Raw genomic sequence first — 144,179 nt, 5'->3', positions numbered from 1 at the left:
CCTTGGACCCCAATGCGAGTAATTTGATGCATGGTTCTCAATGGGGGGTAGAATAACGTTGTGAAACCTGGCCAACTCATTCAATAAAATGAAGAATAGGAATTATGAGTATTCTAGCGGTAAGATAATAAATTTACAATGGAATCCATGGAATGGCGCGGTTTCCATTGCACGCCTCGTAGATTAACGATAACTGTTGTCACTATGAAGGTTTGCTCCGTGTAGGCCTTTGTTAAGAAAACGCATTTCTATTGACCAGTCCTTTGGATTTTTCTTTTCCGTAACAGACAATGCAATGTGAAACACAACTTTATTGTGAATCGGTAACTCTCATTGTAAAGGGATTTGGCACTTACGGTTGATTAGATGTTGCTTTTGTGTTGCAATGGGAGAAGGGCCCCGTTGCTAGAAATTTTGCGTTTAAACGCAACTTGCAACTGATTGTCACTGGCCAATCAAAATCATTGTTGCATGTATGTCTTCTTCATAGGGCAGACCCTGAGCCAATCAGAATGGTTGTTTTAAAATTAGCAATTATTTGCAATTGATTGCAACTTTCTTGCAACGGGGCCCAGGACTAATGCCGCAACAACCGCAACAGTATAATATTACAAGCATAAAGACTCGTTTACACCGAGCAGGGTAACGGCAACGGTCCGGTTTGTTGTTTTTTGTTTGTTTGTTTGTTTTTTTACTATGGTGCCCCTACAATATCACTTCCCCACTCATAATTTTGTTACAAAATTAATCTTTAACTGGTGATTTTGTTGCTCTTGATTTTGACAAAAAGAATAACATTTTGGGTGATTTTTTTTTTATAACACCATAGCAAAAAAAAAAAAAAAAAAAAAAAAAAAAGACAAACAACATGACCACCGTTACCGTGCTCGGTGTAAACGTGCCCTGAGAGACAGGTGCACCCTGATCTGTATAAGTGGAACAGAGAATGGGATTGTGTTCAGATACAGCAATGGAGCCCGAGACGCCGCGTCATGAAATATAACAAAGTACGTACAAACTCTACACATCATTGCTCAGTGACAGGATGACCATTGTATTCAGAAAGCTGAAAAGTACCAGAACATCATACTATTAGTGTAAGATAAGGTATTTGTTCTTTCTCAGGGTAAAACGATTCTATAATAGTCCACACAGTAAATCCACACATTATAGTTATCAGAATGTTAATGCAGTCGTATTATCTGAATTTTACTTTACTTGAGAAATATAAAAGTACTTAAACTGCAGTCAGGTCATTATATATGCAAAATACATCATCTTTTCAACACAATTTATTTACATCACACAACATAATGTTAAGGTGCGCCTTGCTGTGTTGCTTGTATCATACAGTGCTGATCTGGAATGTTTAACCTGTCCAAAATACTATATAGTGTCGCTCTGATTTGGACATTTGCTGCTTTAGTATTTCTCATGCAGTGGAACTGTATTTTGTCACAACAGAATGGAAAACAGTGTGTTAAAAAAAAAAAAAAAAAAAAAAAAAAACATGCTTGGTGTAGATAAAATGCCAAGTAACACATTTTTATCCATATTCAGACAACAATGTCTTGAAGAGAATAACAATTGAAAATAGAATCGGAAATTTGTCTGTACAATATCATGACGGCTTTCCTTTTTTTCTTATCAAAATCAACGAAGGTAGCTAATGAGTAAATTTACAAGCCTTTTACCTCTTAATTGCAATCAGAAAATTCAAGAGCAGCAATTTTCCCTCGGCTCATTTCATAAAGCATTAAGTATTTGCGGACGGAATATACATAATTGTCACATGTTGAGGGAAGATGACCTCCTCACAAAATTCCCCTCCTATTCACACTCGCATCATTCGAGACACTCATTCGTGGACTCTCATTTGATAAGAAGTCGTCAGCCTGGCACCCTTCGAGTCAGAGGGCTCCGCGGATGAGACTGACCCCGATTCCATTATCGTCGCCACGAAATGATGACCATGGCAGCGGCCAGTTGGAGAACCAGCGAGGGGAGGGTGGGTTTCAACATCGAAGAGCCGGCATCCATGGTGTTACAGTTATCCGTTTCACAGCAATGAATGCATTCCTCCCCCTCTGTCTGGGAGTTTTGACAGTCGAAGCTTTGCCTAGAATCGGTAGTACAAAATAAAGATTCGATCTCGCATCCCCTGATAGTGTACGAATCCGTGTCGTTAGTGATGTGACGGGTCTATGGAGAAACGACGTGAAAATGACACGGGTTAAAGGGATCGTTAGATATTGGTGAATACAAATAATAATGTAGAGTCTAAATCTGCATTCAAAATAAGATTTCCTTTCCTTTCATTTGCCTTTAAAAATGTCTAATTTTTTTTCTGTCATTCATTTCATCAAGGATAAAAATCTTTTCAGTTCACTATAGTGGACAATGACTGTTGCCTTGTGTCTCAGATAGCCGTTTGTTTCTTTGTTCTTTCTACCATAATTTCATGTTGCAAGTAGGCACACTGCTCTTTGTCAGATTGTGAGGGTTAAAGCAAGCACACCAATGGAGTTTCCCCTGCATGGGTAAGATCCGGCAGAGTATTGTGTATCACATCTGTGTAGGTCCTACTTTATGTAGATGACGTATTCATCCGGCCTACGACAGTTTAGAAATGAATATAAGACAAGGCATGTACTTCAAACATAGTGCTGGGAGAGACATTCATTAAAAAAAAAAAAAAAAAAAAAAAAATCATGCCTAAACAGAAAAAAGCAACATATTATATCTTTGACAAATTACCAACGCTCTGGGATCAAGGCACGGCACGCTCCGTGTGTTTATTTTTTCATTCATTCATTTTTTTTCTCCATCTCTAACGAAACATGTAAATACATTTTTTTTCTACATAAGATATAAGTGCATTATATAAATCGACATTACAAAATATGATATACGAAATTCATGGATATACAATTGATAAGGTAAAAAACGGTTTCATTGTCTTCTAATCTTTGTAATGGATTTCCTGCTTTTTATCCTGATTTTAAATCTGGGGAGGGGGTTATCTTAGACTTGGCTTTATAAATGAGAGAAACGGGAGGCAATATTCTAGTATGTATGTTATATGTATGTGTATATTCCTATATACATACATACATGTTCATACATGGGGAGAGTTAACCTGTTCACTTCGAGGTTCTGGAAATCTATAGGCAGATTTGTTGCAAACTTTGCCAGTTTGGTGATGCGAAGGGGAATGCGATGAAAGGGTTAGGTGAGAGTTTGAAATATTGGCTCTTACCAAACAGATTTCACCGGTTCCGCACTGCTCCGTGTCTGTCAGATCATCCCCCCCTGTGTAACAGTCGTCTGTAACCCCAGTTGAGGTGCAGGCATAACATGTCAAGCCCTGGTGCGACTAAACAAATCAAATAACAGGTTCAAACATCAAACGTGTGTACCTTAAGATTGAGTCTTCAAATTTTCTGGCATTATCAAGTTCAAACTTTGATCAATTAATTATGCAAATTAAGTCTGCGATCTTATTTAAACCTCATTGACACTGATAAAAGGCACAGAAAGTCTAATTGTGTATTTTTTTTTGGGGGGGGGGGAGGGGAATGTATCTATTTCAACGTATCCAACAACATCATATTGTACATTATAAAGATTTCTACAGTCATTTCAATTGTGCATTTTGTTGTTTACGGGATTTTTGTGTATGAACGTGGTTTCGCAAATTAGTCGCACATTTGTTCTTATACATGCGCGAGACTTGGAAAACAAAAATCAAGACGCCTTGTATGACGGGGCTTTCTAGGGGAGCAGAATCATTGCGTGAAACGTCAAGGGGGACGATTCCGCCCCCTTTTTTGCGGGGGGGGGGGGGGGGTTAAACAGCATATATAGTGTCATTATGTTGGATTGCTCTCAAATTCAAGAGAGCAAAAATTGAGGATCTTCTTACCGTGGTAGAAATAGTTGTCATGGTTGTGGTAATTGCGGGCGCTTCAGTCACCACTGCATTGTAAAAAAACAAACAAACAAGGAATGAAAGTTAACCACGCGTTAGATATCTTTTTGCTCATGTTTTGTGTATTTATGAGATTAAACAATCTTTAACATAGGGTATACGGCAACATTTTGCAGAGTATAGTTAAAGCGAAAATTCAAATTGGAACACATCTAACGTATATTCTTAGACTGGAAGACAAATTGTCATTTAAAATGCCACTGTCAATGTAACAGTCATATTACGTTGTTTACTTCACTTCAATTCAATTCATTTTTTCAGCATAGAAGTAATCGCAAATAAGTATTGAAAACATAATATCATACAGAACAATATTAGTAGAATATTGTGAACACAAGATATGAATTAATACACTGTTAAAATACCAAGAGGAAAGAGCCAAAATTGAATTATGATAATCATGAGACTTGTGTACTTATTAATAATGCAGGATGTAAAAAATCACAATAGGACATAACAGAACAGAACAGAACAATGTATTTACAGACAAGAAGATACAAACTGAACGCAGGGCATAACGACGTACTTACAGTACTTGAATGAGTTGCGTATTTTGTTCAATAAACGTTTCTAAAATTTTGTTTTGAATGAAGTCTATCAAAAGTCGCATTATAATTCTGCTAAGTACATGGCCAATGACTCCGCTACGAAAGTCTCGACATAAGTCCGCGGAAAGCATGTGACGTAGCCTACATAGCGTCAGGATTATTACATAACAGCACATTAACGGAAAGTGTCCTGGGTTCTAATCAAGCATTATTTCGCTCTTTAAAAGCCGACATCTATCCTGAACTGAATTCTTCGTATCATCCAAATTTATGCTCTCACTCTTTTTATTTGTTAAGACGTGAAACAAACAGCTGTAAGCCACATGATATTGCTGACTTCGTTGTTTTTTTGTCTGTTTCTTTCTTTCTTTTCGTTTCTGTTTTTATTTTTGTTTTGTTTTTGTTTTTGTTTTTGTTTTTTGTTTTTTGACGGGGCTGTTTGGAGACAAAAACATATTGCATCATGACGCATGTCTGTCCGCCAGTATATGTAAAGGGCTCACACCCGTAAATACAATGGAATGTCCCAGACCCCTTCACAAATTCGTACCAAAGATACCAAAATAAATGAAGAAAAAAATTAATTAAAAATCAATGATGTAGTTTGGCCAAAAAAAAAAATGAATAGCTGTAGATATTGAGTATGAATTCCTCTACAAATTTCATTTTGGTTGGAAGATGAAAGCTTTTCTGGTGGAATTTGAGGGGACTATATTTCATTGGGTACGTTTACGGAAAATGGGTGATTTTTTTGAGTGACAAGAACTCGTAGTCTGGCTTTGCGGACCCCTGGACAGAATTTGGACTGAAGAATCCACCCTGGAAATTTGATGGATGAAAGGATATATCTCACTTATCCAGGTTAGTGAAGCTGAAACACCTCATTTCTCCCAGCTATTTTAAAGATTTTTTTGAAATTTGATTTTTAACACACATCCCTATGGGGAAATATTTATGGGTGTGAGCCCTAAAACGTCTGCCGTCAGCGCGAGAAACGAGTTAAGTATCAGGTGACTGCACACTCACGTGTTGGAGTTTCATATTCGACGTCATAGGCAGCTCCACTGTCATCTCTAACTACGAGTGTTTCTATCGCCAAGACGTCCTCCTTGAATTGCTCAACTTCCTCTTCCGTGCCAGCATACGTCACAGTGTAGTCGACAATCACGGAGCCACTTCTTAGACCAGTAACTTCGACCTCTATGGTACAGTTGCCCCCTTCGGCCGTGACGTTTGTCGCGTTGCAGTAGGCGTTTTCTATCTGAAATGGTTACATAAACAACGTAAGGATACATGTTCACTATGTATAGACAAAAATCTATTAAGTTACTCAAAAAGTGGACTTCCACTGACGAAAGATCACAGAAACGTGTGTATATATATAAATATATATATATATATATATACTCTAAATTCTCTTGATTGAGATGAGGGACCAATCCAAGATTAGATTGAAAATCTCAATCTTATAGTTTTAAAAGTCAATGTTTTTCTCAATCTAATTTTGGATTGGTCCCTCACCACAATCTAGTGAATGTAGAGAGTATGTAATATGTATATATGTGCATATATATATATATATATATATATATATATTCATTCTTATATGTGTGTAGTTAAATACATATTACATATAGACTATGTATATAGGTAGAGAGAGAGAGAGACAGGTGCATGTAACTAATGCTGATGCAGTCGGAATCATGCACAAATAATATGATATTATCATCATAAATACCGCTCATTAATATAGCGCCGAAAGTTTTGACATAAAACGGCGAAAAGATGGCACGCTTTACTGACTCCATTGACTTTTCTTTAAATACGTGATAAAGTCTCTTTTTGACGTCTTCATACGCGCAAACACATAATACATATAATAAGCACTTAAGGATAAGCGCGTGGACACCTTGCTACCTTCACTCTTTATATTATTATATCCAATATCACAGTCAATATTAAGTCTAGTGCATGCACCTTGCATGACGCAGTGTCCATAGATAGCGATACAGGTCGCTTGAAGAGAATGTAGGGAATAACAGCACACTGTGGACGTTATCTGCTAGCAACTTAAATCCTACATGATTATCGAAATTAATCCATACAATGTGTAAAAAATTCAAACTCACACTTTCGGTTAGATCATCAACCAAGTCCATGTATTCTTGTGAGGAAGAGTTGGATAGTCCCTCCGTGAAGTTGAGACCGGAGAAAGTGAGCATCCCTCGGAATGAGGCAGAGGGAGGTTCTATCGATCAAATAATTTAAAAAAACAGTAGAAAAACTCTTTTTCTAATATCACAGATGTTGATACAGATCTTGTGCTGTCAGCATGACAATAATTAAAAAAGTTTCTTATCGAAGTTTTGGAAGCAATGTATTAAATTCTCCTCTTCTCCTTCCCATATTTCCTCCCAGGAAACTAGTGAAAATTTAAAGTCGAATTGTGTCATTCATCATTTCATCAATCTTTCTAAATCCCTCTTTTATGCCATTTGGATTGAAAAATACATTATTGTGCGTAAAACTATACCCTATTATGCCTAACAAAATTGTAGTGATAGTAAATACAGATTAGCAATTAAATACGTCTATGATATCAAGATTTATATTTCTACAAAAATTGAGTAAAATGAACATTAAGAAAACATCGTTATGTTACTGGAATCATTCCGTTATGCACAACAAACTCACAGAGAACCTTTAATTATAGTGGCACTGAGACTTTGAATGACAACAACAACGCTTCGGCTTTGCCGTCCATATTCTTTCACTTTTCCTTTTTTTTTTTTGTTAAATTCTGTTCCAAAAATCTACAATTATTCTTCTAATCCCTCTTTCTCCAATCAACGTCAGTATAACAGGAATGACAGATGACGCGCAAAAGTAATGTACTGTTCGGTAAGAATTCTAAACCACGACTTCCGGTTCCTTAATCAGAAGCCGTATCCATAGGATTAAAAACGATTGATAACCAGAGCTTCATGGTAATTCATATGTATATTCTATTTATAATTTATACTTGTTAAAGCATCAAATGCTCATATTTACGTGGTGTTGTAGGCTGAGAGGTGGTTATGTCCTCCGTCTCGGTGGAAGAGTCCGGGGCATTATCTCTATTTGTGGTACGAGGATCTGCTGTGTTTGTGGTACCTGTGGCGCCCGCGGCAACTGCGGTAACAGTGATAGAGTCTGTTGTAGTTCCGGTGTTTGGAGCCTGAGTGTTGGTGGTGCCTGATGCACCCATGCCACCACCGCCACCACTAGAAGCAGTGGAAGATTCATCTGCAGTTGTAGCGCCTGTGGCCTGAGTGTTAGTGGTGGCTGCTGCACCATCGGTAACAGTAGTAGATTGTTTTGTAGTCATGGTGTATGGGGTCTGGGTGCCTGTGGTGCCTGGAACACTAGTAGCACCAGTGGTAGAGGAGTCTGTAGTCACGGTGTATGGGGTCTGGGTGCCTCGGGTGCTTGGGGTGCCTGTGGTGCCTGGAACACTAGTAGCACCAGTGGTAGAGGAGTCTGTAGTCACGGTGTATGGGGTCTGGGTGTCTCGGGTGCCTGTGGTGCCTCGAACACTAGTAGCACCAGTGGTAGAGGAGTCTGTAGTCACGGTGTATGGGGTCTGGGTGTCTCGGGTGCCTGTGGTGCCTGGAACACTAGTAGCACCAGTGGTAGAGGAGTCTGTAGTCACGGTGTATGGGGTCTGGGTGCCTCGGGTGCTTGGGGTGCCTGTGGTGCCTGGAACACTAGTAGCACCAGTGGTAGAGGAGTCTGTAGTCACGGTGTATGGGGTCTGGGTGTCTCGGGTGCCTGTGGTGCCTGGAACACTAGTAGCACCAGTGGTAGATGAGTCTGTAGTCATGGTGTATTGTGTTTGGGTGCCTGTGGTGCCTGGAACACTAGTAGCACCAGTGGTAGATGAGTCTGTAGTCATGGTGTATTTTGTTTGGGTGCCTGTGGTGCCTGGAACACTAGTTGGACCAGTGGTAGAGGAGTCTGTGGTCATGGCGTATGTAGTTTGGGTGCTTGTGGTGCCTATTGCTCCAGTGGTCGTTTCATCAGCTGTGGTGGGACTCTCAGTGCTACTCTCAGTCGTGCTATCAGTCGTTCTTTCAGTCGTGATAATTGTAGAGTGACCCATAGTAACTGTTGTAGTCTATAATTCATGAACATTAAAAACATATAAATACACACACAGTATAATAACATGATCATGTTAAGAGGACAGGCGTCATTACACTCTTTACCATAGTTAACGATGGATGTTGTCAAATTTTTAAGTAAAATGAGAAACGAATGTCGAAAATTGATTATTTTTTCGTCTTAATCGAACAATCGTCAAGCTTATGTGATGGTATAAAAGTCATCACCTAGGATCGACGGCTCCACCAAAATGGTTTTCGTTATGTACAATATTTTCTCCATCGAGATATAAATGTTAACTATCTAACTTAAACATGCGAAGAATAACAATTCCCTTTAAGTTCAGGCAAGCCTTTGTAAATATCCTAATACCTCTGTCCTAATGCAAATAAATGCATTAGGACTCAAACCTTTCTATTAAAAAAATACATGTATAATTATATATATTTATAATACATTTTCCTAGGTAAAGAGGGTAATTCGGAATTAAAAACGGCGCACTGTTGGTTGGTCGTGGATTGCGTTAACACAGTTAATCTTTCTCCGATGCTGCCCCTAATTTAATGCCCCAGTCACATATAAACACGGATGCTCAAGGATCTACACGGTGATCCGGGGACGTCCGGGGAGATCCGGGGAGATCCGGGATTTTGGTATGACTGTACACACGGTATGAACACGGCAGCTACACGGATAAGGCCGGAAGAGCGCGGCGTCTACACGGACAAACACGGCATCTACACGGATCAACACGGCAGCTACACGGCAGCCACACGGACCACCCCGGATTGCTCTGCCAACACGGCAGTCCCCGGATGACGCCGGATGTTTTTGACCTCCAAAAGTTGCCGTGTTGGCCTCCCGGCGTCAACACGGATCTCTCCCCGGATCAGATCCGGGGTGGTCCGGGGTGATCCGGGATGTCTATGTGACTGGGGCATAAAGGCAACATTGACCTTATTGTACAACAACTAAAAATGTGATCGTTACATAGTAATAACAATGATGATGATGATGATGATGATGATGAAACAGCATTTAGATAGCGCCTATTATCTGTAGAAACATTCAAAGGCTCCCGGCTCCCACGATGTGTCACACATTATTCACAAAGTTGCTGGAAAAGATAAGTCTTCAGTTCAGACTTGAAGGTATTGAGGCTGTTGCAATTCCAAAGCGGGACTGGTAGAGAATTCCACAGATGTTCACTGTCAATATGACATTCAAATAACCTACCATTAGCAGCCACACGTCCATTATGTTCCATCTAAGTCATGAAAAGGAAAACTTACTTTTTTGTTCTTTTATCCCATTTTTTTTCCTGATTTTCTTTTTATTTCAAGGAGGGCCTCGAATGATCTCACGTGATTCTGAGACAAAAGTAAGGATAGCAATATTTAAATAACTCAAAAGAATATAGACAGTATAGTATACACTTACCTGTGCTACTGTCACTGGTGAAATAGCAGCAATTGACAACAGCAGTACTACAGTGGGCAGAGTAAAGGTGGGAAAGAATGTTGTTTAAATTGAAGTATTGGATAAATAACCTATAGTTCCAAGGGGAATTCTTCACTTTTTTTTTCCGATGAGATGACAAGTGACAATGTATGATACCATTATCAGAACAGGTATGTGTGATCGAATATTCCTCTGCTCTTTTCCTTTTTCTCAGTCTTTCTTCGGGATATACTTTTACTTTATTTTTTCTTTCATTGATTAAGAAAAAAACAAACGATGTTAACCTACAGACGGGCACAAACTCTGAAATGTCATTATCTTCATAATTATTCAGTTCAGTACAGTTTATTTCTGCATTCCGTTTACAATGCAATGTATACCGAAATTTTGATAATATGTCATAATTCATATGAATTGTTCCAACGCTTTAATTCACACTGTGGGGTACGATTGTATACAGAAAACGCATAAGGACAAAACTATGACTATACAAGAGTGTCAAATTGAGTGTGATATACGAGTAATAAGGAACGGTTCAAATTAGGTGTAAAGAATATGTATACAATATTACATGAAATTGGAAATACATGGGACCATCTTCATAAGCAGAGCTTGACTATGGGAAGATGGCCCCAGATAATCTTACGACATGCTGCAAATCTTTTGAAAACATCCCTACGATTATACTTAATAAAAATAACCACAAAAATGGAAAGAATATTCAGTGTAGAAGATATAGACGAGACATACAGCGAGACAATAAGCCTTACCTGAGAGAGCTAATATGGTTTGTGCCATTTTGTGCAACTGCAATTTACTGGCTCAATCTGTATACGGCTGCTCCTTTTTGATTTTCTGCACAAGGGAGATCAAAAATGAAATAAAGAAAAAATGTAGGTATGTGCACAGTTGTGATATCAACCACATGCAACTTTACAATTTCTGTCCGTTAGAACATCTCGCATACGTATATATCTGTTCATTTATTTATTTGATTATGTATGTATGTGTGTATGTATGTATGTATGTATGTATGTATTTATCTATATATTTATGTATGTGTTCTATTTGCCATTTGGCAAAAAAAGCCCTCAAGAAAGTCCTGTAATTTAGTTTGATGTATCATATTTCCCTAAAACTACATCATTTCATTTAAATGTGAAATCATAAGAAAGCCTAATTAATTTTTTACCATGACAACTCACTTGTTTACATTATGCATTCCTGGAATACACAGTACGACTGAATAGTAGGAAATGTCAACTATGAAGTGTTGCAAAATGGAACACATGTGCTATAAACAGTATAATCCCCATTTATTTTGTCTTTTCAGGGGAGGCATGTGCTTGAAAAGAATGCATTGTGAGATTGTCATTTTATTCCAAGCTTCATCCATGAATTAATAACTGCAGTATAATATCTGCACGTTAAAATTGAACATAGAGGTTGACCAAAAAAATCATTTAACGTTTTAGAGATGGGAGTTTTTGAAAGTGCTCACATTATTTTCACCATTGCTTATTCTAGTGACCTTTTTTTCATCGAAACAGTACATTATCAATAACATAATTGTTACTACTTTTTACTTTTGATTTGTCCCTATACTCAGCTGATTTGCACATTCCAGGAACACCCAATCATAGCAAGTGATATCTCATTTTACAGATGATTAATCAGACTTTCAAATATTGAAGAAATATGATATATCAGAACTTATTTTGAGGGGTATATAATTGTATACATCAAATATCATTGCTGCTTAAAACAATAAAGCTCCTACCAAGTGAGAGCCCTTATTTTCCGGCACCCTGAAGCTATGTCTGATATAGAAATAGCTAGGTCCTGACGCCTCGATAGTAACTGGTCATGATCCTTCGGCAAAATGCCATGGTAACAACGATAAGAAATGAACATGAAAAACAAAAATAATGGTTTCTATCATGTGCCGGAGCTCACGACATAATCATCACCCGTAAACACAAAACAAAAACAATCAAACAAACAAAAATATTAACACCTTAACCATAAAGTGTCCAGAGATTTGAAGAGAGCTGTGGACTAACTTACCTACAGTACGAGAATAAAATCCATTATGTTTCTTCCACACATTCCCTACCACTGTAGTGGTCATAACCTGTTCAAATCCTCTTTGCAAACTGTGACACAAACATATAAATCCTTGTTATGCCTATTAGTCAAAATGTGCACAAATTTCATACACGAACCAATGAACATGAAATAAACGAGGCACATAAAGGGTTAAAGAAAGAATGAGGATGGCATCATTTCGACGACTAAAGAATCTCCACGTCAAAATGCTACTTTATTTCAAAAGCCAATTCATCATTTCGTGAGAGGGACTTCAATTAATTCCTTCGAGTGTTATGCCAGACATTTCCTTTTATATACCTGGTCGCTAATAAACATATCAGAAACAACTTCCGGAATAAAGCGCTGAGCAGAGCGAGTGCAACGTTGGCTATTTACCTTTCGCTACTTTTACGTATGAATCATTGAGATATCTGATGTACATTGAGGATGAATGTATTCACGAAAATGTGCAGGTGAAATACATTGAAGGAAAAAAATGAGTCCGGTGCGACTACAGAGAAAACTAAAGTGTGCACTCCTTTCCATGACACTGAAGACAGATAAAACCTGTTGTAATGCTACTGAAATGTGACAATGATAAAGGCTTTATTGATGGCATCTGAGACTGAACATGCTTTCAGTGCATTTAAAACAAAATTGAAATCGTAAATACTGCTAAATAATATTCAGCAAAGTCCAACCTTCTAGAGTTTCAACGCTAAAAACGTGAACATAATTGCTCTCCAAAATAGAATAGAATAGAGGAAATAACTACTAACGATTAAACAACAGACGCGATCGAAAATTGGTTCATGCCGCCACGTCTCCTCAGAATAAGATGGGCATTTTTTTTTTAAGTCAAAGAAGTGAAAGAGAGATTGTAAAGATAGATTGCCAAAACTCTGTACAGAAAAGACAAATTTAAACATGCTTCAAACACCTGGATAAGAAGCGGGAAAATGCTGAAAATTTAGCAACTAGAAGAAGTAATTTGGACTGGCAGCAGGCACCTTAGGATTCAAGATGATGCGATCCTCTTCAATGGTAGTGTCAGAGCAACGAGAGGGTTTATTCCAAATAATCCGTGATGACGCGCAGACAAAATTATCTCCTACAGGAAGAAACGAGAACTTTGGGTGGAATGCCCTAACCGGCACAAAAAGTGCAATATATAGGTAGATTTTGTACTGCTGAAATTATTGTGTCGTTAAGGACCCCCGTACCTATGGCAACTTTTCATTCTGAGGCTTACACTTCAACCAATCAAAATGCGCCAGACAGGACAAAATGCAGGCAGATCCAGAAAGACGTGTTGAGGTTTGTTCCCCCCCCCCCAAAGTTTCAATGAAGGTTGCTACAAATGAATGGAAATGGTATTTCCCATTTTCTTCCATCTGATGTCATCAAAAGAATCGCCATTCATCCATGCACTTTTTTTTCTTCTCTGTTTGGAGCGGGGGGGGGGGTATTTGGGCAGATTCCACTGCATTTAGAGATTGAAGAGTCCGCCCTTGATTGGCAGTGAAGTGTACATTGTTTAACGACATAGTAATGCCAATGCTATTGACAAAAGACTGTGGAAGAGAAAAGGAACGATATGTATAAAAATAAAGCGCAAAGAGGAAACATGAGGATGAGAAAAAAAAGGGAGGGACACGAAATCAGCAGAGGCAGGCAAAACAAAAAGAGATGGGGAGGGATGGGGAGTGCGAAAAGATTCGTGCAGTGATAGGTCGCTAAGGAGCGATAATAGATTTTATCGATCAGATACATCAGAGTAGATATTACTCTGATCTCTCGATCTGTAACCAACTGCCATCGGACAAAATAATCATTCCTTAACAGGGTACGGCAAGCAGTAGGTTAATGGCCCGTCATATCTGGAAATGTTTTTTGAAGTTTAATGATGCTGGTGACAAGAGCGACTAATAAAGATTGACAGTTGTTGAAGCTCCTACATTTATTTTTCTCCGCTTAACCGATAGATTGATTTGAATTGATTTGAATTTTTTTCAGTGTTAACAAAAAAGAAACAAACATAACTAAATAGCAATGATTGTGTTGTGTTACCATACAATAACACTTGTCTATTTTTCTGACGTACAAAAATCATCGAAACGTATATATTCTAATAACATAGGGGCTAATACATTAGCATTTGATGCAAATTTCTTTCTTCCCTTATGCGCAAGAACATACACCCACGTGCACACGCACATACTTGACACTGTATCATCATTATTTCATTAAAATGAAATCATATCAATCAAATATTATCATTTGTCTGTTTTTAGACCTGTTCTTGTCCATGATGGACTGTACAAGCGATCTTACTTGGAGCCTGTATTTAGCATTTCATGATCAATATATCTGTTTGATTTTAACCCTGTTTGTCCCACGTTTATTTCCTGTCCATTGGTTTGTGTTTGAAATTTGTGCACATTTGATTCATCGGCACTGAAATGGTTAAATGGGGGAATACTATTATCTCATAGATAGGACGAAAGCAGTGCACGAAAGACCGAAAAGTCCCACTCATAGAGCTCTTTCGTGTACCAAAATCAGGACTCGTTTTCATTGTACAGTTGTATGAAATATAGCGATCAGTGTGACCCGACGCAAACTCCTAATATAATACCATAATGCTGAAAGAAGCAGGCTGTCGTAAAATAGGTTACCATGACAATGTCATTCATACCGAACATACATCTCGTCACACTTCAGAGCTAACGCTGAATACCCGCCTGCGTTTTTATAGGAGTAGGTATGCCTGTGGTAACAATGACCGCCAATTTCCCGACCCTTATATGCGGTTTTGTCCGGCCAAAATGACACTGTAAAGTGGCTCAGTTTACTATTTTAGAAATAGTCGGATTACGTTGACTGAGCTTCATGAAGATGTCCATTGCTTATTCAAACAAAAAACAGTCCGGCATACAGGAATTGTGAGAATAACGCTGCTGCTATGAATAGATTTACCATCAAAGTCATGCTAACACCGTTCACTGAGTATATTTACTGCCGCATATAAGAAATTTTGAGTGTGGCAAATCCGGTCAAGTAGATATTTTTACTGTTTTGAATCAATTGTGTGTGGTTTCCAGCCTTATTGTGCTTTATATAGCTTTTAAAACACTTATTATAACAGATTAGTAGGTTGCACGACCATGCCGCTCAGACTTTTTATATTTGTGTCATACTGTTCTTCCTATAAACGTCAGCTCTCGCCATTACTCTTATCGTTGTTACTACTAATATTACCCTTTCACATCTATTCTGTGAAGCCGTATTATGTTCAAGATAACCTAGCAATAGGCTGATAGGGTTGAGAACTCAACTGGGTTCATAATTTTGATAATACAAATAATGATTAAGATATGACAATACACATTAATTAGGGTAGCCTATATCTTCACAATGTGATTACAGTATGTACTACATGTATATATATATATATATATATATATATATATATATATATATATATATCTATATCTATATATATATATATATATATATATATACACGTTTGAGGTATTAGTAATGTTGTAGAAGGTAGATGATGTCTTGTTATCATGATTCTTTTATATCGCTCTGCCCTTACATGACATTTCTTGCTTTTCCTACAATGCACAGTTGGACACGATAACAATAGACCAATTTCAATTTCAATTTCAATTTATTTCCATATTTCTCACAAATAGCACAAAAAGTATAATTATACAATACGAAAATTATACAAAACATAAATTAGATGAACCTTCATCGGAATTTACAAAGTTTGTCTTGGTATAAACACAAGGTTTGTATACATGAGTTGAGCTATGGTCACAATGCCAGAAATATGATGGAGCCTGTGTAGAAAGCATGCTTGTACAGCTGCAGGTCCTGTGATGAATCAGATTAGGGGAACTATGAAATACAGATATTTTTAGACCATATTATAACTTGGGGAAGCGATTTAAACAAAAACAATCAAATAAATGTTACTAGATAAAATACAGAAACTGAAATTGAAATTTGAGATCCTTGCACTATCTGAAAATAAAGTAATAGGATGTACCTTTCATATACTGCAACAAATGTACACGCTGCCAAGCGCCATCTCAGACCCCCGTACATTTGAAATAGATGATTTTGAGGAATTCTACTTCAATATATCGCCCTTGAGAATCAATGAACTGTATTTATCTAATTATGAATTAGTTATACATATGTTTGTGTGTGTTTTTTTTTCTTTTTTTGGTTTTGTTTGTTTGTTTGTAAGCTTATAAAAGTCGACGTTTGGTTGGAATGAAGTATCCCATATTTCAACCTAAAGTTTGCCATTTCTGTTACATGCATAGAATTCCAAACAGTTTGATTGTCATAATATTTATGTACATGAAATTATTCCTTTTTGTGTCACAGACATATTTTGTTCGCGTAGTGTGTAATTTGTTTTTCGTTTGTCAAATTTCAATAAAGGCCTTTTCAATTCAATCCAATAAACGAATAAACTTGTAGATGGTGATTGCAAAGAAGTGGTTAAGTAAGAAATCAACAACGCCCATTTCTCATACGAAGGTCACAATGGTAACTGGGTACCCAATGAGAGCAGTATGGTCGTATTCAGAGTAAAATGGCAGCCAGGTTAGAATGCTCCCATTACAGGGAGCAAAGCGATTGCACGGCATGATATACGGATTTATTTTTGCAGTACATACTAGACCGTTTTGTTATACTTGTATAAAATATGCATTTTCTTACGTACAATCGTGAGCAATTTAGCAATTTTAATCACTGCTGATCACGATTTGAGTGAGCCTATATATATATATATATATATATATATATATATATATATATATATATACATATACATATATATATATATATATATATATATATATATATATATATATATATATATATATATATATATTGATATATATATATATTGATATATTGAAGGTTAGTTAGGTTTAGTTTGATTTTACATTGAGGTGGATTTTGTTTACATGTTGTTATTGTCATTGTAGATTCTGAAGAAGAGCGATTAGCCCGAAAGTTTAATTAAAGGGGTGCTACTCAACATCACAGCCACGTCTCTGTGCAAGTTTTGCTGGCAATATATTTAACTGTCCTTGCACCGCACCGCCATGTTCTGGTTTAGTCCATTGCTGTCACTAAATATATATACATATATATTTGATTTGATTTGATTTGATTTGTGAACAGGTAGGTGACCATTTGTCAATTATAAGCATAATCATACAAGACAGATAGAAACAAAAAATATTCCAGAATAAATTTTCTTGTCATAGATTGTTGCGACCATTCCTCTGGTAATGCACTTTATTAAACCTTGAATCAAACATTAATCAACACATAATCATTCATGTGAGCGAATAATCTCGTGCCTTCTAGATGTGCATGTTCAACTTCAGTTGTATACGACTGTTGAAAGACAAATTCAAACCAAATACAAATTTTGTAAATTTTGATATCAAGTATAGGTAATTTGTCGTATTTACATGAAACATTACTTTGTAAAGCTCTCTTTTAATTTACAGACATAGTACAATATAAAAAAACACAGATCTCTTCAGTTATTTACAAAAGGAACATCTGAATATTAAGATAAGAAAACTAGCACGCACTTTTGAGAACAAGGCAAGAAGTATAGAACTTGAAGAAAGTTGATGAAATTTTTTTTTTCGGAGAAAATATACACGAAGCAAGCAATGAAAGACAGGTTTTGAAAGACCAACGAGAATGTAAGTCAGCCATGAGAATTTTTTTGCATCATCTCACAACGGTGTAATCCCTTCCAGTTTTTGCCGGGCAAATCATGGCCGCGTTTATCGCGGAGTCACTGCCTGCATCAAAACTACCGGAACTATTTCAGTCTGTGCTTTTCATATATTTTGTGGTTTTGGATTGTAATTACGCAATCTGCAGCTCAAACTTACATGAGATTTATATCATGTTACGATGCAATACAGCAGCACATTTGAACTGAAACAGAAACAGGTGCATTGACAGATCATTTAAAATGCTGTTTACACGCTCATTGCGTGTTGCAAACGTCTGACAAAGGAAAAAAAAAAAGAGTTTCGTCTGTAGCTTAGAGTATAAGCGAACTAATATTATTATATCAGGACATAACTCGAGGGAATTTCCCTGCGATTAAGAATCTATAATTTCCCGCTTGCATTCAAGCTTCTGTCTATTATATCTGTTTTTTTTTTTTTTTACTTTTTGTGCAGGAGGACGGATATTGCTGCATTAATATCTTATCCACTTCGAGAATCATTCAAACACACTTTTCCCCTTACAAGGTTTGATTGGAGGAATGTTTTCACCAGAGAATATTAGTATACATGTACATGCAACATGGACACATTCATCATAGAATAACCATTGTATGCATGTCAAACTTTGGAAATGCACAGAATAAGAGCGGTGATCATTATGCATCAAGTTTACAAAGCATGTACCTTCCAGTGTGTACAACTCATAAAACACACGTACGCGAACACAAGGTTAATCTAGTCCAGGTACATCAATCACATAATAAGTTAATAACATAATAAGACTTAAATCATTCTTTGATTTTCTTAAAGTATTCTAAAAGTAACACAAAAATAGGTAAATGCATTTCCTGATGTTGTATTTTGGTCGCATTCACTCTACAAAATGGTTGCGGTTAAGGGGTCCCTACAGCGATATGTGATTAAAATGGCTTTTAATGCCTTTGGCCTACCAATCAAAAGTGATAAAAAATCCTTCTCAAAAAAATACAGTCCCACTGAATAAAGATACCCTACCATTATGATATGGACCGAAGCACTCATTCCCTTCTTCTCCCTCTCTCTCTCTTTCTCATCTGATCTTTATCTTCTGACCATTGCTTCTTTTACATTTAAAGGGGAAGGCTAGTAACTGATCAGTGGGAATCAGTGGAAATGCTGGGAGATGATTGTTCCAATCCTTATGGGATTCATTCAAGAGTTCATTGTATATCTATTGTTGTGTGAAAATGATTTGCTTCATAATGGTCTCATATTCAAGTAATGTGCAGTTTAATGCTTCCAGGTTAGCGTCCCTGGTCAGTGACGGAGCATTAATCTGCACATTACTTGAATATGAGACCGTTCTGAAGCAAATCATTTTCACACAACAATACATATACAATGAACTCTTGAATGAATCCCATAAGGATTGGAACAATCATCTCCCAGCATTTCCACTGATTCCCACTGATCAGTTACTAGCCTTCCCCTTTAAAGGTGATCGGCAATGTAAAAGCAGCATTTTTGTCTTCCTGAATTCAAAATGAATCTTTTTAATGATCACAGTGTATCGATCTATTAAAGAAAAGTAGTCAATATTCTTATATAAAATGGTTGAATATGATTATTGCATTGTGCAAACCTGCATAAAGCTTAAAACTGGCAGTAGCGAAAATCTGTGTGGCCAGTTGTAACGAATCATGATGTTTTAAATTCGTTATTCTGAAGATATGTTAATCCGAAAATGAGAATAGGTTCTTCAATCAGATGGTTCGTAATTCCGAAAATTAAGTAAGGTTTGTTATTCCGAAGGTTTGAACGAAATGAAGTTCGTAATTACAAAGGTTCATTAGTACGTCCTTATTGTCGTTGGTAGTTTTTCTTCGGATTAACCCACCATCCTTTCCTTTTGTGATGCACGAACTTAATATCAATTTATGTTTAACAAACCTTCCGAATATCGGTCATCACCCGTTTAAAAATGTTATGGTGGTGGTAGGAAGGGATAAACAGGATGCCTACCAAATGGAACACTCGAAAATCGTCCTTCATCTTCGTTACCATCACAGGACATCCACTTCTCCAAACTGCCGCTCATATCATTTATAAAACCACGTTGGTAACGACAAGATAAATGCATTATTTCAGTCATCATTTCGTCTTGCCGCTGATCTCCAGGGCCCCGTTTCATAAAAGGGGTTAGGATATCTGGCAACTGGATAAATGGCAACTTCCCATAGCAACAGCCAATCAGGAACCTGGATTCCTGTCTTTACCATGACAATTGCCATTCCAGCAAGAGTTGCTATCATATCAACATTTTATAAATGGGGCTCAGAATTGCTGTCATACTATTCGACGGGGAGTGAACTGCCATAGTCAGTGTCATATTAATGACGTTACAAATGAGCGAAATGTCCCCACGAGAAAAAAAAAATGTTATGATATAGTTTTGCGTCAGTCACATCTATTGCTGTTAGAATGATTTACTTCGCGATTAATTTTCTTATTCCTGCTTGTATCGACGCATTTTGTACAGTCGTTAATTTGAAATGATCTCTATGTTCATGCCATAGATTAAGAACGTATTGCTTTCGATCACAGGCGTGTTCCATGCAATGTGACGACACATTGGTTTGAATGTCAATTGCTCTTAATTTAATCATTATTTTTGTCAAATATTTCAATCATGACGTATGGCGTTCATTTCTCGAGGTCGAGTTCCCATTCGTCCTGTCAGCGGTGGTGGATATGGAGCACGATAGCCAGGAGAACCGGAATCAGCCATGATTGGAGCCCCACCTTGGTCCGCCCTGATCCAGCCGCCAAGCTGTTGCAGTTTGGGGTGGTGCAGCAATGGGTGCATGTTGTGTTATTTTGCGCGATGACACAGAAAAGCGCCGAGCCTATGTTCTCGGAGTTACAAAGGCTGTTGGACCTGCAGCCCCGCGTGACCTCTATGTCATTCGAAATCTCAGTCCTGATCGTCTGCAAAGAAAGTGGTTGCAAAAAAGAAAAAAGGTGACCATAGTAAATGTCTGGTTAGGAATATCTCCATTTGATAGGACAGGGGAAAGTAGATACACGTTGTAGAGAGAAAAATAAATCTATGTGGCCCTCAAGAAAATTAGTGTTTGGCCACTCGGTACACCTTTCGTATATTGACTTTTATTATTATTGAATGAATGAATGAATGAAAGAATGAATGAATGAATGAATGAATGAATGAATGAATGAATGAATGAACGAATGCAGACCAGGGTGAAAAGAAGGTATTCTTACAGATAATTATGATGTTACGGTGGTTTCAGGGTCACGGTTTATTAATAGTCGTTACTCAAGATTGCACAAAAGGGGAAAAACCGTATTGGAAACATACTTGATTCTGCGATTCTTTTTTTCTAATGTTCAAGACGTAATAACCCAAAAACCTATTCATACGTCCGTACATGTAGAATACGGCCCTTCATGTAAAATGTGCAGTACAAAACCTTATACAAGTTCAATGTATAGACAGACTTTACAGGACAATTGAAACTTATTATGCTCGTTTACACCACTGCAAAGTGATATTGATCGTTTTTATTTATTCCATCGGAATCCATGAAAAGAGTTTGATACATAAGCGTTTCGTGAAACTTGTCAGTCACTGCAATTCATGCATCTGATTGGTTGTGGTGAATTCGTGGTGAACGTTAGTAACAAAAGATTTCATGAAATGCCCCCACAATGTGCTTTGATTTGTCAGTTTTCCATTTCTATTGGAATATTGGAATAAATTACCTGAGAAAATGAGGAAGGCCCCATCACTTGCTGCCTTCAAATCTTTGTTGAAGACTTACCTTTTTTCAGAAGCCTTTGATTAACTTGTTACTTATTATTTTGAAAGTCTAATCAGTAAGAATGTTAGGAGCTCTGTTTCATCACAGCGCAGTAGAGTATATCTACAAATTTGTCTAATTATTATCATTATCATTATATATCGCGGGTTTCTACTGGATGCCCACTGCTGTGAACCAAGAAGCCATCAGCCTAGCTTACCAGGCACGATTCTCCAGTTGTGCACGTGTCAGTAGTCGAGACTTCAGACAAGTCTTTGCCGGTGGAGCAGGCGTGGCTTTCATCAGTTGAATTGCAAACAAAACAGGTCAGGTTCTACATAATGATAAAATCAAACAAACGAACAAACTAATTAAACGGAAGAAAAAAAAAAACATACACGTTCCTTTTCAGACATTTATGGCATTCTGCGCTTTAACACAATGTGCGAATTATCTCCAGAATTTTTGTTCAACGCGCCTCTCGGTTTGCTCTTGAGAAAGTCACGCTGCGCTAAAAATACTGAATACTGACAACACTCTGTTCTGCTGATGCTGACGTCATAATAAGGTTTATTAAGCATGGGTTGAATGAGATAAATGTTTGAAGGAACAGTCGGCTTTCAATTCATTTGGGCTTGTCATTATCTGTACGTCCTGCGGTAATATCCTGTGGTACTCTCCTGTGGTACTGCCCTGTGGTACGTCCCAAAATAACACAGGACATTTCCTGTTGTACTGTCCTCTGTGGTACTGTCCTGTGGTACTGTCCTGTGGTACTATCCTGTACCACACACCAGTGCCTGTGCTGATGCTTGTGTTGTATATGTGTGGTACTGACAAGTACCACACGAGCCTGAGACACAGTACCACAAAGTTCCTGTGTTAACATATATTTATGTGGTACATTGTGTAGTATCGACAAGTACCACAGGGAGTACCACAGTACCACACAGTTCCTGTGGTAACATAAATATTCATGTGGTACATTGTGTGGTACTGACAAGTACTACAGGGAGTACCCTATACAAGCCTGTAGTACAGTACCGTGCACACAAGTTCCTGTGGTAACATTGCTTGTATGTGGTACATTGTGTGGTACCGACAAGTACCACAGGGAGTACCACAGAACTTTTTTGTTCGGGTACGTCCGACAGAGATGTGTTGCTCACGTCATTCAGTATTTACGAGGAGAATTCACGCTTAAAAATTGAGCTGTGCGATTCTTCACAGTACTATTGGCTTTAAATTACCACATCACTTTCTTGCGACTGCAAATTCCTGGCTGTTGGCTTCATTGCTAATACAGAAGCACCTCAAGAAGAGCTAGAGATATCACCATGAAATTGGACCTTTTCGATCAGGGTTTCAAAAGTCGAATAGATATTGTGAATTATCTATCCCACAGAACAGAAATCAAGAAACCATTTCCGAACAGAAATCAAGAGTTATCCATCAATCAACCCGGATATAGCGATAATTTTAATACTCTAAAAAAATTAATAAAAAAATCACAGATCGCTTGACACAGCTTTCCAAATAAAATGAAGGGATATAAACACGTGCAGGTTGAGGTGATATAATTTCGGTAAGCTGTGATACACAACTTCGCTGTGGAACCGAAGAGACAAAACCGTAATCATATTTCCATTAACTTTTTTTGTTTGTTGCCATAAGAACGAATTCTGGGATTGTCAGTTTGCAGATATACTGTTGCCTCATGCTGCATTAAACAACGAGTGTTTACTGACAACTTCAGCACAGCACCATACAAGACGTAATTTGGCGGTACCTTTGTCATGGCAGATAAACAGCAAAGGGTAAGTGTAAAGGGATTTTATCTAACAGCTTGAAGGCAAATGCAACTGACCAGAATGAAATCCAAATACTAATGTTGGTTGAATTAATGTAGCAATATTAGTAAAACAAAGATGGTATTACGCCTGGCATTGCCTGGCATCTCCTTGGCAGGAAACATCAGAAAAGTTTCAGAAAAATAAGTCGGAAAATCAGCTTGAATATTATGAGACTTGAAAGTGTCGGTGTCGCCACGGCTAGATGAGAAGACTACAATATTTCGTGACATTATAACGCATGGACAACGCTATATCAATAGAATTCAACATATTTTCATTTAGCCATTCTAATTAAAAAGCACTTGACTTACTTTATCAAAAAAGTTAAAGACTACTTTTTCTTTGGTGAACAATCTTTTAATAAGCAGCAGTTCACTTCTGGAAATTGCTAAACTTCTCATCTTGAAAATATGCGATTTCTTCGATGTTTTAAAACATTTTATTGAGTTCTGCAGTGTAATTAGAACAGAATCTTATACAGACAGAAAAAAAAAATGTGAATGCCAAACCCCGTCCATTTCTTGAAATAAAATTCGAGTTAAGCAAAAAGTGGTTCCAGCTTCTATTCTTAGAGCATATGTCAGTATCAAGAAAAGATATATATATATATATATATATATATATATATATATATATATATATTAAATCATACATTAAAATGTGGAATTCCCTTTACACTTTCTTTATTTCGTTATCCATGCGTGACGTCAAGAACTATTGTAGTATTCTCTCCAGCGATGGCGGCACCGAAAATTTAAACATACAGTACTTTAAATAGATTATACGAGTTTCCTCACACTCCATCAATAAATACTAATAGTCTACAATGCTGCATTAACTCAATCCACACCCATAAACACACACACACACACACACACATACATGCACACACTTCTTCTTTTTTCAATAATCTTTATTCATTGACATTCAAATCAATGTAAATGTAATATCATTAGCTGATGCCGCTGTACAATCAGAAAAAAAAATCACACTTTTTTGACGCAAATAGTAACAGTGTTCTACCAAGGAGGTGCTTCTTCATGGGTAAAACACACACTCATACAACGCACTCACACACGTACACACACACACACACACACACACACACACACATATATATATATATATATATATATATATATATATATTATATATATATATATATATATATATATATATATATTATATATATATATATATTTATTTATACAGTTGCCCTGTCTTTCTAAAAAGCAGATACGCAACTGACTGAGTCGTACTATAAAAATGACGAGGCAAAAAATAGTACTCACAGACATTGCGGCGTTCGAAACTTCAGGAGCGACTGTAACGGCTGTAGCGGAATAAAGAATAAGAACAAAAATACTTCTCGCGATCTGGAATTATGAGTTTCTCTTGGTGTTATCTTCTTGAGATATACATTCGGATGTTGTCATATTCCTGTTATTTCTTAAGTAGTAATAGGGAAAGCAACTTCGGAAGAGTGTACGGTATATCATATTCTGTTTCATGTTGCTGTGTCCCTCAGCTCGTTTAGAATATAATGATGCCAGAGGTTTCTAAAAAAAAATTCTAAAGTCAAGTTGATATATATATATATATATATATATATAGAAAGCAGACTGATTTTAAAGCGTTCAAAACATAAACAGAACAAGGCCGAGATGACAGAAATGACAGAAATTAAATTCTGAACAACTGCAGTTAAAACGCATTAGGTAACCTCCGTTACACCACAAATTTAGCCTTTGGAACATAATGTTTCCATACATGAAGAGTATAGAACTTTTGTATATCCGCGTATTGGCAGTAATAGTCATGATAGTAATGTCACGATACAGGAATGCATTAAATGCCAATTGGTACTGATTAAAATCCAAATTTTCTGGGGCCTCCCCCTTCGTCAACTTTAGCTTTTTCATTCCTAAAAATGTTTTACTAACATGCTTCCTCTAAGGCTCTGAATAGTTGCACTGTAATTGTGATAGACTCTTTCAATGTTAGTGATTCAATTCAATTGTTCAAATCATTTAATTTCTTATTAATGAAGAAAGAATAATGGCAAAGCGCTTACTTAAGTAATAAATAAACAACACAGCGAATTAAATGGCATGAAAGACATAACACAGCTCTTGGCGATGAACTCACCGACAAGTACTTCGTAAACGACGTCGTACGGTTGTCCGCTGTCATCAAGGATCACGAGCTCCTCGAGCTGAGTAAGGGCCCCGACCGACTCATCGAGGTCCGCGTCCGCGGTGGCGAAGACTGTTACGGTGTATAAGATCACGAGACTGCCCTGTCTGAACCCCGTCACCTCCACTTCAAGGGTGCAGTTTTTCCTTGCGTCGCTGCTGGTGGTCGCGTTGCACAGAGCCTCTCCGATCTGATCGCGCCAAGTGAGAGTAAATGTAATAATGATGGTGTATTCAGGAAAAACAGGAAACAGAAAAACAGAAAAACAGCAAAACAGGAACAGCGACTCATAAATGTAAAGCATAGTATACCATCGCTTAACTGATTTCAATTTCTGTGCATATCTTCATGACAAGGGTACTAGCGATAAACATGTAGAAAGCTTGCCTGATTCTTGCCCGACGTAGGAACGACATGAAATGTATGTAATGCAATGTGGATCTGAGCATTGATTATGTATATTCAGCCATGAGTAGGCGAATACTTAGTCACAAGGTTTAGAGGACATAATAACCAGAAATCTAATACTAGTAGTCAATTTCCTTATATCTATAGCATAAATGTGCACGTACCAGTAAGTGTGTATATATACGCATCACACACATACTACAGCCAAATCTGTTTTAGCGGCCACCTGTCTATAGTGATACCTGCCTTCAATGGCCACTAAAAAGCCCCCCCCCCCCCCCCCCGAAAAGCCATGTTAAAAGGCCCTGTCTAGAAGTGGCCATCTGTCTATAACGGTCTTTTTTCGCCTCCCTTCGGTGTCCGCTATAGACAGGTTTGACTCTCTCTCTCTCTCTCTCTCTCTCTCTTTCTCTCTCTCTATATATATATATGTGTGTGTGTGTGTGTGTGTGTGTGTGTGTAGCCAGAGAGAGAGGAAAAGAGATTAAATATAATGAAAGATACAAGGGTGCGTGGTTCCAGTTTTCCTTATTGACAAAAAAAATAAATAAAAAACACCCCCACCGGAAAAAAAAACAATGAAAAGAATCCTGTATTTTTCAACAATTGCTTTATCTCGAAAAGATGCACGTTTCAGTTTGTGTATATGATTTAACTGCATTTGACAACCCGACAAAAAATAGGAAAGACACTTCAATAGAATCTAAGAGTAAGTTCAAGTTTGCATTCACAAGAGGGGAGGTACATTAAATTAGAGCTATAACGCTAAAAGCAAACAATTCCCCTCTCGAGAACTCTTCAATAATGTGATGTCAGAACTGCACGATGATCTTGAGAAAAAGTACAAAAACATCACAACTTATTGTGAAGTTTGTGAAAACTTCAGAAATTATTATCTTTTGTTGACTAGCATATACTTTAATATGTAATGAGAGGTCAGTTTCATTCGAAGCGCCATAATAGCATTTTTATGAAATTTGCCGTACGCCAGTGATATTTAAGTGTTCTGCATCAGGTGCCCATAGAGAAAGGGGTGCGGGCACACAAGGAATTTACCAAAACTTCAAAATGCTGAACGTTTGAAATGTATATCCGATTTTCCCTAACACTTCCACATTTTACTAATGCTTCTACATTCACTGAATTTACATGGCTGTTGGAAAAGTACCCCGTCTCCCTGCTTGAAGTAAATAAGAACCACAAAAACAAAAAAGTGAGCAGATTTCGTTCTGAGCTGAGAAGAAGCTGGATTATCAACAGATTATCGATTGAAAATGGTGATAAAAAAATGTCGGATGGAGTCGAACAGTCCAAGTCCTTACCCTTCCAGACCACACTTCTGCGGCCGCAGCAAACTCCTGTGACGTTGTATCAGCAAGAGCCTCTGAGTACTCTACGCCACTGACGGTAAGATCTCCTGCCAACTTTGCCGTCGGGACCGCTAAGAGAAAATATTACAAGAAACACCGTATGATATAACATAGTATATATATATATATATATATATATATATATATATATATATATATACATATGTACATAATTATACAGGATTGTGCATGCCTCCTCTTTGTTCATATATATGCCTTAGTTTTGAAATCCGTCCGACCAGGAGCAGACGTATACCCTTGCGTGTATGTTTGCTTCAGAAACGGATTTTAATCTAACATCATATCGTATCCTGGTCGCTGACGAAGAATGCGATGACTAACCTGTTTGGTGTCTTGTTTCTAAAACATGCGCTTTCCTCGCCAGGATAAAGCGTTTTGATGCCATTTTAGTTTTTTTTTTTTAATCATATATATATATATATATATATATATATATATTTATATATATATGCCTCCTGTTACATGCATGTCTTTCAATTTTAAATTCCATCATATGATCGACTGTTAAAAACATTTAAAGTCAAACTCTTTCACTTAATTGCATCATGTGCTGTCACGACACTCAAAGATTGATGTTGTTCCCTGTTTCATACACACATTTTGTCGTGTTTTATGATCAGTAAATGGTGAATGGACCCTCCTTCTTTTGTTGTTTCTCAACTAATCGTATCTCCCTCTCCAAGCAAAAGAGCACACAAACACACTCACACCAACGACTAGAAGAATTCACCTGTTGTCGATGGCAGTGTGGTCATTGCAGTGGTGGTGGGCTCGGCAGTAGAACTCTCCATTGTGCTCGATCTCCTTGTTGACTGCGTTCCTGTCGTAGTCCCCGACGTTGTCTTCGTCGTACGACTTGTTCCCATTGTGGACATAGTTCCTGTAGATCTGGCAGTGCTAGACATCGTCATGCCGCTCTCATCTGTAGAATCGCCCGTCGTGCCAGTTTTAGCTGTTACCGTCACTCCTCTAGTTGCTGTGACGGTTACACCTTTGTCGGTACCGTCCGACATATCATCGGTACCTCCTGTGGAATCAGTAGTGGAACTTGTAGAATCGGCCATAGTGCCAGGAGTTGATCCCATGGTGCCTTCAGTCATTGCTGACGTAGTCCCTGTTGTATCATCCATCCCTTCATCAGCTGGGGTGGCAGTGTCATCAGTACCTGTGGTATCATCAGTTGTACCTGTGACATCATGAGTTGTGCCTGTGGCACCATCCGTTGTACCTGTGGCATCATCAGTTGTGCCTGTGGCACCATCCGTTGTACCTGTGGTATCATCAGTTGTGCCTGTGGCACCATCCGTTGTACCTGTTGCATCATCAGTTGTGCCTGCGGCACCATCCGTTGTACCTGTGGCATCATCAGTTGTGCCTGTGGCACCATCCGTTGTACCTGTGGAATCATCAGTTGTACCTGTGGCATCATCCGTTGTACCTGTGGAATCATCAGTTGTACCTGTGGCATCATCAGTTGTGCCTGTGGCATCATCAGTTGTACCTGTGGCATCATCAGTTGTACCTGTGGCAGCATTCATTGTAGTTGTTGCATCACCGGTGGCACCATTTGTGACGTCGGGTTCTGACACCATGCCATCCGTCGTAGCGCCAGTTGGACATATACAGTCTGTGGTAGATTCTGCAGTTGCGTCGGTAGTTTGTGTTGCAGAAGTCGTAGCAGTTTCTAGAGTCGTAAAATCTGTTCCCGTCGTCGCATCGTCTGTGGTCGTACGATCAGTGGTGGTCGAGTCTGTAACCTGCGTCGTACCATCTGTGGTCGCATACTCGATGGTGGTTGAGTCTGTAAACTGCGTCGTCATTGGACACGTGCACTGGGAAATAAATAGGATAAAATCACTAAAATCATCATTGCTCCTTACGATGTGACTGGAGAAAAGATTGTCACTACGTGATCACCTTACCCCTGAGAAAAATTTGTGAATTGGATTGAAATAGAAGTAGATTGCCATGATAGAAATGACGATAATGGTAAGCTTAAATAATAACAGTAAGGTCTATACGTTGTTGGTGAGATTGTGTTCAACGACAGAATGAAAATACACGGAATGATCGGTGATACCCGTACCGATAAATAAAATACTTTCTATTTAGATTGTGTTCGCATGAATTATCATTATCAAAACCTTATTCGCTAAAGGACTTATCTCATTGAAAGAGATGTTCACATTTCCATTTACATCTACATTTTCATTTATATTTACATTTACATTTACATTTACACTTACACTTACACTTCTACATTTACATTTACAGCCACGTCATGTTGCTGTGCTTGTGTTTTTGTGTTTGTTTGCTTTTTTTTTCTGTCCTGTCTGTTCTGTTTTTAATTACTGTATATTTTACTCTTGAGATTGACGAAGTTTCTACGTCGATTGCGTGAGTTATCCAAAGTATGCAACACAAGCTGCTTGTTTATAGCTGGCGTCTCATTTTGTGTGTGTGTGTGTGTGTGTGTGTGTGTGTCGCAGAACGTAGATTATGCAACACGTTTGGATCTAAACTATGCATACAAGCTTTCAATTCATTCAATCATTTTTCCGCTTTTCACTTTACTGTCAACAAATGTGTACTCCGGATCAATTGTAATCCTCATATTTTGTTGAAGAAAAATGAAAACAAAAACATATAAATTGATATGGACACAAAATGCGATCTAAATTTGTGTTGATGCATTTGTTGGACAAATTTAACAAAGATGTTGCTTCGCCATAAGCACTTATATTCCCATGTGCGATCAATACATATCTTTGCAAGGAGTTGAAATAACATAAAAAATGGACCACATACTGTACTTACCATTGTTTGTACAACCGGGGCAGAAGCTGCAATATATTGATCAAACAAAACTTGCATTAAAAAGACATCGAATATTATATATAGGTGTGGTGATGTGTAAATGTCGATTTGCCTTCTGTTACAGTAAGATTTGTTGTTTTACATTCACCGATGAACTGCAATAATTCACATTTCGGTGAAAGTTTTTGAAAATTTTTTCTATCTTTTCTTCCTATAACTTATAAACAAAACTTAAAATGTATCTGTTCTTCTCACACTAAGGACTAGAATTGTAATCTATTTTAATGTTTGGAACAATTGTATTCTTTATCTGGTATGTGTTTGTTTGTTGTTTGCCATTTTCTTCTCTGTTGTCATGTTTGAACATGTATAATAAGCGCCATGAGCACCGAAAGGTGAACCTGTGCCCTGTACAAGTAGCCACTATTATTATTATTGTTATTATTATTATCATTATTACTACTACTACTACTACTGTTATTACTATTATTATTATTGTTGTTATTTTTATTATTATTTTTTTATTATTACTGTTATTATTAGTATTATTATTTTCATTATAGTGAGGAACTTTATTCTATGTATCCATGTGTAAGTCCATTGTGATGTTTAGATTGTTAGAAAAGGCACTAAAGTTTTCTCCAGAGGTTGTCAAAAATGCAACGAGAACAACAAAAATACACGGAGTGATAGCCCCCCCCCCCCCCCCCCCGAAAAAAAAAATAGACGAAAGGTCATTAGAATCTCTGGTATAAAGAAAAGTTTTTATTTATGTATTCGATAAATGATGTTCGATGTTCAATACTTGAAATAACATGATATACTGAACAAACATTAACTTGGTAAATAGCAGAAAATACATGTAGAGCGTTCGCACAAAGGCTATAATAGTGAGAAAAAATAGACTTTTTCATTCATTCATTTTTTACCATTTCCAACAGAAACATATTTACAGAAATTGAATACATACATTTCATCATAACACAAAATAAAGGATAAATTTACAAAATATTGTAAGTATACAGAAATGCTGGAAATGGGGAGGAATGCTAAAAAGCAGTGCTTGTAGAGTGCTTGTAGGGTACACGTAATACAACAAATTTTATGATTGATTGACTGATATACATAAAAAGTGAAAAAAAGAAAGAAAAGAAACTAAGACATGGAGACCTATAACTAACCTAACTAACCCGAAACAATATACCTTGAACAAATCCCTACACTAAGTTGCTGTCAGGCCGGAAGAGAGAGGAGAGAGAGAGAGAGTGTGTGTGTGTGTGTGTGTGTTAGAGGGAGAAACTTATGTGGAGTGAAGATAAAAAACAAAAAAGACTATAGCAGGACGAGAGGTAGTGGATGGATGAAGCCGCTTAGCTGTGAGTTTAACTGAATATAAAGTTGCAACCATTAAAGGATCAACACAATTTTACGATTCCATAGAATTGATATACAAAATATTAATTTTCATGATGAGATTTGGATAAATTCTTGTAACTGTTCAGATTTTTTTTTTCAGATTATTCTAAAGAACTAAAAATATTTACGTCCAGCAAATGTAAATATAGATTGTGTAAAGATAGTCCTAGTAACAGGCAGATTGAATTCATCAGAGTGACGAGTCGGATATTTAGGAGCGGTATCTCACAAACATGCTGGTGAAAACAGGCGGCAACAAATTATTACTGAGTTTGTACATAAATTGGCTAAGACAATGATAATAAAGGTCGGTTCTCTTTAAAATTTTGTTTTCAGAAAATAAAACATTGATGTGAGCTCTCCAAAATACAAGGCAAATTATTCGAAGAGCTTTTTTTTCTTGAGACGGGACGGTCTGTCAAGATAAGTTGGATGAGTGTTCCCCCAAGCTATGATACCATAATTAAGATTTGGTAAAATTAAAGCTGAATATAATATTAAAAGGGTGGGAGTGTGAAATTAATAATTTACTATATCAATAACACCAATATTTCGAGATATAACAACGCTATCAATATGTAACTTCCAAGAGAGTTTATTATTAATAACCAAACCTAAGAACTTCATTGATGAAACTTCATCTATACTATATCATCTTTTTTTTTCATTGGAGAGACTATTCAAAGTATTACATACATATAGTTTTAAGAAGAATTAAGGACAACTTATTTGATCTTATCCAACATAACAATTTTTTCAATTCAGAATTTAATAAATCCACCAGAATGTGAGGATCTGAATGGGAAAGAAAGACATTTGAGTCATCAGCAAACATTACAAAAGATAAAATATTAGAAGTATTTGTTATATCATTTATGTACAAAATGAACAAAAGAGGTCCCAGACTTACCTGATAATACGATGACCATAACAATTCCCAAGCTGGGTGCTTGTTTTCTGTTCGTATCCATCATGTTGTAATTCCGACGTGGATATCTCCGGGTATGGTTTTTTTTTTTTTTTCTTTCCTGATAAATACAGAGTTAGAAACGTAATGGCAATATGTGATAACTGGTCTAATTACCGACAAATATTGTGAATAATAATGACAACAACGATTGTTATGTTTTATCATTCTTTATGGAATTTGTTGAGTTCAAGTGTACCTTTCTTTCTGTATGTTAAATACGTCAAATCTTTCCTTATTTCTTTCGCGTGGAGGCCCTCATAACAGAGGATGGTTCCAGGACATTTGCTCCTGCGACAATAATTACTACCATGTATGTGCACGCTAAGCCAGACATGTAGATTCTACCCACAAACATGATGATTTGGACTGCATTTTTACGGTTGTTTCAATTCGCTTCATATTCAATGCATTTTCTATTCGTGTGATATTGATTCGTTGAATAAATGAATGGAAGAAATCAATGCAGATTATCCGCTTTGTGTTCCATTACGTTTGTTTATAGCACACGTCTAAGTGTTAACAATCGATAGGGCCGAACACCTCTTTGTATCACATGATAGAAACAAACAAGCAAACAACAACAACAATTAAAAAAGAACCAGCGAGTGAATATGACGGAAATCTGTTGTCTTCGGTATTCGCTCTCATAACATCACACATTAAACTGGGTGATGAGTCGGCCTCATCTTAACAGGGACTGTCGGGGCGTGTCATCAGAGTGAACGCTCTCGTGGACACGGGCATCACGCAAGGCCGTACACTGCATGCTTTTTCATTAACAAAAGGGCTCACAAAAGGGCGTTCGTATATGGTTCGACAATTATACCCGATTATGGGAAAAATCATCTACAGATTGGAAAGGATATTTGATTAACGTTGTCATGCTATACAAAGCACGAAAAGCTTTAATGAGAACCCCAATGTCGCAATTAGGATGAAATGAAGCCAACCTCCTACAGTGCATGATAGATTTCCAATTTAGTTGATTAACTTACCCGCAAAAGAAAACAAATGCCCCCCCCCCCAAAAAAAAAAAAAAAAAATGAAAATGAAACCACAGCTACCTCCTGTAGGTTTTTTGAATACTTGTGTTTATAATCAATTCATGTTGGATTAATTCTCGTATGAATGTTCCACGAGTTCACGACTACTTCGTTTATCCTGACAGGCGAAAGTGAAGCGGCGATATTATTTGCAGATACTACGATTTGGAGATAACACGCTCCTCCTCTGTCGAAATATGTGTCATTGCTTTTTTGCTTTTGACCAGAAAATACGGGAAAACGGGGAGCAGTTAAACACAGCGTAACATTTGTGTCTTGTGATACGGCATTCGCATTACAAGAACAATCACCATTTATGACTTACAGAGCTTCCTTTCTTTGAAAACAAAGACATCAATACTTATGGGGCCCTACTTGTAGTTTTGAAACTATGGCATGTTTTCACAAATATTGACCATCTCGTCAAGTAACGAGTACTTCAAGTGAAAAAAAAAATAAATAAGGGCGCCGCAAGCGGGGGGGGGGGGGGCAGAGGGGTCACTTGCCCCCCCCCCCCCCATAAGATTTGTTGCGGACAAAACAAGTTCCCCCCCCCCATTTTCCCCTGTAACAAATAATTAATCAATTACCCAAAGATCAAAGTGAACAATAAAGCCACTTTTCTTGTCTCAAGATTGTTAATTCTATAAATGAAAAATGCAAAATTTTCGCCCCGAATGGGGCACTTACACTTATAGGTAAATTCATTGTATAGATGGTAGCCTCGCGTCTTTCGACAGTGTTCGACGAGTGTGCCCCTTGTAACATACTTTTGTAGTAAACCCTTCATCTTTTCCTTCTCTTTTTAGCTTTCTAGCAATGTAATAAAATTTTCCATTGCTCGAAAAAGGTGATCACGTTTAAGATTTTAATGAATACATTTCAGACTAAAACCGAATGGCAAAGTGAAAGTGGCCCACCAGTGCATGCTGGCGCTGATCTAGCCTATGCACGCAATGCACCTAGCGGCTCATCTGCATTAAGAAATCTTAGAGGTAATGGCCAATCCTAATGGTGGTGAACGAGTAACACTTTAGTGACTTTACCATGAACATTTCCAACAGTTTCGACTCATTAATAATGGATTATCTCTAGAAGCAGCTATCAGTGTACATACGTTCATGAGGAACGAAAATTTACGTAAATTCTGAGCTCTCGTCATTCGCGCATATAAATGTGTATAAGTAAATGTTTCTGAGAGGATATTACATGACAAATATGACTTCTGTTATTTCGAGTCAATAATGGCGTAATGCAAAATTTAGTTGATCAGACGTGAAGGTCTATAATTAAATGTATATTCGCTCGCTCGCTCTGCCCGTACTTAGTAAAATGAATAGTTATGATCATATAGTCTTTCGCAGTGATTTTTACTATGTTTAATTCCCTAGAAATTTGTTTTTTTATATACTCTAATAAATAAACGCCACTTTTATACTCAAGACAAAAAGTTTCTACATTGGGAGAGAGTATCCCCCTCCCACACCCTACCCCCGCTCTGTCGCTTTGCTCCCTCGAGGATCTCACACTGTCACATAAATGTGCCCCCGTTGAAATTTTGCCCCCCCCCAAAAAAAAAAAAAAAGACCAAGACGTTGTAATTATTTAGTCTTTATGAATACTGATACCCATCAACTACAAATAGATATTATTGCAACCAGTACAGAATGATGATGATTATACACACGATTATTCTATACATCAAACACAGAAAACAACGAAGTGATATAAGATGCCCATTCTTTACAATAACTTGTTTAGTACAAGGATGACCATCACAAAGAATCCTGATGTTGAACGGATGACTTGCAAATTACATCCAAGATTAACATGTATTATGATAATATTGATACAACTTCAGTTCATCAAAAAAAAAAATGCTATTACGGGACAAAGATAAGAACGATTCTTATTTTACAGATTTTATTTTGTTTTTCTTGCATTTACGAATCAGAGATTGATATATTGTCATTGTCAAATTATCTATATTACGCAATTCATTGATTTCTGATTCTAATTCACTCAGTCCTTTCTGACGATCACTTTTATTTTCTTTTGAAATCTAAATACACTATTGTCTTACTTTATATTTCAAATATTCCCAAGTCTTTATTGGGTTCGAATCTTTATTTTCAGTCAAAACTAAAATGGGGGCCGGGATTTTGGAAAATCAACACATCTATTTTGGCTACCGCAAAAAAAAAAAAAATGTAGAAAAGATACGAAGTGTGGTAGATTTAGTTGTGACTCCTGTCATCGTACTACTCTGAAACTCTCATTGTAAAGTAAACTTCTGATGACTGTTTGTTTGTTTTTTAACTTGACTTACGAAACGTGTCAAAACGGGAAGTAGAGGTTCCTTGTGTCTAAATGAAATAAACGCATTATTATTTCCCGTAACACCAGCTATTGAAAGTAGTGAGACTACAAAAGCAAATGGATTTAAAAACATTAAAAGGGAACTCGAGTTTCTTTTTGTCTACAGAAAAGGTAGTGCCGAGTCGTTAACACCTGATTAGAAGTCAGATGGCAAAACCTAGATTGGATTGCACGTGAGGAGCAACAACAAATTTATTTTTTTTAATAATTATGACGGCTAAAATATATTACCATAGACCGAACTGTGTGTGTGTGTGTGTGCCTTTTTTTAGTCTTACAGGTAAGAAGTTATAACAATGGTGATGAATAAAATAAGAATATCTCATAAATCTCGTAAATAAAGGCCTACTGATAAATCTATAAAGAGATCGAAACATCATAAGCAATCTGACATGACGCGAATGCCGCAAACATGTCTCTGTTTCCGAGGCTAAGAATCACTTGCAAAAGGCGAAATACCGAACACAAACCTGGTGTCTATTTCCTCTATGGACGGGACGTATATATTCCTCGAAGAAGACAGAAAAACACGGAATGCTGGAAATTATTATATCCCTATGAGACGTGATCCAGTCTTGAACTTTACACGAACGTATTTTCTTTGTTCCGTTCCGCCTTTATTGTTTAAGAACACCGTACAGCACGAGACCGGCGTCTGTCTGAGCAGAGAATCGCCTACAAAGTGACTCAATACCAGACGCGCTACTAACATCAGACCAATCGCTTTCACTGCAGCAGACTAGAAATGTAAAAAGCTAAAGGAAAAGAGAGAGCGAGAGCGGGGAAAGAGTAGAGAGAGAGAGAAAAAAAAAAACCTGCAAATTTAGCGCTGGCGTGTGCATTGTTGACGAAAACATTACGTTTCTATGGTGACGATCAACGTTAATTTCAAAGTTAATGTCAAGCACGTATATCATGATTGGTTGGATCAATTATGGCGCGCTAAACGCACACACACACACAAACACACACACACACACACACACACACATACACACACACTGTCGTATCAGCAGAACGAATTGTCTATATTCTTCTGCAGAAAAGGAAGAGCAAGAATCTAACTCACGATTGCCAAGGTTCCGAGCACCTCCACAGACGGAGGTTTTCAGGGCGTCGCGATCCAGATAGCTAGCAAAATGGCGCCATTTTAGCAATGCTAAAACAGGGACATCGATGAAGAGACACACTCGAAGACCGCACATCCAAGCACTCGATCGGCTAATCACTGTTTGCGCATCAAAACAGACACATGAATGAAACGTATCCTCGATTATTGTTTTTACTGAACTTTACCATAGCTAAAATATCTTTTCACAGGTACAATCAACGCACGCTTAAAAACAAGCTCGGTTCCAGATATCCATATTATTACCTGTAAGTTTTTGGTACTTGTTGTACAACGAATGACCCAAGCAATATATGTTTGCGGAAGGTAATGCACATAAATTTGCAAAATAAAGTCACTATAATTCAATGTGAGGAAAAAAAATATTCGTTTCCATAAAGTTTCCACTAAAATCGGATATGAATTAAGGGGATCCTCGTCATGTTTGATGAAGCCTGTGACAAAATCGTATCGATCTTCACAATATTCATAGCTTTAGCTGCGCGAGAACGCAAGGAAACTTACCTTTACATCTAGAGATGACAGTAATGTGAAGATGCTTCGCGAACTGAATCTTACTAGTTTGGTTAGGACAACCTGATGAATGCCCATGTCACCTTGAGGTTGGACATGTTAACTCTCCATATTTAAACGCGATTAGGCATGACTCGGGTTCCCGACAGAAAATCTATACAATTTGATTGTCGCGAGTCTTTTTTTTTGTTCAAACTCTTCTTGCCATTTTACGAACGACCTTAGAAAAGCCAGTGTCTTTGTTTACATAGTAAGTGCGATTAAAAAGACTCATGTAGATTGCTTTTTTCCTCATAATTTGTAATACAAGAATATGTCTAAAAACTGTGCGCGTTGAAGTGCGTGTGGTTCTTGTTTGAACCCTTTACAATAAATGTTACATATTACCGATCCTGTACTCGTGGTTTTATGTTCTCGAAGTTTTCACAAAATTTTGCGAGAGCGAGTCGCTTTCTGCCAAAATTCTCTAAGAACATGAATTAGCAAACCAGTAAAAAAAAGAAAAGGTAATAATGTCATTTTCTCCTTCGTGCACTATTTTACTCATTAATTATCGCTCATTACATGGTATTATATATATTTTTTTTTCATATTACATTATATTATATTATATATTATATTATATTACTTATATATTATATATTATATATTATCATATTATCATATTATATTATATCATATCATATCATATCATTTTACATTTCATTATATTACATAATATTATATTATATTTCACCGCGCATTGGTCCTCAGTCTTCAAGCGATGACCAAGGAAGCTGGACGATGAAACAGCGGTTCGACATTGGGTCAGGTCGCCGTCGTCACCCTGGGCAACCACGGAAGATGGTACGGTGACGTACATCCGCAGCTCCACCACGGGGGTGGGGAAAGGGAGAATAATATATCGAACCGTTGCCATAGCGACGTATAAACAGCCGTTCGTCGTTGCATCAACATCATGCAATTCCTCCGCCAGCGCCTCCTTGCAGCGAGTGGTGAATTTTTCATCGTGCCAGTATTAATATTTGATCGCGGAAAAGGACTCCCGAGAGTAGCGAAGGACTCACCAAGAATAGCTTGATTAAACTGAGGAAAGCGTTTGAATTGTGCGATGAAATGCACACAAATCTAATCCCTTTACAGATGGATGATGTATAGCTTCAAAAAAAGTTAGGCTATAGGTAACATTATCATAGAGACAATAAGCAGTATGTGAACACTCATGATATTTTAAGACTCTGTAGAAACATTTTGTAACGCAGATTGTGTAGAATATAATATATCATGTATTATATATATGATGTATATAATAATGATCATTGTTTATAAGTATTTAATATATTATGCAGAAATGTAAAACCTGAAAAAGCGAGAAAGGAGACAAGAGGCCGCATAGGACGGTACATGGTGAAGGTGACGACGTAAGTTTTGATATATTTTACATGTGTACGAAAAATGATTAATTACAGAATGATTTCAGTACGAGGTTCGATTTGAATACATCGTACTTGTTCCTGAATTTTGCAAAGGGTCAGAACGTAGAACTAATTTACTCCTTTTCACGCTTACTTTAAGAAAAAGAAAAAGATAGAGGATTTCCTCAGATTTTCATAAATGATATAAAAACAGAATTTGAAAGTTCAAAGTGCCGTCAGAAAAGGGTAAAATTCGTCACTAATCAATTCAAATTTTTTAATGAATTCGAACAAGAACTAATGGAATCCGTCGCATGAAATGATTCCATAACGCAGCCTCCGGAATGACGAGAATGTAGTTGCTCAATTTGCAAACTTGCGCCAAAAACAAAAAACAACAACAAACAAACATGAATTTTATAACGATTTAGGTATAAACCAATGGGAGAGATTAAAAGGGATGACATCATCACTTCAACAGATTTAAATTTTCGTTTGAATCTTTATTCAATAGTCATTTCGAATTTCATTGGTTATGTTTGTTTGTGTATGAGCGTGTATCTGCGTGTCCGTGTTCTGATCAATTTGAGCGGGTTTAATTAGTGGTCCGTACTCATTCCCCCTTTTTAGAGTGAATAACTGCATATAATCGCGAACCGTTTTTAAATTCCTTAGGAGAGAAATTAGTGAGACATCACATTGCACAATACACTATGTAGAGATGTATTTCGAACTCTGCAACTACTTGTATATCCACCTCTTTGTTATAGATGAATCCCACTTCAGAGCACTGTAACTTATGGCGGCCATAACTGCTTCTTCTAAAAAATCACAAAAATTTGCGCAAAGGAGTTATTTCCTCTACCGCTACATAAAGACAAATCATACGAGGAATGTTCCATTTTAATCTGCTATCTGGATGAAAGTAAAAACTTTGTTGCTGACATCCATTCATAAGTGAAATTGTGTCGAAAAAAAAGAAGAAAATACTAGCTTCAGAAACAAACGTACTGCACACATACCAGCCAACAAGCACAGACACAGACAGAAAATAATAAAAGTACAAATACTTGATGTACAATGCATGTGAGTGTGTAATGATGGTAATCAATAAAATCAAACACACACAAGAGAATGGCAAACTTAGGACAGTATCAGGGGTAACGTGTCATCACACCTTTTAATAGTTATCTCATCCGGCATATGTCAATTAATTATGGTAAAAATACACGTAATTGTCACGAAAACAAACAACCTGGCCGAAATGTCAAGGATGGTTTTCTCCTGATTGTTACACACAAATACAAAGAAAAATTGATGTGATATTTCTTGCAATAATAATATAAAAAAAAAATCCTACTGATGAACGGAAAAACTTGTGTATGATGACAGCGATCAAAACAAAGAGTAAGTCAATTTGTTTGGGCACTGTGGCGTTTGAGACAACAAAAAGAAACTGTTCACTATAATATTTTTCTTTTTCTTATCATATGTGGGCGATATGTACAACATCAATACCAGTGAGTTCATGATATACCAGTGTCATTTTAATTTGCCCTAATCATCATTGGTATTAGACCGTACACTGGATTTGTAAAGCAGCATTTTCATTTTCAGGATGCACCTTGTATTTATTTTATTTGAAGTAGCAATCCCAAGCCAATACAGACCACGAAAATAACACATACAATGCGGTTCCTCGGATACTTGTGAGCGATAATTGTTCATGCATATGGCTTTACAATGATAATGAATAACTTATCAGTGAGAACTACGCGACAGAGCATGTGACTGGTATACAGTGTGATTATAACAACCCAGAGAGAGAGAGAGAGAGAGAGGGGGGGGGGGGGAGAAGGAGAGAGCAACGGAAGCTGTAACAAATCAATAAAACACCGTCTAATTTACATCGCTGGTGTGAATTTTGTATTGAGGTTTGAAATACATAGATTGGGGAGGATTTTGACAAAAGCTCATCAATTTCTATAATGACACCAATTCGCCGATTGAAGCAGATTAGGAGTCACATTGAATGTCATCAAAAATTTATCTACAACCCTGACGGGGGCCGAGCTTCATTTGGACGCAAAAACACAGTCATGTAAGGCAGATCATTGCAACAACAACACCAACAAAAAGCCATGGCGACAGCTAAAGATATTTTAGCAATTTCAGTTTTTTGATAATGGTATGTCTAACGCGATTTTTACAAGAATTTAGAGAAACAAAGCAAACAAAAGTGGCATGTTGTGGACCTTCAATAATATGATTAAACGAGTCGACCTCAAGACATTGAATGAGGAATATTTATAAATATATATATATATATATATATATATATATAAATATATATATATATATACATATATATATATATATATATATATATATATATATATATATATATATATATATATATATATATATATATACATACATGTACATTGCATACTGTATACATATACTGGTATATATACTAGTACATGTATATAAAAATGTCAACATACATTTCCGTTATACAGTGTACATTAAAGTTGTTCAAATTATAAATCATCAAAGTGATATATACATGTATTTACATGGACATGGAAAGAAAAAAATATCTATGACAAATTTTACGACAATGAACTTCTTTTTTGGTGAATAATTAAGGTGACAAATCAGCTTATGAGGATGCCACTGCATTAGTTTCTATAGCAACAAAGTAACATGCAGTGTGCAGACTATCTCTCCCTTTCTATCCCTGACATGACAATATTGAATTAGTAATACAGTGTACATGTACGTATATATATCGTCGCTGGGGTGACAAGACCTTTATTTGTAATTATGGTGAAAATGACTTCTTTTGGATTAATGGTCAAAAATGGGTTAAGTGATGTCCTGTCCAAATCCCAATAGACCGGGGGCCCAGAGGATTTATTCAGCTGAAAAGGGTCACACTTTTTGATGGTCTCATCATATAAGGATGTGGCCAAGGGTCAATAAAATGAATTGCTGGCAAGTCACATCCTGTACCGTAAGCCTAGGGGCCACAAAAAGGGGCCCCGAAAATGGATTTATTCAGCCCAAGGGGGTCACGGACAAAAGTTGGTGGATATTGTTCCTTTGGGTGTACTTATCATGAAAACAGCAATGCCAGCTATTTTATCCTGTACGGGGCCCCAGACAGTAGCCCCAAAGGGCCCCACAAATATGGTGTTATTCAGCTGAAAAGGGTCACGGCTAATTTCTTTTGCAATGGAAGTAGTACCCATCAGAGATATCCAAAACACCAATGCCAGCTATTTTATCCTGTACGGGGCCCCAGACAGTAGCCCCAAAGTGCCCCACCAACTATAGGCCCTACGTACAAACACACACATACATTGATTTTATTCAGCTGAAAAGAGTCACGGCTAATTTCTTTTGCAATGGAAGTAGTGTAGTATAGTTTTTGATGATATAAGTTTGCATGTTAATTTCAGATATACCGAGTGTGTTTTCTTCTGGACCCCTCGGTAGAACAACTCCACCATGAGGGCGGAGCTGAGTAGGGCTATCCAGCCGCAGTTTTAAGTACTTTTGTGAAAATTTCTTTGTATTATTCAAAAAGAAGTGATGTACATATTTTTTTTTTCGGAAATAAAATAGAATCAAATCAAATCAAATCAAGTAGTACCCATCAGAGATATCGAAAACACCAAAGCCAGCTATTTTATCCTGTACGGGGCCCCAGACAGTAGCCCCAAAGTGCCCCCACCCCTATACGTACAAACACACACACACATTTACTTTATTCAGCTGATAAGAGTCACGGCTAATTTCTTTTGCAATGGAAGTAGTACCCATCAGAGATATCCAAAACACCAAAGCCAGCTATTTCATCCTGTACGGGGCCCCAGACAGTAGCCCCAAAGTGCCCCCCCCCCCATACACACACACACACACACACACACACACACACACACATTAGTTTCATTCAGCTGAAAAGGGTCACGGCTAATTTCTTTTGCAATGGAAGTATTACCCATCAGAGAAATCCAAAATACCAAAGCCAGTTATTTTATCCTGCACGGGGCCCCAGACAGTAGCCCCAAATTGCCCCCTTACCCCCCCCCCCCCCCCCCCACACACACACACATTGATTTTATTCAGCTGAAAAGGGTCACGGCTACTTTCTTTTGCAATCGGAAGTAGTACTCGTCAAAGATATCTAAAACATTAAAGCCAGTTATTTTATCCTGTACGGGGCCCCAGTCAGTAGCCCCAATGGTCCCCACAAATATGGTTTCATTCAGCCGAAAAGGGTCACGGCTAATTTCTTTTGCAATGGAAGTAGTACCCATAGGATATCCAAAATACCAAAGTCAGATATTTTATCCTGTATGGGGCCCCAGACAGTAGCTCCAAAGTGCTTTGCTTTCTTCTCTTCTTTGTCTTCATCTCTTCTTCTTAAATATGCGCTTCATTTTCGCGACAACGACAACGTCCTCCTCATCATCATCAGTTTTGCTGTTCTAGCAAACATTTTCTGGCGTATCGGCTGCGTTCGATTTTAGAGCGGCGAGAGCGGAAGACATGCGTAATTGAGTCTGGGAAAGCGTAGGAACAGCGTAGCTAAAGCGGCCAACAGCGTTATCGAAGCAGGAATGAAGCGTCGTAGGAACAGGCCTTGATTTCATACGAGAGTAGAGAACTTAGTGAGAGCGTCGTTAAAGCGGGAAGGTCGTGCTTTGATCAAGAAAGCGGCGCAGCAGCGTGACCACGTCGGTGTCTAGTTTAGACTACTTCGTGTTCTTGTGCCGTTGTTACTACGGTCAGAAAAACCTGGAATTGTTACGCTCATCCCGCGGTATTTACACTGTCACTGCTCTCTCCCCGTTTGAGCTACGATTCAAAATAGGTCACTCTTGATGGGGAGATGCGGAAGAAATTTTGAACAAGTTCAAAATTTCTTCCCGATCTGTAAAATTGCCAGATCCAACCCCATCACACAAACGCTGCTGCTACGATGCTCCCGGTCCCCGTACACTTTTGCCGCTCTCTCCCGATCTGACAGATTGAATAGATCGGGATGCAGATCTTGGTAGTGGAATTACATGTGGGGACACTTTAGGAACACTCCATGGGGCCCCGTACAGTTATAACTGGTTTCGGTGTTTTTGATACCTCGTTGAGTACTACTTCCATTGCAAAAGAAATTATAGCCGTGATTCTTTTCACTTAGAATAAAATAAAACGGGAGCACTTTCCAGCTACTGGCTGGGGGCCCCTTAAAGAATGAAAATAACTGGATGGGTTTGTGTTTTAGGTATCTCAACTGTTAATTCCACAGCCAAGGAAAATAGACATACATGACTCTTTTCACCTAAAAACGCTTAATTCATATGGAGTGGGAATACCTTGGGGCTATACCTGTCAAGGGCCCTGCATCCGGGCCAATTCCGCACCTCTTTTAATCCAATTCTTTAATGCTGAATTAAATTCAGCAAAAATTTAGCCTAGATGACATGGTAGTTCAATGTCATGATCTCTTCATTCAAATTCATTTTGAAATATTCACATTACCTCTAACCTTATTCTAAATAACACTTTTTCAACTGAAATTCATATATAAGACAAGCACCATTCCACTATCCGTTCATTCATAAATTCATAATGATATAGTCACGTGATCACGTATATGCTGCGCTCATTCATTCAAATTGATTTCTGGGCATCTAATTTAACATGTTCTGCAGTCAATTAAACAGATATGTTCATGCTTGACCTCTTTCCTTATTTTCTTTCATCGTAGTTATTGTTTTGTAAGCATCATAACATTTCATGTTTTCGCATTCGTTTAAGAGACTTTGACAACAGTTTTTCTTTTTTTAACGTGCTTATTGAATCCGAAGAAGTAAGAAGCCACAATCTGGCCGTTACGAGCGCTTTATTACGAGCGGTCGGCCAGTTCCAGGAAGTCATGGTTATGATCCTCAAATGTTTTTTTTTTTAATAATTCTTTCTATGTCTTCTAGAGATATACGTCTGTATCTATTGTGCTGTCATGACTATAAAAATGAAGTTAATCTGCATTACTGGTACACGTATAGGCCTATAATGACATGTATGAAAGAGAAGGAGCGTTACAGAACAACCAAATCCAGTTATACTAGATAAAAAAATATGATACTTTTACTGCTTTATAACAGTAATTTATAGATGAAACAAAAACACATATAGAAAGATTGATTTTTTTCATGATTTTTGTGTAAGTAAAAAAAAAAACAACAACAAACAAACGTAAGTGATTCAATAGAACTTTGGAAATGTGAAAATGTGATTGATAGATGTAATTAAACATGTAAACTGCAATTATTTGAGTTATTATATTCTGTGACACTATAAAATAGTTACGGGCCGGGTATACATCCACCACACGGTCACCAGTCAATCCATTGATGAGAATCACAGATCAATATGAAGATTTAGACCTATTTGTAAGCTTCAACAAAGTCAGTGTCAACTCGTGGATTTTGCCTTTATAGTTCGGAACCCTCACCTAGTTCGACACACGTGGCAATCCTTTTCCATATTGATAACCATTTTTCCTTTTCCATATTGATAACCATTTTATGACAGACTATTCGGTCAGTGAGGCTGCCGTACCCTAAACTTCATCTGCTGCATTAAATTACTACACCTTAAAAAAAAAAAAGAAATAGCATGATGTAAATTTGAATGAACACATTTGGAATTTGACTGTCTTTCGCGAAATTTAATGACTGAAACACCCTTTTCGGCAAGTCAAGGCGAATTTGAATGAACGTACGGTACCAGCCAATTTGAATACCAATTTTACGAATTCGAACCTTCTATCAAATGAACTAACAAAAATGCGAAATTGGCTGTGAAAACCTAACTGGCTTTGATGTTTTGGGTATCTATGATGTAAACTGAGGCCTACTTCGATTGTAAAAGAAAAACAACTATGACTCTTTTCAGCTAAATGTGTCATAATAATTATGTGGAGGAGGGGCACTTTATGGCTACTGTACTGGGCCCAGTACAGGATGAAATGACTGGTTTTCGTAATATGGTCATCTCGGTTGTGCACTATACAGAAGTATGCGTCCTTTGCAAATTTCTTGGGTGTTTTGCTACTGTAACCTATAGGACCCCGTATACAGGATAAGATGACCTGCTTTTGGTGTTCGTGATATCTCTGTTCAGTAGGCCCTGATATTTACATTACAAAAGAATTTGTAAGACCAATTTCAGCTGATTCACAATACATGTATAATGGATGAGCCACTGTGAAGCTACTGTCTGGGGCTCCGTACAGGATAAAATAACTGGCCTTGGTGTGTTGAATATCTCTGATAGGTACTTCTTCCAGTGCAAAATAAATTACCCGTGTTTGGGGCTACTGTCTGGGGCCCCGTACAGGATAAAATAACTGGCTTTGGTATTTTGGATATCTCTGATGGGTACTACTTCCATTGCAAAAGAAATTAGCCGTGACCCTTTTTAGCTGAATGAAACTAATGTGTGTGTGTGGGGGGGGGGGGGGGGGGGGCACTTTGGGGCTACTGTCTGGGGCCCCGTACAGGATAAAATAGCTGGCTTTGGTGTTTTGGATATCTCTGATTGGTACTCCTTCCATTGCAAAAGAAATTAGCCGTGACTCTTTTCAGCTGAATAAAATCAATGTTTGTGTGTGTTTGTACGTAGGGCCTATAGGGTGTGGGGACCTTTGGGGCTACTGTCTGGGGCCCCGTACAGGATAAAATAGCTGGCATTGGTGTTTTGGATATCTCTGATGGGTACTACTTCCATTGCAAAAGAAATTAGCCGTGACCCTTTTCAGCTGAATAACACCATATTTGTGGGGCCCTTTGGGGCTACTGTCTGGGGCCCCGTACAGGATAAAATAGCTGGCAGTGCTGTTTTCATGATAAGTACACCCAAAGGAACAATATCCACCAACTTTTGTCTGTGACCCCCTTGGGCTAAATAAATCCATTTTTCGGGGCCCCTTTTTGTGGTCCCTAGGCTTACGGTACAGGATGTGACTTGCCAGCAATTCATTTTATTGACCCTTGGCCACATCCTTATATGATGAGACCATCAAAAAGTGTGACCCTTTTCAGCTGAATAAATCTTATGGGCCCCCGGTCTACAACTGTCTTCCTCCAAAAATGAAGCCACCACGGCATGTCAAAGGAAAGGCAATCCCATTTGCCACAGTGCTTTGGCTGCCATGTTTTTTGGCTCTCGTGAACATTTGACATTTTGTAGATACGAAGCGTTGTCGTATACACAGTATATATATATATATATATATATATATATATATATATATATATATATATATATATATGGTCTAGGTCCAAACATGTTGAGATTTCACGTATTGGCTCCACAAAGAAATGAAGAAACAAACTGGTAATGCATCTTTGGCCATTAAGCCATGAATTTATTTGACTCAAATTTTCGGCATCCTACGCCTTCTTCAGGAGCCGAAGATTCCAGAAGAAGGCGTAGGACGCCGAAAATTTGATTCGAATAAACTCATGCTTTATTGGCCAAAGATGCATTACCAGTATGTTTCTTCATTTCTTATACTGTATATATATATATATATATATATATATATATATGTGTGTGTGTGTGTGTGTGTGTGTGTGTGTGTGTGTGTATGTGTATATATATATATATATATATATATATGAAAGGTATTAATAACTTACGAACTCTGAAAATGAAATGAAAGAAAGAGAATCAAACAATACTGATAGTGATGCTACTGTGCCACTGATAATTGTAATAAGCTCTGTGACTTCCTTTCCTCGGCGTCTTTCCTCATTCTCCTCCTTATCGTTATAAACCTGATTCCATCTTTCTGCATCATTACATCCCTTCCGCCTTCTCCTTCCTTTCTTTTCCAATTTTTAATGCTTTGTTCCTTTCATTCTCTCCTCTTCATTTGTTATTCACATCATCTGATAAATTTACCAAGGAGGTTTGATACCTCCCTGCTCTGAACATGCTAAAACATTTGTACATGTAGTTGCAAAACGCACACTGAATTAATCATGTCATGGGGGTGTTTCACAAAGAATTTAAGTCTAACCTAAAAGTAGAGATTGACTTAAAAATATAGTACAACATTAGTTTCTCTTTCCAGTTTTATCTTATATTTTCAGAAGCCACTTCAAATTGTTATCAAAATTTACAGAAAAAAACCTGTCCCTTACTATATTTTGTTCATCAATGCCTATACGAAAAAGTCTCCAAAATTTTCATTCTTATATGAAATTTAGAATATTATTGAAGTTACACAAAGCCTACCATAATTTTAAGTTGATCTTAAGATTTTAGATTGACCTAAATTTCTTTGTGAAACACCCCCAGGGTAAAGATGGCTGCATTCCTGGAACTCGCAGGTCTTTGTCGCGCTCCTTGACAGTTGCTCTAGTAGAACTGAAGGGGGAGGACTATTTATGTGATTACATCTTTTTACTACTGTATTACTGTACAAGATTACAAGGGAAGCAAAAGTCATTCACGTGTTCTGTCCACCTTTTTCCACTGCCAAGATTGTCTCACAGGTTTTCAAGATTTTCTGTACAGGGAAGAGAAAATATCCATATACAAAACACGTAATGGCTACATCTCATCAACACACACTGGAAATAGACATCACATTCACTTTGTTATACTGTGTTCTATTTCCATTTCAATTCCACATGCATGGGGCAAAAGTTTGCTGACATAGAAATTTATGCCAAATCCAAAAATCACGCATTCTTGGAATGAAGCATGAAGTAGTGAAATGAATCATTATTTTCAAAATAGTCACACACTTTCTTAGAGACATTCTATGAGTCATAATGAACAACAGCGCTCAATCAAGTAGAATATTTACAACAGCAAGTTACACCTGAATTCTGACGATGTATTCCCTCAAATTTTCTTTCCATCAAAATTGCTGCTAAGCACAAGTGCTATCATCATTCTTAAAATATATATGATCATAAATAAATATCAGGAGTAGAAAAAACAACTATTAAAAGAACTGTTGAGACAAACTTTGGAGTTATTTCTTAGTTGATCCCCTTCCCCCACCCCCCAAAAAAAAGGAGGGAGGAGGTAATTGTTTTTCTCACCTTCATATCAGCAATGCTGGAGCAAGTAACATTGATATTTTCTTCCAGTCTCTCTCTCAAGACGTGGGCTTTTGTCTGTAAAAAAAAAATGAGAAGAAGCATGAAAAAATGCTCCTTTAACTTGTCACAAACACACACATGTGCACTAACAAACATATACACAAATATAATGGGGGCCGCAGAACATTTTTCAGGATGGGGGTTAAGGTCAATGGTAAAGCTTCAACGTCTACATACAATTGAGCAGTAACATGTGCAAGATTTGTGGTTAAATGCACAAAACTGAGGGAGTAAAGCTAATCCACAATGTTTGTATGATTTTTACCCCCAAAAGTAACCATGGAAACACATTGTTTGACACTGACCAAAGATGAAGCTCGCACATCTAGATACTATAGTGGCCACATGTGCCAGATTTAAAGTCAAATACTGAATACAAACCCATCATTAGCTTAATCCACAATATCATTGCATGATTTTCAATAAAAAACTGTCACCATGGCAATGCATCGGTCAACATTGATGAAAAATATGTTTTGCATATCCACATGCTACAGCAGTCACATGTGCCAAATTTCAAGTCATATGCTCAACACAGGGGGGAGTTTGCTCAATCCACATGATTATGTGTGATTTGTATAAAAAAAAAAAAGTTGCTGTTGCCATGGCAACATTTCTTAACACTAACAAAAAGGTGTCTTGCACAATAACATATCATCTATTATATGTCACAATTTCCAACTCCAATGCTAACAAACTGAGAGTAGTTGGATCCACAATCATTTGTATGAATTGTACAGAAATTGCTGTTACCATGGCAACATTACTTGACACTCAAAAACAGGTATCTTGCTCAACTACACATTACATTGATCACATGTACCAAATTTCAACTGAATTGCTTTGAGTGTAGCTCAATCCACAACAATTTGGTATGATTTTCAAGCAAATTTGCCATTTCCATGACATGTTCCTTAATACTAGCAAAAAGTGACATTCACATCTACCTATGATAGTAGTCAACCATGCCAAGCTTTAGGTTAGTAATTGCTCCATAAATGAGGGAACGTTTGATCCACAGAACTTTGCAATCAGACAGACCGACCAACAAACCCACTGACCACCCAACCTCTGGCCACCCGACCTCAGTGTGATTCCTATATACCTCTTTACACACAATGTGTGGGTGGGGTATCATGATAATAACTAGAAAAGCACTCTGAGAGCGCAGACCTCCGCCAAGCAGTTACTTTCCACCGATGATCTTGCTCTTCCGAAGGAGATTTTTCTCCTCTCCACCAAGCTCTTTGGGCTCTTCCATAGAGATCAGTGATTTCCACCCATGCTGTAAATCGCCCGATTTCCCAATATAGAAGCCTTTATTACGTTATAAACCCTCAGCTGCACGGCGCGCCTCGCCCTAGCAGAAAGTGGAGTACGCACTTTAGTGCGCGCAGGAAAACCTCAAGAACGCGCAGCTTGAACTCCCAAGTTCATTGACCCTACCCGCCAAAATATCAAAAATCCTTCATAAATTCCCCCAAAAATTATCAGATCACTACCAAAATTTAATCATCTGTTACTTGTATCATTCTAAACCTTTCCTGCAAGTTTCATCCAAATCCGTTCACTACTTTTTGAGTTATTTTGCACACGGACAAACTAACTAACCAACTAACTAACAAACGAACCAACCAACGGTAACGAAATCATAACCTCCTCCCTTGGCGGAGGTAATAACAATAATGAGAGTAATGATAATGACAATAATAATAATGATAATAATAATAACAATAATGATGATGATGATAATGATAATATCAATAATGATAATAATAATAATAATAATAATAATAATAATAATAATAATAATAATAATAGATATGGAAACATACATGTGTATTACAATATACATATTAGATATAATATGTGGTAGCATTTGGTCTTTTTCCTCTATATCATCGTGGATCTATGTAAATCCGGACTAGGAGCATAAATATCAAAGACGTGTTGTTTCAGGTTTGTGAAAAGTCATTAGTTTAGCTTTTTTTTTTTCTCTCTCTCTCTCTCTAGTGTGAAATTTGTTCCTCTGCTTTTCATTCCTGGGACATGTTGCAGTGTTCATGAAAAACAGACACATTTTTTTTTTTTTCACACCAGACAGCAGTAGTGTTGATACTTGACTGATGGATAAAAAAACAAGGTAATGATTATGCCAAGGTTCCTGATAATTTAACAATCCATTAGAAATGGTTGCTATAGAGTGTAAATCCCTTTTTGCACTTCCATTTTTGCCCTTCACAGAATACTGTGTCCCTTCTTTTTCTGAGGCATGCAGCATTCTTTCATTCATTCATTCATTCATTGATCTGCCCATCAATTCCTTAAATCCATTTATACACAAACACATTATTATTGTTGTTGTAAAAAGGACATAGCAAACAAAGTGTGCTGGCACAGAACACACACACACACACACACACACACACATGCATATATACAGAGATCAGCAGCACTAAAGAAATGAACTGTCCATGCTATACCCCTCTGCATCCCCAAATGGGCTAGAATTACCAAACTGCCCCCTAAAAAACAATAAAAACAAAAACAACACATCGATCTGACAGAAAACACTACAAGGTGCCCCCCGGAAACCATTGAATGTTTGAATACAATAACACACACTCCAATGTTAGCTATTGATTGCACCGTTCTCAATCATTTCCAGTATGGAACTTGTAATTGATGTAACTCAACTGTGTCATTAAAAAAAAGAAAAAAAAAAAGAAGAAAAACCTTCACTCCTGGCAGATGAAGCAAGCTAATGTGACCTGATTAATTAGTTCTACATGAGTGATGTACATGCATGTAGTCAAAGTATCCTGCACCCCTCTCTTTGTTCGTACATGTACCTACATGTATCTACACCTACTGGGAAATTTGTTGTCAAATACAAGCTGACGCATCTATGGACCAGTCAAGGGTATTCTTCAACATGGGACCAATAAAATTCCCCACGCACGAACTGATGCAGATGATCTTATGCTTATCTCAATTCATTTATGACCTGCATGCAAGCCATATATCTTTTTTTTTTTTTTTTTTTCTGGAAGCGGGGAATTTGGAAGTAAAATTCTTGAGTTTGGAAACCTTGGTGATGAATAAACAGAGTGCCATTTTATCTTTTCATGTGGAAAGATTAAATGTGTTTTCATTGTTAAGGTGTGGGGTTCTTACAACGGGCACAAGTACCATTCTGTTCAAATGCAGCAAACCACAACATCATTTGTGGTATGGAGGAAAGGTAGAACACTTTTTGAGTTGTGTATGTTCCTTACTAATGATCACAACTACTCTAAAAGTCCATTACTTGCACAAATTTCATTTGTGGGAAAAAAAAAACCCAAACCCTGCTGAAAACTGTCTTACATCTAAAAATAGCTAGCCAGGGAAGTAAAGTGTAGTCTGACAAAGATTCTGCTAGAATTGAAGGCTCAGGCCCCTATGGATCCCACAAATATCATTTAAAGTGCAGGGGTTGTTTAAAATCATGATGAAGTTTGAAAGATGATTGGACAGTTACTGCTGTTTGAATCTCAGTGGCTAATCAAAAATTGCAAACTGTTCACCATCACATCATGACATTATCAATCCCTTCCACGGTAGAGAAATTTATTTGTTGAAATTCAAGAAAAGTGTAATAACTTTGGTCTTTTCTGTGATGCAGAGAGACATAGTAATTATGCCATCAGTAATTGATTGATAGTAGACTGAGAATCACATCACCAAATTCACTGATGTTAATTTTTGACAACAGTGTTTGAACAAGATTTTGTGCAGCATTTGAAATTTGACATTTTGTGTGCACAAGAGCATGGCGGTCATAATTTTTTTCAGGCAGTGATGCTTGTTTGCTGAGGGTACACAGTCGGCTGTAGATTTGGCAATGATGCTATGCATCGAGGCCATAGCTAGTTGCCATGCTATTCCTTTGGGGGTTTTCCTACCTTTCTTATCATGTTTGCACTGGGCTCTGTTTGGATGGTTTTACATACTTTGATTGTGTGAATTCAACCTAAAAGCTCCACTTTTTCCAGAGCACCATATTTTTTTAAGATAGTAACAATGCAAGAATTCACTCAAGTGACTTGAGTGATGTTAATGTGCGTAGTCTCTCCATATATCATCTCCAGATAGAGAGAAATATCAACTTCTTATTTGGAAAGAAAAAAAAATGTGTTCATCACCAGCAAACAAATTCAAATGATCATAATCTAAACCAAAATGAATGTATTGTGTTACTGGTCTGTCTGTCTGTCTACCAAATTTGTTTGCCCGTACTGCTCTAAAGAATAGTCTCTACGTCTCTCTTTCTTTGTTGAGTTTCCAAGCCCTCCTTTCCTTCGTACTGTTAACTGCATAAACCTGATCAATTCAATTTTCTCCCCGAGTAGATTTTTCCTTGACAGGCAGATTTAACTTGTCAGTCTTTCCGACATGCCTTCTTTTCTGTGTTTCATTATCTACGAGATTTCTGCATGTGATGACACTGCACATCAAAGCAATGGTGACTAAATCAGCCAAGACTGCCTATTATTCGTTGATCTATTCTTCAGTGCAGCTAGCGCTGTAATCAGCATCCTACCGTATTGTTCAGTGCTAGAAATGGCTTCCAGCCTATTTTCCACCACTGTGGATTTCGCGCCGCTTTTTTGGTGCCTTTTTTTTTTTTCCTTTTTTGATGCCATGCCAAGAAAATGCACTTATTTCGCATGGTGCAGTTGACAATGCAAAATGGAAGAGCGAAGTCAGTCTCGCATGGAGAGAAGGCAGGGACGAAATGTCATACAAAGATTTGGCAAAGAAAGGGTAGAAAAAGAAAAGATGCATTTAATCAAATTTAGAATGCAATGCATGCTTGAAGATTTCAGTAGAGTTTCACTTCTAATCATCATTATGATCGTCTCCTTTTTCATCTGAGTAATTCAAAAGACATGTAGCTTCTTACTAAAGGGATAACATGGGTTCCTCCGTAATGATCGTTGAGAGGCTTTCTACTGATGGGAAGGCATCAACGGATGCCATTTAGATGTTCCTTTGCAATGCTTCAAAGGCTGCAGGGTTGCGCTAGATTAAACCCATTGAAGACGAGTTGCGAGTATACCCGGGCAAATGTCTGTGGGAAATGCGCGTTGTAGCAAAAATCTGCCCGTCCTCAATGGGTTATAAACCCTTAGAGTGCTTTGAGTGGTGACTAGCACAGAAAATCTCACAGCCTTGCGCATACTGTCCACAGTCTCCTGGCATAGAAAGGGTTAACATTACTCACTGTGGCTTCTGTAAAATCTTTTCTCCTCTGTTCTTGATCCATCTCCAGGGAAGCAAGTGTCACTGGAAGAATATAGTAGAGAGTAAAGAATATAGTATACAAATAATGAATGTTTATGAGTGCAATAGACAGAATATATCATGAGGTGAAAGATGAAATGATCCATTCAACTCGGCTGCGCCTTGCTGAATGGATCGAACATTTCATCTTTCACCGAATGAAATATTCTGTCCATTGAACGAATGAAAAACACTTATTTGTTTTATATAATGCCTAAAATAGATCCTTGTCATTTGATGTTTGATTAATTTAGAAACAAGAGAGAATCTGAGATCGAGAGAGTGCTCACTGAGTGCTTTACACTAGCGTGCTGTCACATATACACAATGCAAACGCAAGCGTTTTACACGCTGGCTCTCGGCGAGCGTGCAATGGACCAAATTGTATGGATCCAAAACTGCACGGTAAATGGAGCCACAACTGCACGGATGATGATGTCAGAGTGAAATGGGCCGAATGATCAATGTCAAACAACCAATCAAATGACATGGATCTATTAAGGTATTAAATAAATCTTGCTATACCACTAAAAACCAAATTTAAAGCATTTTGGGTAAAAACAGAATTTTAAATTTCTTGAAAAAAAAATGTGTCGAAACAAAATTTGAGAAAACTCTGTTTTGTAATAAAAACCTGCAGTATTATTGAAAAAAACACAAAACAACAACAACAAACCCAGACAACCAGTACATAATACTGCTAAAGAGGAACAGTTGGCATGTCTGCATGACTGATGGATAACTTTAAACATGCAAGGTAGATTATTTTGCCAACCAAAATAGTCCAGCTATATTTTCTACAAATGCAACGAAGTAATAAGAAGTATGACTAATCTACAACCTTAAGCAAGCAGATTTTATGCATAATGGTTACTATTTGATAGGTCATGATACATGATTCATGTTTGCTACAATTTACATTTCAAATTCGTCATGTCGGCCATGTCTTCAAGCTATTCTTAACATGGTGGCCATCTGCATTTTTTTCTAGAGTCTGTTTTATCTTCTTATCTGATCCTGATTATGAAGTGGAATACTCACCAGGGTTGATACCAGAGTGTTCCAAAGCCTCTTCACAGCTTTGTCTGATCAAAAGAAAGACAAAAACATATTTTGGTGATGACAGCTATCATCAGTCAAGGGATGGCGACACACCCATATCTTTCTTTCTCTACTCTCTCTCGCTATTGATTCCCTGGTCTGCCTATCTATTATATATTTATGTATGTATGTATATATATATATATATATATATATATATATATATATATATATATATATATATATATATATATATATATATATGTGTGTGTATGGATATATATATATATATATATATATATATATATATATTGTTCTGTGTGTATTCATCCATTCATCCATCTGTTCATCTATGTATCATTATTCATCTCAGCCTATTCTTCTCCTTTATCATTTCTACCTATGTAGCAATCACAAATTAGTACACGTAATACATTATTTCATTCATTTGTGAATCATCTTCGAGCATGTGAATCTCTCATCAACCAGGCACACAACGCATTCCCTTGTTAATCCAACCCTACAGTCCATCACTCAATCCTTCCAACTATGCATCTATCCAACTATCTCTGTACAATTTGCCTGTATAATTTGCATACACACACACCCACCCACCCACACACACACACACACACACACACATACACATACACCTTGAAAAAAAAAATCAACCACCAAAGCACTATAACAAATAACTGTTCATTCTGCTGATGTGTCCCATTCAATTTTGCATCAAACATCAATCATCATTCACATTGCCTTTCTATTACCAAGGTTAGATATCACTTCTGACGTAAATGACTTCTAATAAATATCTATTTCATTTCAGGCCGTCATGTAAAGCTTCCCATAGATTCTTCCTGTACCAGGGACTCAAAAACATTTTATTACCTTGCAGGGGGGAAAAAAAAAAGCAAACTCAAATTGCGGTTCCGAGATAATAGACACTGCCATAATGCACACAAGATCAACACTATCATTACTGTCTGGTTCATTCCTATTCATTTTTTTTTTTTTTTTTAGATCTTCAGCCAAAATAATATCAATATTTTGTGGGCACAGCAATCGATGAGATACATTTTAAAAAGATTAATTAAATCCACAGACATGTTCATATTTATCTGTGTTTTTTTTTTTTTTTTGCCTCAGGCTACTAAACCTTCTTAAGAAGGTGAAAACACACACATATTGTAATTAATTGCACTGTATCAATTCATATGCTGTACCTCTTCACCCATGTATTACATGAGTAAAGTTTGAAATGTTTGACATACAATGTAAGTTGTTGCATGCTCTGAATTGTAACATATGAGTTTGGATTTGTAGAGAGCCACATAAGGGAGGAAGTCAATCACTATTTTTTCCCCTCTAACACTGTATTTGCTTTAATTTCAGTGTGGTGTGACTAAGGATTCAGATCTTGCCTTGCCCATCACAGAAATCAAGCTAAAAAGATATCGAAGAGCTACTAGCACTGGCTTGTCTATCAGCAACTCATGATAGCATGACGGCCAATCCGGTCTCAATTTCCTGTCGAGAGAATATTGGCTGGGTGTCTTCTGTCACCCCCACGCTCATGGAGCCCTGTATCCACCAAGAATCTACGTTACAGCACATCCCAGCCCACAATCACATTTGCTAGCCGTATCCACGGCAACCTGATGCAGACAGGGCATCTTCCCTGTCTGTATCAGGTTGCCATGGATACCACCAGCAAATCTTCCATGCTCCTCTCATCTCATAAATCTGCGTAGCTATAAATGCCAACTTCTTCTTGCTACATTGCAGGGTCTTTCTTCTCTCCCACCTCCATTACAGAGAATCACACCATTGTGTTTGGCTGTTGCACATCAAACATTTTTTTTTTAAAGGACAAGTTCACCTTCATAAACATAAGGATTGAGAGAATGCAGCAATATTAGTAGAACACATCAGTGAAAGTTTGAGGAAAATTGGACAATCAATGCAAAAGTTATGAATTTATAAAATTTTTGTGTTGGAACCGCTGGATGAGGAGACTACTAAGGCTCGTGATGTCATATGAATACAACAGTATAAAGAAAATGTAAAGAAAATTCAACATATTTCCACTTTTTTCGCATAATAGAAGATCACTTGACTTGCCTCTTTCTAAAGGCAATGGGAATAATATTACCCATAACATATGTCAGTAACGAGTCAAGGGAATGAGTACTTTTTTCAAAAGATGAAATTTTGTGAAATTCTCTTTATATTTTCCTTATATTGTTGTTCACATGTGACATCATACACTGAAGTAGTCTTCTCATCCAGCGGTGACTGCACAAAAACTTCAAAAATTCATAACTTTTGAACGGATTGTCCGATTTTCCTCAAACTTTCAATGATGTGTTCTACTAATATTGCTACATTCTCTCAATCCTTGTGTTAATGAAGGTGAACTTGTCCTTTAAATACTATAAAACCAGTAACATTCGTGGCTTGAAATTTTCCCAAGCTAGAGCCCACAGCCTTTTCCATGGCATGAAACTTTCACGAAATGCTAACCATGATTATATCATGAGTATGTACTACATGTACTAGTAAAGAAGTGATTTGCTCAACATGCACTGCTGGTAATTTATATAAAACACAAAACATGCGTGCTACTAAACATACATGTATAGTGTGGAAGACAGTGTAGTTGCAATCATTTTGACCGTGCTCTAGGTCTATGAACTGTTACAACAGTGGTACAAGTGAACTTACTTGTACAGTGTACAGTATTGTACTGGCATTCAATGAATTCAGTAGACAAAAAACTTTTGTGTACTTTTTTTTTTCTTTAATCTTGGTTCCATACAAAGTTTGCAAAAGTTTCTATAATGCCCTATAAATGGTAGTTCAACAAATCTAAATCACCAATCACCAATATTTTGTTCAATTTGATCTCTGCATAGTAGACCACATAAATCAGAATATAGCAGCTGCACTATAGAAATGTATCATATCATCATTATCATTTGACATTATAAACATTTTTATCATTACCTAGCTCTCCTCATGAACACCACGGTAATGGTGCACACTGAAAATAATGTATCCTCTATGCATTCACTGATGACACATGGGACAGGAAATTCACTAGCATTAGTCAGGCTGTGAGTATAATATGATAAATGCACCAGGTCACATTCACACTGATACATTTTGTGTGAGTTCAGATTGCACTAGATTGGCAGGAATAGCCTCATTATCTCACAGAGCAGCTAATATATCTACACACATGCAAACGTTATATTCTCCCATACCCGCCTTCCCAAATTAATTTGTGCCATTCCAGCCACCACAGTATCTCAACCACTGGCATTTGAGGCATGAAATGAGGCATCACGGATTTGGCTGCGCAGTCTCTCGGGGTAAGCTGTGATTGCCGTGGTAACCAATAATGGGACATCCCTACACATTCTGCATCAATGAGAAGCGTCACTTTGTAGTCAAAGTGTGAAATTTCAAAATACAATGGTCTTACTTTTGTTATTTTTTTTTATCATAATGAGATATCATTATCATATGAATGGATCTCCATGAAAAATGATAAACTAACTTAACATAAGATACAAACTTTGTGATTTGTATCGCAATGCCTGTACAATCAGTGCTAACCTTTCAAAAGAAAGTACCTGTAAGAAGAAACAGTGTTCTCTGTGTATGATAGCTTGGTACAAATTGTCATGTGCAAAAAATTACCAATCACAGCAAGTTGTATACTGTATATTGTTGCTGGGGTGACAAGACCTCGTATCTACAAAATGTCAAATGTTCAGGAGAGCCAAAAAACATGGCGGCCAAAGCACTGTGGCAAATGGGATAGCCTTTCCTTTGACATGCTGTGGTGGCTTCATTTTTGGAGTAAGACAGTTGGGATTTGGACAGGACATCACTTAAAGGGATGGTACAGTATTGGTGGAGATGAGAATTGGGCTTTTAACTTTTTGCAAGATACCAAGAAAACACATCAGGACTTTGCTGCATAAAAGTTGAGATGAAATGGTAGAACAGAACATACCATTTGAAGAGGAATTCAAAGTTTATTTGATGAAAATCGGGTCCATCCAAAAATAAAGTAAAACAAAGCGATCGTAATAAAGTGTGGGTCCCACACTTTATTAGAATCACTCTTTTTTGGATATCTCAGCCATTTCAAAACCAATTTACATCAAATAAACATTGAATTCCTCATAGAATTACATGCTCTTTCATATTTCATAAGAGGTTTCTCATTATCTCACCAAAAAGTGTTAGAAACCTGAAATTAGGTCTCAACCAAAACTACACAATCCCTTTAACCTATTATTTGACCAATTATTATTATTTAATCCAAAAAAGTCATTTTCACCAAAATTGCAGATACAAGGTCTTGTCACCCCAGCGACCATATTATAAGTGAGCTTCAAGGCCATAAGCTGGTCACTTTACACTGTATGTGTTCTGTTATCATGACCTATATTGTACTTTTTCAATGTCCTACACTTAAAAGGCAAGAGTCTGCTGCTACGCTCACACCATGTTCCCTGTAGCCATGGCAGCCCCATTTGCCCGAAATGTTAGTGCGCCGTGGTAGATGGGATATTCTCCTGTTTTTTAAAATTATGATTAAAATCACTGATCTGATACAAGAGATAGAGTGATGATAGGGTGGCACATGCTTTAGCTATCAACCATAAATATGTGCACCATAAACTTTCAATGCAGTTAATCCCATTTAATGTGCTGTTTTTTTTTTTTGTTTTTTTTTGTTTTTGTTTTTTTTTTTTTAATGAATGTGGTTACCTTCATGTATAATTGTATACCAAAATTGATTAATATGATCTAAAAGTCCCTTTCACTCTGCAATGCTTTGCAATAGATCAACTGACTGGCAGACCAACGGAAACACTGACAGACAAACATTTGTTCGGCACGAGGATGATAACGCTACATGGATGGTAAATTGAGTCACATGAATGCTCCTTGTGTGAATCGCATGAATGCTCCTCCGTAAACGAATCAGGGGAAAATCGCTGCACGCTGAATGCTTTCAATAAGATATTGCATCACTGATGTGTCATGTCGATATTAAACTCGTAACCAATGGTGCATGACAGTTACAGATGGATAGTCTCTGTGCTTATATATTACATTGTACTTTTTATTGAAAAATATCATGTTACCGATGACATATCAGCTGTCTCCCTCAGTACAACTGTATTTGTAGGATTACTGCTGATATACTAGTAATGATATATTTTTAACAAATATGTTGGGAAGAGGAACCCCTGGGATTCAAACCTGTCATCCACTCCTATAATCTATTGCTTTTTCATGAGATATATCGTTGAAAATCTGACATGCTCAGACATTCTCCCAGACTTGCTCTTATCCAGGTCAAATGTGCATACATGAAGAAAAAAAAAAAATAGATGCTCAGTTCATGAGGAATATTCATTCAATTTGCAACTAAGTACTGACATTCTTTATTACAACCTGCATAACATACAGTCAAACCCGTCGACAACCATCACCAAAGGGACACACAAAATGTGGTTGCTTTAGACAGGTGGTTGTTGTAGCCAGGTTCAATGTGGAAGCCATCGTGAGAAATATATTTTGAATGTCCCATACGACCACATGTACACAATGATATTATATATTTCATGGCATTTTTGTGCATGAAAAAACAGCAACACATGTCGAACGAAAAAATGTTACGGGTACCTACTATCCTTTCTGGATGTCACATGATGTCTTTCAACAAAAATGCCTCTTATTTGACATTGACTCCTGCGATAGATTACCATTCACATACTGACTGTGTGCTTGTCTATAGCATTTTTACTTCTAGATCAAAATTCTGATACATTAACTGCCATGTTCTATGTTAGTTATATTTCAATGATAATAATAATAATAAATAACACTTATACTGTAAAACACAATATTTTTGCGGCATGAAATTTTCACGAATTGGGTTGGGGCCGACAGCCTTTTTCGCAGCATGAAATTTTCGCGAGTTGCCTCTAACATTAAATGCATGTACATTGTAGTGTAGACAAGAACTTTCGTGTGCATTTTAATTTTGCGAATCTTGGCTCTCACGAAATTTGCGAAATTAAAATGCAAGCGAACATTCCTCGTTTTACAGTATAGTGCTTAATACTGACGTTTCTAAGCGCATTAATATGGAAAAAATATCAAATTGAATTACAACAACATGTACATATAATATAACAACATAAAAAATTAGGATTGAGCAAATAGATAAGTTTTCAGCAATTATTTTAATGTAATCCAAACTGGATATTACGTATCATCATATTTTGATTTATTTCATGAATTTTCCATTGACAAATACAGAAATGAATTGAATTTTGCTTTTTGTCACTCTTTTACTTTTCATTTTATTTGGTTTTGTGATTGGTCATTGGGTCTGCTAAGAGGGTCATTGGGTCTGCTAAGCTAGTCCTGAAGAGGGTTGTTCGGGTCACATGGTATCGTGAAAAGTTTTGGGGGTTACACAGCACTTATACCGGCTGTTATGGCTAATAGGTTCGAAAAGGGCTGTTGGGTTTTTTTTTTTTTTCTTCTTCTTTTCTTTGTTTAAAGTGACTGATGCTCCTTGCGGGAACAGGTAATGTCATTGTGCACCAAATGGTTGCCCAGCGAAAACCAAAACTGTGGTCACTGGTCATGCCAGGCAAATGGTTCACTATAACCTGCACAATATTTCTCTGCTGGAAATTTCAGTGTGGTCGCTGTTGGCAGGTGGTCATTACAGACAAGTGGTCATTACAGACAATTGGTTATTTCAAGCAGGTTTGACTGTATATCATTAACTTATGTAGCACTTACCATGCAGTTTCATACATATGCTAGGTATATTGGCAATATGTGACCGTGCGTAACAAAACAAACAAAAAGTCATGTCCCTTGATTTTATGTGAGAACTCAAAAAAGGTGAAATGGGTCAACCAAGTCAATATTCAGTTTTCCATATTTTCTGAAAGAGCTATTTTCTTCTACATTATTCTGAAGTTGGGGTCATAACATGAATGGAAGAGTGTGTTTTCAGCAGTTTTTCTACACCCCTTTTTGGGGGGGAGAGTAGTATTATCAGTCATGTCTTAGAGGCCCCTTTTCATTTCTTGAAATCCTTTGCACACTCTTCACTTTCAAGTCTAATATCTTTTGAAAGGATAATACTACTGCTTTGAAAGTTAGCATTAATCATGGACAGAATGTGTTAATAGAACATGCTCAATTTCAGCTTAATCTGATAATCCCTTCATTGTTGCTGCTCCATTAGTTTACATCCTGTGTTTTGTCCCTTTCATCGCACAGCTAGCACAGCTTGTAAAAGATTAAGGGCTTGAATAGACCCTGTACTTCAGAGCCTCTTTTCTCAGTTCACACTTATCCAGAGTGTGTGCTTTCTTTCCAGTATTTAGATAGGTTAGGGGAGTCCATTTGAATTGAGTTATACATCATTTTAAAGCTTAGAGTCTGTTCTTTCAGAGTCTGCCATTAACTAAAAAATCCACGTCTGGTGACTTTTTGTTGGTTTTGTGATGCAGGGTCACATATTGTCATACAGTATGTTCATGTGAGTTTTGTAATCACTAACAGACCACTTATGAGGAGACTTGCCTCTTTTCATCTCCCCCTCCCCGAAAATTTGTCAAACTTACGTGCATTCAGGAGATATCACACCAAATATATAAACTTAACTGGCAAACAGAGAGTGAATTTCAAGTAAAAGCTACAGATTATATGCTACTACATTTGTACCTCTGCTACAATGGAAAGAATCAAGAAATGGAGTCGGGTAAAAAATGATCTATGGCTCTTGAAGAACATGTACAATGTAACAATGCAAACATAATGGTTGCCTCTCTAAAGGCAAAAACTCTGTTCAACACAAACCATGAGCTACTGATACATTCCCATACACCGGAGCATAGTTGAGTAAATCACTAAATGTCTCACATGATTTAAACGGTATGAGGTTTCATGTAACACTCATCCAGACTTTAGCAAAATGCGATCATCACCATCCACACATTTGGAGCAGTAATTCATCATTTATTTATTTATTTATTTATTTAGTCATATTTATACAGGGTGGCCCTATCAGTAGTCAATGCACTGTTCTCCCTAGAGGCCCTGTGTCACAAACTCATTCATAAAAGTCAAACGAAACAGACAAATAACACTACAGAAATATACAACAGAGATTACAGAAAATGGATCTAACAAGATCTACATATATATCAGATAGCAAAAAACCCAGGTTATGAGGCGAAATGTTTCAAATAATTACAGCAAAAGGTAGCTTTTGAAGGAGAACTGCATATAATTGCAGGAAGTGCATTCCAAAGCATAACTCCAGAGAAAGAAAAAGCCCTTTTCCCACTCTCAGAGGTGACTCTGGGCAAAACAAGACCATGGGTGCCCGCCCTTCTTGTCCTGTGCTGATGTGTACTACTGCATAGCGTGAAGCGATCAATCAAATAGGATGGAGCAGAACCATTAATTACATCATATAAGAGCTTAGCCCGATGGAACCGCCAACGTTCCTCCATAGGAATCCAATGCAAAGTTTTGAACATTTGAGAGGAGGGTGTTAAAGGATTTGCTTTCAGTATTATCCTTGCCATTTGTTTATGTTGTTTGATCAGTATCGACCTGTTGCGCTGGTTGCAATTCGTCCAGGCATTACAGCAATAGTCAAAGTAAGGTAAGACCAATGCATTACCAAGCAAGCTAGCGCTGTCAACAGTTAGATATTTTCTAACTCGTCTGAGTAATGCTAATCTGCTAGCTATCTTTTTTGAGGTATATTTGATTTGCTCTTGCCAGCTAAGATGCTGATCCATCCAGACCCCTAAATGCTTCACACTTTGGACCTGTTTAATAATTACATCATTCACCTTAAAGACCATATTCAGATTGGACTGAACAAACTTCTGTTGTGTGCCAACAACAAGTACCTGTGTTTTATCCACATTGAGTGTGAGGTGATTCTCATCTAACCAAGACTTCACTTTCTTGAGTTCTCGGTTTAAAACCATTTCTATTCTTTCAGGATTTGGATCACTGAACATCATAACAGTATCATCTGCATACATCATTATATCACACTCATCAACTACTCTTGGCACTGATGGCAGGTCATTCATGAAAATAGTAAACAACAGAGGTCCTAATATGGACCCCTGCGGTACTCCAAACTTTGTTTCATGAATGGCAGATTTCTTTTTTTGAACAACAGTATACTGAGTTCGCTCGTTTAAGTAGGAAGTAAACCACTTAAGAGCTGTTCCCTCAATACCGTACATTTGTAACTTCCTAAGTAATATCGCATGATCTACTGTGTCGAATGCCTTCCTTATATCAAGGAAGACAAGACCAGTAAAACTTCCTCTATCCATATTCCTCAATAAGAGGTCAGAAACAAAAGTCAAAACAGTATGAGTGGAATGGCCCTTTCTGAAACCCGACTGATGGGGGGTAAGTAGACCATTGTCAACAAAGTAATCATGGAGTTGGTTGTGTACACTTTTTTCAAGTATCTTGACAATAACAGGTAGTACTGAAATTAGTCGATAATTGTCAATGTTAGTCTTGTCTCCTCCCTTGTGAATTGGGGTTACTTTTGCCCGTTTCCAACAAGGGGGGATAACACCTGCTCGAATGGAACAATTATACATCTTTGTAACTGATTGTGCTATGACAGGTGCTGCCAACCTGAGCAAATGACTACTAAAACCATCTAAACCAGCGGATTTGGCTGCTTCAATGGATTTTAGTTCCTTTTCAACAAATTCTTTATCAATGTCAGTCAAAGTAAATGTGTTCATAGCATGCCCTCTATCTGACAAGAAAACAGGTGACTGATTTTGCAAATGGAACTTTGAAACAAGTTCTCTCCCAATTGATACAAAATACTTGTTGAACATAATTGCAATTTTGAGGGGATCACATTCTACTTGATCACCAAGTGACAGACTCAATGGGGTGAACCTCACACTGGTGGGCGCTATTTCTTTCAAAATTTTCCACAATTGCCTTGGATTGTTTTTATTTGAAACTATTTGAGTTTTACAGAAATCTCTCTTAAGTCTAAAGCGGAGGTTATTAACATAATTACGACAATTTCTGTACAACTGCCAGTCAAGTTTGGTGTTTGACTTTTCGGCCTTCTCTCGTAACCGATCCCTTTCACTTGACAGAGATATCAACTCAGGTGAAACCCAAGGTGTCTTATTCCCTCTAACTCTCTTTGTGACTAGTGGAGCATGTCTGTCACATGACTGAACAAATATATCTTTCCACATATCCCATATTCCATGAATATCTTGCGACCAGACAATATCTTTCAAACATTCTTCTAGGTCTGTAAGAAACATATTCTCATTAAGTTGTTTGATATTTCGTGCGGTAATCATTCTTGGTGGTACATAAGGTCGAAAGAGTCTACGCACAACATACACAAGCCGGTGGTCACTCAAACCAAGTGGAACAACATTTGATTCACATACATTTTGGGGAGTGTTTGACAGAACAAGATCAATTAATGTAGTACTCCTATCAGTTACTCTAGTCGGGATTTTGATCATTTGATGCAAACTGTTATGATTACATAATTGGTTAACAAAGCGGGATCCTCTACCACTTAACACATCATAATTGAAATCCCCCAGAATAAAACATTCAAAGCCAGTTTGAGTGGCTAAAGATATTGCATCATCGAGTTTGTTGAAATAATCTACATCAGAGTCAAGGGGTCTGTAAAATGTCCCAACTAGTATAGGCCTTGTACATGGTAGTTTGACTTCAACCCATAAACTTTCCAAACCAGGTTGTTCAAGGTTGACTCTGCGAGTATATGAAAGCTTATCTGTTACATACACCACAACACCGCCTCCGCGGCGGTTGCGATCTGTACGTTCAATCATATAACCATCCAAAAACAATTCAGCATCACCTACTGTTCCATCTAAATGAGATTCTGAAAAAGTTAGCACATCAAAGATCTTATTTGCAAACTTATCCCTAATGTGGTCAATTTTGGGATAAAGGCTACAAATATTTAAATGAGCAAACGTCAAACCTTTAGATTTTACTTCAATACGTGAGTGTAAATTAAATACATTAGACTGGTCATTCATATCATTTTCCTCATCAGCAGTAGCTTTCTCCAAAAAATTGCTTGTATTCTGACTTAGCGTTCTTTTTCTGGCCCATCTACCGCGATGTGTTCTTTTGCGTCGTCCAATCCGAAGACTGCAGATTCGTCTCCATACATCAGGCTGAAATCTATGACACTGGTTATTCGTGTTCAAAAGATGTAGTGTAGGGGGGTCATACGTAATTTGTTGAGACACACGGTGAGGAATCTCATCTTGGTTGACAGGTAATTCACTGTCCTCCTTCTGAATAGGTCCAGGGTTTGGATCAACATCACCGCATACCAGTATTGACGAGTTAACTACAGCTGCGCAGTTCGGATAATAGGATACTGGGGCCCCATAATGCTTAACACTTGCTGCTGGTTCTTGGATCTCCTTCCATTGAATAGCAGAACAGTAAAGCTGGTATTCAAGTTCACTGGACAAAGCATTCCTCAGCAGGAAGATGAAGAAGATAGTCCAGGCTTTCAAACACCCCATTGTGCTCCAGAGACTTAAGTCCAGTGTAATGGTAAAGAAGCTATAGATGATCAGTAGAGTATGAAGAGGTGTAGAAAAACATTGGGCTGTGTAGTGTAATGGTGGCCAAGATCCAAAATCCAAGCTCAGTCCAAGAAAAAGTTCCATCTCTCTCTACCGTCTAAATCGGCAAAAATATAGAGCAGAATTTGTCCCATCTAGTCAGAAGGGCATCCCGAACAAGTTTCTCAAGTAGAATAAACAAAAAGTCACAAATGTACGCCACAATCACCAACTCATTAAGAGCACACACGAAGGGGCTACCTAGCTAGGTGCACACCTTTCTGACAACTTCCATCATTCTTTCTGATTTCCTACAGGTGTGACTTATTTCTGTGTGTAATCATAACCAGGAAGAAAAATATGTAAAGAAAACAAAAATGGCACATTTTGGGAAAAGAGCAAGCAAAGTAGCACAGGTTGCAAATTCTACAAATAACAAGAAAACTCCAACAAGGACATTGTTGCAAAGTGGAGTATAACAGCCTGGTACTGGATAGAAAAAAAAAAAAGGCAATCACAAAAAACCCTCATCAAATATGCATCAGCAATCGCAGCAGCATTCACTACGATTATTATTCCCTCAAACAGAGTCATCACATTATGAAAGCAATCAAAATGAAAGGATAAAGGGGACCTTTGCGGGATGCCATCAATCAAAAATGACATCCTTTGTGCCGCCTCCCGTCATCCGACGAGCCCCGCCGTCGGAGACAACTAAACCTGTTGGGCCTCTCTGCCACCCCTCACTGGGCAGCTTCAGCTTTTTTTTTTCTCTCTCTCTCTTTAAAGGATCACCCACTTTTGCTGCGAAACAGCGGCAGCTTCGGTGTGATTATTTGGTTGCCATGGCGTTTCCATGGAGAAGCACGCAGGAGCAGCTGCCTGGATCGCTATCATTTTTACACTCGTGAATGAACGACTTGTTTCCCCTGGCTACGTTCAAACTGAAGAGCACAAAAGAATGGTACTAGCATTTGAAGTTGCTGCACTGATACACACAAAGTTGTTTTCTGATTGACTGAATTGATCACACAAGCCTTAATTGAACTGGTAATTCTGTGAAGAAGTAAATAGTAATAACAAGTTTTGTCTTAACCTCCTGTCACCAAGAAGTACCGGTAATACACATTAAAACAAACAAACAAACAAACAAGTTTGAGCAAGCCTGAAGGTAAAAATACAGTGTAGATGAGGTCAACTTGTGAAAACTAGATTATTGTTACATTAAAATATGATTAATATACACATCAAGCCTACCTACCTATGTATATCATGCCAGCAAAATCCTTTTGTGTATACATTCCATACTAGCCATTACAACACCTTGGTAAAAGTGTGACTGGCTATCAAAAGTGACATACAGGCACTGATTCTACTGAAATCAAACACACATAAAAAGTCTATCGGTTCAAACTTTCATTGCCAAGATACGTACATAATACAAAATTTTGATATGCTTTGAGTTCATTCTTACGTACACCTGACAGCAACCTGAAGGCATTCATGACACTGCCTCAGCCAGTACAACATTATGGAGGCATATTTCAATGTTTTAACAGGTTCCCTGAAAGATTCTGAAGTCGACCCCACTGACTTTGCAGCCTTATTGCACAGAACACCCACATGGCTCCCTTCACAGGGAGTTAAGACTTTGCACAAAAGTAGTCTACCTGGACGACTGAAACTTTATTTCACCTGCCTTTCACATCAGTGTGTGCCCATCAAGCACTGAACTTGACGATACACTTTTGAAAGCTGCCATTATCGATCCACCCAGAATGCAATCGTCACAACGAGGAGACTCACCGACACCTACACGTCTCATTTTGATTTCTGCTTTGATAACAACTCAGAGGGGGCAAACACGTACCTCCAGCTATTCACAAGAAAGGTTGGCATGGCAACCGCTGATGGCCCTTGGTCTCATTTTTACCTCACAGGTGGTGGCAGAGACACATAGACAAGAAAGGGCATTTAAATAAAAAATGGTTTTTAAAGAAATGAAGGAACAAGTTGTTCCATTTGAATGGGCAGCTGCTGTGAACATTTCTCACATTGGTAGCTGCACTTGCCACATAGATACCTTCCAAAAGCAGGGCGCAGTGCAGAAGGTCTTCCGTGCTATTGGCCTTCTGAATGGCCATTGACAATTGAAGGGAAGTTCCAAAAGCCACTTCCAAAATGCCCGCCAGGAATATATCCAGACATTTGAAGTTCTATTCCCTTTGATCATCACTGCACACACTGGAAACTGCCTTTTGCCGTTTCTAAGCCTACCACATGTCTGGTTCCCTTGTTAGTGTCAAACAATGAGCCATTTTCCAATGGAGACACTGTATAAAATGTGACATTCCTGCTACGGCATACAGGTTCATTTTGGAAAGCCAGCCCCTTTCACCAAAGCATGCACCCAGTGATCACTTTATTTTGTACAAAAGAACAAATTATGTCAAATTTGGTGCAAGAACAACAAAATGTCCAGTGTTAAGAGATTAAGGCTTTGTATGAACTCTTGGTTTGAATTCTGCCATGTTTCAAAGGGGAGACCTTCCTTGTGGTCTACATCAAGATACAGTAATGCTTCTAAAATAAGGAATACCGTAATCACTGTACATCGATTTTCACAGTTGATTAACACACACTACATTGTACTTCCCTGCCAACAAAAACACAAACAACAAACTCAGAAGTACACACACTATATGGATAGATAGATAATATACCCACACACACATTGTACACACACGCATAGGCCCAAATTCATGAAGGTGGTATGATCTATGTCCATAGTTTAAACCATGGATAAAAATTGTACCACCATCGTGAATTTGGGCCCTTGAAAATAAACCAGTGCTAGCATATATATGCACTGCATTCACTGACTTCAGTCAGTGAATGCAGATCATAGATCAAAAAGAGATCATAGAGCCAGTTTGTGTGTCTGTTCATGCCTGTGACAAATATCTCTCTGGTTAACACACAAATGAGTGTACACATAAAAACCTTTCAGTGTTTTCAATTGATCAGGTAAAGCAAGAAGTATCTTGCAAAATCTTCAGAGAATAAAGCCGGAGACAGAATTGTTGTAATTGAGTATTGTAGAACAAGCTGCCTACAGCAGTAGATATTGAAACAGCAAAGGAAATTAGTTTTAGGTACTTGTAGCAGAACAAGTAGTAGTAGTTGTAATAGTGATACATTTGTAGTTAGCAAAAGTAGTAGAATACTGTAAAACGAGGAATGTTCGTGTGCATTTTAATTTCGCGAACGCCAAGATTCGCGAAAGTAAAATGCACGTGAAAGTTCCTGTCTATGCTATATGCATTGAAAGCCAGTGGCAATTTGCAAAAATTTTATGCCACGAAAAAGGCCGTCGGCTCCAATTCGCGAAAATTTCATGCCACAAATATATCATGTTTTATAGTAAATACTGGTGATAGCAGCAGTATTGGTTGTAAGAGAAGCAGACACAGTAGCAATAGTAGCAACTGAGTATTAGTAGGCTGATTGTACATAGTAGTAGTGGTAGTAGTAGTAGTAGTAGTAGTAGTAGTAGTAGTAGTAGTAGTAATAGTAGTAATAGTAGTAGTAGTAGTAGTAGTAGTAGTAGTAGTAGTAGTAGTAGTAGTAGTAGTAGTAGAAGTGGTATTGGTGTAGTAGTATTGGTGGTAACAATAATTGTACATACTATGTAGTAGTATTGGTAGTAGTAGTAGTAGTAGTAGTAGTAGTAGCAGTAGTAGTAGTAGTAGAAGTGGTATTGGTGTAGTAGTATTGGTGGTTACAATTGTTGTAGTAGTAGTACTGGTATTTAGTAGTAGTAGTAGTAGTAGTAGTAGTAGTAGCAGTAGTAGAAGAAGTGGTATTGGTGTAGTAGTATTGGTGGTCACAACAGTTGTAGCTTTCATAGAATGAAAAGTGTGTTGAAGTAGTAGTAGGACCACTGGGGGGAAAAAAAAATATTGACACATTTTCAGCAGAGTAAATGGCTTCCCACTAGACACACATGGGATATAATCAACACATGGCTACAGTGTAAAAATTTATGAAGAAAAAGTTGAAAAGCAGACCAACTAGTGCATTTAGCTATGTAGCCTTATACTAACATCATCCCAGCAGCTTCGTACTTGTCCTACTATATCAGACATTGCAAAAGTAGCTACTACCACGTATGAAAGTCACTGCAAAGGAATTGCACACATACATAAAAAATACATCGATAGCCCTAGGGCACATCCATTCTACACGTGCACTAGCAGGCACATGGCCTCTTGGCAAGGAGACAAAAAATAAGGTATGGAATCATGTGACAAGGCTAAAACTGATCTATTGTACGATCACTACATCATGCCCCACTCCGTCTTGGCGGTGAGACTTTGGTAAACAGACTTGGGATGGCAATCAATGGTGATTTGATTAGAGGGATAGTATAGTTCGGGTTGAGATGGGGGGGGGGGGTTCAGATTTTAAAGGGATGGTATAGTATCGGTTTAGATGAGGATTTAGCTTTCAACTTTTTGCTAGATACTTAGAAACCACTTCACGAAATGTCAAAGAGCACACAATTCTAAGAGGATTTCAAAGATCATTTGATGAAAATTGGTTATGAAATGGCTGAAATATTCAATTACAAAGAGGTCCTAACAAAAGGTGGGACCCACCTTTTGATAGGACCACTTTGTTTTACTTTGCTTTGGATATCTCAGCCATTTCAAAACTGGTTTTCATCAAATACACTTTGAATTTCTCTTAGAATTGTATGTTCTTTATTATTTCACATGTGGTTTCTAATTATCTCCTAAAAATTCAAATCTGAATCCCCACCTCAACAAAAACTATACCATCCCTTTAACATACTGAGATAGAAAATGAATGGATGGAGAGAGAGAGAGAGTCTACTCCTTTCCTTTCTTCTTTTCTTTTTTTCTTATATATTCTTTCTATTTTTCTTTTCTTTTTTGTCTGCATGCCACAAGAGTTGGAAATGTATGCTAGCACTCAAAGACAGCACTCCACAAGCAGAAGAGAAGATGCACAATGTATCATGTGTATGACAGGTAGCACTACAAATGTTTGGCAAATAAAAATCATTCTTTTATAGGACCTTTTGTATCTTCAGACCTTAGTGTGCACAAACTCACTTCTACAATTTTACATGTGCAGTTACCACGTAAGGGAAAAATTATTATGTGATCAATTGAAGGAGAGAATTTCAAGAATGAGGACAATTACAGTTACACAAATGAATAGAAAAGGCATTTCTATAAAAGATCAGAAAAATGTCAAGCACACTAGTTGCTAGTATCAAATTTGATTGCATTTCAGCAAGGACATGTCAACAATTAGTCATGGACGATTGATTGCATGGATTCAATATACTTTAAATCATTGCTAGAGGCGCGGTCAGACTGGCAAAATATCTAAAAGTTGTACTACTTCTGGTCCTGGAAAAGATGGTGTTTAAGATTTACATGCTTTTGATTTAAATATAAAACACTGCCCTCCCTTTCTCCCTCCACCCAGCTTGGGACATGTGTACCATCTACACAGCTCTGTGACTCTGTGCCTTTAAAATTATTCCTGCAAAAGAACTATTGAAATATGATCATTGAATGGGAAAAATTGATTTCAACCATTGGGCCCCATCCCAACTCAAAACCCCTCAGGCGGCCAATCAGATCACTACTGCTACTATCACACGATGAAAAATAGAATAATAATGGGTGTTATACAAAGAGTAGAACATGGGAAAAAGTGTACTTGAACAACAATTGGCAGGCAAAAAAAAAAATGCTACAGGAATGGAAAGATTTAATACAAAAGGTAACACTCTGCAACATACTGCAGAAAAATTTAAAAGTGGGATCTTGGAGTTCAAGGGTTCACAAATGTCTCAGAGGACAGAAGGGTTTGGAAAAAAAAAATGGGTCTGTTTAAGGGAAGTGTTAACAAAAACAGCTCTCCCAAATAAAAGGGTTGGCAAAAAGCTCTGCTTTGAAATCTAAACAGGTTAAAAAGACCTGGGGCATGTTGCATAGAACATTTAACCTAAGAAAAAAAGAACTAAAAACTCAGGTTAGCATGACTCTGAAAGTGTCTTCACATAGGAAAAATTTCTGTTAAAAATCAACCTCAGATTTTCTCAGGTAAAAAGTCTTATGCAACAAGCCAAAGGATGTGCAAAATGCCAGGGTGTACACATGGCTCTGGAGGTAGAAGAATTTAAAGGACAAGTTCCCCCTTCATTAACATAAGGATTGAGAGAATGTAGCAATATTAGTAGAACACATCATTGAAAGTTTGAGGAAAATCGGACAATCCGTTCAAAAGTTATGAATTTTTGAAGTTTTTGTGCAGTCACTGCTGGATGGGAAGACTACTGCAGTGTATGATGTCCCATGCATACAACAATATAAGGAAAATATAAAGAGAATTTCACAAAATTTCATCTTTTGAAGAAAGTACACATTCCCTTGACTCGTTACTGACATTATGTTATGGGTAATATTATTCCCATTGCCTTTAGAAAGAGGCAAGTCGAGTACTCTTTTATTATGCGAAAAAAGTGAAAATATGTTGAATTTTCTTTACATTTTATTTATACTGTTGTACTCATGTGACATCACAAGCCTTACTAGTCTCCTCATCCAGCGGTTCCAACACAAAAATTTAAAAAATTCATAACTTTTGCATTGATTGTCCAATTTTCCTCAAACTTTCACTGATGTGTTCTACTAATATTGCTGCATTCTCTCAATCCTTATGTTTATGAAGGTGAACTTGTCCTTTAATGACTACTCCAGGAATCAAAGGATTAAGTGAAAAAGGCTGTGAAATTTAAGAGGCTACAGGTAAACAACAGTACCAAAGGAAGCATATTTGACAATAGGGCTCTACAAGTCAGAGAGTGCATTAAAAAATGGATGGGTTTAATACAAAAGCCTACCTAAATTGGAAAGATTGCCAAATTTCTCTGTGACTGGAACCTTGGGTAAAAAATTTGGAAGGCATGGAAGGGTTTACTACATGAACGTCTGACCGTGGAAAAGCATTCGAAGAAAAGCCATGCGAAAGAAATATTAAAGGCAAAAAGGCTATGAGAAAACACACACACACACAACTACACAAATACAACATGGGGAGGAGATTAAAAAACAACAACAAAACACCGTAATATAAATTGCACATGTATGTTATATGTATCTTAAGAGCACAATGTTTGAAAATTTATAGTCAGTTAGCATTTGAAGGAAAAGACAAAGATTAACTTCTATATAATGGACCCATTAACTACAACTGATCACTGAGAAATTATATTCTTTACCTACATTAAGTACGTACACACAATATGACTTTGCTATGCTGTTTCTGGATGTAAAGAAGATCTTTCAAATTTACAGCTTTGGATCTTTGGTATTAAAGTGCCCCTGAGCCCAGTCAAACAGTGACTACAATAGTTCACTTGAGCCACATGACTAGAAAAACTTTGAGACGGAAGTAAAGAATTTGTTGTACACCAACATAGAATCTATGTCAGCCTTGCTGAAAATTACATCATCCATACTAACAAAAACAGAATGGGTATATTTTCTGTGTTTCCCCCAACACCATGTTTGGATCGGTTGTCACGGCAACAACCTGCACAACCCGACTCCCAAGTTGTATGCCCATTATCTTTTCAATGCATAAAGGCGGCAGCATGACGGCGTGTCTTTTGTGTGAAAAGAACCTGAACTTTATCTGATCGAACGCTTGCATATTCCACCACAATGGCAGATATAAGGCCTCATGGCTAAGACTCCAAAACTCAACTGCCACAAGGACATGGGAACTAAACTGGGGAATCTTATCATCATTCATACCATTGTTTTTGCTTACTCACTTGGTGAGGAGAACCGACTGAACTATACAGCAAATATGATGCCACATTGAAAATATGGCATTGAGAGGCACCTGGGCACTATGTTAGTCCACAAGGACATGAAGCAAGAAGACAAAGACATATCAACACAGATTCAGGAAGTTAAGAATCATAAAATGGAAAAAAAAAAAAACAAGCACTTAAGCACACACCTGTAATAATACCTTCAGTCATGTTCCAGGAAACATGATTATTTTTCTTTTAACTATGACTCATTTTAAAAAAGAGAAAATGCTAGTGTCAACTTATGGGGGACCGTGTTGACTTTTTAACTCTAATTTTGGTTAGCTCCATCCTAAGGAATAGGTTGTTTGAACAGGTGAAACAAGGTCAGAAACATCTTGTGCCTTTTAATGATTTTTTAAAAATTGTTTTGGTATCACACCAACAAGCTGCTATTACAATTAAGCTGAAGTTCATTATGAATGTCAGTTTATGACTAAATAGCAAAGCCAAGAGTGGGATGGAGATCATGAATTTCACTAATTCAGCATTATTCCAGGATTCCTTGTAACCAGAAAGGTATTAACATCTGCAAAGTGCTTGCTACTGCCCATTACACTCTGTTAGCTCAACTTCTGAAGAAAAGAAATGGAGTCATCATAGAGATAATGCTGTGTGGCTTGTGACTGTTTATAGATAATTCTATGTTCGACCATGGTTGTGCCTCACACTTTTGATATTTCCCTGGAGCTTCCTCTATGCATGTTTGTTTGTTTGTTTGTTATAGCAATATGTCCATGGCAGACAGAGTGAGTACATGAATTGTAGCATAAAGTTAGCAGCTTTTCAGATAAAGAAGGTTTGTACTTCCAAAGGACACATTACATGCTTGCCTGCAATATGCACGACTGATTAGAAATCACACAATTTCAGCAATAAGAGGTTGAAAAAAGGCCAAATCTGTGACTTTTCCAATCTTCATGTAACCCTGTCCACAACTTCATCAGAATCCCAAAGCAACATGTGCCCCAAATTTACTGATATTCTGAATGCACTTTGCTTGATAGGGTTGGGGGGCAGGTGGAGGAATGTAATTAAAAAGGGGAAGGACCAAAAAGATACTGAACAGCACACAAGTCGATGACTAACTTCCATGGAGCAACAGATAGTGCAGCATATCAATGGCTACACGTATGTGGAGCACTAAATCATCTCTAAGCACTTCCATGGTACTTAGTCACTACTCACTGTTTGCGTATTTCTATGGTGAGGGTGACAACAGTTCAAAACATTGGCTCCCAAACTGCAGGACACTGGGGGGCAAATCGCAACAAACAAATCTGTGTGAGAATTGTGCGCCATCTTTCGTTCCAGGCAGGTGGATTCGTTAGGGCGTTGCTATGGATGTCACTTTCCACTGCAATGCACAAACACAATGCAGGATTTTTTTGCTAGCGTGCATGGAAATGGCCGTCATATATCGGCAGCCTTCGTTTCTGAATTGTGGGAACTGAGCCATCTGATGCAGATGGCGTCACATTTAAAGAGTGTGTTTTGTTTTCCAGTAAAGAATTAAGTGTTGCCTCAACATTGGGTAATACAAGTATATACGATGCAAACAAACTCCGCAAACTATGAACACATCAGTACAAATATCTACCACCACAGTGTGAAGAATACATTAAAGGCATAATTTACCATTTGCAGATGAAACTAAAACCCAGCATTAGTGCTTTGAAATAGTTCTAAAAAGTGAGTTAGGGATAGAAACAACCACTGTCAAAATCTGAATCCGTATAATTGATGTTAAGTGTTGTTAGATACACGAAATGTGAACAATAATTATAATAAAAATGTTTCCAGACTAAACCATCTACAGTTATGGTTTATTGAGAAAAACACTGATATCTCCTTATATTTTAGGCTTTATTACGAAAATTTCATATGGTAGGACGTTTTGTGATACAACACACCTACACATATGCATCAAATGTGATATCTTGAACGTTTTTTAAATCACTGCTCCCAAAGGTAAACTGGACCTTAAAAGGGATGATAAAGTTTCAGTTGAGATGCATGGAACTTCAGTTTTCAAACGTTTATACTTTTCTGATGATGATTTTTTTGAGATAATGAGAAGCATCTTATGAAATATGAAAGAGCATATTGTCGCTGGGCTGACAAGACCTTGTATCTCAAATTTGGGTAAAAATTACCTTCTTTGCATTAAAGGCATAATTTATCATTTGCAGATGAGTCAAAAACCCCATCATTAGTGCTTTAAAATGGTTCTAAAATGTGAGTTAGGGATAGAAACAACCAATGTAAAAATTTGAAGCAGTATAATTGATGTTAAGTATTGTTAAATAAACAAAATGTGAACAATAGTTATAATAAAAATGTTTCCAGACTAAACCACCTAGTTATGGTTTAATGAGAAAAATAGTGATATCTCCTCATATTTTAGGCTTTATTACAAAAATTTTATATGGTAGTTTTGTGAAACAACTGACCTACACATATGCATCAAAAGTGATATCTTGAACATTTTTTAAATCACTGCTCCCAAAGGTAAACAGGACCTTCAATGGTCAACTAATCAGTTAAGTAATGTCCTGTCCAAATCCTAGCTGTCTTTAATACCCCCCCAAAAAAAATGAAGCCATCAAGGCATGTCAAAGGAAAGTCTATCCCATTGATATATTGCTTTGGCTGTCATGTTTTTTACTCTCCTGAACATTTGACATTTTTTAGATATGAGGTCTTGTCGCCCCAGTGATAATATAATTCTCAGAGGAATTCAAAGCTTGTTTTCAAATTGTGAAAATTGGCTCTGAAATGGCTGATATATCCTAAAATCCTAATGCTTCGAAAATGTGAGTTAGGTAGTGTAGAAACAACCACTGTAAAAATTTGAATCCGTATAATGGATGTTCAGTATTGTTAAATACACAAAATGTGAACAACAGTTATAAAAAATATGTTTCCAGACTTAACCGTCCACAGTCCAACGGTTTAAGGAGAAAAGTACTGATATCTCTTTTTATACAACACCTATTTAGAATGTAGCTATCCGATTGGTCGATTGCCCATCACGTGACATTTAGTGAAAGGTTCTATTCCACGCTCTGGCTGTCTCAGCGAGCAATTTTGATTTGATCAAAATGTTCTATTGCACACGCTCTGATGTCACAATAAACAAACATGTGCTGCGCACACTCAACAACTACATGCGCGCTTACAATTGCGTACTTTTGTCACTATTTTTTGTAGACAACTTCGTTTCGCATACGTACGTACGCGTACACGTTAATATGTGCATACACGGTGACTGCGACTGTGAGGCTACTCATTCATCTTTCAAGGAAAATTGTTGTCATTTCTGTGCTAAATTCAAGAATCTGTGAGTACCAAATTCGTTGACGTTTGAGGTGTTGTATAAAACAAATAGTGTATGGTCTTTACTCGTGCAATGGAACAAGATTTCGCACTCGGTGAAAGATGAGGCGCACTATTTAACTCGGCTTCACCTCGTTGAATAGAGCGCCTCTATCTTTCACCTCGTGCGAAATCTCGTACCATTGCACTTGTGACCATTCGATCACTATTTGTATAATATGTTAGGCTTTATTACAAAAATTTTATATGGTAGGATGTTTTGTGCTACAACAGACCTACACATGTGCATCAAAAAGTGATATCTTGAACATTTTTAAAATCACTGCTCCCAAAGGTAAACAAGACCTTTACCATCCAGGTTAATGAGTTGTATAAGTTACCCTATACTGTAATATGCTCACTCCTGTTCCTGTTTGTAAACCCCTCCTCCCATAGTTTTCCCAATGAGTGCAAACTATTATTATCTAGTATGTTCTGCAACTATTTTCTCATTGTTTCTATCCTCGTTCTTATTTCTATGCTGATTATACCTGACTAGTCTGAAGAAAAAAAGTGTTCAATGCTGTTGATTCGATTACAAAGAAGCTTCAGGCACTGGGGTCTTATTGAATATCTACCTCCTCTAAAAACAACAACAATGACAAAGGGATAACTACACGACATGCACTGTCACAATGCACTGCTATGCTAATGTAACAAAAAAAAAAAAATATATAAGATAAGTCAGAAAATGTGCAATATTCAGCAGTAGCCTGACAAAATTGTCCTACCATGCGCAAAAATGAAAATTATTGATAAAGCAGTGAAGATTGCAATTTGTATAAATGGAATAAACAAATGAATGATGCAGGTAAAAAAGCAATAAAAAATATGAGCTAGCTAAGCCTGTTACTGATTCTAACCTTGGAAATCTAATTCATCAATGTATTATTATGTCTATGAAATAACTGTTTCTACAGAAAAGCAAAGTTTTGACAAAATCGGCCAACCACTTGACAAAATATCTGCTCTTTTGATGCAACTTAAAAGGACTGTACAGTACTGGTTGAGGTGGGGATTCATGTTTTGAACATTCTTAAGTGAGATAATGAGAAACCTCTTATGAAATATGAAAGAGCATGAAATTTTAAGAAGGATTTAACGTTTATTTGATGAAAATTGGTTTTCAAATGGCTGAGATATCCAAAAAAGTGATAATAATAAAAGGCGACAGGCCACAACTTTATTAGGCTCTCTTTGTTTCCCCTTGTTTTTGGATATCTCAGCCATTACAAAACCGATTTTCGTCAAATAAACTCTTGATACCCCTTACAATTGCATGCTCTTTGACATCTCACAGAGTGGTTTCTGAATATCTCGCAAAACGTTAAAAGCTAAATCCTCACCTCGACCAGAACTGTACACACCCTTTAAATTACAGAATGAAAAGAATTTTACCAATTCAGCATTCTATACTGTTTTACAAAGTAATTCAGATGTGAACACGATATTTTACACTTCTATATCTGAAACTACTGGAGGGTAGTGTTAGGGCTTGGTGGGATAGGGGTGGGGAGGGTAAAATTGCATGGATGTATAGATATGCACTGTGCATACTTTCCCAACAGGTCTTGTGTGATTAACAATGGCATAACCAAAGTGAAAGAGGGTCAGCTGTGAGAGCACTTCCTAGCACCACAGGGTGTACTGTATGCTTGAGTTCACCTCACATTAGATTTCATGGACAGATGAATTAGCTTATCAATCCATCTTGTTTGCGGTATCCCCTCACGATGGAAACAACAAGTCCACTTCCTTGACCCAACCGAGTTGCCAGGCAACGCGTCAACAAACCCAGATTCTAGTAATTACTGAGGCATTTACGCAGGAAAATCGACAGGCTTTTTCTTGTCTCTGTTACCATTACCTGATCAACATGTTTAATAAGGGTAATATATTGCCAAAATTAATCAGTTCACCATGTACAATGTACACTGTGGTGGGACACTGTTTTTCATTTTTAATCCTCTTTTGCTTTACAATATTAGGGTGTTGTCATTTCCTTTGTGTGTGCGCTACTTTTGCAAAGCAATATGAGAAAAAGTAAAAAGCGATTACAACCACACACAATGCTACGGCTATTTTCCCCCATCTAGATAAAAAGGTCAACGTTCATGTTTCCAGCAAATGGGAATGGTTTATTTCTTCTTCCATTAAATCTCCTGGGAACTAGACAAAGCATGAAACACTGATCATACATAACATGTATGTGTGATGCTCTTGCCCTGAAACCGCTTTAGCTGATTGAATCTTTGGGGTTTTTAATCTTTTCATGTGGTAGCACTTATGTTTTCATTCATCTATTAAAATAAAATAAAACTAGCTTTCTTTTCTCCAAACTGGCATAGTTGAACATTTCTTTCAAACAAAAACTCATGGGAACCAAACAGAGCATGACACAATGATCATCATCTAACATATGATATGTATACACAATGCTCTACTTCAGTTGATTAAATTTTTGGGATTTCACTCTCATGTGGTAACGCAAATGTTTCGATTCCTCTATAAACGGGATGTAACCGGCTTGCTTCACTTTAAATGGACACAGCAGAATATTTCTTTCACACTTGGTAAAAGGCTGGAAAGGAAAAGTGCAGTATCATATCATACAGGTATGTGATAGTGCATCACAAAACCAACAAAAAGTATGTCACATGTCATGATTTTATGTACAGACTCAAAATGGGTGAAGTGGGCCATCTACTCAATCTTTAGTTTCCTATATATCGGAAAGAGGAATTCTTCTATCTTCTACATGTTAAAACAAATGGGAAATTGTGCTTCATGAAGTTTTTCTAGAACTTTTGTCTTCGTAGAATAGTGAGATTAGGTATGTCTAGAGACCTCCTTTCATTTCTTAAAAACCTTTTACTCTTTATTTTTAACAACTTTGAAAAGAGCTATGACCTAAGTCCTAATATAAGATCATGCCACTTTAAAAAAAAAAAAAGGCATTGCAACATTAGACTTCCCCTGGTGTGTTTTCACGTACATTCAAGTTGTATTGTATCTAAATAGGTATTTGCTATACCGTATGATGCTTACAAACCATCACCACACCCATCATAATTTGCCTGAAATAATATCGAACCAATATTTGAAGAGGTTTGACGACATCAATTTGAATATTTTTTTCAAGATACTGGATTAAAACTTCATTCAAGAATACAACCGTGAGCTTTGACCTCCATTTGCATAAGAACTATGAAAACATATTCAGCAAATAAAGAGTTAAAATTAAATACTTACAACTTGGTTTCCAGGAAACTAGTCTTTGTTGAAAGCTCATCTTGGCTTGCAGACAACAAGTCTTTTACAGAAAGACAGACAGACAGACAGACAGACAGAGAGAAGAAAAAAAAACATAATTTATATTGCATTACAATGACTGCAAACCTCTGAGACGATTCTGATTCCTTCTTTCATATTTCAGTCTTTGTACAAGCGAGAAAAACTGCATTCCCATACACTTTTATTTGCATGTGTGTGTGTATCAAATTTTCATTAGACATGAGTACTAACATGTATTATAAAAAAAAAAAAAAGAAGGAAAATACTGCATTACCTCTCTATACTTTGAGAGGCAGGTGCTTGTATTGGAAGCAAAGGACAGCTTGCGCCACAAAGACATCAGGGTGATTGCTTTTAGGGACTGGTTGTGAATCTAATTAAAGGTTTAACCCATGGAGGACAGGTTAATACAGCTACAACATACATTTTCCATAGACACCTGCCCAAGTATACCTGGGACTCATCTTCAATGGGTTAAAGGAAGGAAAGGTTTTGCATCTCCATATATACCCAGAAAGAGTATAAATCTTCTCACATCAATTGCCTTCGTGACTACCTATTGTGCAGTGAATTTGTATTTGAATTTCAGTTAACAGAGACGTTTTATGAAAGGGTTACTCCATCATGCCTCCTTAAAACACCTGCCAATATCCTACTTATTAATTGTGTGCAGTGCAAGGAAATAAAATTGATTGCTCTACTTTTCATTTATTGACTAAATGCAGTTCATCAGGGTATCACATATTGCGAGTAGTACTTGTTGTAGTTTCTTTCTTCTTGTAATATCTGAAAATCCTACTGAAATGTTTGTATCGGACAGTAGCTGGCAGTGTTCAGCTTTCCATACCATTGCTCCAGTAAAGTGATACATTTATAGATTACACCATGCATAGGTCTGATATGTTTCAACTTAATACACAGATACGTAAGTTGTGTGTTAGACAGCCACAAGATGGCGTCCTTACACATTTGTAGTTGCACCATTTTGCATTATCTGCTCTCGATTATCACATGGCTTCAACTTCATTTTCAAACTACTGTACACAAGAGACTGCCAAGTAAAAATTTTCAAAACCAGCAAACCTGATTTAGATATTTAGAGAGTATAATGCCTGTACATTCATGTAAATGTAAATGACAAGAATTCATCTTCCCTTGCTTTGCAGATATTCATATGGTCAACAAAGAGAGTAACCTTAGCAAAGGAGCCACTCAACACTGGATTTGCAGAAGCACCATTTTGTCTTGAAGGAAACCAAAACCGAGAACAAATATGGATTGAGTGAAAGTAGCAATTTAGTAGAACACAATGGTGAAAGTTTGAGAGAAATCAGACAAACAATTCAAGAGTTTTGAATTTTTACAAGTTTGGAGCTGTCGTTGCTGGATAAGAAGATTAATGAAGTTCTTGACATCCATGTATAGACAACAATATAAAGAAAATTCAAAGTACTTTCACTTTTCAAGCATAATGAAGAGCATTTGACTAAATCTCTAAGTTCAGAAAACAGGGGGAATAATATCACCCTTTATGAATATTGCACATATCACTAACAAGTCCATGGAAAGTGTATGACGCACACACACACACACACACACACACACACACAAATAGAATTCTCCTTGTGTTTTCTTTATATCATTGTCCATACATGACATTATGAACTATAGTAGTCTTCTTATCCAGCAATGACAGCACCAAAACTTTTAAGATTCATAACTTTGAATTGATTGTCTGATTTTCCTAAAAAAATTTATTGATGTCTTCTACTACTAAGTAATATTGCTGCTTCATTCAATCCATATCCATATACATGTATCTTGGTTTAGCTAGGTTTCCTAGGACGAGGAAAACTTTCGTACCACTGTACATTGTAACTCCTTACACATCTTCTTATAACACTTCAATCAGTCGATTCCAACTTTACCTTTGAGCTGCCTTGTCTCTTCGTCCAGTCTTTGTTTTAACTCCTTGTTTTCCTTCTGCAGGTCTTTCATAGCTGCCTGCAATGTATACAGAAAGCAAAACACAAGAGCAAACAAATTGACACACCTATGAAGATGTTGATATCACACCAATTCCAGCTTTGAAACAGGCCATCTCGGTCCAGCAAAAGTAAACTATTCGCTGTATGATGTTATTTTGAATGAAATAATGTGTTGGAAGTTAGTTGCCTTACTGTGTACCATTAATGAAAGTGGAAGTTAACAGTCAAAAGTATGACAAGAAACTGAAAGAATACCAGGGATGGAGAGGATGTTTCATGAAAGAGCTTTAAAGGGAAATGAACCCCAAATATACATGTGGATTGAGTGAATGCAGTAATTTTGGTAGAACACATCAATGAAAGTTTGAGGAAAATCGGACAATTCATTCAAAGAGTTATTAATTTTTAGATTTGGTGACGAGACTGCTGGATCAGAAGACTACTACAGACATGACATCACACATGTACAACGATATAAAGGAAATATAGAGAAAATTCCACACAAATATCATTTCATATGAAAAGTACATATTCGCTGGACTTGTTACTGACATTTGTCATAACTTATAAGGGTACCAGTAATATTATTCCCTTGCTTTCTGAAAGAGGTAAGCCTAGTGCTCTTTCATTATGCTAGAAAAGTGGAAAAATGTTCAATTTCCTTTATATTTTCATTATATGGTAGTCCATAGGTAATGTCATGACCCATAGTAGTCTTCTGATCCAGCGGTCTCATCACCAAAACTTCAAAAATTCATAACTTTTGAACGGATTGTCCAATTTTTCTCAAACTTTCACTGATGCATTTAACTAATATTGCTCCATTCACTCAATCAACTTTTCTTCTTTTTTTTTTTTTTGGGGGGGGGGGTTTCATTCTCCTTTAAGTAATATCATAAAAAGCATGAACGACAATCACATATGAATGACATTTTTTAGCACAAAGCAGATTTTTTTCATTCATCACTTGGTCTAGGACACTCCTGACATAGATGCAGATGCTCGACCAAACTTAAACTGAAAATCAGTTTTTCCTACTGTGTCTTTTGCTTTTGAACATGGTGTAAGGTGCATTAATCCTGATATAAACAGTGAAATCCTTGGATGAAACTGCCATTTTAAAACACTTCGAAATGTAGTATGACGTGCAGTATAGATTTACATCATCATAATGCTTAATCATCCTTTCTCAAACCACAAATGGGGGTCACATGTTCATTTAAAAACTGCTACCACAAATTAGAAGCATACCTTGGACGACAAGACAGAATTTTGGTGTTTCATCAACTTCTGCCGTAGGTCAGCATTCTCCTCTTGCAGAGCTGACACTTCGACTTTCAACTGTGTGTAGCTGAAATAATAAAGGGTTAATGAGTTAGAATTACTGCATGCAAAGGGTATATTTGTGTAAATTCATACTCCATTAGGTATTGCAATGCCCCATATAACTTCAAGAGATAATTTTACAAGGATCACCAAAAACAGCAGAGGTGCATTCATAATGAACACAGGTAGGGAACAAGCTACCGTTATAGCAAACTCTGTCAATATTAAAACCATCATAAATAGATAAGATAAGAGATTTTAAAACAGAATTATCTTCTGTTAGTGTCAATTGGATTTTTTTTCAGATATTTGATCGGGGGATTACAATTGCTCTGTAAAACAAGATATTTTCACGGCATGAAATTTTTGTGAATTGGAGCCAATGGCCTTTTTTCCGGCATGAAATTTTCGCCAGTTGCCTCTAACATTCAATGCGTATGACTACAAGTACAGCGTAGACAAGAACTTTCACATGAATTTTAATATCGCGAATCTCGGCTTTTGCAAAATTTTTGAAATTAAAATACAAGCGAACATTCCTTGTTTTACAGTATATGGGGTATTACTCATCTGCTTTGCCCAAGAAATGTTGCAACAAATCTATCTGTAAGAGATATTATCTTCATTAGGCCTACCATATTAAACAAAGCATTCAACTTCATTCAAGGACTCAAGTTACCGATTCGCTCCCATTTTTCACTCTAGATCGCCACTGTTTACTGTATACCCCCCCCCCCTCATCATCAACCAACCCTCCCTGCCCCTACCCCCCCCCCCTCCGCCTTCCCAACAATACACATTTCAATAATCCATTTAATTAGATCCCGTCTCCGCTGTTCAATTCCACGCGACCACAGGCACGGCCACAAATGCTAATATTACTCGAAGAACAACATCAGATTTAATACATGGGACCAACGTTTAGCTCTTACTAGCCTCGGCAAAAGATCTTGGAAAACGTCTTAATTATCGTTATTATAAAGTCATGTTACCTAAGTGTCGGTGGTTTCTCTGTTGTATGTTGTTTTCGCTTGCTGATTTCTTGCTTCAGCCGAGGAATGTGAGAATTTCGATTCATAATGCATCTGTCGTAAAGACAATCTCCTTTCAAATTTGAATACGACCGCTCTAGCTAGAACGTGTGATCCGCGCAATCCACGTACGTCCGTATTCCGTTTCAGTGCAGTGCTGCTATTATGGTTCATAGTCTACATTTTCTAGGACTGTTGTTCTGCTGTTGTACTCGCAGGTTCGAAGAAACTGACCCTTATGTTTTGTTTTAGGCTTGTTCACAGTAATGTCAAAGATAAACCCGTATAGTGACCGAGCCTTCTCTTCCAGCATTGTCCCCATCCTTTGTAATAAACCCCCTCTTCATATTCAGACTGCCTCATCTATGTAATCATGTAGAATTTTTCTTCAAACTCATCTTTTTAATCAGTTGTTTGTTTGTTTGTTTGTTAGCTTTTGCTTTTTTCTGGGGCGCACACAGCCAGTTATTGATAATCATTGTATCACTGTATCACATGATTTTTTTCCTTCTTCTTTTCGTTACTGTTATTTTTTGGCATTGTCTTTATGTTATTGTTTTCTAGTTTTCGTGTATAATAACACCAGTGCGTTTAGAAACACCCGTATAAAGTGTCATATAAATGCAATTATTATCATTTATTTATAAAGATAGCAATTCTCAATATCTTTTATCTGTGAGGCAAGAGAATTCCATGTCAGGGGTCATCAGAATAAAAAGGACTTTGACAACTTAGGTCTCACGGAAATTTTGGGCATCAAAAATCAATCAATCAGGCATCAAACTAGCTGGCTTCTAAAGTTTAGTAAGCACCAGATTAAATGTCATCTATACAAGAGTGGCATGGTGATGTAGAAAAAAAAAAAAAAACCCATATTGGTTTAATTATCGAAAAATTCAAGTATAGGAGCTTCGTTTACTTCTAACACTTGAATGATTCGCAGGCGATGATTTTATGCAAATTAATTCCGATGTGCTAATCACAAAGTGCCAATTGCCTCTGGAAGATACAATCAAATTCCTAGAAATGAAACACATTGTACCTATTTCAGTGAGGATAAAATTGGTGATGAATTTCATTTTTTTTTTCAGCGCAGCCTCTTTTACGGCCGGCGCCATGCACGTTTTTAAAAGTTGGGAGGGGGTGGGGGGGTGGGGGGGGGGCAGGTTATTATTTCTGGTGCCACTTCCGGGTTTCTTCAGCTGACAGAAAAAAAGGGGGAAGGGGCTTACCCGCTATATACCACTTCCACTTTCAGGTTTCATCGGCTGGCATCTGCTTCCAATCGACATCGACTGTTTTTAATTGACAACTAAAGAAATACTTAAAAGATATTACTGGGAAAATCCAAATATCAAATCCAAATCCAAATCCAAATCCAAATCCAAATAGTATATACGAAGTTGGTAGTTGTAAATGACACTGTAAATTAAATTATTTATTTCGTCCTTTACGTATAATTACTATATATATATATATATATATATATATATATATATATATATATATATATACATATATATATATATATGTATAATGCCTTTTCACAGGCTGTGTCAACTTACATATTTTGTTTGTCTTTCTCACTCTTCCCTATTCCTCTCCATTTATCATCCTCTCACACTCGTCTCCGTATTTCCCTCCTTTTTTGTTCACTTATATCGTACATCTTTGTGATTTCTTTTCATTATTTTTTTTTCAGTTGTTGTCATTCGTATTTCTTTTATTCTTCTTAACATGGTCAATTTGTATAAATCATGCCTCTTAAGCTGTAAATAGTAAGTAGGCCCACTGGAAACTAATTTTGTTTTATAAATCAATATCATTAGTCCAACATTTGCGCTCTCGGCATTCAGACTTATTTGTTTCATATGCACTCCGAGGCTCAAATCTCCCCGACGTAGTTTATATTCTGCACATTTAAGAAAAGGACGTTTTTTAGCATTATACAAATGTTTACAACAGTCATGTTATTGTTCTTCGCATAATAATTATTACGTCGTCATCTTCCCTATACTAGCTAAGAAGTGAAATTTCATAAGTATACAGCCACAGTCTTTTATATCCTTTTAACCTTTATAGAATCTCTTTATTTCTAATTGGCATGAACACAGACTATTTTCGTCATCACATGTAGCTGATTGAGTCCGTCCACACACACACACACACACACACACACACACACACACACACACACACACACACACACACACAATGGTGTTTAGTAATATTACAATTACTTGTCTATACCTGGCTCAATTTCAATCAAAAGGGTAAACTTACAACAGACAAATTCAGTTGAATTTCTTGTCCTTTTAATTGATTGTAAATTATCTTGGTAGGAACAAACAAATCATCTATGTAAGTTACTGTCAAGAAATTTGGGTGTTATATGTATTACGTACTTTATATTCGACTTTATTACTTCCGTATCTCCATTATAGCATACTGGCCTGGAGGAATTGTTCCAAAATATGCATCGAGTCTATCTTCAGCATACAAAAGCGAGATATAAGGATTATCAATTGTACAAATTATTTAGCACCGACAAGCCCACTTTTCAAAAGTAATAACCTACTAAAGATTTTTGATATATATTTTTACTCCCTTGGGATATTCATGTACCAGTTAACTAAAGACGAATTACCTTATGTTTTTACTCCCATGTTTGTAAAAGATAAAGTTATACATTCCTACCCTACAAGACAAGAAAACTCATTCCTTTTCCCCCGTAAGGACTGCCTTTGCTCTTAAAACAATAGTACACACGGGTCCGACATTCTGGAATAGCCTTGACTCCATAACATCACTGAATCGTTGTCACTGAATTGTTTTAATCGCAAAGTAAAAAATTTCCTCGTCCAGGCTTATACAACATGCAATTTTATTCGAACTTCCTCTTCTTTATCAGATTTGTTGCTTATGTATCATGTGCATTTTTGCGCATTCCTACAGTTACGTATACTCGGGTGACGAGGAATCTTGCAAGCGCAATACAGATGGCTATTTGATTGATTGATTGATTGATTGATTTTATTTCTGCCTTTTTCCAAATCACACATAACAAAAGAATACGCATATTTAGAAATTAACGTTACACGACATTTAAGCAAGCATATACTGTCTTGCAAATTAATTCAAGGTACATATACACACACACTATGAACGTGACAGTCACAATGTATAAGACGTGTAGCATATCATTCACAAAAAAAAAAATAAAAGTTCGGAGGCGAATCGTTAAATCAACACTTGTAGAGTATGTAAATAATAACTGATTATTCATTCAGAGTATATCACGTCGTTTCATTAAACGTATTTTAGAAAAAAAAAGAATATAACACAGGGGATATGAATAAATTGATTTTTAAAATTCAATATTTTTTGGTTATTATAATAACAGAAAAGCAGGAGACCGCGATCATAAGCAGCAGCTTGACATGGATCGAGGCCTCGGGGTAAAATTCGAGACTTAAAATCGATTTACATATCTGTATAACGGACGTGTCTACAAAAATAGAATCAATAGTCAATTCCAAAATATTGTAATAATTTATGAAATCAAAAGTAAAGGGGAATTCAAAAAAGTTTTCGTTTATTTGTTATCAATAGGCATTTTTTTTTACCATAATACTGTGCTGAAGTGAGTGCTGTGCTGTGTTGTGCTGTGCTGTGCTGTGCTGTGCTGTGCTGAGCTGTGCATGCGATTAAATACAATTTTGTTAATTTAATGTTTGGGTATATATACCTGATTAAATTGATTCTGGTTTATTCTTTGTGTCACATGCATGTCTTCTACATACTTCTGTATACAATTTTGATGCGCAGCAAAGTACTAAAACTAATACTATATCAATATAAACTGTTTGTGAGTGAACGTAAAAAAAAACACCAAAACTTCTTATCACTCATACATCATTAGGCGCTATATTTCGATAAAAGATATTTTTCATAAGTGCCTTAAAAGAATGTAATTTGGTGGTTGTCTTAATCTGCTCGGGGAGATTATTCCAAACGTCAGGTCCATACATGTCTAATTGACTTGTGAGCTATCATTAACTTGGGATTGTGGAGGTGATAATCTTTAGAATGTCGAGTTGGGTAAGCGTGGACGCTGGAGTTCACAGTGAATAGGTTGTGGAACGAGGAAGGGAGGGTGTTGGATTTGTGTCTGTACATGAATATTGCGCTTTGTAATGTATGAATATCATGGATTTTTAAAGTTTTCAATTTAAAAAATAATGGTTCAGAATTTGCAAGATAATGTGAGCTGGTTAAATGCGGAGTGCTCTTTTTTGGAGAAGATGAACTGATTGAATTTTTGTCTTCTTAGAATTTGCCCATACTATATTGCAATATGTGATGTATGGTAAAATCAGTGCATTATATAAAATAAAATAAATATTTCGTTATGCTCTAATATTTCGTTATGCTCTGATGTATTTTATTTGTTTCTCTTGCTCTTTTTGCTCTCTTTTCCTTTACGTCCATTTCCTTCCTTTCATAGTTTTCATCACTAGGTTGTTTGTTTAACAAGACAAGGGAGGCGGGAGAGAGATTCCACCTCCCTGACAAGACCAACATTTTCATCTATAGGGACCTACACAAGCTCTGCTTTTTAGTGAAGGTCCCCCACATTTCATGTTTGTAAAATTGTCTTCTCTTGTATTCTTGTAATAACGACGCTATGTCCAGTCTAATATGTTCAATCGATTGTATCATAACTGATATGTGGAACAATAAAATCAATCAATGAAAAAAAAATACAGTGAAAATTACCATGAATCTCTTTTACTCTGTGGTGTCTGTGTACCAATGCTTTTGTGCATGTTTTGATATTATGAGCAGTGGCCGATCCGGGCCTGCCCCCCCCCCCCCCTCTTTATTTTTTTTTTTTGTTACAACAAAAGAAATGAAAAAAAATGGGAGGGGGGAGGGGCATGCGCCCCGAATTTTGCAAAGACGCCTCGCTTTTATTCCTGGATCTGCCTCTGATGAGGACTGTTTTAAGTTCCACGAATCCTATCATTGTGAAGCAATTATTCTTTCAAGTATATAGGCTCACTAATCATCATTGTTCTTTTTTTTTCAGCTCAGTTCATAACTCATCCAACAGTGTTATTGAATTTAATTAAACTTTTTGTTTTCGTAAAATGTAGATTGTTTACCCGTTGAGAAAAATTACTGCCTTGTGCATTATAGCTACGAGTATATATGTCTATGAACTTTGCGGTATCATCCACCCCATGATGTAGGATTCATTCATTCGTTTGATTAATGAGTTTTGATTATTATGTTTCCGCTGATTCAACTGCTGAAATGAGAGGTTCTTTGCTGCCCATTATTACACCACTGTGAGATCGACGCAAGAAAAATTTCCACATGTCCTCTGCAGAAGGGTGCCCCACAGAACTCACAGTTCTGTGGGATGTACTGATAACGGTGGTTCGTCGCATCACGCCATCTACGTCAAAAAACCATTAAAGGAAACCCAAACCAAAATGATTGATGTGGATTGAGTGAAAGCAGCGTTAGCGTATGACACAGTCCGAAGTGAAAGTTTGAGGAAAATCGGACAATCGATTCAAAAGTTATGACCTGTTAAAGTTTCACGGGGGGGGGGGGGAGGGAGCTAGGTACACACATGTACCTTGACTTTACATCCAACTACGAGCACTAGCCTCCCCCTCCCCTGCCCCTTTCCCCCCCCCCCATAAAAAAGAATAAAATAAAAAAATGTAACATTACTTGATCCACTAATGTGCAAAATAGGCCTATCATAATTTGTTCAAGGAGAGCCATGTGCCACTACTGCGTATTTTACCTGTTAGGATACTTTGAGACTAGTTTCATAGACTACACGAGGTTACACGCCGCCACCCACCACCTGCAAAACGGAATGTCACTCTGAAAGAGGCAGAACCCAAACACGGTAACGACACACGCACTATTGTACTATACACGCACTGCACTCGGTCACTCCGTTGCCAGAGCACAGGGGGAGATACACGCTACTGGAGAGAACGCTCGACCAAGACCACTAAATCCCGTTGCATGTAAGTTCCCATGACCATATGTGGAAAACATTCACACTGCTCGTAGCTCATGTCATGACAGATATTTTTGATGAAAATACAAGCAATATCAATTGTTTGTGGTGAGAATGCAGATTTATTGGCATACTCGTGAAATAGGCCCCACCACTGCGTGTCCGTACAAATACTACGGCGGCTCTCCTGTTTATACTCGTGAATTCAGCCCCACCGTGTGGCGTTCATCGGTAGGTAAGCACGGCGGTGGGGCTTTCTTCCACAGTATAATACTCGTGAATGCGGCCCCACCAAACGGCGTTTACGCGAGATGCATACGGCGGTGGGGCCGATTTCCACAGCATAGCATCTTTCGTCCTCCTTTTCTGCCGTTTTTTTCTTTGGTCTTCTACTTTTTATTCTCGGAAGGACTCCCTGAAGTCCCTTGACTAATTTAACGGCCAATTTAACCATAAATACAACCCTACCTAACCCTAAACCCTAACCCTAACCTAACCTTGCTTGCTAACGCACGGGTGCACGCGCACTGCGGTGGGGCCTATTTCACGATTTTGCCGATTTATTAATATGTGTGAGTGTTGTGCCACGCTGACCTCCTCCCGAAAAGCCAACCCAGTGCAAAGGTGTGATTGGGGGCGGGAAGGGGGAATCCCCCCTACTAGTACTGTATGACAGATTGTCATGATGTGATTTGTATGTCGTTGAACGCAGTAGCATGTACCAACGATGGGGAGATGTGGTGACATCTGTTCACACAATAGTAGGGTTAACGAAATTCGAATCAATCTCAACAAGTGTAACTTCCTAGAAGCTCCAAAGTGATCTTCCTATTTGATAATTTTAGAACCGGATACTGTAAAACGAGGAATGTTCGCGTGCATTTTGATTTCGCGAATTTCGCGAGTGTCAAGATTCGCGAAATTAAAATGCACACGAAAGTTCTTGTCTACTCTTTATACATTGAATGCCAGTGGCAGTTCGCGAAAATTTCATGCTGCAAAAAAGGCTGTCGGCTCCAATTCCCGAAAAATTCATGCCGCGAATATGTCATGTTTTACATAGCCTTTTGTCAAGGCCCTCTCGCTGTATGGTGAGGAGAGCCCAGCTGAGTGGGGTTGCGCGAGGGCCTTTTGAGATCTGCTTCGCATCCTTTTGTTAGCCCTTTGAATTACCGACTTTTGCTCCCCGATTTCGGGAGCAAAAGTCGGGGTCCAATCAGCGTGTCTGTCTGCTCGAACCCAATTTGAATAGAGCGAATGCACGCCGCTGCCGCAGACCTCACAGAACTCTACACACTCTTACAGAACTCTACACACAGAGTGTGTAGAGTTCCGTGGCAGACCTCCTCGGAAGCCATTAAAATGAGTATTCAGAAGGGTTCACGTGTCATGAATAATAATGTGTGCAGCAGATCTCAAAAGGCCCTCGCGCTGGCGCGCTCGGCTGGGCTCGCTTCGCTCGCCCATTACAGCGAGAGGGCCTTGACAAAAGGCTATGTTTTACAGTACTTGGAGTAAATTTATATTATTAGGCCTGTGTGTGTGTGTGTGCTACAACAGCTAACAGCAAGGATGAATATAGTACCAGTAAATCATTAGGTGTTTTGTTCAGAATGATAGAAATGGGTCCGAGATGTATATTCAGGCAGCAGTAAAAACTCGAATATCGCAATAAATCTTTGATTATCGGAGTTAATGTTGAATGACACCAAGGTTCCAAGCCATCTTCGTTGAGCAGAGTAGGTCTATGTTGGTATGTCAAGGCTAAATTGAGTACTATACAATGAGGAATGTTTGTGTGCATTTTAATTTTGCGAATTTTGCGAGAGCCAAGATTTGCGAAATTAAAATGCATGTGAAAGTTCTTGTCTACACTACATAAGTGTATACAGTGTATGCATTGAATGTTAGAGGCATCTCACAAAAATTTCATGCCATGAAAATATCGTGTTTTACAATAATACAGCTATAGGAAAAACTTTGAATATGACCACACAAGTTTGATTTTTTTAAGTTGAAGGTCTAGGTGTCACATGGCACCATGCAGCTATCTTGTTCTGTTGCAAGGCTAGATTCAAGTACGGTAGGAAGTACTTGAATATTGCCATAGGATGCTAGTTTGATCCTGAAGTTCAAGACCTGGGTCGTATGACACCGAATTTGGTATACGTATAAAAAATGTACGGAGTTTTGGGGCATTGATAAAAAGCATGTACCGGTGTCTCTAAATGTTGATTTTGTTTGTTTGTGTAAATATGCACATTCCATTCGCTCATCATGACAATGAGATAACAATCAGGTTTTATGAAATTGGTATTGAATAGGATATTTACCTTCCAGAGAGATTTTTATTTGATGTAAATGAAATTCTTCGTGAAATATAACTGGAGGGACTATGCATGGTAAACCAGAAACAAAAATGAAATACGAAAGAAAGAAAAAAATAAAGATCAGATCTGGTGACCCGTTTGGGCCACTTAAATTCTTGAATTTGAAGTTTTGGTGGCCCAATAGTGAAATGTAGTGGATTCAAATAAAAGGACAGTTAATTTTGTTTTTCAGCTACCTGACCGGGCTGCAAAGAGATTTTGTGGCCCGACATCAATTTTTAGTGGCTTTGGGCCATGGGGCTATCGCCAACGAAGCTCTGTAATGTACTGTATTGGCTGTTTGTTTGATTTTTTTTTTTTTTTCATACAGATATTTTTTCAAATGAGAAAGTCACAAACATTTTTACAAGGTGCTGTTTTCATGATTATGACACCAAGGCTCTCACTAGTGTACTAATGCCTGCCAGTTTTTTTTTTTTTGTTTTTTTTTACATTTTGTTGAATTCGCTGTCCAATAGTGATTCACGAAATTTGCGAGAATTAAACCCTCGTGAAATTTACAGCTTATACAATATTGTCTCTTTTGAATGAGCTTGAAATCCATTGCACTAAGTACCCACAGGTACAAAGCACTAGGTACAAATGTAAGTGTACAATTATAGTTTTGACTGTGCATCACAAATCCAACAAAAGTCTGTATGCCCTGATTTTACATTGTGGACTTAAAATAGTTGAAATGGGTCATATTCTTTTGTATAACTCAAAAGTTTGAAGTATTTCAAGACAAATGGGAAATTGTATTTTCTTTAAATTTTTCTCTGATTTCCTTTTTTATAATCTTGTCATTTTAGACTGGTATCCTTTGAATGGGTGGTTTTATTGCATTGAAAGCTGTAAGAAGTCATGAATAGAATGTCCCTGAAAGATGTGCAAAATGTCAGCTTAATGTGATAATCCCTTCATAGTGTTTGCTATTGAGATCTATATCCTCTTCTTTGTCCCATTCATTGTGCTAACTGCGTCTCTTCTGTTTTTTTTTTTTTTTTTTTTTTTTTTTTGCAGCATCATATTACGGGAGAACCTCAAAGAAAGATATCAGAATGGCTTACCCATACCCCCAGACAGGAGTCGCCCCCGGGGGCTCCCTTCCATTTGTGCTCAATCCGGTAAGAGAAACCTTACGACCACGGAATGGCATGTTTGTATCTCCAAACCAGGAAGACACCTTTTTCTTTCAATTGTATGCAGGCTCAAAGTGACCACCAAGATTACCCCACTTTCTCCTTCCATTTATCTGTTATTGTTCAGTTAAATACAATCTATCTTGTTGGTATTCTATTCATTTCCTAGAAATGCATTGCACAGTTTACTGTAAAAAAATGTTTTGTGAGGCTTTTATATCCGCAAGTTTCACGAGCCAGGTGCTATTTGCAAATTTAAAAATGCATGAAAATGTTAACTCTGATTCCAACATGAATGTGGCATGCATGCATACACTTCTCAGTTCATTTCTATACTCCATAAGTGCAAATTTAACCACTCACGAAATTGTCGCGAAGTCCCAATTCACATAAAGTTTAACTTTCTAAATATATGGTGTATACAGAACTGGAATGTATTTAGCCTGAATGCAACAAGTACATTACAACTATCATTAACTCACAGGCCCTGTCTCACAGCTGCTTGAAGTTGGAAGGGAATTTAGAAAAGATCTTGTTGAGTAAGAGGAATAATGTTGAATTTTGGACTCTTGCTTTCAAAAGCAAAGTAATAAAGGCATCGTACATTGGACCGATGTGAATTCTGAAGACATCCCTTTCTATAAACTTTGTAATCCTTATTCAATAAAAATATGTATCCCGATATCTGATATGTATCGAAACATATAGGAGAAACTGCTCTAGTAATTTCATGCCTCTTACATTGAAATGTAATTCCATGCCTCTTACATTGAAATGTAATTTCATACATCCCAAATTGGTTGCTTGCCTATAAGCATTCAATGCTTCTGTATAGGTCACGTTAAGACGAATCAATTGAATCAATTAGACAATCAGTCAAAAGTACTGGACTTAAAAGCGGAGATGTATGTGTCCAGCTGTGGCAGATTAAATGCCATATGTGCATAAATGTTTGTTAAGTGTCTCAGCGTAAGATTAGTGATGGCGCAGCAGTAGTTTCCTTACATGTGACAGCACACAGTTTCTTGCCTTGTCGGACTGCCATGTACCTGTGTACTGGGGAAATCACATGACATTCCTCACAAGCTGTTTAATTGAAGCCATGATTGATTTTATTGTTGGTTAGAACCACACAAGGCTTTTCAATTGTGTCCATTAATTTGATTTGTTTCATTTTAATTTGAACTTGTCACCAGCCATACCTCATGCATTAAGAGTGACATGTAATAGTTTAGAGCACAATGATATCATAAACTTTTCTGCAATATGATCACAGGGGCGGATATAAGAATTCCGTAAAAGGGGGGGGGGTGCCTTTACAAAATTAAAAGGGGGGTGCACGTGCCCCCCATTTTCTCCTTTTTTTTTTCTTTTTACTTACTTTTAACCAAAAAAAAAAAATAAAATAAAGGGGGGCACGTGCCCAGTGCGCCCCGCCTGGATCCACCGCTGGATCATGAGTGATGGTATAATACTACTATAGTTTTTTGTTTGTTTGTTTGTTTTTTTTTTTATCATTGTATTTGTTTTTCAATGTTTAAAAAAAAAATCATCAGATATATTCTCTCTTTTTCTGTCAGATATTGGGCCATACTGTGATAATACTCGTTAGTGTCATTTTGTATGTGTTTGTGTGTGTGTGTGTGTGTGTGTGTGTGTGTGTGTGTATGTATGTATGGTATATGTGGGAGAGAGCATGTTTCTGAAGAGAGCATCTGATCACATGAGAGGCTGTCTTAGTTCTTCCAGAATACTTACAATCATGATATTGGTTGTGGTTTTTAAGTGACCTTGTATGGCAGTTGAATCATATATGGATGGGGCCACCAAAAGGAAAAGCTGTTCTTTCTTGTTTTATATGACTCCTCTATATTACACTCTGGCAATGATAGATTTTGATAATTTTCTTGCATAAAGCGTTATTCTATAGTAAAAACCATCATGCATTCACGCATGTGCTTAACATTATAGTGTTGTCTTTTTTACCAGTGAATGGTAATATAGGGCGGGGGGGGGGGGGGGGGTTAGTGGGGATCTAGGGGAGGAGGATTGTTCAAACACTTCAGATTCTGAATTGTATTAGAAGTCAAAAGTGCACTATGCTGCTAATATTTGCCAAGAGGACCAGTGCCTTTAAAAATGGGTATCAAGTATTAAAGGTAAAGTGTGCGTGAGTGGGCTTGTGTGTTTAGTGGAAGCATTATGGGCAGTATAACTTTACCCTAGGAGGATACATTGTACATGGAAGCTATCTGTGTGTAGGGTGTGTGTTTGTATGCGTAGGGGGAGGGGGGGGGTGTACCAGGAAATTGTGGCACTTGATGTTATTGCTGTGTCCTTATAAGGAGTTATCTGTTACACATGACCGTCTGATGGTCATACTGTTGCGCATTGTCAGAAAATGAAACTTTTGTAGATCATGATAGGGAAAAAGATTAGTTTTGAAAGGAAATTGAAAGTTGACATTTCTGCTGCATGTACATGTAAGACCAACCTCTCAAAGTGCCTTGAAGGTACCGTTTACCTTTGGGAGCAGTGGTTTGAAAAATGTTCGAGTTATCACATTTGATGATGCATATTATGTGTAAGTCAACTGTACATGTATCACAAAACATTCTACAATATGAAATTTTGGCAATAAGGCCTAAAATATAAGGAGATATCCCTATTTTTTCATTTAACCATAACTGTAGATGGTTTAGTCTGGGAACATTTTTATTATAACTATTGTTCACATTTCTTATATTTAACAAAGGAGGACTTAACATTGATTATAGTGCTTCAGATTTTACATTGGTTGTTTCTATCCCTAACTCACATTTTACAACTATTTTGGAGCACTAATGATGGATTTTTGTTTCATCTGCAAATGGTAAATTATACCTTTAATGCTTTCGTATGAGATAAATGAAGAGAGATTTAAATTGAATTACGTTAATGCAGCTCTCAGCATCAAATTTCTGGTTGTGCCTTTAATGAGTAATGCATGCAATAATGGTGGAGTAGTTGTTGATAATGAGCCAACCAAATCTTTCTGTTCCCTCTTTTTGTTTGTTCATTTCCATCTGAGAAGATGGCTGGATAGCCCATATTCAGCTATATGCTAAGCTGGTCTTCCATGGGGTCCAGTTGGATGTGAGGTGGGACCACTTCACCGGGTTATACACCCTGCTCTTTGCGATGAATGAATGAAGCGGGATCTTTTAGGTGCAGGAGCTGTGACTCTCTCATACACGGGACCTCCATTTTATGTCCTATCCGAGGGACAGAGTGTTTTGCCTCTGCTAGAGGGGACAGTATGTTTACACACAACATTGCTCAGTCCAGACTCGGGTTCGAACCCAGGCCGCGTGATTGTGAGGCAGACGCGCTACCGACTGAGCCAAATCACCGCCCTTTTTGTGTAGATGTGCCTTAGTAATATAACTATAATCATGATTATAATAATAATAATTACTGTTTCGTATAATACATAGTATATGGTATAACATGCTTTTACAGCAATCTGATCATCTTTGTACATGCGTATGTCACATCCACATCGGGATCAGACTCAATATTTTCGTGTGTCTTTAATTTCGCGAATAGCACCCGACTCGCGAAATTCGCGAAAATAAAAAACTCGCAAAGTATTTGGCGTATCCAGTATTTCAACAAATATACATGTACATAAAATGTATTCAAGTACACACAGTGACATAATAAACTGAAATTGAAACTGAGACATGCAATGTACCGTATGTCCCCCCCACCCCACAAAAAAAAAAAAAAAATTCACAATGGGGACCATCCGCAATGGCAACTTTAGAAATAGTGATTCAATCCAAATAAAATTTCAGGGTATGAAACTGTAACTTATTACCTACATCTTACTGAAAATCCCATCCAATTTGCTTCAGTGGTCAAAGAGAAATGAGGAGTTTTGTAGAGCATGTCAGGAATCCCTTCCCTCCAAGTTCTGTCCATTGTGTTCACATACACTGTATTATGCGCTCCCAAGAGCATCCATGAGTGCTACATTTGGAAGAATCAGACCCATGACATGCTTTACAAAGATCCACATTTCTCTGTGACAACTTAACCAAATTGAACGGGGTGTTCTCCAAGTTCCAAAAGTCTCTGGTTGCCAGGGTCATGAATTTTAAGATACATAATGTAATATTTGGATGCTTTAACTATACAGCACTGATAGGAAACAATAACTGGTAGACATCCTGAAAGCAAGACTATATGTCTACGCTGCCAATTAATGTTGCTATGAAGGACAAAACGCAGTGCATTATGGGAGATTAGGCCCAGCACCTGTCTCAATGTATTTCTAATGGCATGGAAGAAGAGGTACGGTCTGCTAGCCCACTCATTAGTCAGCCCACTTTAAAGGTGTACATTTGACAGTTGTCAAGTCTACGAGACAACACATATGACAAGCCTTCTGATTCCAAGAGACTGAGGAAAAAAAAAATGATTTGGCATGATAATTTCATTTTATACAGTGCAATCACTTGGGATGTGCACATTTTTTTTTCTTTAGCATATACACCTGTGCAGGCCATTTTTCCCTCTTTTTCTGTCATGTCCATACACTTTATCACATTGCTCCTGAAATGAAATATGTAATTATGGCAGCTTAAAGCCTGTTATAAGAGGGCAACTTCTTGAAACTTGCTTAGTAAGTACTATAGGCCCTGAAACTCACCCAGGGGCCTTGTCCTTAATCGTGAGAAGGTGAGAAGTGTTAGATGGTGACTTGTTAAAACTCACTCTGAAACCTTTTTAAGGTTGAGAAGGTGAGAATACCGCGTAATGCAATTTATTGATGTGTTGCCATGGTGCCTTTTTGTTTTTGAGACCAGAAAGTGAGAAGGCATTCTGTTATATAAACTTGCCAAAGCACCAAGGACCTCTCTTGCCCTACACACGGTACCAGAGTTAGGGTAAACCAAGCTAATTATCATCATCTGTCCTTAGAAAGTCACCATGGCTTGCCATATATTATCTCAGCAGTTATGTCTTCTAACCACATGTTTCAGCCTCTGTAGAATTTACCCTGTGCCATGGTAAAGAAATGCAGAAATGAATACAAGAAGGAGATAGTTGTGAGAGAGAATGATCCCACAATGCAACCTGCATTCCAAACAGTGGCCTAATTACTAGTTGTCATGCTGAGAAGTCTTGTTGGAAAGGGGGGGGGGGGAATGGTAGAGGGAGCAAATCCAAGGTAGATAGATGGATGGTGGCCTTAGCCCATATTGAAACTGCTGAGGGCCACTTTAGCAGCCCAAAAGGTACATTTTGTGATAATATCAGCTTGTATTGGAGTGAAAACTCACTGCTATTTTGCTGGAACACATTTACTTTTTGATATCAGAGTAATGTAGAAAACAATTGTATCATCATGAATATGAAATTTCATAGCTACAAATGATGTCAAAATATAAATTTTTGACAAAGTGCTACAGCTGGATAAAGCACAATTTTTGACTGAACGAACAATATGAAAATATCTTAGTAATGTAAAGAGATAAATGCCTAGAAATGTCTACATTGGTTTCCATTGATACTGATCAACAAAATTTTGCGAACCTTACAGTTGCATATGAAAAAATGTTAAACGCTTTTTATATTGTTTTTTTCAATATGAAATTTTATGTTTGGCATGGAACATTGTATTGATATTTGAAATTTAGAGTTATGGGGATATTGTTAATGAATAGAGATTTGTAGATTGACTACTGTGGTATTATAAAACCAGGGAGGTGGGATTCCCACCTCCATGATAAAACCAAGAAAATTAGATTAGAATGACATAGAAAGATAAAGCTGAGCAGGCAGAAGGTAAAGATAGGCAGACAGACAGACAGACAGACAGACAGGCACAGACGAATAGATAGTGAAGTGTGCAGATCAATAAACACAGGAGCCTTGGTGGGAAGATTATATAGAGGGGGGGGGGAGGGGGGCTAACAACAGGGAGACATAGAGAAAGAGAGAGATTTCTTTGCATACCATGTCTGTCTGCATTGAACTTTGTCCCCTCACGTGCTTGATAAGGTGTAGGGCAAAATTGGAATGTCACGTCATACGTATAGGGCCTATCCACTTTGCATGCACATGAGCCATGGTATTGGTAGAAATAAAAAAGTGAACAAACAGCAATACCTTTTGATATCCTATTCTTTGACAACTTTTTTTTAATTACTTGTTGAGTTTGCAAGGTTGGTGAAGGTGAGGTAGGCGATAAACTCCACCAGCAGTGAGCAATATCATATAGACATTTCTCCCCAATAGATACCAGTATTTATGCATGCTTTCATTTTCTTGTTTTGATGATAGCCGGCGTTAGTCAAATAAATGCAAACAAAATGGCAAAAGTGGAAGAAAACTCTCTGCTTGAGTATCTTTTTAATCCCAATTCTGATTTTACTTTCCACAAAACTACAGTACTTATGATTTGCTCCTGCAACAGTTGAAATGTTCGCACACTAAACCAAACATAATTTCCACCCACAAATGTAACCCGAACTGTGATCCTAATCCTCACATCAAACTAAGCCTAAAACCCTTTCACAACCCTAACCATAAACCTAAGTCCTTGGAGGAAATATGACCAGAGCAGTTGTCGCAGGAGCAAATAGGGACTTTTCGATTTGCACGTTGAGCCAGGCGTCACCCTGTTATGACGTAGTTTTTACGTACTGCGCATGCGCGAGTGTCGACCCTCGGCTCATCGCACAAATTTCGAAAGCATTAACCCTGGTTATCACCGTCCACCCAAATCGGTTGCGCCGCGCTCAACCCACCTTGCTATGACGTCACACTCCTCTCGGGTATCGTGCGAAAGAGCACGATGACTCTCGGGAAATCCGTTCTCAGTTCACCTGTTTTCCTTTTTCTTTCGAGAGAATATTTATGTTCTGATTACATGAAAGCTTATGATCTTGATACATCACAGCAGCAGCGCTGACATACAAACTACAGCCTCTGGTACCTACTTTATTTGCCCGTTTTCACTGTTTCACACTTTGCAACTGCCTACCATAGCCCCACACATGCATTTACACATAATGCTGTACACAAACAGATCTTAGTGCATTTGGCCTAGCTAGTGCAGCAGTGCATTTGCCTAGTAGTCTTACCATGCATCATGTTTTAAAATCCACATAATTCCTCCCAGGATACGCATCTAGTCAAAGTCAAAAGAAATATTACAAGTACTGAAACGAGTCACAAATTCCGCATATATGCACGCAAGGCACAGGTTGCCTCCTGCACACGCCATGAGACGTGACGCCAGCGCCCGAAATCGAAATGTGTTTTAGCAGCGGGTCAATGTACAGACGTGACGCCTTGACGTACGGTTGCGCTCGACGGCACGTCCTTCTCGTTCACCCAATCGAAAACTCCCTAATGTCATGTCATTGTCACCTTGTTTTACATGGTGGTCAGATTAAATGGTGATAGATTAGTGTATGAAAAATAATTGTGGTAAGATGATTGCAAAATCAATCAATTATAATCTTGGAGTAACAATATGTTTCCATGCTCCCATCCTCCATAGAAATAGGAAAAATGTAAAACAACATCTTGGGTCAAAGCTGTCAATTCTTGTAGTATAATGCTCTTTTTTCCCCAAAAAAAAGTGAACAATTTTTTTCTCTCTCTCAGATTCCTCCTCATCAGGGGGTATAGAATACAGAGTTAAATGCTCATCTATTTCAGGTGCAATTTTATGTGTGGAATAATACTACATTAATTTAATATCTACATTTTCGTCATGAGCAAAATTTCTGCTCAGTTTTACTAGATTAGATTACATCTGTAGGTGCTTTTTATGTTTTTCAGTGTGGAAGCAAGGTAGAAGTTAACAGTATAGACCATTTCCTCCTTTAAAAAAAGTAAACTATGAAAGGTATTTGCTCCCAGGCAGGACATATTGATATTGCCTAGATAGAGAGAGTTGCAGGTAAATGTATTCATTGTGTATTTGGATCAAGGTTATACTCTCATGTGAGGAATGAGTAAAAGGTTTCTGCAGGCTAACCAAACACTTGTGTAACCATGTGTAGTGATATATATGGGTGTTTCTTATTGTTCATTTTCTTCCTTAATACATGAGCAGCAAGGCTCCTAGGAATGTTTGTTAACCCAGATAAAACAGTTCTTTTCCCCATACCTGGTGAAAATGGTTATTCTTTGTTATTTGTTCTTCCCTTTTCCTGTCCCCCTTCCATTTTCAGTTTTCTACACAATTATTAGGGCTGGTTAGAGTTGCCAATGACAGTGACAGAACTACTGTAAAAATGGATATTTTCACATGACTAATTTTTTGTGCTCGGCCGAGTAAGAAGAGTTTCACATGCTTTTAATTCCATGGAATCAAGACATCAGCTGCTGGAACACATGGCAAGCAAAATTATTGATGTGCTTTTATTTTCGAGCTAGTTTCTGGTTGCGCAAAATGTGCAAAATTTTCAACACTGCAAAAATTTCCTCTTTTACAGTAGTCATGAGTGCAAATAGACCACTGGGTAGAAAATATGTCTACTAAAACTTAACTCTATAGTCGGGCCCGCCCTAGAGTGCTCTGAGAAATATTTCAAATGAATCCTTCACTACTGTTTAAGTAACTGACCGTTTACATAGGGATGGACAGACAGACGAACAAACAGATGGAGAGGGGATCGGTCAAGTCACTCCTGGTCAAGTGTGTATCTGAACTCCTTATCTCGGGTTGACCTTTTACTGTGCATGTGGTCCCTGTCTCTCTAATCAGGCATCCTGATTATTCCGGTGCAGGTTAACCCTTTCAGTCCCATTCCTTCAAAATGCTGTGATGATGGTTGTAGGAGGATGAAAGAGTGATGGGTATCTAGGAGATGGCCATTTGTCTCCAATACATTATTAACCCATTCAGGATGAGTCCCGAATATACTCAGGCAAGCATTTATGGGAAATGCATGTTGTAGCAAAATTAAACTGTCCTCAATGGGTTAAAGCTGTATTCTGAATACTCGTTTAACCGTTTTTGAGCCATCAAGTCAATGATCTAAGTGGTTGGCTGCCATTTCTTTCTTTTTTTTCAGCTCTAATCTCTGTTATAAATTGTTAGTGTTTCATAAGTTGTACATTGATAGCTCAATTGTAACTGCATCTCTATCAATAAACATATATTGTCTGCTTGTGTTTTCCCATTCTCTACTTGGACATCAGTTCACATATTCTGTGATGAACAATTCTGCACCAACAGGCCCGAGCTAGTCGCAGTTTTTTGAGTGAAACTTGATGGACAGAGTGTGAAGATCAATTCAGTAGAACTGACCTTCCTATTTCATGTCCCATGCTACCGGGTCTTCATAGAACATGACTTGTATGTGAAGAGGGAAGAAGGAAGAAGGATTACAGAAGAGTAGAAAGGAAGAACACGTGCAGAATGATACAAACACAAGTATTGCAAGTATGTCAATGATCAACTAGGAACTACAGAATGCATTGCCCTTGGAAATTCAATTTGGAGTCGGTTAATTAAGAATTATGTGAGTTTACAAGCTGGCTGCAGTATATGTTCTGGTATTTGCACAGTTCGACATCTAGTACCAGTACACAAAGATTGATAGAATATAGGTGGAAATTGTGACAGCGAGAAGACATTGTGACAAGCGCCTGTTGACTAGATGTAGAAGACAGCAGATTTGATAGATATAAATGCATATAGGGCACTTTAATGACATTCTGCACCTATTTTTTTTTTTTTTTTAAATCTCATTTCCCTTCCCACCCCAGCTTCTCTTTCCTGTTCTGTGCGGCTGTGCATATAGTGAAGTGCCAACAGTGGAGGTGTGTGTACACAGAGGTCCCAGCAGTAACGGTATGATAATACCTTGGGATATGATGTAATGGCCTGAAACACCCACTCACAGTAAATATTTGCTTTGACAAAAGGGTCTCATGAGCTTTCCGCATGAGGACGACGTCATAATCAAAGGTCAGAAAGAATGAGGCCAAAGTGCTGACCTGGGGGTGGGGGGGGGGGGGGGGGCATGTGGAGGCTCAAGTGCAACTTTTAGATGTCTGGCTTGCCCCGCCCTCCCTCACCTCCCCTCCCTTCATCTATAGGGTAGGGCTGGAGCAGGGAGGTGGGAAGAGACTCTTCCCACCTCCCTGGCTGGAGGCTTCCTGAAGTGATTTTGCCATATTGCAGGGCTGCACACTAACCCATTTTTTCTACTGGTTCGACCTGTCTGTCAGACCAGTAGGTACCCAGTTTTTCCATTTAAGTGATCCATTCCAGAAAAAGTTACTGGTCCAACAATGGTTTGTATTGGTTAGTGACTGTCGGACCAGTGCCAGTGTGAAGCATTGCATGTTGATATCCAGCTTCACTTTGACTTAAATTAAATTTTGATTTGTCCACATGTAACATATCTCTTACTTGCCTGACTTATTGTGTACCTCATGATAGTTTATATAGGCCCTACCATTATAAATATACAGATTGTATTCACTGAGTCTATTTTTTTTCATATCAGGACATCCTGACAGTTTCTTGAGTGGTTAAATTTGTAATTGATGAGCACAGGATGGAACGGAAAAACTGAAATATTTGGTGTATACAGTAATTATGTATGAATGTGTACTATGTGTGTGTGTTTGCTTGTTTTTTTATGTGGAATCCTGACTGAGCATGGACCATTGTATTTTTGTATCATTTTTCATAAATTGTATACATACTAATTGTGTTTCAAATGTCTTTCCTTACAAGCGGAGGCTTGCCCAATGTAGCAATACCTACTTCGCATTGTATGCAAACTGGATTATAAGTATTCATATGTATTCAATAAAAACAGATTTGTAATGAAGTACCTCACCAAAAGTTTGTGTGTGTGTGTTTGTGTGTGTGTGTGTGTGAAAAGGACACATATGAATAATTCATTAATACCCCTAGATGGAAACATTTTGAGAAAGGACAGTATCTCTCAATGAGGTGGATGTGGCCAATTCAGAATCATACTTGTTCATGGAGTGTATAGCAGGGATACCATGTGATAATATGATAATGCCAACTCACTGTACCAATGGAACATGTATCATTCATTTGGACCAGGCACCACGCAGCGGGAATGAGAAGGCGAAACCAAACCATGCAAGATAATTGCTTCTTCATGGTCGTGTCATTACTAGTTTTTGGCGAGTGCCCACTTCCGGAGGAGGAAAAAAAGACACACCAGGATGTGTGTGCTTGAGAGGAAACCATTTTTGCACTTAATATGTAGATTAATATTGCAAGACAGGTCAAATTCACAGGAACACATCAAAAATAGTTGAAGGATGTGGTGGAGAAAAAACAACAACGAACAACCCACACAGAACAGAACAGATATTTAAATGTTAACACTCATTTTGATTTTTTTTTTTTCATAATTTCTGTGCCTTCACAACTGAGACCACACATTTGTTCATAGAGTTTCTCTTTTTTTTTTTTTCATTTATTCAGAAGTTTGATCTTTTATATTGAAATCACATAGTGCTATCTCATCCTTGATTCATAAATATGCAGGGTAGGATGAATTTGTGGAATTATTTCCTTTCTTTTTTTGCGTGCTTGCTTAAAGTATCGTCAGTTGGTCTCCATTATATGTGACCCTACATCAGGAAGCCACCAAAATGTCACCAGACACTGTTTTTAGTTAAGGAAAGATTCTGAAAGAGCAGACTGTAAGTATTCTAATCAGGACTCAATACAAACGGACTTTCCTAACTTAGCTATTATGATAGAGAGTATTTGTACGTCCTCTTAAAAAGGATTACTGAGAATTGAGGCTTAGAAGTTTAGGATGTACCAGCATTCAAGTGCTTGATTTCACCTGGTGGTGCTCTGTAGACTGAATGACACAAAGAACAAGATGCTAAACTCCATAGTGATCAGTATGAAGGAATTATCAAATTAAGATGAAATTTGCATGTATACTCATTAGACATATTCAACGTATTACTAGTATACAAATCTTTCATGAAATAGCATCATCCTTTCAAAAGTGAAGTGAAGGGATTGTGCTCAGAATCTGTAAATCCAAGAAAGCCTCTATCAGACTTGGGGAAAAACTACATCATGCTCTTGAGAAAGTGAAAAAATCCCAACAATTCCCAATCTGTTTTATGATCCCAAATTTTAGAATCATGATAGAAAAGAATTGCTCTGTCAGAAGATTTGAAAAACTGGAAATTGACTAAGTTGACCCTTTTCACATATTTTGAGTCTTCACGTAAAAATTGAGTTGCATGACTTTTTGGTGGTATTGTGATGCATGGTCATATACATGTATATCTGCAGTGCAGTATGTGCAGCAAAATGTAGCAACATTGTGTTTTTTTTTATGGTGTGGACATGATATGAAAGCTGCCTACCAGATAAACACAGTCTTGATAAACCAGGTTTTGAAGCTTACAGTAGATGCAGTGAAGTGTGCATTCAAACATGCAAGGTAATAACACGAAAGCAATATACTTCAGAGAAATAATAGCAATCAAACTTCAGCAAACCTCAAGTTTTATAATTCTCACCAAGATTGATTTATTTCTTGTTAATTTCTGGGTTCAGGGTTGGCCTCCTTCTGGGTATTATGGTGACAAGTCACAAATGAAAGAATGAAGAGAGAAGAAGGTAGATAAACAGTGAAACTGAACTTGACTATTAAGAATTATAAACATCCTCAACGTTTCCTCCTCAAAAAAAGGAAAACAAAACAAAACAAAAAACAAAAAACATACAGTGCATACATAATTGTGTGGCATCTTATTTGTCATAAATGCCACATCTCCAGAATGAGCCAGATGGAGTTGCACCCCAAATCAACAGGCAATGCACATTTTAGAACATTCTCAGGGACTCACTTTGCATACCACTCCCTTTGTATGAAGTAACGTGCACAATGCATTTTGGTTCATGCTGACTAGCAAATGTGATTTACAAAGGAACGTGCTCGTATGGCAGCAAGAAACGAAAACCAAGGAAAATATAGAGAACACAATGAGGGAAGTTTTGGGGTCAAAGTGCATCGAGTACCTTTCCACATCCATTACTTGTTGACGGAGCTTATTCCTTTCTGCCCCCCCCCCCCTTTTGAGTATGTTATGTTACATATTATCAGTCCTAAATCTCATACACTCATACATGTATCTTTTTCTTTGTTTTTTTTTTTTTTCATGTTGTTTGTCTCCTTCCTATCCCACTCGGCTGTTGTCTAGCCATATAAAGCCACTATTCTTCGTTGTCTTTTAAATCCAGATATTATCCACTGATCATCTTAACTATCATGTATAAAAAAAGAAACCTTCCTAACTCCATTTCGATTATAAAAAATACTGACTTTAGATTGGAACTTTGCAGGTATTACTATGATTCCAAACAATATTTTTACATCGATTGACATCAACTTGACATTATTTTGCAGAATTGAAAAAGTAAAAATTAATGTTCTGAGAAGCAAGGTCTTGTCTCACCGCAGACAATATTCTCCTCTGTAATTCTAGAATACTTGTGACCAGTCATATATTGTGAAAGCTTTATAAAGTTATCAAACATCAAATATCAGCAGTTTCAAATTGACCAGACTCTAACCTTTTTAAATGATTGATTTAGTATGTTCCATTCTACATATATCTACCATTAAGCAAGAAATATTCACAGCATGAAATTATCTTGAGTTCTTGGAGCTGACAATCAGGGCATGAAATTTTCATGAATAGCCACTGGTATCCAATGCATTGTTGTAGTGTAGACAAGAACTTTTGTGTGCTTTTTTATTTTGTGAATCTTGGCTCTCACAAAAATTTGTGGTAAGAACTATGATAAGAAAGCTGGTCACTATAAATATAGTACTATAGGTTTGAGCAGGGAGGTGGAAAATCTGTCTTTTCCACCTCCCTAGTTTGAAGAAACTTGCTTTGGATGATTAAATGCAGTCCGGCATGCATGAGATGAGAAATTCAAATGCAGAGGGTTGATTCAAGACACAACAGCACTAATGTATTCTCAAAAACTTCTCTCTCTCCCTCCCCCCCCCCCCCCCATAAAAAGCCCCAAGTTCTTGCATGCAGGCAACATAGTTGTCAGGATGATGTGGTAATAGGTCAAATGTAAAATAATCTTTGTCACTTTGGCACATTTTAAGATAACCTTTGCCACCTGTTTTGGGCCATAGTGTCTGCAACCATGTCAAGATGATATGACATGTCACATTTGAAACTGTCTTCTTGTACAGTGTTGTTGATGATGTTTCATTCACTATTTTTGCTTTCTCTTCCCCTTGTCTCCCTCGCTTGCCAACATGCAGCCAGTGCCCTTCATCAGCTCCATCCATGGCGGGCCCATGAAGCCAGGCATGATGATCTTCATCAACGGCTTCGTGCCAGCAGGAGCAGACAGGTCAGTGAAGTTACCCCTACCCCCCCCCCCCACCTCCACCACCACTACCGAAGCCCCTTTCAAGCCTGCACTCATCAGTCAATCCATAGGCTTTAAGGGTGCATGTACATGTATGCTCAGTTTTATGAAGGCAGAAACACTGATTCAAAATGCCGTTCTCTGGGATACTGTTTGTGCTTACTTTTTTCGAGCCCTAGAAAGCCTGATTATGGCCCAAAAAGTTCAGCATAAACACACCTACTGTCTGCTGGAATATAGTGCTTGCCACACCCAACATTCTTCAGAGGCTTGTAGTCTCCTGAAGCATTCCATTATCCCGTCTCTCTCCTAGATGCTGTTCATCCGTTCATAATTGTCCCCGCCGAACGAGTTCGAGCAGGGGACTATGTAACAGGTTCCGTACGTGTGTGTGTCCGTGTGTCTGTCCGTCCGTGCGTCCGTGTGTGATCAAAATGTTCAAAATGCTACTTCTTCGCCATTTCTAACCCGATTTTGATTCTGTTTGCTTTATATGATAGCACTACATGGGAGCTTCAAAACTTCTACACAGAATGTCAGTTGTGACCTTTGACCTTGACCTTTGACCTATATTGTACATTTTGCTTCAAAATGCTACTCCTTCGCCATTTCTTACCCGATTTTGATTCTGTGTGCTTTATATGATAGCACTACATGGGAGCTTCAAAACTTCTACACAGAATTTCAGTTGTGACCTTTGACCTTGACCTTTGACCTATATTGTACATTTTGCTTCAAAATGCTACTCCTTCGCCATTTCTATCCCGATTTTGCTTCCGTTTGCTTTATATGATGGCACTAGGTGAGGGCTTCAAAACTTCTACACAGAATTTTGACCTTTGACTTCTTTGACCTTTGACCTTGATTTTTGACCTATATTGTGCATTGGCTACAAAATGCTACTCCTTCGCCATTTCTAACCCGATTTCGATTCCGTTTGCTTTATGTGATGGCACTAGGTGAGGGCTTCAAAACTTCTACACAGAATTTTGACCCTTGACTTCTTTGACCTTTGACCTTGATTTTTGACCTATATTGTACATTTTGCTACAAAATGCTACTCCTTCACCATTTGTAACCCGATTTCAATTCCGTTTGCTTTAAGTGATGGCACTAGGTGAGGGCTTCAAAACTTCTACACGGAATTTTGACCTTGGACTTCTTTGACCTTTGACCTTGATTTTTGACCTATATTGTACATTGGCTACAAAATGCTACTCCTTCGCCATTTCTAACCCGATTTCGATTCCGTTTGCTTTATGTGATGGCACTAGGTGAGGGCTTCAAAACTTCTACATAGAATTTTGACCTTTGACTTCTTTGACCTTTGACCTTGATTTTTGACCTGTATTGTACATTTTGCTACAAAATGCTACTCCTTCGCCATTTCTAACCTGATTTCAATTCCGTTTGCTTTATGTGATGGCACTAGGTTAGGGCTTCAAAACTCCTACACAGAATTTTGACCTTTGACTTCTTTGACCTCTGACCTTGATTTTTTACCTGTATTGTACATTTTGCTACAAAATGCTACTCCTTCGCCATTTCTAACCCGATTTCAATTCCGTTTGCTTTATGTGATGGCACTAGGTTAGGGCTTCAAAACTTCTACACAGAATTTTGACCTTGGACTTCTTTGACCTTTGACCTTGATTTTTGACCTGTATTGTACATTGGCTACAAAATGCTACTCCTTCGCCATTTCTAACCCGATTTCGATTCCGTTTGCTTTATGTGATGGCACTAGGTGAGGGCTTCAAAACTTCTACATAGAATTTTGACCTTTGACTTCTTTGACCTTTGACCTTGATCTTTTTACCTATATTGTACATTTTGCTACTAAATGCTACTTCCCGCGGGGACATATATTACGCACCGCGTAATTTCTACTTTTCCTTGTTCTTACTTTCTTTTGTTACTCCTTTGTTGTTAGTTGCCCCATTTTGCCCAGATTCCAACCTGCCAATGCTCTGTGTTCTTGGATTACGATGTGATTTACACAAAAAAAATATTCCTTCGGTGGAGAGGGAAACTACAAGTCATAATGGTAGTTCCAGACAGGCTATTTAAAGAGAGCATTCGTTTGATTCGGACGCTAAGAATCATGTCCCATGATTTATATTGTTGTTGTGAAGACCTGATGTGTATGTTGATATCTTGTGCCAAAGGAAATATTGATTGTGATAATAATGAAAGTGATAATGCATAAAACTAACTTTTTCATGCAGTGGTTTGTAGCAAGATGTTATTAGGTTTGTGACGGACTACTCATATGATAATAAGCCTACATGTGATACACTACATTATGCTGCAAAAGTAGCCTATATTTATGGGGTGATGTTCAGTGTTCCAAAGGTTCTGTAATCCCCCCCCAAAAAAAAAAAATAAATAAATAAATAAATAAATACATAAATAAATAGGTTTGTTATTTCCAAGGTTCATTATCCCATAACACACAAATTCTACATACCTAGATGTTCTTTAGTCTGAAAATGAAATGATATGTTGGTATCGTATCACCTCATAAGGTCTGTTATTCCGAAGGTTTGGTAATCAAAAAATAAGATAAGGTTCATAGTTCCAAAAATTAAATGTTTGTTATTCCAAATGTTGGTTAATGATTCTTAAAAAAAAAAAAGGTTTGTTACTCCCAAAATGAAAGGAAGGTGCATACTAACCAAATGTTCAGAGTCACAGACCTCATTTCATTTTCAAATTAACAAACTTTTTGAATAAGAGACTTTTTTTTTTCTCTAATTTTTGGGTAAATGACCCTTGGGAACAATGAACATTCAGAATGACAAACATTCTGATTATCTAATCTTATGGCATTTACAGCTTAGCGAACTTATGTAATAGCAAATCTTGGGGATAGCAAACTGTAACCATCTGTACAGGTTATCCAAAGTCCTAACAAGTGCCAAGAGCAACAGTGCAATGATAGTGATGTTCTAAATATGGCAACCAATTTTGTTCTGTGCTTGAAAATATTTTCCCTTTTCTGCAACTTGTGATGAGGTGAAATACATTGTCTCCATTGGTGGGTCCTTATGCAACAATTTACTCGAGCAAGCAAATTAACGAGGATATCGAAAGTCTGTCTTGACAAACAAACACATTTCATAGCCTTTGTGACGAGACGATACTTTGAGAGTAAACTAAACTTAGTTCCTGTTTACTCAAATTTCTGTTTGTACTTCATTCAATGACTTCATTGGCTGGACACAGCGTTGTAGAGAGTATTGGAACATATCTGAGGGGAGCTTGAGGTCAAAGGTTACTAACTGACAAAGACTTCTCTTTTTGCTAGTTGCTGGAAAATCAGAAATTTTTTGGATGCCAGAGATTTGTTGAATGAAAAAGCTGGCAGAAGTTCTTGCTACACTTTGCGTTGAATACCAGTGGCATTGGGGAAAATTTCATGCCACAAAAAAATAAAGCCATTGGCTCCAATTCACGGATATTTCATGCCGCAAATATTCCCTGTTTTACAATAACAGGTGCACCATTCGTAAACATAAATCACAACTATATTAAAGGGTGTATACAGTTCTGGTTGAGGTGAGGATTTAGCTTTTAACGTTTTGCGAGATATTCAGAAACCACTCTATGAGATGTCAAAGAGCATGCAATTCTAAGGGGTATCAAAAGTTTATTTGATGAAAATTGGTTTTGAAATGGCTGAGATATCCGAAAACAATGTGAAACAAAGAGATCCTAATAAAAGGCGTGGCCTGTCGCCTTTTATTATTATCACTTTTTTGGATATCTCAGCCATTTGAAAACCAGCTTTCATCAGATAAACGTTGAATCCTTCTTTAAATTACATGCTCTTTCATATTTCATAAGAAGTTTCTCATTATCTCACTTAGGAATGTTCAAAACATGAATCTCCGCCTCAACCAGTACTGTACAGTCCCTTTAACCTCCAAACTTCTTGCCAACTTCACTAACAAATATATTTGGGTAATCCTTTTGAATACTGGGTATCACTCGATGCAGTGAAGTAGCCCAAATGCATCGATCAATGACCCTTGCATGCATGTTAGTTCCTGTGACCCAATCTTTACTATTAGTGATGCAGTGGACCTGATAATTTAGTAATAATAAGCATTAAAAATGCAGAAACAAATGAAAGTTGTTTGTCGAGTCTGTATACTTATTAGATTTTATAAATACCATTAATCATTTCTTGGTTGTTGTTGTTTTTTTTTTTTTTCTTCACAGACATAATTGCCAGGCTTAGATATTTCATGGGCATTTCCATGTTTTTAAAGCAAAAAAAAAAATAAACAAAAGTCTTCCATAGCCCAGAGAGGTTTCCTTTAATGCTACAGGAATGTGGTAATAGACCAGTTTCCAAATGTATTCAAATTTATGAAGATTTCTCCGATACCAGACAGAAGTCACAACCAATCAGCAAAGCTCTGTTTGAAGAAGTTCTTGCAGACATTTTGCACTGATGGCTGGTCAATGAGCAAATGTCACAGTTACACTGGCCAAAGTTATTTGGCAACTGAATGATGCAGTGTTATTGGTGTGCAAGGTTAAATTATCTCCCAGTCATAGATAGTAATAATGACATTTACAGTTAAACCATCTACTGTGCAGACATGCTTAGCTTCAGCTCACTTTGCATGAGACTGTTAAGTGCTAGGGCCTTTGAAAGAGACTAATAAAGGTTGGCATATGCCCGGGGAAAGGTTGGCCTGTACCATCCACCCCCTCCCCCTTCTACTAAATTAAAAAAAAAGTAATTATTAAAGGCCTGTAGTTGTTACCACTGCATGATGATATGGCTTCATTATGTCCTTTTCAAAATAAAGTAACCTGGCCAGCCTAGTTCTTTTATACCTCCTTTCAGTAATTCATGCTTTTTCGGCCAGCTCCTTGCCTGCCCCAAGCAGAAAAAAAAAATTGTATTCAGTATTCATAGCAGAGCTGCACTTCTTTTACTCTGACTCATTCATAAACTCCGTCATATAAGGAATAACTGCCATGTTAACTGAACACGCCAAGTACAGAGCGAAAGTGCATTAGCTGGAATGATACGGACGATATATACGCATTCTTTATGCATGCAAAATGCTATTACGCGATTTGATTGCAAATACACATCAGGCTCGATAGGTCATGGTTTGATTTTGGTAGAAGTCATTGCAAAATGATTTCATTTTTTTTTTTTTTTTGTTGACAACACACAACACAGTTGCTTCCGTGCAGGCCAACAGTAGTTCAGTGGTATCGGAATGCACACTCCGGCAGCAGAAGCACAGCCAGGGAATTTTGGCCCGAGCCTGGCACAGGCCACTTTGTCCCGACCTATTCATAAGCTCAAAATTTTACAACTAGCTCGGGCCTGGCCTTAGCCGGAGAGTTACTGAAAGGGGTATAAGATTCCTGACCACACCCCCTCCCCCACCCATTCACCAAATTTTCTCCCCAACTACTCCTCAAAAGAGGGTTGTATTAAGTGTATGTGTATTTACATAATGTAGGTGTGTGTACATGGGTGTGTCATTAAAAAAAGTCTGTGTGTGTGTGTGTGCATGCATGTGTGTAGTCCTATGTGTGAACTTTGGGTACCAGGAGAAAAAAATTATAATACATGTGGGCGCAGGAAAATCACTTTTAGTTAAGGATAAATCCTGAACTAGTGTTTCGTGAAAGTGAACTAGATATACACTTCCTCCAAATTTTCAAGGTCAAATTTCTTGTAAGGTTAATGTAATGTGATCAAAAGTTATTGCTGGTACTTTAAAAAAATGTGTGATAAAGTAATGGTTCCCTTTCATGTGTAATGCATTATTAAAAGGGATTGTGCAGTTTTGGTTGAGACCTAACTTCAGGTTTTCTTCAGGTTTTTTTTTTTGGTGAGATAATGAGAAACCTCTCATGAAATATGAAAGAGCATGTAATTTTAAGAGGAATTCAGCATTTATTTGTTGAAAATCCTTTTTTATATGACTGAGATATCAAAAAAAAGTGCAATTCTGATAAAAGGTGGGACCCACCTTTTATTATGATAGCTTTGTTTTACTTTGTTTTTGGGTGTCTCAGCCATTCCAAAGCTGATTTTCATCAAATAAACTTTGAATTCCTCTTAGAATGGTATCCTCTGTAATATTTCAAAAGTGGTTTCTGGGTATCTCGCAGAAAGTTAAAAGCCCAATCCTCATCTCCACCAATACTATACTGTCCCTTTAAGCCTCCAGCCCCACCCCTCCCCCCCCCCCCCCACACACGCACACACACAAAACACATTGCCGCATTCGAGAATTTTTGTGAATCTTGGCAAAGTTTTCATTCAGAAACAGCCTTTTTTTGTGATGCTCAACATTGAAAGAGTGAATCTTGCATGTGCTTACCCCAAAGTCTTTCATCTATTTGTATGAAGCAGACCAACTTGTCTGTACACATCATTGTGACAAGCATGTGCCAATTCAAAATGTTTTTATGGGCAAAAAGAGAAACTCCCCTAGAAAACCATGGGTGACTTCAGCAATCTTAAGATCTATCAACAAAAAAACATTAGTTATACAAGGTATACAAGGCAGCAAACTTTGAAGGAATTCATGCCGCAAAGTATTAGAGATATAGAAATATTCTTGGAACTGTTTTGAAAATGCAAAGAGAGTGTATTACAGTAATTTATTTCATGAGCATAAGAATGATACAAACAAAACCTGGAAAACTGTAAATGAATTACTTAAAGGCGGGAATAGAAGTAAAAAGAACACTGAAGTGGGTAAATTGGTAATAAATACTGATGGTGTAGAAAGGATTATCACAACAGAAAAAGATATAGCTGAGACCTTCAATGACTTTTTCGTGAACGTTGGCCCAAAGTTAGGAGAAGTGATTCCAGCAGGAAGTGGCAATCATATGGAATATCTCTCACTGAGAAATGAAAAATCATTACCGTATTTTGGGCACCAGTTACACCTTGGGAAATCTGCAATTACTTCCAGGCATTGGGTAAAAGGAAAGCACATGGTTTTGACAATATACCAATATGTTTGTTAAAGGACTCAGCGCATCTAATTTCTGAACCACTGACTTATATCTTCAATTTGTCACTGGAAAATGGAGTTTTCCCAGATGCTCTGAAAATAGCAAAAGTTACTCCAATTTACAAGAAAGGTTCTAGGGAAGAACCGGGCAATTACAGACCAATTTCAGTATTGCCAATAATTGCAAAGATTTTTGAAAAAATTGTCAACAAGCGGTTGGTGGATTTTTTGGACTCATACAGTATTCTGTACAAACATCAGTACGGTTTTCGTAAAAAGTACAGTACTAAGCTCTCTGTAATCAACCTTGTGAATTCACTTCTAAAGTCTATCTATGAAGGTAAACACACTATTAGTGTATTCATTGATTTTCAAAAGGCCTTCGACACAATAAACCACAAGATCCTCTTAAGCAAATTGAGTTTTTATGGCATTCGTGGCAAACCTTTACAATGGTTTCGGAGTTATCTTGCGAATCGATCACAAGTAATATGTTACAAGGAAACAGTCAGCGGTCCGAATACCTTACAGTGTGGTGTACCACAAGGATCAGTTCTTGGGCCAACGCTTTTCTTAATGTACATAAACGACCTACCAAATTCAACTTCTTTTTTTAATTTCAGACTATTTGCTGACGATTCAAATATATTTCATACATTCAATGTTGGCCAGAGGGAAGTTGACATGGGGATTATCAATCTGCATTTAGGGAAAATTCAAGACTGGTGCAATTCTAATAAAGTGACAATTAATTTGAAAAAGACAAATTATATGATTATTAAAAGTAAAAAATGGGAAGTTACTGTGAAAGGAATAATGAAACTATCAGATGATGTCATTAGTAGAGTGAATGAGGCATCTTTTGTTGGACTATGCATTGATAGTCATTTGACTTGGAAAAGTCACATACAAGCTGTAAATAAATGTGTAAGACGGAAGGTTGGTATTCTTTTTAAATTACGACACTGTGTCCCCCAACATACATTTATTCCCCTGTACAAATTTTTTATCCAGTCCGACATTACATATGGAATTGAAGTGTGGGGTAGTACATGCAAATCTTATTTAAACTGCCTTCGTCTTAGTCAGAAAATGGCCATGTGAGCTATCACTTTCAGTCCACTCAGAACACCTTCTGATCCCCTGTTCCAAAAACTGGGAGTAATGGACATATTTGAACTGCATAAACTTTACATCTGTACATTTATATTTGATTTGTCAAAGGGAAATATGCCACATGATCTAGTAGAATATTGTCAAAATATTCAACATTCTTATTCAACAAGAGGCAAAAAAGAAGGCTTGCTTTATCTACCAAAATGTAAAACTATGGCCAACTCTCACTTTCTTAGGAGTTAAATAGGAGTTAAATTGTGGAATGCTTTGCCAAAAGATTTAAGGAGAATTATGGTGTAATACTAGGAAAAGTTTCCGAAGTAATTTAGCAAAACACATTAAATCTGTATAGACAGTAGTACTACAAATCAATATTATAACAATATTTTATTGTTTTATATTTTAATATTTAATTTTTGGTTATAACAATATTTTTTATGTATTATATTTGTTCAGTATGTAACATGTGTTAAAGGACCAACACCTACTAGCACCTGTGCTACCTCTTGGTTCTTGTAGCAACCTCATTGTGTACATTATTGCCATATTGTAGTTCTTTTTTTTTTTGATAAATAGTTTTTGATTACATAATCATTTATCCATTATATATTATAGATTACATTTGATATGTTTGTAGATCATTTAGACAGTTATGTTTGCTATGTAACAATGTTGATGTATAATCATGTATTCAAACTTTCTTGTACATAAATGAACATGTTGTTGTTAAATAAACTCAAACTCAAACTCAGTTGTTTGTGTGAAAGTACTTCTTCATTCTCTGTGTGTTGGAATGCAGTATACATGAGTTTAAAGGCCTGACCTGGAAACAAGGAAGAAATGAATCTGTGACAATACACCAAATGCATAATCCAGTCTGAACTGTTTGTATTAGTGTGTATTTTGACTTTAAAAAGCAGGCGGATGTTATGCCAGCACAAAATGATGTGTGTGTACGTTTTGAAGCTCAGCCTACAATATGATATGTGTGTGACTGATACTATACATGTGTGGAAATTATACTATAAGTACAAGACCAGTTCCAAACATCACAGTATTAGATTCCTCATTGAAGGATAAGTTTACCTTGATATACATGTATATGTTGATTGAGAGCAGCAATATTTGTAGAATACGTCAGTGAAAGTTTAAGGAAATTCAGACAATCCGTTCAAAAGTTATGAATTTTTGAAGTTTTAGTGCCGCCATCAACTAAACGAGAAGACTTCTACAGCTTTTTATGACTCATGTGCAGAACAATGAACAAAAAATATGAACAGATAATTAAACATTTTTTTTTTGACTGCACAGGAACATTAAAAATTCATAAGTTTTGAGCGGATTGTCTGATTTTCCTCAAACTTTCACTGATGTGTTCTATGGATATTGCTGCATTCACTCAATGCACATGTATATATGTGACCGTGCATCACAAAACCAACACAAAGTCACATGCACTGATTTTATGTTAGGACTGAAAATAGGTGAAATGGGTTAACCCAGCCAGTCTTGAGTATTTCTGTAAAAGCAAATCTTCTTCTACATTATTCTCAAGTTAGGAATCATAAAACGAACAGGATCTTGTGTTTTTAGCAGTTTTTCTCGATTACTTTGTGGTAGGATAGTGTGATACGGTGTTTCTCTTAGAGTCCTGTTTTCATTTCTTAAAAAACCCTCTCCATACTCTTCACTTTCAACCCTGATAACTTTGAAAAAGAATGTTTCTTCTGCTTTGAAAGTTGATGTTAATCATTTACAGAATGTAATTAATCTGATAATCCCTTCATTGTTGTTGCTCCAATGATTAACATCCTGTTTTTTGTTCCATTCATCGCACAGCTAGCACAAATAGACCTCATACTTTAGAGCCTCTTTACTCAGTTCACACTTTCCAGAATGTGTGATTTCTTTCCAATGTTAGGATAGGTTAGGAGAGTCCATTTGAATTGAGTTATACTTCATTTTAAATCTCAAAGTCTGCTCGTTAGGAATCTGAATGTTGGTTTTGTGATGCAGGGTCACATATGAAGGTAAACTTGTCCTACAAGGCAGAGGAGAGGATAATGTTATTGAAGCACAAAATAATAGCAATGTAAATATAATTTAAAAATCCACATCAAAATCATAACTTATGTGAAGTGGACTATATATAGATAGTTGTGACTTGGTATGTTTACATTTGTCTGTAAATGGCTTCTTGTGTCTGGCATTCTTCATGCAATCTTTATGTAGTAACTATTCCGTATGACTGTCCAGATTTGGTATTCTATGTTGATGTGGTATGTGTTTTTGCTTTCAGTACTTGTATCGACCAAGAAGCTTCAAACACACGCTCCTTGGATTCACATGATGTTTCCTCAAAACTAACATTCCTTCAGACGGCTATATAGTGCTCAGAAACAAATTTGTGGAACTGCAACTTTGTTTTAAAAATCAGAAAATATTCATAGGCTTTTAAATACTCTTGCAATGTATATTTTAATGGTGGATAACTTGGATCATGACTGTGTCTTGTCATGTTTGTGGTGCTCAGGTTCCACGTCAACCTGCAGTGTGGCACCAGCGTCCAGCCGCGGGCCGACATCGCCCTCCACTTCAACCCTCGCTTCGGCGCCAACACGGTGGTGCGCAACGCCCTGAAGAAGGGGCAGTGGGGAGCAGAGGAGAGGGGTCAGCAGTACTTTCCCTTTGCCTACAACCAGAACTTTGAGATCATCATCCTGTGCGAGGCCAAGCAATTCAAGGTAGGCCTATGATCCTGAGCCTGGCCCACAAGCCACTCAAAATAAAATATGTATATTAAACACAACCATCATTATTACCTCCACCAAGGGAGGAGGTTATGTTTTCGTTACTGTTGGTTTGTTCGTTTGTTTGTCCGTGTGCAAAATAACTGAAAAAGTAGTGAACGGATTTGGATGATACTTACAGGAAAGGTTGAGAATGACACAGGTACCAAATGATTAAATTTTGGTAGTGATCTGATAATTTTGGGGGAATTTATGAAGGATTTTTGATATTTTGACAGGGAGGGTCAGTGAACTTGGGAGTTCACTAAGCTATGCATTTTTGAGGTTTTCAAATACGCACTAAAGTGCGTGCTCTAGTTTCTGCTAGGGTGAGGCGCGCCGTGCAGCTGCAGCTGAGGGTTTATGACATAACAGAGGCTTCTATATTGGAAAATTGGGCAATTTTTCAGCATGTATAACTATGGGTGGAAATCACTAATTTCTATGGAAGAGCCCAAAGAACTTTTCCCCAGTGGTGGAGAGGAGAAAAATCTCTTTGGGAAGAACAAGATCATTGGTGGAAAGTAGCTGCTTGGCGGAGGTCTGTGCTCTCAGAGTGCTTTTCTAATTATTAAACTGAAATTGGTGTTAAACTTTTGATCTCAATACATGATATTTGCCTTCGGAATTTTCAGCTGTTGATGCTACAGCCTTCATTCCGGAGGTAAGTATCATGTATTGAGATCAAAAGTTTAACACCAATTTCAGGTGAATTTCCAGTACAGATGAGCTTGTACTCTAATATCGTTGTTATTATACCCCCGCCAAACGAAGTTTGAAGGGGGTATATAGGAATCAGCGGACGGTCGGTCGGGCGGTCGGGCGGTCGGTCCGTTGCAAATCTTGCGTCGCGAACTACTTCCTCAGTTTTCAACCGATTCCCATAAAACTTGGCACAGATGTGTGCCTTGGGTTGTAGATGTGCAAGACATATTTTTTGACAGTACCCAAAAGTACGTTGCCATGGTAACGGCATATTATGGGCAAAAATGGGTACAAATCTTGCGTCGCGAACTACTTCCTCAGTTTTCAACCGATTCCCATAAAACTTGGCACAGATGTGTGCCTTGGGTTGTAGATGTGCAAGACGTATTTTTTGACAGTACCCAAAAGTACGTTGCCATGGTAACGGCATATTATGGGCAAAAATGGGTACAAATCTTGCGTCGCGAACTCCTCCCACAGTTTTTGATCAATTTTTATGAAATTAGGTAGAGATGTTCATCTGAATATGTTAATGCGCAAGACACATATTTCCGCAGTGGCAAAAAGTGCGTTGCCATGGTAACGGCATGTTATTGGTAAAATATAGGGCAAACTGCTTCATGGCAAAACTGCTTCATCAGTGTTCTTCCAATTCTCATGGAATTCATATTGAATGTTTGTCTTAGGATATAGGTCAGCATGACACATTTCTTGACAGTGACAAAAAGTATGTTGCCATGGTAATAGCTCACATATTATGAGCCAAAATGATGGAAAATTTTGTGTTGCAAACTACTTCCTCAGTTTTTGCCCAATTTCCATGAAACTTGGTACAGATGTGTGCCTTTGGTTGTAGATGTGCAAGACGCATTTTTTGACAGTACCCGAAAGTACGTTGCCATGGTAACAGCATATTAATGGCAGAAGATCAAGGAAAGATCTTGCGGATTTAACTACTTCCTCAGTTTTTTGACCAAAGCTTATGAAATGTTGTTTGGCGGGGGTATAACCAGTCGCTGTAGCGACATTTCTAGTGATTATTATTATCGTAACCATCTTAGTCGATCAAACAGACTATGTGCTGTGCACCGACACAACCTTGTTGACACATTGTAATGGAAATAAAATAGCAACACCAACGTTTGAGTTTTAGCAGTTGTATGTGATAGGGAGAATTACATGTAAATATGTATTTCTTAAGTTTGAATGTGATGTATGGAACACTAGCGGGTGTTATTGATATCACAAAAATTATGTGAAAAATTTGACTTGATTTGTGTCCGATCAGGTGGCAGTGAACGGCCAGCACTTCACCGAGTTCAACCATCGCGTGGTTCGGCTCCAGCGCATTGACACCATTGCCATCGATGGAAAGGTCCACCTCTACTCTGTCAGGTTCCAAGGCGGCAACGAATCAGCTCCTGCAGGGGTAAGGATGTTTGTCTGTGTGTCTGTGTGTGTTGTAGTGAATTTGTGACAGTTTGTAAGTGATATTTGCATTTGTAATTATAAGTGAACTTATCAATTAAAACAGACTAATGATGAAATTATGACATTAAAATATGTGATATGAGCGAGAAAATTTTACTCTAATTTGTCACATATGGTATTTTACTTCAGTCAAACCTTTCTCAGTTAACATCTTCATTACATTTATATTCAAACCAGGTTTACTAAGTCATTGAAACAAAATAGGAACTCATACCAGATAACATGTTTTGATACATCAGAACATGAAAATGATTGAAGGTATAGCAGGGCTGCACACTGACCCTTCTTTTCTACTGGTCTGACCTTTCTGTAGGACTGGTAGGTACCCAGTTTTTCCATTTTTTACTGGTCAGGGACCATCGGACCAGTACCAGTTTGCAGCGTTAGGTACAGAGAAGCTAATTGTGTGTAATACGGAATACTGATGAAGCAGCATAATCATATTGTTAGTATACAGAATTATTTTAAGAAGTTTACAGAATGCTTATTAAAACAACAAATAATATTTCATAATGCAAAGAAAAAAACATAATACCATGCTGAATACAGATTTACTCTTCAATACAGTTACAAATGCAATGAAAGGGTATAAATTGTTGCATAAACTCATAGGCCAAACAGTATGATATGCCTTTTCAGTTGCAGGAAAATTGAGATTATTTATTACTTATGATTTGTGTACATACACAAAATTTATTATTAAAAAAAATCCAAATATATTTATGAAAATAAGAATATTGATTCCAAAGCTTGTGTTGCTTAATGATCCCTGGTAGTATGTCCAAATAGAAAATTGATATGAAAGTTGTACATTAGATTTAATAGTTTAATAAAACATTATGCATTATGGCATGGTTAAATGCTTGAAGTGGATAGCATTCACCACTCCATTGCGGCTTTGATTCAGCATGCGGTTATAGTAGGTTTTGTTATGTTTGTTTTTGAGCTGAAGTAAATAGTCTTTAGAAACTAACCACTTGTTCTCCACTGTTTTGATTGATAGTTTTCCCCACCGCAAATGATAATAGTCCTGTGAATTTTATGTTACAGAAAGCTGTTAAAGAGCCATACTCATTGACAAGGGATGTGATGAAACAAGAAGTGTTGGGCAAACTGAATAAACACAATTTTCTTTAATAGCGGTTAAAGCTAAGGCATAGTTCTCAGAAGGGCTTAAAGTTCATCTTCCACCATTGGAATTTGTGTGCAATATATCAAAAGGCTCTACCAAGAAACTTGTTTGGTTGCCTTGATTTGCCAGGATAATGCATTGTTTTGGATTATTTTGAGATCAAGAGTGTCAAATAATGGAAGTCGTTGTACCCAACTCTTATTCGTGAAGTGCCCTCCCTGTTCACCAATGGGTAGGTAGAACGTTACCAGTACATGATGATCAAAACATGCCCTAGCAGTAGTATTGAATAGCATGCTATTCACTCTCGTGTGATCGATACTGCTATGGCCCAATATTTAATATTTTAATTGATGTTAACGATTGTAAAACATAATGTAACTAGTATGATCGGAATGCTTTGAGATTGTAATACTTCTGGCTTACCTTTTTGTGTAATATTTAGAATATCTTTAGATAAAAGTCATGTTATCACAGCATTATTTCACCCATTTCTTATTTATATGTCTCCATTATAGAGCAAACATTGGCAATTTCTGGAGTCATATGGTGACTATGTTTTACCTTTAACATGTGTAGACATTGTACCATCTTGATAGTTGAGCAAATGCTTGTGCTCATAGTGTCATTAGCAACACAACATCTGTTGCTTAATTAGCAAGTTATCTAATTAGGGGAACATGCTGAATCAAAGCCAAGCTATGCTTCTCAAAGACATTAGCAAAATTCAATTCTCTGCATGCAAGTGCAGTGCACAGTAGACAAGCCGTCCATGCTAGTGGTGTCAGTCCATTTGTGTTGTATATTGATGTTGCTATTAGAGCTTGGTTCTTAAAAGAGAGACTCTATTTTCTCTCAGAGTGCAACAAAGGATTTTGGGGAGAGATCTGGCATCAGGCAAAAAGGGATTGACTCCAAGTTCACGCCATGGAAGGAAATCACAAATGCGTGCTGAGTAAAAAAAAACAGAACGAACGATTTCAACATGGCAGCAGATTCTTGTGTTGAACAATGATTCTTCCTCACTGGAGAGAGAACAGAAAATGATGATGATGAATAGGGCAGGACTAATATGAAGATTGCGAATGCCATAACCCAGTTTTCCTGTTGTAGCTGGTTCTCCCTTCAGAGCAGACATTCTGTTCAATGCAGATTCATTATCCTTCTTTTGTCGCTGTTTTACATTGAGCTTCTCAAATATTTTTTTTTCTTCTCCTGACAGTATGTTGCACCTGGTGGCAGCATCGTCAACCCAGTAAGTAGTCCTTTTTCCTCAATCAGATTTCAACAAAGTTGAGGGAACGTAATAATGATCACATTTATTTTAATGCTGTCTGTAGTGTGTTGACAACCGTAATGAAATTCAGTACTTCACCGTAATGTCCATCTGCAAGGAACATGCAGTCCCGTGACCATTTTTTCCCCAAAAGGACTTTTTCACCTCCTCTTTTCTGAGGACATTCTTGTGTCAAAATTTGGGCAAGTGAGATTGATCCAGTCCATGTTTACCATTTGAATCCACACATTCTCCCTTGCTGTGAGGAGGTGTGCTGTGCATACAACATTTGCCATGGATAGTTGTGAAGCAGATAAAATGTGCAAGAATTATTGCAAATATCAGTACATTGTACATGATGTTAGGTATGGTAGAAATTTTCTGCTTATTTTCATAATTATCATGTCTTGTATATGCTGTCCTTTTAGATTGCTTTGTGTAATTCTCATTTAATTTATTGATGCAAGTGATAGAGTCTCCTCATGATTGAAATTGCAGGGATTTTTAAGGAGATATAAAGTGTTGAGATGGTGTTATATCAGTATTTCTTTGCACAAAATGTTATGAATAAAATTACAACTTCAGCAGTGAATACATTGCATTAGCTATAAAGAATGAGAACCTGTGAATGTGGGGGGGGGGGATTTTTCTTGTGTGTGTGAGGATCGAGCTTGCTGAAGTTAAATGTTCAGGATATCAGGTGTCTCGACAAGTTTCCTGACTGATACAGTATAACTCAGCTCGTAATGAGTTTTCACAAATATGCCAAGTTTCTGTACTGGAATGGGGTTCACTGATGATGAGTTCTACTGAGCAAGTGATGGTAGAGTTTCTGGTGTCCTTTATAGACTTTTTTTGTCTCCACCTGTGCAGTTTGATCAATGAATACAGCAGGATGAGGCCAAAGATGTTGAAAAGATGTTGAATTGATATTCTCTCTACATGCATTTCTTCTTTCCCCTCTTGTGTTTCTGCTGCTCACATTCAGCCCTTGCCTTACACAGGCCCCATCTCAAATGGCATGTCTCCTGGACGTATGATCTTTGTCAGCGGAAAGGTCAACCCCAACCCAGATAGGTTAGTATAGAACGCAAGCTGAGCACAGTATGAGGGAGAGATATTTTCCTTCCTGGTTTGTTTTGTCTGCTGTTTTTTGTCTGTGTTTGTTTCAGATATTTAGTTAGCTTTGCTTGAACTTTACTTTTGTGTCCATTTGAAATTGTATGGTGTTTTTTTTTTTTTTGGGGGGGGGGGGTTGGCAGGGTAAGATTTTTGGGGAAAGGTGGATAGTTTTGGATGCGTAAGTTTAGATCATGTGATTTGAGATACATGGATGGCTTTCAACTGCTCTGTGGAAGTGATTGAAATCTGCCTTCAGTGTGTTCAAAATCTGATGCTTCTCATTTGTTGGGTTCTCTTTTAAATAAATCTGTAATGGACATGGATTTTGGTTAAAGAAAGCGGCCAACTGGATGATATGATAGCTCACACATTTACCAAGATTTCTGGTTTGAAATTGTAATATTTACATTAAAAATCACTTCTGTGCCTTCAAGACGATGTGGGGAATGAAATATCAGTAGCTCTTTGAAGAATCTTGTAAATGGCTTGTTTTGTGTGGACGTGCTGATGCTGTGAGATTTTCTTCCAATAAAATGAAGAGAAACAAGTGACTTGACAGAGAAATTTGAGTATAAATCAGTAAGCTCTGTAGGATTGTGTTCTTTAAGCTTGTACTCTTGTGATAATAATGTGGATACATAGGTAGATGGGCAGATAAAATACTGGACAGATTGACAAATTGATATACAGATATACATACTTTGCAAATTGAATAGATAGATGAAAGGAATTATAATGATATATACCTTTACAGAAAAAGCTAACGGAAAGAGAGTGATTTCAAGTTTTAGTTTTCTTCATGAGTAGATGAATAGACACAATGTGAGTCATCGTCGTCTTCTGCTCCCGAAAATTGGGGTCTATTATCTGCTTTTCGTAGGATAGAATAAATGAATATTGAGAGAAATTGACTCTTCATTGTCATTCCCCCCCCCCCCTCTTTTTCGGACAGGTTCCACATCAACCTGCAGTGTGGCGTCGGGACCAATCCCCGCCCCAACATCGCCCTCCACTTTAATCCCCGCTTCCAGGCCCAGGCCGTGGTGCGCAACACCCTGCAGAATCAGAAGTGGGGTAGTGAGGAGAAGACCGCCCCCTACTTCCCCTTTGCTCCTAACGGATTCTTTGAGGTGGGTCGATCTGCACTTGAACCCTCTTTGATTTGTTCACCATTTAACGTATCTGGGCCCTGTTTTATGAAGAGTTAAAATTGATTATATAGTTGATTTCAACTGTAAGTCTATGGCAGCCTGTGTGGTAAGGAAATTTCAAATCAATTTTATCTCTTAACTAGAAATGTCGCTATGGCGACTGGTATGCCTCCGCCATAATGCATGGTTCTCCTAATAGGTCTATAGTACATGTGCACAATGTGTGATTACATTTTCACAAAATTGGCAAAATATTAAAATTACAAGTTTGTCACAAATGTGTTGAATGTTCACCTTCCTCGACCTAGGTTTAATTGGATGAATAGGAGAGCATGTATTTGGAGATTTAAGGACTTTAACTTGACTTTGACCCATTCATAAATGCATTGAGTAATTTTCAAGGTATGGAGAAAAAGTGCAATTTCTGTATTGAATAGTAAATTGTTGCCATTTTCATCTGGCCTTTGACCCTAAAATTCATATTAAGATAATCACTGTCGGGCAGAACATGCGTAGATATGTAGTAAGTTTCAAGATAACTCGAGTCACTTCCTAGATATGGAGGAAAAAGTTAGTTCAGCACTTTCACTTGATCTTTGACCTTTTGACCTTTGAGGCAAAAGAAAAAAAGAGAAAAAAAAAACTTCCCAGAGAATCTCTATTGGGTTATACATGCATACACCAAGTGTAAAAAAAAAAAAAAATCCTGCTGGCATTGCATAAATATGAGGGAAATAGTAAAATTTTGAAGTGTTGCCCTTGACCTTTGACCCCTGACCTTTGACCCCATGAACCCAAATTTCTCTAGATACTCACTGCCAGTCAGTACATGTATATATACTATGTTCCATGAAGATACCTTGAACAATTTCCAAGGTACAGAGAAAAAAAGTGAAATTTTAATATTTTACTTGACCTTTTGACCTTTGACCTTTGACCTCATGACCCCAAACTTTCACCAGAGAATCTTAATTGGGTAATACATGTATACACTAAGTTTCAAGAAAATATCTTCAGGCAATGCATAGATATGGAGGAAATAGTGAAATTTTATGTATTTAACCTTGACCTTTTGACCTTTGACCTTGAGCATGTGCACCCAAAAGTTGATAGGCACAACTTCACCCCCTAATACACATACATGCCAAGTTTCATTAAGATACCTCAAAAGGTTTTTTAGTTACGCTGTCCACAAAATTCATTACGGACGGACGCAAGGATGGACGGACAACCCGAAAACATAATGCCTCTGGCAGCACTTCGTGGCGGAGGCATAATAAAACAAGGCCCTGTTCCTGTCTTAAACATTTGCTGATCCGTACAAATGCCCTGAATTTAACTGTCAGTCAATAGGGATCAAACTACTCCATATGCCATATATTTTGCTGCAGTTTTATTTTTGTGATAACTGCCTCCCATAACATAAAAGTAGCACACAATCATCTCAATGGTAGGAGATTGCAAACTTTTCCCTTAAAAAGGGATAGACCCTCATTCAGTAACTTTCGTCCTCAATTGCAATTTTAACCTCTTGCAAAATCTCAATTTGCGAAATATAATTTGTACTGTTTTTGTGAAGTATACGGCACACACAGTATTTTCCAATTCCTATGGTTTTATGAAGGCCTTAGTTGCCACCTTGGTAAGTTTTTAAATGAAAACTTTATTCTATGGTCAAGTTTTTTTCCCCTCGTTTGCTTGGTTTTGTTTTTTTTTCTTTGTTCTTGTTTGGAAATTACCTGAATGCCAATAAAATGTGGTAGTGTAAGGGCATCTAAAGGCCCATAACTGCCACTCATGTCTTAGCTGACTTTGATGCAGAGAAGTGTAGAAACCAGAGATAGGAAAATTTTTAATTTAAACTGGACATAGATTGAAATTGTGAAGTTCTATGGTGTCCCGTTGAATAGCATTAAAATCTTTTCTGCAGTTCCGTTCCTAAGATGTACTGAAGAAGAATTATTGTATCCAGTGCATCAGATGATTATAAGTGCTTGTAAAATATCCACAAAATAAACCATTAGCAGGGGGGTTACAGTTGGTGACCTAAAGCTTTATGTTTGTGAAAAGAAATGGTCACACCATTTGTATGTACATTGTGAATGTGTGAAAATATGAAAGAGAATTTTTTGTTTTCACTTCAATGCAATTGTAGATCATCATCCTCTGTGAGCCCCAGGGTTACAAGGTGGCCGTCAACGGACAGCACTTTATCGAATACAACCACCGCATCCCGTTCGCCCATGTCAACACCTTGCTCATAGAGGGCGCCGTCACCATCCATCAGATCCGCTTCCAGTAGACTGCTGTAGCGGCGGCAGCGGCGGCAGTGGAAGAAGCTGCTCGGGCGTCACGACGAGGCTCTGACATCTACACAGAAACCGATTCCTGTTGCTGTGTTGTGGCTTAAAATCACTGGCCGTAAAAAAGATATTCATCAAATGAGTTTTGCAAGAATTATTGTGCTCACACACTTGTTTACATTACCTTCCCAAAACGCATAATCATTTTAATAGTCCTTTTCAGCTTCATCGTAGCTTCACTGTCAATACTGAGGAGCAGCTTTGTGTTGCATTTACTCTATCTACTTAAACGTTTTGATCCTGTAGTTTTCATACATAGTGAAATAGAAGTTGTGTATGCAAGCATTTTGTTCTTTTTTTTTTTTTTAATAGGTGTACAATATATAAATGAACAGAAGGATTAGTCAAAATCCCAAACAGGCTGGTAATGCCAGAGGAATGAAAGACATGAATCAAATCATAGTCACTGAGGCTTTTAAAGTCTTGTCCCTTCGTATGTGGCAGTGGAAGGATGTGGAAGACAAAGTGCCACCAAATTTTTTTAAGTAATTAACAATTTTGCAGCTGCTTGGTACGAATAGAGCTATGATTGAAGATACGAGTCAGGAAACCTGCCACAAATCAGGCGATTTAGATACTGTTTGGAAAAGTACTTTCATTTGTATGGCAGTAGATGCAGAAATTGCTGGGAGGAATTGATTTTCTAAGACTCGTTGATGTTTTCGCAGACAACTACTGTCGTACAGGAGATGTGATATGCTGGGAGTCTTTGTCATAGCTGAAACTAGTCTTCAACATTCTGCTTTCGTGGTAGTATAGGAGGAGCGACATTATGTCCTTACGATGAATATATTTTCTTTCGGAGATTGTACTATGAAATGAATATATTTCATTCGCAATATAATATTATCCCTCTTTCTCTGTCTCTCTCCATATCATTCTCTTTCTCTCTCTCGTACTTACTCTCAGAAGTATTGGGATTCATAGTTATTAGTCGGTTGAATCCAAACCTACCAGTTTTTTGCATGATTTAATAGTAGCAAGTATGTGAGAAGGAGGCTATTTGTTGGACATTATCAGTTGGTTTAGGAGCCATTTTGGAGTGTGATCATCTTGAATTGACTAACCCAGTGAAAGGAGGACACACGACAGAGCAAGCAGATCAAACTCTTTGATACTATTGTCTTTCTACCATCCAAACCTGTGCCAACTCGTGCTTTGAAAAAAGAAAAGAATAAAGTCTAATTTTTTTTTAATCATGGAAACTTCTTAGTGGAGCAGATCCTAAGAGCTCACCATATTTTATCTATGTATAGTGTTCAGATGGTAAATTCAAGCCTCATTCGTTCATATTCATAAATGTGACACCCAAATTTGTACTTTCAGTTGTGACTAGCTAAGGCTTACTACAATCATGTCAACATTTCAACAAGAGTTTGAATATGATTTTACAGATCCACACTGAAATGCTAGTCCTGTCAATGTGTACTTCATTTTTTGTGGAGTTGATGTGCAACTCATCTAGAAAAGTACTAGGGAAATTTATATCTGTGGAAGTCGCATATATATCTTAGAATAAACAATTACTTTTGTAACCTAAATTCTCATGTGCTTGGTTGGCGTCTTCAATTGGTGTTATAATAGTACACAGAGAACATGTGCAGTGAGACAGGTTGACAGAATACTTGGTTTGTAGATTTGTTGCGTGATACACAGTGCACTCTTGTTTCATCAAGGTTCTTCAGACGGGTGGTTTTCTTTTGTTATATCATAATTTCATTATGGCCAAACAGAATTTGAAGATGTATAGATGATAATTTTGGGACCTGATTTTCACTTTGTTGTAACAAGAATTTCATTATATCCATGTTCGTAATAACTGGAGTGCACAGTAGTATAAGTGTGTGTGTGTGTGTGTGTGTGTGTGTGTGTGTGTGTACTCTGTAAATGCTTAAAAGACAAGTTCACATTAATATGCACGTGGATTGAGAAAATGCAGCAATATTAGTCGAGTACATCAGTGAAAGTTTGAGGAAAATCGGACAATCTGTTCAAAAGTTATGACTTTTGAAAATTCAGCGCCGCCACCTCTGGATGAGAAGACTACTACAGCTTGTGATGTCAAATGCGTAGAATGATAAATTTAAAGAAAGTTCAATATATTTTCACTTTTCTGACATAATAAAAGAGCACATGACTTGCCTCTTTCAGAAGGCAGAAGGAATAATATCATCCTTAACATAAAGTCAGTAACTAGTTGAGGGAATATGTACTTTTTCATAAAATGAAATTTTGTGGAATTCTCTTCATGTTTTCCTTATACAGTTCGACCTCGATTATCCGGCCTCCTTTTATCCGGAAATCTCTATTATCCGGACGCGTTCACGCAGTGAAGGACTTTTTTTTTTTCATTCAAAAATTGAGAAAAAACAGTGACTTTAACATCTTTTCTTGGATCTATTTCACTAATTTCATAAGATATGCATGACATGTTTCTCAATATCTAATGGGGTAAAACATATATGATTTTCACAAAAAGATATACTCTATTTTTGTGAAGAAGGAACTACAATTTTGCGCAGGCTAGCATAAATTACACTACTGTTGCGGGGTATGCTAGCTGCCAGTGCACTGGGACGGCAGCTGGGACGGCAACTATAATTATGTTAACATTGTGTCTCCCATATCCAGCCAATTCGCTTATCCGGATGAGCACCGGTCCCGACATGGCCGGATAATCGAGGTCGAACTGTATTGCTGTAAACATGTGACATCACAAGCTGTAGTAGTCTCCTTATCCACCAGTGACTGTGCGGGAACTTCAAAAATTCATAACTTTTGAACGGATTGTGTGATTTTTCTCAAACTTTCACCGACATGTTCTACTGATGTTGCTGCATTCACGCAATCCACATTTATACAGTATTCAGGTGAACTTGTCCTTTAAAGGGGAAGGCTAGTAACTGATCAGTGGGAATCAGTGGAAATGCTGGGAGATGATTGTTCCAATCCTTATGGGATTCATTCAAGAGTTCATTGTATATCTATTGTTGTGTGAAAATGATTTGCTTCAGAACGGTCTCATATTCAAGTAATGTGCAGATTAATGCTCTGTCACTGACCAGGGACGCTAACCTGGAAGCATTAAACTGCACATTACTTGAATATGAGACCATTCTGAAGCAAATCATTTTCACACAACAATAGATATACAATGAACTCTTGAATGAATCCCATAAGGATTGGAACAATCATCTCTCAGCATTTCCACTGATTCCCACTGATCAGTTACTAGCCTTCCCCTTTAAGTCTGACATTATGTTGTCAGAAAAAAAAAAAAAAATCAGCATAGGATCCCAAGTCATTCTGTACGTTCTTTACTTTTTATGTCTCAGTGTTACTGCTAGTTTCACAAGTGCCACAGAAAATATACATTGGCCGTGGACTCATACAATCTTCCTTCTTAACTCCATGATGACTCACTTTGCTATAGGACAATGATTTGGCTCGGTCGATAGTGCATCTGCCCCCAATCTACTCGACCGAGGTTCAATTCCTAGTATTAAAGTCTAGCTGAGGAATATTGTGTGTAATCATACCATCCCCTCCAGTGAGAGGCATAACACCCTGTCCCTCCGACAAGGACATTGAAAATAGAGGTCCCATGTGTTTGAGAATTATGACTCATGCATGTAAAAGATCCCACTTCATTCATTCATTGCAAAGAGGAGGCAACTACCCAGTGACGTGGTCCACCCACCTACCTACACAAGAAGAAAAAGAAAAAAAAAAATGCCAACCCCTCGTGTGTTGCCCAAGGTGACTGCCAATAGTCAGTATTATAAAATGGGCTTTAGAATCTCTGCAACCTGATTGGTCAATTGTCATGCATTGATTTTTAGTGATCCACACTGAGCCATGCGTCCGGTAAAATCCGAACGCATGGCTCAAGTCTTGTATAGTGTAGTAGGTGTACCGGACGCATGATGGGGAGAAAGGTTGTACAGTTAAACTCGCCTAAGTCGACATCGCATATGTCGAATAATCGCGCAAGTCGATGATTTTAAAAAGTCCCGATTTTTTCCCATTGACTTACGTGTATTAATTCACTCATAAGTCGAATTTTTTAAGTCGAATACTCGCTTAAGTCGATGAAATTCCAAGAACACTTTCACGGAAAAACCATTGAATTCACTGTGCCTAAGTCGAATAAGATTTTATTGTGTAATAAATCACTGTCAAAATCACGAGACGCCAGTTTTTGTTTACATACAGTATATACCAAAAGAAACTGCGTAAATAAACATTAACGTTTCATTAGCGCAAGCGGTTTCACCTGAATCGTTAGTAACGCAAACTAACGATCGGGAAAATTAACGTTTGTAGCAACGATGAGTAACGATCCCTAGCGTAAATTAACGATGTTTCGTTAACATTAACGATAGGTAACGCAAGAACTCACGCGAGATTTTGGTTTTGTAACGAGACCTGGTGAAAGGACGACGCAGCCCCTGCCGAGTGTAGCGATCTATGCCTTATATTTAGCGGAGTCTTTTCGCGAATCGAATCACGATTTCGCAAATGGTTAATTTGCGACCGGGGTCACCAAAAACGCACGCCGGGCCACCAAAAAAGCCGAATGTTTGCCTTCAGTTTTGGAAATGAAGCGGTAACAATCGGTTCCATAAGATGCTGAATAAATGTCAGATGTTTGCTCTTTTAATTTTTGAAATGAATAACGGTATAATATTCGATTCCGTATAATACTAAAATAAATGTCGGATGTTTGCTTATACTTTTGGAATGTCAGAGATTTGATTTTCCGTTCGGAAATGAATAAGGATAAAAGAAAGTATCCGGAAGATGCTGAAATAAATGTCGAATGTTTGCTTTGACGTTCGGATATGAAAAATAATGATATTCAACTCCATACGATGATAACATAAATGCCGGATGTTTACTTTTACGTTCGAAAGTAGATAACAATTACATTCAGCTCCGGAAGATGCTAAAGTAAATGTCGAATTATCCCTTTGACGTTCGGAAATGAATAACAATAATAATCAACTTCGTACGATGATGAAATAAATGTCGGATGTTTACTTTTACGTTCGAAAGTAAATAACATTAACATTCAGCTCCGGAAGATGCTAAAGTAAATGTCGAATTATCCCTTTGACGTTCGGAAATGAATAACAATAATAATCAACTTCGTACGACGATGAGATAAATGTCGGATGTTTGCTTTTACTTTCGAAAGTAAATAGCAATAACATTCGGCTCCAGAAGATGCTAAAATAAATGTCAGATGATTGTTTTTACGTTCGGAAGTGAATAGCAGTAATATTCTTCTACATACGATGCTAAATAACTGTCGGATGTTTGCTTTTAAATTTCGAAATGAATAACAGTAACATTTAGCTGATGGTAAATTTGATGGTAAAGTTAATGTTTGATATTTGCTTTAACGTTCGGAAATGAATAACAATAGTATTCAACTCCGTCCGATGATAAAATGAATGTCTTATGTTTGCTTTTATGTTCGAAAGTAAATAGCAATAACATTCAGCTCCGGAAGATGCTAAAATAAATGTTGAATGTTTGCTTTGGCATTCGGAAATGAATAACTATAGTATTCAACTCAGTGCGATGATGAAATAAAGTTCGCTTTTACTTTCGAAAGTAAATAGCATGTAACATTCGACTTCTGAATATGCCAAAATAAATGTCAGATGATTCATTTCACTTTCGGAAGTGGACAGCTGTAACATTCGGCTCCTTACGATCATAAAATAAATGTCAGGTGTTTGCTTTTGAATTTGGAGATCGAATAACGGTAATATTCTGCTCCGTACGATGCTAAAATAAGTAACAGATTGTTTCTTGTACATTTGGAAAAGATTAACGGTATCAATCGGCTCATTTAGATGATGAAATAAAAAGCGGATGTTTGCTTTCACGTTCGGAAATGAATAAGGATGATATTCAGCTCCGTAAGATCCTAGAATGAATGTCGGTTGCTTGTTTTTACATTTGAAAATGATTAACGGCAACATTCGGCTCCGGAAGGTGTTAAAATACTTGTAAATGGTGGATGATTGCTTTTACAATCAGAAATAAATAACGGTAATTTTCGGACCGAACGTAGGACCGATTTAGTTTTGCTTGTTTTTTTTTTGTTTTTTTTTTTTTGTTCGGGCCACCAAAAAATAAAAATCAATCATTTTGGGGCCACCAAAATAAAAGTTAGTGTGGAGCCCTGGCCTGCATCAATGTGGATAAAGTGTCTTGCTGAAGGGCAAATATCGGGCACACCGCTCCAGCTCTCGGCTCCAGAGTAGACAACATACATGTACATTATACATATGTACGAGTGGTATAACTTTAAGTCGATTTTTTTCGACTTACGTACAAGTCGAAACTCGCCTAAGTCGATGTGTTTTGCTCAGTCCCGAGAAGATCGACTTATGCGAGTTTAACTGTACTTCATGAATATACTGGCCCATTTTATAACATGAATGATGCACAGGCCTATTTCATGGATCAGTGAGAATTGGATACTCTTGTTTGACTTTGGAACAGTCTAAAACCCATTCGCTGTGCTTGTGGGTTTAAAGGGTGTGTACAGTTCTGGTCGAGGTGAGGATTTAGCTTTTAACATTTTGCTAGATATTCAGAAACCACTCTATGAGATGTCAAAGAGCATACAGTTCTAAGGGGTATCAAAAGTTTATTCGATGAAAATCGGTTTTGAAATGGCTGAGATATCCAAAAACAAGGTGAAACAAAAAGATCCTTATAAAGTTGTGGCATGTCGCCTTTTATTATTAGCACTTTTTTGGATATCTCAGCCATTTGAAAACCAATTTTCATCAAATAAACATTGAATCCTTCTTGAAATTACATGCTCTTTCATATTTCATAAGAGGCTTTTCATTATCTCACTTAGGAATGTTCAAAACATGAATCCCCACCTCAACCAGTACTGTACAGTCCCTTTAAACTCTGAGTTCCAAAGTTAAACTCGCGCATCTAATTTTCATTGATCCACTCTATCCTGTGCATCATTTGTATTATTACAAAGGTGTCAACCAGGCACATTGTTCCCTGCGAAAAGATGACTGAAATTTGGATAAGTCAGCAAACTAATCTTGGCCACTTGCTCACACCTCTTTCTCCCCCCCCCCCCCCCCCAAAAAAAAAAAAAACAACAACAACCACCAACAAACAAACAAACAAACAAAACAAAACAAAAAAGTGACATGTTAATGCATGAAGTATTTAAAGCATATCTATGTATCCATTTATTGTATGCTTTGAATAAAAAAAAAAAAGAAGTATAAAATGCAAAGTTTGTGATACCTATACAAACCCGACATATGAAATTCAGTGGAAGAGTAGCTGTGGCTAACTCTGTCTGTAAATATAACATCATTCATACATCTGAACAATAATTCAATTGATATATGCACAGGGAATAACAACACTGAATTCTATACAAACAAAACTGCTATTTGTCAGTTATATGAAACTTTATAACATTACGCTAAGTACTGCAATTATAAAAAGAAAAACAAATGGCTATAGGAAATACTCCTTTTGACTAAAATTTCAGGACACTGATATTTTGGTTGTGTCCCAATGTCATTATTGACACTTAATATTGTCAAACTTGATTGTACATGAATTTGGACTACGCAGTACATGTAGCACAGTTTAAAGTAGAAAGAATGCATAACATGCTACCTTACTAGTTTATACATTTCTTCTGGTAAACATCACTTGTGCAGATACCGAGTTGATATAAACAAGGCAAGTATATTCATAGAGTAGACTCCTTTTGCATACATACTCATATATTTTCATATACCTTTTCACCAGATGTGGAAAAGATCCAACAATTTGGATTTAGTTTAACAGATACAGTTGGACTTAGAGTATTTTTTATTAAAGGACAAGTTCACCTTCATTAACATAAGGTTTGAGAGAATGCAGCAATATTAGTAGAACACATCAGTGAAAGTTTGAGAAAAATTGGACAATCGATGCAAAAGTTATGAATTTTTAAAACTTTTGTGTTGGAACCGCTGGATGAGGAGACTACTAAGGCTCGTGATGTCATATGAGTACAACAGTCTAAAGAAAATGTAAAGAAAATTCAACATATTTTCACTTCTTTCGCATAATAAAAGAGCACTTGACTTGCCTCTTTCTAAAGGCAATGGGAATAATATTACCCATAACATTTGTCAGTAACGAGTCATGGGAATGTGTACTTTTTTCAAAAGATGAAATTTTGCGAAATTCTCTTTATATTTTCCTTATATTGTTGTACGCATGTGACATCTAAGTTATTCATACACTGCAGTAGTCTTCTCATCCAGCGGTGACTGCACAAAAACTTCAAAAATTCATAACTTTTGAACGGATTGTCCGATTTTCCTCAAACTTTCAATGATGTGTTCTACTAATATTGCTACATTCTCTCAATCCTTATGTTAATGAAGGTGAACTTGTCCTTTAAGCAACAGCAATTAGTTGGATATTGACATGTAGATACAGAAAGCAAGTCAGTTCATAACTGCTGCATGAAACTATGTATGGTTTGTCCACCTCTTCCTTTTTCCTTTTTGTATTATCGTCATCTTTTTCCCCACGATGATTCAAAAGCTAATGTGATCTTTCAGAGTCCAGTGGGATTGTGGGAAATGTATCTTTACTCCATTATATCAGCCCACTTAGTCAAGTTTTTCAAAGTCAGAGTAAATAAAAAGTATGCAAAAAGTATGCTAGCATGTACCAGCAGGTGAGGACATACAGCAAATGTCAATATTCATGAACTTTAGGCATATAAAGTGTGAACTTGATAAAATAAAGGTACTTTGTATGGAATATAAAAATTAAATACTAATACAGCACCTCATACCTAAAACCATAAGTTTTTAGGAGAGAAAAAAAAACCTTCAATTTTGCATGACTTTTGCAAAATACACGTAACATCAATGTTGACATCAAATAATGTAGAAATATTATTATGGCTGACACTAATAATTTCTCTCTTAATATTGAAAATTGAGCTAGGAGTCATTTTAGAAATATACTAATTGAGATATGAGGTCTTGTCACCCAAGGGACATTATATCATTTCTGAACCAGATCTCGGGGCATGGTAATAAGTGAGCAAATACCTTTGGTCTATACACTTTGTCACGATGCATATCACTGTGGGATCTGTTTTCATGTGCCTCCAGAAAAAAAAAAAAAAAAAAAACTAAAACAAAAACAGTGCTCAAATCAATCAATTTGTTTCATACATATGACAAGACACACTAGAGCTGTGCTTGAAACAGTTTCAGCCACCCCCTCATGAATCTCGACATTTTTTTAATATATTTTTCCCCTATTTCCTGGATAAATCTTTTGAATATTTGGCATACAGTGAACGAACCACTACTGGAACCTGCAGTGAGCAACACAATTCCACACACTGAGAACCCCTATTTGGTCTGGCCTGAAATCTTGTCAACTTGACATAATCATCTTGACTCACTTACACGATATTCCATGATTAATATTTCTTAATATGATAAAAGTCACAATGAATATGATGGTGATGGTGGTCAGTATTTCTACAAAATTTTCTTGTAGATGTCATTCTGTTGTTGTCGTTAGCCTTATCACTATAATCCATATCATTACACTTTGAAACATTGACCCTTTAAGACTTTAAGAAAGTGACACATTTTGAGAAGGAAGTGAAACTAGCTATACATAAAAGAACAATGACTGCATGACCATGGAAAGTTCGGGGAAGAATGATGCCACAAGTGGATTTCTGGAACCAAAAGTAATCGGCAGTCTGCTATTGAAAACTGGCTTGCTGTTCAATCAGCCCACATAATTAGTGGGAAGATAAAAAGTCAACATTCAGGGGAGAGGAGAGTTTCTGTGAGAGGCAAGCATTGTTTTCTTGCTATTGTAACGGATAAATTAATAACACTATAAGGTCAAAACTAGGCATCTGATTGGTGACAAAGATTTCCCATTATAGCTGGTAATAATGGTAGAAATGGTGGTAGTGGTGGAAACATTTGCAGTAGTCGTAGAGGTAGTAGCTGTACCAGTGTCAGAGTCATCATCACGTCTTCATTATCATAAGTTCATCAATTATGACCATACAATGTATTTCCCCCAAGTATTATTACTATCATTGCTGCATCCCAACTGTACAAAGAATTACTGTCATGATCACATTCATACATAAAACTTTTCTACATAGCAGAGAACTCAATGTACTGTATGTGCAGTAGTGTAAAGGAATATTGTCTTCATTTTGGTAATAATGTGAAAAATATCTGATTACAATGTGGCCAGCTTCAATAAAAGCTGTCTCTTTTTTTTTTTTTCCAGGCAAGAAATTAGTTTCCATCTTAATGAAAGTACATGAGAGGGCCTACTGTAGTTGTCAGTTGTCATTGCAAATTAATATTCAAGTATTAAAAATGAAAAAGAAACGGAAGTAATCTTTGGCAAGGAAAATAAAGTCAGTGAAAACAGTGTATCATTATTGCTTGCACGACGGCCAATCTCTTATAAAACATCTGATAGAATGACTGGAAAGCCAGTGATATAATATTCATAAAATTTCAAATCATAATTAAATATATCCAATTTCTCATGCTATGAACACTATATAAACATACATGGCATCAATCTATACAAAGAAATCCAAACAAAACATACGAAATTTACTGGCAAATAAAATCACATTTTCACCTATTTATGTTGCTATCATAAAACATATTTTTATCACAATGTATATATAACTCAACTCTAGGCCTACTTAAGGTAGCAGTATAAAAAATAGAAATATTTTATCTTCCATTATTTCTATATAAACAAGCTCATATTATTTGTTCAACACATACTGTATACAGGTAATTGCTTTAGAAACAAGTTCTGTCTCACTACAATGAAAGCATCTTAACTGTGATACCAGAAAATGCATCTAATTCATATTCCATTCATTTATGGGGCATGCCTCATCTCACAAGCATTGTGCAGGATCTGGGAAACAAAGTATCTCACTACAAAATGTGAAAAAAATGCAAACATTTAATATTGTTAACGCGCTTCCCTGCGCATTGCAGAATGTTGTTAATCCTATGCGCACTCCCACAGCCTAGCGACAATCTGCCATGGCGCAGGGAAGCGCTGTAACGACAATCTGCCATGCGCACAACGATTTGTCCTGTTTCTACAGAAGCAGCAAAAAAACAAACAAACCCCAAAACCAAAAAAAAAACAATCTAGCACCAGACTTAAACTGGCCATCAGCTTTGCTATAAAACAGAGTTACATCTTTACATACATGTCAGTTCTGTGTGTACAAAATGTTTCACTGGCCTGACACATCATGCAATTGAAATACTCTGGTAGCAGCCACATACACAACACAGTGTCTGCACCTATTACATATTTCACATGCACACACACTCTCTTTCCCTCTCTCATTCAACGCATCGCTCCTTTCATTCAGAGATGTGACCTTTGCCTGTATCAAGATATCTTCATTTTCATCCTCTATTGTTTTCAATAGTGATAACTAATGCATCAGTACTACTGAGTTGCAACTAAATATGCAACAGATCTGGCACAGCTTTTGGGGCCCCACTTGGCAAAACCACGTAACTAATGCAAAATTACATTTGCAGTTACTTTGGCAGTGTATGGAGCTGTTTCAATGTCATTTCTATTAATGGAACTTTATATACTCCACCACTGAATCTGTAATCTAAGGGCCTGAACCTCAAGGAAAGCTTTTACATTTCAAGCTTTTATGATTCAGACTTCTCAGCGCCAGTGCAACACAGAGAGCCTTGATTAAATACGGCGTGACTGGCAGATCTTTTATGACTCTTCATGACACAACGGACGAGGAAAAATACACAAGGAAAGAGTGGTTGTTTGGCAGCATCAATTCTTAGCTTAACATGAATCTCTTTTTTCCCCATAACATCTCTCTTCCTGACGCTTTTGTTCCAATTCTGCACAAAATTCTGCGTGCTGGAACAGAGACTCCAACCCCAAGCACCTTCTGATCTGGAGATTCTCCCGCCTGAACCCCAAGCAAATGGGAGATCCCAACTTGATGTGCGCAAAGTTCCTTGGGTCATTAGGGTCCTAGATGCTCTCTTGTGCTATCTCAGGCTTATTTTCAACATACGATGGCACTAAGTTAGTAATAATTCAATGATTCAAATCATATATTTTGGCTTAATAAAACTTCATTTCATATATCATATGCAGATGCTATTTATGCATGCATATGAAATTGACTGGCATCTACAAAACCATACAAGCAGGAGACACAGAGCCCCAGGGCGGGAGAAATCTAATCTCGAGCGGGAGAACGGGAGATTTTGCAAAAATGGGCTTTCGGCGGGAGAGTTGGAGTCTCTGCTGGAGCAGAAATGTTTGCTTAATAACCTCATTGAAGGCATGACCAAGACGAGACAATTATCGCAGCACAAGGAGTCACCTACACCGATGTGCTTCCTCTTCTACCATCTTGATTCATAGAGTATTCAAATTCCTGTCAGATGATCATCTTCCTAACAACAAAGCAACTCGCAAAGCCAGACACTCAGATTCAACTCGTAGAGATATGCAACTCACACAGAGACGGGGTACATCGAAATCGCTGTTTCATTGTGGAACACTGAATGCCATTTCTAAGGTACACAACTGCACAACCTCATAGAGAAGATTTTGTGCACAAACTATGGTGAAATTCAAAGGAAATTTCACATGTCCTCAAGGGAAAAAAAAGGAAAAATGCCCAATGCTGAAGTATATCAAATATGTTTTGATTCATTTAAAGGAAATGATAAATCCACCTAAAGATTCGGGTTTCACTACAGCGCAAGAATGAAGGGAACATCCCCAGTGGCGGATCCAGACGGGGCAAACTGGGCATGTGCCCCCTCTTTATTTGTTGTTAAAACAAAAGAAATTAAAAGAAAAAAATGAGATGAAACCCCGAGGTAGCACCAGAAATATTGTTTGCTTCCCTACCCCCCCCCCCCCTTTACAGAATTCCTGGATCCACCCCTGATCCCAGTATGTAGTCATGGTGGTACTTGCTCCATGTGCACATACAACCTTTGAATAGGGGTGTAATGAGAGTTGATACTATACTCTATAAATGTTTCCAGATATCTCTTTGACACAACTGTATGGGGGTGAAGAGAGTAGTTGATAATCAAGTCTCTGCTCTCTTGATATGGATTAAAGAGGCTGGAGAGAGAAAATGACCACACATGCCTCCTATGCCTCTACGTCCAAATATACAGTGCACTACTGTGATAATGAAAATGGTTACAACAAAATTCTCGTTACAACAAAGTAAAAATTCAAAAACTATCGTTTATATATCTTTCTATACTATGCCGTTCCAAGGAAAGAAAGCTGCTGGTCCCGAAAACTTTATTATAACAGGA

At 37.4% G+C, this 144,179-nt stretch overlaps 2 protein-coding genes across 2 annotated transcripts; one reads left to right on the top strand and one right to left on the bottom strand.

Annotated features, from left to right (window-relative positions):
- Positions 1–54,767: 54,767 nt before the first annotated feature.
- LOC140235490 (uncharacterized) lies at positions 54,768–86,695 on the bottom strand. Its single transcript, XM_072315549.1, has 6 exons — positions 86,541–86,695; positions 85,474–85,573; positions 84,163–84,238; positions 82,193–82,253; positions 55,928–55,971; positions 54,768–54,889 (listed from the first exon to the last, which is right to left on the bottom strand). The coding sequence occupies exons 1-6, from the start codon at positions 86,624–86,626 to the stop codon at positions 54,768–54,770; spliced, it is 489 nt and encodes a 162-aa protein (XP_072171650.1). The 5' UTR covers positions 86,627–86,695.
- Positions 86,696–92,538: 5,843 nt separating this feature from the next.
- LOC140235954 (galectin-8-like) lies at positions 92,539–132,278 on the top strand. The gene is made up of 9 exons (XM_072315953.1): positions 92,539–92,635; positions 96,021–96,124; positions 110,470–110,561; positions 121,242–121,452; positions 123,491–123,631; positions 126,048–126,080; positions 127,090–127,178; positions 128,176–128,353; positions 130,530–132,278. Exons 2-9 carry the CDS (start codon positions 96,059–96,061, stop codon positions 130,674–130,676), a joined length of 957 nt encoding a protein of 318 aa, XP_072172054.1. The 5' UTR covers positions 92,539–92,635; positions 96,021–96,058; the 3' UTR covers positions 130,677–132,278.
- The last annotated feature ends 11,901 nt before the right edge of the window (positions 132,279–144,179 follow it).

The sequence above is a fragment of the Diadema setosum genome, chromosome 1 (assembly GCF_964275005.1).
Source record: "Diadema setosum chromosome 1, eeDiaSeto1, whole genome shotgun sequence".
NCBI lineage: Eukaryota > Metazoa > Echinodermata > Echinoidea > Diadematoida > Diadematidae > Diadema > Diadema setosum.
Note: the sequence above shows the minus strand (reverse complement) of the source record. Positions and strands in the feature narration are given on the sequence as shown.

Excerpts from the sequence above, each read along its gene's own strand:
- LOC140235490 (XM_072315549.1), bottom strand. The coding sequence starts at position 86,626 with ATGAATCGAAATTCTCACATTCCTCGGCTGAAGCAAGAAATCAGCAAG. Across the intron at positions 55,972-82,192 it reads AGTTTCCTGGAAACCAAGTT|ACAAAGCTGTGAAGAGGCTT; the intron begins GTAAGTATTTAA and ends TCTTTTGATCAG. Across the intron at positions 54,890-55,927 it reads ACACTCTGGTATCAACCCTG|TGACACTTGCTTCCCTGGAG; the intron begins GTGAGTATTCCA and ends ATATTCTTCCAG.
- LOC140235954 (XM_072315953.1), top strand. The coding sequence starts at position 96,059 with ATGGCTTACCCATACCCCCAGACAGGAGTCGCCCCCGGGGGCTCCCTT. Across the intron at positions 110,562-121,241 it reads GTGCCAGCAGGAGCAGACAG|GTTCCACGTCAACCTGCAGT; the intron begins GTCAGTGAAGTT and ends TGTGGTGCTCAG. Across the intron at positions 121,453-123,490 it reads GCGAGGCCAAGCAATTCAAG|GTGGCAGTGAACGGCCAGCA; the intron begins GTAGGCCTATGA and ends GTGTCCGATCAG.